This window comes from Denticeps clupeoides, chromosome 2 (genome assembly GCF_900700375.1).
Source record: "Denticeps clupeoides chromosome 2, fDenClu1.1, whole genome shotgun sequence".
Classification (NCBI taxonomy): domain Eukaryota; kingdom Metazoa; phylum Chordata; class Actinopteri; order Clupeiformes; family Denticipitidae; genus Denticeps; species Denticeps clupeoides.
Genome location: NC_041708.1, coordinates 11,523,691 through 11,667,869, shown reverse-complemented (window position 1 = coordinate 11,667,869; position 144,179 = coordinate 11,523,691). Strand labels below are relative to the sequence as shown.

At 40.6% G+C, this 144,179-nt stretch overlaps 6 protein-coding genes across 13 annotated transcripts in view; 2 read left to right on the top strand and 4 right to left on the bottom strand.

The window, feature by feature from the left end:
• Nucleotides 1–2,018, bottom strand: part of kcnj12a (potassium inwardly rectifying channel subfamily J member 12a) — an 11,153-nt gene extending 9,135 nt beyond the window's left edge. Inside the window, exon 1 of the mRNA XM_028969504.1 lies at nt 1,521–2,018. The gene's annotated coding sequence lies outside the window, so the exon portion shown is untranslated. The remainder of the gene's footprint in view (nt 1–1,520) is intronic.
• A 33,324-nt stretch (nt 2,019–35,342) lies between these two features.
• lyrm1 (LYR motif containing 1) lies at nt 35,343–38,644 on the bottom strand. Of its 3 annotated transcripts, XM_028969780.1 has the most exons (6): nt 38,573–38,615; nt 38,340–38,382; nt 36,234–36,396; nt 36,080–36,140; nt 35,951–35,982; nt 35,343–35,869 (listed from the first exon to the last, which is right to left on the bottom strand). In XM_028969780.1, exons 3-6 carry the CDS (start codon nt 36,390–36,392, stop codon nt 35,756–35,758), a joined length of 366 nt encoding a protein of 121 aa, XP_028825613.1. In that variant the 5' UTR covers nt 36,393–36,396; nt 38,340–38,382; nt 38,573–38,615; the 3' UTR covers nt 35,343–35,755. The 3 variants fall into 3 exon arrangements, with proteins under 3 accessions (XP_028825613.1, XP_028825614.1, XP_028825615.1); XM_028969781.1 differs by lacking the exon at nt 38,340–38,382 and having other exon boundaries at nt 38,573–38,644; XM_028969782.1 differs by lacking the exons at nt 38,340–38,382; nt 38,573–38,615 and adding an exon at nt 38,099–38,328.
• Nucleotides 38,645–39,081: 437 nt separating this feature from the next.
• dcun1d3 (defective in cullin neddylation 1 domain containing 3) lies at nt 39,082–48,038 on the top strand. 2 transcript variants are annotated; one of them, XM_028968119.1, is made up of 4 exons: nt 39,082–39,435; nt 41,079–41,143; nt 41,680–42,191; nt 45,538–48,038. In XM_028968119.1, the coding sequence occupies exons 3-4, from the start codon at nt 41,776–41,778 to the stop codon at nt 46,061–46,063; spliced, it is 942 nt and encodes a 313-aa protein (XP_028823952.1). In that variant the 5' UTR covers nt 39,082–39,435; nt 41,079–41,143; nt 41,680–41,775; the 3' UTR covers nt 46,064–48,038. The 2 variants fall into 2 exon arrangements, with proteins under 2 accessions (XP_028823952.1, XP_028823951.1); XM_028968118.1 differs by having other exon boundaries at nt 41,074–41,143.
• Nucleotides 48,039–52,552: 4,514 nt separating this feature from the next.
• Nucleotides 52,553–75,769, top strand: katnip (katanin interacting protein). 3 transcript variants are annotated; one of them, XM_028970090.1, is made up of 30 exons: nt 52,553–52,635; nt 53,257–53,303; nt 55,936–56,003; nt 56,499–56,698; nt 57,617–57,699; nt 58,310–58,411; nt 59,286–59,402; nt 59,483–59,705; nt 59,903–60,031; nt 60,615–60,937; nt 61,038–61,147; nt 61,577–61,676; nt 61,777–61,986; nt 62,454–62,591; nt 62,958–63,230; nt 65,298–65,844; nt 66,289–67,011; nt 67,781–67,986; nt 68,376–68,451; nt 68,540–68,717; nt 70,713–70,878; nt 71,293–71,453; nt 71,614–71,678; nt 71,820–71,930; nt 72,005–72,144; nt 72,451–72,552; nt 72,734–72,891; nt 73,353–73,379; nt 73,623–73,708; nt 73,794–75,769. In XM_028970090.1, the coding sequence occupies exons 1-30, from the start codon at nt 52,629–52,631 to the stop codon at nt 73,850–73,852; spliced, it is 4,935 nt and encodes a 1,644-aa protein (XP_028825923.1). In that variant the 5' UTR covers nt 52,553–52,628; the 3' UTR covers nt 73,853–75,769. The 3 variants fall into 3 exon arrangements, with proteins under 3 accessions (XP_028825923.1, XP_028825920.1, XP_028825921.1); XM_028970087.1 differs by lacking the exon at nt 52,553–52,635 and having other exon boundaries at nt 52,962–53,303; XM_028970088.1 differs by lacking the exons at nt 52,553–52,635; nt 73,353–73,379 and having other exon boundaries at nt 52,963–53,303.
• Nucleotides 75,770–85,347: 9,578 nt separating this feature from the next.
• Nucleotides 85,348–127,855, bottom strand: LOC114784343 (vinculin). 2 transcript variants are annotated; one of them, XM_028969658.1, is made up of 23 exons: nt 127,688–127,855; nt 116,106–116,176; nt 110,374–110,524; nt 109,301–109,409; nt 108,835–108,957; nt 108,002–108,162; nt 106,463–106,465; nt 102,884–102,974; nt 101,384–101,531; nt 100,940–101,093; nt 100,569–100,744; nt 99,807–99,997; nt 99,022–99,221; nt 98,406–98,534; nt 95,680–95,829; nt 95,409–95,517; nt 95,019–95,321; nt 94,491–94,615; nt 94,157–94,342; nt 90,193–90,384; nt 89,028–89,231; nt 87,167–87,271; nt 85,348–87,091 (listed from the first exon to the last, which is right to left on the bottom strand). In XM_028969658.1, exons 1-23 carry the CDS (start codon nt 127,853–127,855, stop codon nt 86,945–86,947), a joined length of 3,396 nt encoding a protein of 1,131 aa, XP_028825491.1. In that variant the 3' UTR covers nt 85,348–86,944. The 2 variants fall into 2 exon arrangements, with proteins under 2 accessions (XP_028825491.1, XP_028825492.1); XM_028969659.1 differs by lacking the exon at nt 90,193–90,384 and having other exon boundaries at nt 86,945–87,091.
• Nucleotides 127,856–133,189: 5,334 nt separating this feature from the next.
• plaua (plasminogen activator, urokinase a) lies at nt 133,190–140,492 on the bottom strand. Of its 2 annotated transcripts, XM_028969972.1 has the most exons (12): nt 140,185–140,492; nt 139,598–139,663; nt 139,299–139,341; nt 139,072–139,207; nt 138,457–138,560; nt 137,827–137,856; nt 137,218–137,398; nt 136,991–137,142; nt 136,731–136,871; nt 136,066–136,208; nt 134,240–134,441; nt 133,190–134,149 (listed from the first exon to the last, which is right to left on the bottom strand). In XM_028969972.1, the coding sequence occupies exons 1-11, from the start codon at nt 140,185–140,187 to the stop codon at nt 134,247–134,249; spliced, it is 1,194 nt and encodes a 397-aa protein (XP_028825805.1). In that variant the 5' UTR covers nt 140,188–140,492; the 3' UTR covers nt 133,190–134,149; nt 134,240–134,246. The 2 variants fall into 2 exon arrangements, with proteins under 2 accessions (XP_028825805.1, XP_028825804.1); XM_028969971.1 differs by having other exon boundaries at nt 133,191–134,441.
• Between the last annotated feature and the right edge of the window lie 3,687 nt (nt 140,493–144,179).

Sequence of the window (144,179 nt, the reverse complement as noted above, 5' to 3'; positions counted from 1 at the left end):
TTTTGTGGGGACCCATTTGCCTACAAGGCGAGTAAAACAGGTGACATTCTTTCTCTCTTTGACCACATATAGGTTCTGTACCCCTCTGTGGACATGATCAATGAGAAATCATGCATTTCTAAACAATTCTGTTCCCTAAAATATAATTTTTTTTAAATATGTAAACGAATAACACGCACATTTCCTTCTGAGGTCTTGTGGTGTTTGTTAGGTTAAATTTAAAATGTCTAATTACTTCTAAACAAAAATATAATTTAGGCCTTAAACATGAGTTCAATTAGTAAAGATATGTGTATTGATGTTTAATACATTTACATTTACGGCATTTATAAGATGCCCTTATACAGAGCAACTTGCGATCAATAATTACAGGGACAGTCCCCCTGGAGACACTCAGGGTTAAGTGTCTTGTTCAGGGTCGCAATGGTAGTAAGTGGAATTTGAACTTGGGCCTTCTGGTTCATAGGCAACTGTGTTACCCACCAGGCTACTACCACTCACTAATATAGGTGTGTGCGTGTGTGTGTGTGCATGTGTAAACTTTGTGGCCACTAAGGGGCTCCACTGAGGCTTGTATGCCCAGAGCAGGTAAGTGGCTGAACAATAATGACCTCTCTGTCTCACCCCTGTCTCTCCCCCCAACACCCGGAACACCCTGTCACATGCTCTCTCTCTCTCTCTCGCTCTCTCTCTCTGTGTCTGTCAATCTTTTTCTAAGAAATTAATCTGATTGGGGTCACATCTTTTATTCCCAAAGACAAAATCATAAAACAGGAGTGTTTAACCCCATCACTCAGATTTCTGATTTTTCTTGCTGACATTTACTGGCAAGGTGTATGAGTCTGTGTGTGTTTGTGTTTCTTTGTATTTATATCATAGTGGGGACTGTCATTCCTGTAAATGTGGAGATATTTTGCTGGTCCACAGTAGAAAAAATGTTGAAGATACTTATTACCCTACCCTACCCTTCCTTTTGTTTTGTACCTGGTCCTCCTAATGTAAGAGTGTATGTAAGAGAGAGGGAGGTTACCTCCTCATATATTGATGTTGTGTGTGTTAAACCACATGCATCACTCCTGATAGAACTCTGTAAGCACAGAACGGGCCAAACAGGAGGTTCTACTGATGCTCTTCATCGTCGTTGATGACTGAGAGGTTAATTACTGCTGAGACAGAGCTAAATTCTGCATTCAGCCAGGCAGCAGACAGACAGACAGTCCCCCCCTCACGTCATCGCTGGAATAATTATATGGCGTTAATCAAAGGAGCCCTTGGTTAATTGGATTTTACGCACTGTAACGCAGGTGTGGGGACGCTGTCATCCTGTCTCGCTTGTTTTTCTAACCCCTGGTGTGTAAAACGTCACAGGCAGCTTTAGTCTCACCTGCATAACACTGAACACAAGATTTCCAGCCGTTTTTGTTGGAAAATTAAAGACATTGGCCGTTATGGCCAAGCAGAGCTTGCAGGACCACAGATAAAAGGTTCTTTTGAAATAAAAGAGAAACTTTTGCGCTTACCTTTGCAACACTTTCGCCTTGTTCCCTCGTTGTCCGTACTTGAGTGTGAATGAGTGTGAGTTTGTGTCTGTGTGTGTGTGTGCATGCACACGCTCTCTACTAGCCAAACTGAAGCATTCCCGCAGTCTTAGATTCCTACGAGCAGTGAAAGCAGCTCCAAACTCCCCTGTGGCTCCTGCACCCTCGTCCCCCGCTCGTCTTCATCTCCCGTCTTTATTCTTTTTTTAAGTGTTCTGTGAAATCCAATTTCTGTCAAAAAAAAGTACTTTGGCCCAAATTTCCTGTCAATTTCCAGGTTTTTTCCCAAAGAAAAGTTTCCCCCTCAGGAGAGTCCTGTGATGTCTTCAGGAGGGGAAAGTCTTCCTCCTCAGCCTCCTCTTCCTCATTGGTGGCGTCCCTTGACGTGGAATGGTTGTCCCTCAGGCAGCCAAAGACCGGCCCACATTTGCAGTCCTCTTTCAATCATTCTCTGCGTCTGTGCCATGCGATCTGGTGCTGCTGCAGTTTTCTCTCTCTCTCTCTCTCTCTCTCTCTCTCTCGCTCTCTCGCTCGCGCTCTCTCATTGTGTCACACAAGCTGCCATTTGCCACAGTCGAGTGTTCCATCCATACCCTTCCGTGCTGTGGGCTTCAGCCACTTGATGGTCTGGTCTGTTTGAATGGAGAAGAGTCACTTTGACCAAAAATATACAAACAGAGCTGCACTCTGTACCTGGCAGATTCTCACAGTCATGCTGGTATAGAAGTGTGTGTGTGTGTGTGTGTGTGTGTGTGTGTGTGTGTGTGAGGTTCTATAATTAGCTCTATATGGAAGGCTGAGCCTTTCACACTTTTGCCGGTGTGTGAAGAAGTGAGCGTGATGGTGCAGGGTGTCTCATGTACTTGCTGTGATGACCTCGTGAAGCAAAATGGAGATTGATGCACGGTCAAAACACATTTCTTCTTACACTTTTCATTACAGGAGTATAAACAGATGTGATACGCTGAATGCTGAATGTTCCTAGATGAGTCCGGAACAAATGGACATACACACTTACAGATTAGAACAAATGACACAAAACCCTCTTTTTAAAGATCAGCACCTCCTCTCTCTCTTCATCTCAACCTCGGTGAATAGCCGAGTTAAGTGTCACTCAGAGAAGCCCAGTGAGTCCAGTGCCATCTTCTCTGAATCACAAGAACCCCCCTCACTACTTCATAAAGGACATGCAGTGTGTTTATTATATATTTGTGTGTGTGTGTGTGTGTGTGTGTGTGTGTGTGTGTGACTGGTCAGCTTTTTTTAACATGGTGACTCCCACATGTATTCAGGATAACTTCCCTGGATGTGATTAAGATAGACACGGTTGTGGGACACGCTTGCTGTAACCATGGTGATTGGCGAGCGTCTCTGTACTGGTTTCTTGGAGAGATTCTGGGTCTCCATGGTGATCTGGAGCTGAAGATGGTCCAGTGTTTCTCCTGGAGGGGAAGTGATATGGAGGCAGAGAGAGAGAGAGACTCCCAATTTAAATTATTAATTTATTCTCAGGGATGCCATGATGAACCATAATTACTTAGGCTAGCTGAGCTGCTTTTCTTTTGTCACCCCACACACACTCACGTCATCATTAGTACCGAATTAGTTAGCATCATAAGGACTTGGGGGTCGTAGATCAGAATCTTCTTTTACGAGAGCATCCCCTAAAAGATAAGATGCAATGGGACTGCTGGTAGACATAAGAGAACATATAAATTCACTGCATTAGTTTTGTTTTTCTTATATATTTGATTTATGAAGTGTGCTGACTCTGGATATAGCTTGACCACCTTTTTCCAACATATCCGTGCTCTACATCCCTGAGAGCTGAAGCTGATAGAAATGCTGCTCGATGGCTGCATCTGGGGTTTTTTTCAACATCTGATGTGCTTCATAGACTCCAAGAGCAAGAGTAACATTTGTGCTGATAAATGGCTCAGTGTCCCTGTGCAGACAAAACATTTAGGTTTTTACAACATGAATACAGGCTGAAACATTTTTTTAGAACGTTCACTGCTTCTGCAGTTTGAGGAGTGACCAGTAGGGGCTCTGTTATAAGTCAAATCCGCTCTAGTGAACCTCAGTCCACTTATTACATAATTTATAAAAAGCTCACCTGTGGAAAGCAACGTTGCCGTACAAAGCACGAGTTGCTCAGTTTTAGATACACAGGGGACATGTCCTCAAGACGTAGGGTATTGGGTGTGTTCAGGAATGTTGGATTCATCTGTTTACCAGTCAGAATTCTTGAATAAAAGCTGTTAATCTATCTGCTTTAATGCAGCAGGTTGGGAGGATTTCAGTGGAGGATCTTGCTGTATTCATTTTCAAATGCTGGTGTCACTTGGAAAACCTCTACATTGTGGGGGATCCCTCTCTCTCTCTCTACATTGATGTCTGGAACTCCTCTATTGTATTTTCTGCTATTGCTCGCTGATACAATAGAGGAGTTCCAGACAGGCTGCTCTCCTCCTCCTTCTATTGTCTGAACTCTTTCTTTCATTCCCTTTTTCTATTGCTGTCATCTCTAACTCCATCGATCTCCCTCCCTCCTCCTCATCCTCTCCGTCTCTCTCTCATGCTATTTTAGGAACTGCTAGATTGTCTAGAGGCATGTTCGTATACTTTTAATTGATCTATATATCTGACTAAATCTGACTAAATGCTTCTTTTACTACTGCCATGACCGTAACTATAAACAATAGAGCTACAATATCTATGGTGGGCGTTTACCTGGTAAGCCACATTGTGTGAAGTTATGTCACATTCTGCCCCACCCCCACCAGCACTCTGTCCCCAGTGACGTTCCCTTTTCTGTGGTATTCAGTTCTGGGTGATAAGGCTGTGATGTGCTAATCACTGATCCAATGTAATGAAATGCTCCTATTCTTGGCCTAGACTAATAGCCCACGTACACTGACACACACACACACATAAGTACATATTTTCACGTGTTTCCTCAATGTTTACATAAAGCAGCATTTTATTTAAAGTTGTCTAAATTGTGCATATTAATCTTAAAAAGTAAATTTTCTAATTCTGTAACCAATTAAGGGTAAATTTTAACAAATTAAAAATGTTATTTAAAGAAAATCCATTTGTTTCATGAGAACTGAGGAGACAAATGATACCAAAGGGAGAAGCTGCCCTCCTCATGACACAGTTTTTGTCAGTTAAATAATCTTTTCTTTTAGTCCCTCTGGACAATCGTTCAGGCTCCTGTTAACCTTAAACACTCTGTGTAACTTTATCAGAAGAAAAAATTACTTCCCACCTCTAAACTGGACTTGGTGGTCTCAGAGGAGCTGGTGTGTCTAACAGGTATTTTTGTGTACAACAATATCCAGTGGGAAACCCTCCTATATTACATCATCTTCACGCCACACATAATCTATAGTTATGTATGTGCTTTTTAAGAGAGCCACAGACACAGTTTTTAATAAGGTGCGGTGGAGACAACATCAGGTATATTAACATATGCAATGGAGTATCAATGTTTTTTATTTGGGGGAATTTAATCATTTTTTTACATGTAAACAGTTCCTGAGTGAATAACTTAAAACAGGATTGTTTAAAAAATCTAAGGCCAAAAATTGGTCCAACCAAAAGTGGTCCAGCCAAGGACTCCATCCTTTTCTGGTCAATGACCATGGTCTCAGATTTGGAGGTGCTGATCCTCATCCCAGCCGCTTCACACTTGGCTGCAAACCTACTCAGCAAGAGCTGAAGGTCAGAGCCTGATGAAGCTAGGAGGACCACATCATCTGCAAAAAGCAGAGACGAGATTCTCCTGCCACCGAACTCAACACCCTCCACACATTGGCTGCGCCTAGAAATTCTGTACATATAGGTTATGAACAGAACCGGAGACAAAGGGCAGCCCTGGCAGAGTCCAACCCTCACTGGGAACAGGTCTGACTTATTGCCAGCTATGTGGACCAAGCTCACGCTCCTCTGGTACAGGGACTGAATGGACCTTAACAAAGGGCCATCCACCCCATACTCCTGGAGCGCCCCCATAGGGTGCCCCTGGGGACATGGTCATAAGCCTTCTCCAAATCCACATGTGGATTGGCTGGGCAAGCTCCCATGCCTCCTCCATCACCTTAGCAAGGGTAAAGGGCTGGTCCACAGTTCCATGGCCAGGACGAAAACCACATTGCTCTTCCTCAATCTGAGATTCAACTATCGACCGGACCCTCCTCTCCAGTACCATGAAGTAGACCTTTCCAGGGAGACTGTGGAGTGTGATCCCCCTATAAGTTGGAACACACCCTCTGGTCCCCCTTCTTAAAAACAGGGACCACCACCTGAGTTTGCCACTCCACCGGACATTTCAACCATGACAGCCCTACAACATCCATAGCCATGAGATACCCAGGACGGATCTCATCCACCCCTGGGGCCCTGCTGCTGTGTAGCTGTTTGACTACCTCAGCAACTTCTGTCCCTGAGATTGGTCAGTCCATACCCAGGTTTCCCAGATCTGGTTCGTCCTCGGAATGCGCATCGTCGGTGGGATTGAGGAGCTCCTCAAAGTATTCCTTCCACAGCCCGACTACAAAATGCCGTCCTTCCCAAAGTGGTGGAAATCTCCGGCTTTTATGCATCATCAGAATTGTCCACTGGTGATGAGCCCAGCTGCAGTCACGGTTTTTGTTTCCTGTATCTCTACTCCAGTCACACAGTGGACGTCAGTTCCACAATATGCAATCGCTGCATTTATTAGATTTTTTTAGATACTTCTGATGGTTTAGCAGATGGTTGGGAGAAAATGACAAAGCAATCTTTGCATGCAATTTCACAAAAAAAGAATGCGTGGTCGAAGTACATGAACAAATCAGAGTGCTTTTTGTGTCTGGATATAGTGTATCCTTGAGTTCATAAGCTAACAATAATATAATAAGAATACCCTGTTTTAATTATTAAATGGGTTTGACTAAAAAGAAATGCAGTACTTATATTGACTGGGTTAAATAGAATTCCATTCATTGACTAAAAGTAGACAAAAATTTAGTCAAACTTGACTAGACTAAAATGAGTGAATGCTAATAAGGACTAAATGACAGTTTCATGCAAAGACTAGAACAAAACTAAAATTAAAAACAACTATAATGTTTGCATGCCCTTCTGAAGACAGGCAGTTTTTGACTGTCTGACTAGTTCATTCACTCAACTGCAGAGCCACACTTTTCTAAAACATTAATCAAGCCAAATTACTAAATGAATTGATTATTTCTTAGGGATATTTTTAATATTTAGACCGCTTGATTGAACACTCTAGTGAATGCTGAAGAGTTTGAGTTTTTGGGTCGTGGTGGAGTGGCTATTTTTAGCTGGCAAGGGTGGCTGTTTAACATGGCACCTTCCCCACTCACCTTCAGGGCTTATTGCTGATGAGATCGGACGGCTCCTGTGGGTTTAACTGCAATCCGAACGGACGGTTCACGCGGGCATCCCGGCAGGCCTCACTCTGAGGGCCACTGTCACACGGCCAGCCCCGACCAGCACCATGGGACACTTGGAGGAGGAAATGTTTCTCCGTGTTCTGTCCCCCACCTGTGTGTGTGCGGTCACCTGTTCGTGATCCCTGTCTGCTTTTCATCCAATTTGGAATCGTGTAAAATGTGTCAGGCTGTGCAAATGAAATTCAAATGGACACACCTACACATTTTCATGTGTGTTTTGTGAAGGGTTATGCATTTAAATACTTTGGTCTGATTTGACAGTGTGTGTCAGTCACTATTTATTTAAATATAAGCGACAGGGTGAGAGAGTTTGTGTGTATGAGTGTTTGTGTGTGTGTGTGTGTGTGTGTGTGTGTGTGTGTATGAGCAAGTTTAGAGTTATTTGTAGCAGGTCTAGGCTCTCTGGGAACTCTCTCTCCATCTGTCGGCTCATTTGACCTGCTTTTTAAGCTTTTGGGAGAGTGAAACAGGGAAATATAGAATCAATGATGATTGGTGCTACTGTGCCCCTTATGTAGAGTTTAGAGATAATCTAAAGGAGAGGGGGGAAAACAGGAGGATGACAGCACGAATTACATATTTTTAACTTTTCTGACACACACAGCACACAGCAACAAACACTTGAGATGCATTCAGAATTGTTCACACCACAACCATTTATACAGATTTGTCACACAAAGGAGGCTAGATCTCTTATTTTTACAAAGTTCAGACTGGTGGAGAAGGTCCGATCTCACATCAGAGAACCACAAGGCTCACTGCTGGGACCACTGCATTTATTTTACTGCAAAGGATTTAGAAGGTGCATCCAGAACCACCGCAGACCTATTCATTGCACATGAAATTCAAACAATTACTATGTGAGCAAAGTTTTACTTTGCAAGAAGCTGAAGTATCCGAAGCTGAAGTATCTAGTTTGGTGAATACATTTTTAAGCTGTGTCACATTGTAATGTAATGCTGGTCCAATTCATTCATTTTTGTGTTTGTGACCATCAATGGACCAATGACAAATAATGAATAAAGGCGGCCAAACGTAGGGGGTTGTTGATAGAAGATGATCTTCATCTCCACCATATTGGCACAATAATCAACCAGGATCTCATTCAACCCCAACCAACTGCGTCAGATCAACTTTTTTGTGGAGCACCTAGTCCCAAGTATGGATCAGAGGTGGATTCGGGGATGTTTTCATTCAAGCAGAGAAAGGGACTGAGGAAAGGTTTATGGGATGAGGCCAATTTCTTCTCATTTATTTTTGTATCGTAAGTGCTGAAGTTGCAAAACCAGCAAGTAGGTATAAGTGACTGATGGCTTGCCTCATCCAATTACACATAACTCCGTTAATTATATTCATGATAAATTAACATGCCCCAACCACACAGTCCCTTGTGGTGTGTGTATTTGTATGTGTGTATCTGTGTGTGTAAGAAAGAGAGAGCAAGAGACTCTCGTGACATATGGCTTCAGTACCAGCATATGGTTGTGTGACTAGAGCATCAAGTCCTCCAGGCCTTTCTGGACCATTCAGAAATAAAGGGAGAGGAAATATAAGAAGTAGAAATGCTGGAGATGGAGAGGTATAGAAACAGAGTGTGGAAGATGCAGAGACAAGTGTGATGGATTTTCCCTCTGTGTCTGTGTGTGGGAGTGTGTGTCCTGTACTGCAGAATGTACAGCCACCCAAAGGACATGACTAGGGAAAGTTTGACTGTGCGTGTGAGAGTTTGTGTGTCTGTCAGGGACATGTGTGGGTTTTTGTTTGTTTGGTTGCTGTTTCTGTGTAGGCGTACGTGTGTGATTGTGTGAGTGTGTCAGGAGGCCGTAGCTCAACTGTTGGGTCAGCTCTATTCTTCTGAAAGCCGTTCTGTAATACCGCTTCCGTTTGCCTCTCCAGATGCCAAATCCAAATATTCCCCCCTTTTGTGATGGGATTTGGCCCCTCCTCTGAGCGCTCAGCACATTTACACGCACAAAATCACACAGTGCCTACTGCCACGCCCAATTTCATCCTCTTCACATAAATGCATATACACACAGATTACAAAATATTTTTTTATTACAAATCATTTGTGAATCTCCCATTTGGTAGGTCATAAATACTACCTTCAGGGTCAGTTAACAGACAGTTCCAGGAAGGTTGTGTACTTTGGTTTAGGTATCGCTCTGTACTCACTGAATGACATAACACCTCTCCCAACTGCCCACACCACTTCATGCATGGCTCTGTTTTCTTCTTTTTTTATACTGAATGGAGTGGACTGTGCATAAAATGATGTTGTCTAATGTGAAACAATGAAGGCAACTTCCAAAACGTCAAGAACTTCCAGAACTGTCACTGCGTGTAGACATTGGAAAATGCTGACACTCAGTCATCACTAATTAAGTCACAAACCATTCATTGATTTGCCTAACAACTTTATTAAATAATCAATTATGCATTTTTTGGTTATTTCACAGCATTGTCACAGCATCCAGAGAATTTTACTTTTTCCACCTTATCTTATTTGTTATTCTTAAACTTCAGAAAAACCGCATCCATTTGTTTTAAATTAATATAAACATCTAATAAAATGCTATAAATGATCATATTTATCAAATTGTTTTATTTGTCATGTGTACAAATAGAATATGTTGAGGGAGAGTAGGGGAGATACTACTAAGGTGATATAGTCATTGCTCACATTGTCAAATTAAATCATTTAATTAAACTGTATTATTGAATTATATTGTTGTGCACATGCAATTAATTTTGTTTTCTTGCCCGAGCTAAAATTTCTTTATTGCAGCAGGAATTAAATATGTCTTTTCTTTCGCCTCCTTGCTCTCTATCGCAGTTGCACTGACATGCTGGGCTCAATAATTCAATAATAATCCCAGTGACCCACCTTTTCTCCTCCACCCACCATTTTAACTTAATGTTGTCATGGACACCTGAGCAATGAACGGGCCTTTACATTAATAATCTTAAATAACACTTCATTTTTATCAGCACGGCGCTCAACTTTCAAAAACAAGCAGACGCGAAAACACATATTTGAAAATAGACCCAGCAGTCAGGCTGATTCTTTGATAGAGTGTGTGTGTGTGCGTTTGGGTGTGCTGTGCACCTGCTTTCTGTCCTGGGACTGCAATCTGTGTGCAGCTGTGTGTGGAACATGAGGTGAACACACCTGATATGTGGAGAAAAAGAGAGATTTTCTAACAAGCACAGTCTACAGACAAATGGCCCAGTGGTACCTGCATGACTGCATGTGTGTGTGTGTGTGTGTGTGTGTGTGTGTGTTCAGTAAAGGAAATAAAAGTCAGGTCCACACTAGACCAACTAGACTACGTCAACTAGTTGGGTAAGTAATCTGCTGAGAGGGCTCAGGAGGTGTGTGTGTGTGTGTGTGTGTGTGTGTGTGTGTGAGGTGGAAAGGTATTGAGTTTGGAATTTTAATCCTGTAATTCAGTCCTGATGGCCACTGTATTGTGTTTTAATGGGGGACTCTCCTTTCTTTTAGCAGCGTGCATGCACGTGTCTGTCTATCTGTTATCCTTGACACCCTTCGCCGGGATGGTGACAGTATCAGGACCCCCCAGGACACCCTGTCCGGTCCCCTAGAGCTCCCATGAACCTGGTCCAAAGGAGCATTGTGTTCCTGTCCTCATACACACACACAAACACACATAGCATTTTAGAAAGTGACTGAAAGATGTTACACACTGTTCGTGGAATTTTTGTTCTTATAATGCAGTTAGAATTCTAACATATAATAATATAATAAGATGGTCGAATACATAATACACAAAAACAGCATACCAGTCACCACAGATGGCTAAAATCCACACATTCTTTACTCATGTATTATATGAGTCATATATAATCAAACATTGACTCAAAACTGTGACAATCAGGGTCTGAAAAAGATTTAAAGTTTTAAAAAGGACGAAACAAACCGGATGTCTTATCATTTTAATGCAATTGTAAAGAATTGCAGAATTGTCAATATATTGTGCATGAACAAACATTGTGTACAGTGTAAGCAGAGAAAAACAATATTAAACTTACTTGCTGTTGCCTATATTATACAGGGTGACGTCGTGCTAAAGCAGTTGCCTGTTTTCTGTCTTTTGCATCTGGATACAGAAGAGGATTTGTGTTGTGTATGTGTGTTTGTATGTTAAAATTAGCCTTATTCCACTCAAATCAATTAAAAATGTGTAAAGGTAAAGTAAAAACTTTGCAGATCGATAATTGGTCAATTTCAGCAGTGAATTATCTGTATGTCCTTTCTTCCAACACTTTGGTGAATATGGATAGTTGTAATTAGCATGAACCTTTTGTGCCATGTTGACATGTTTTGATGGCAACAATGTAACCATTTCATCGGCTGTTGTGTGTTTGTTAGCTGGGCTGCTGTGCCATTCCCTCTGCAGTATTGAGGCCTGTGGGTTAGCAGTAGCCTCAGAGTTGCAGGAATTTCTGGGTTGAGGACACGCCAGTCCCCAGTGTAGCATGGTATCGAGGTCCAGTTTTTTATTTTAGGCCCGTCTCGCAGGCACAGATGCAAAGTGCTCTGCATTTGGTTCTATTATAGGTGTTGTGCGCAGAGCCACACGCTATGACAACTCAGCTTGTGATCCCTGTCCCACACTGGGCCACTGTACCATGAAGGAGGGGTTATGTCTGCATTTGGGACACTCTGTTCTTATTGTACTTCTCTATGCTCAGTGTGTGTTGGTGCAGCAGTGATTTGGGGCAAATGTAGTTTCGGACAGGCGACAATTATTGAAGATTTGGCATAGCAGTAGGTAACACACTTACAGGTTCAAACCCTACTAAGTCACAGGTTCAAACCCTACTAAGTTGTCTGATAAATGCTGTAAATGTAAATGTAAGATTAGTATGTAAGATTGAAGATAGTATGTGTGTGTGTGTGTGTGTGTGTGTGTGTGTGTGTGCGCGCGCGTGTGTGTGTGTGTGTGTGTGAGTGAGTGAAAGAGAGATTGGCAGGCTTTGGTCACTGATGCCTCTGTCCCCACAGTTCAAGTAGTATCTAATTAGACTAATAGGAGTTGGAACAAAGCGATTAGCAGAGGAAAGTGGATTTGTACTAGAGCTGCTGATTCCATCCAGCCTTCTAATCATTACATTTTTCATCCCAATGCACACTGGCTCATTACCTCCATCGTCCATCACCATCATCAGCAGCAATTTCTTCATCAGCTGTCTTCATGCCCAGCAAAGTTTCGGTCATTCAGTCAAACCTTCACTTGATCCACCAGATTCACTTTCATGGAGGACATTCCTTTTGTCTGTCTTTCAGTCTCTGTTATGCCACCTCTTGTTGTAAACTCTCTAAACCACACACACACGCTCCCTCTCTCTCTCTTGCACTTTATTTATCCTCCACTTTATTTGACCTTTTTTTCACTTTTTTTGCAACAGATGAATGACTGATGGGTGCCAGACACCAAGTGTTTCACAGAGGTTTGAGTGAAGAGAAACATGGGTCAGGCGCCACTTAAAGAGAGCGAGAGAGAGTGCGAGAGCTCAGCCATACACAAGTAAATACACACATACCCCTGTGTCCAGCTATGTACATCTCTGTCCTTTACCCTGTCATAATAGATTCATCAATGGCTGTAAAGTAAAAGCCATCTGTATGGACTGTCCCTGAAGACAGCACTCTGCTTGTGGCTCCAGGGTTTGTCCTGGAGTTCTGACAATCAATCCACAGTCTGACTTGTCACATTCTCTAACATTAATAAGCACAGACTCTTCTGATTTCAGCCATGTCATGAAAAACAAAATGACTTTACTGAGAAGTAGATGTATTTAATACTGACATGGGAGGTATGTTCTTACCTATTCACCCAAGTGATTAATCAGTTAATTAAATTTATTTATATATTAATCAGTAAAAGTATCCCCCCCACAAATCACATGTCAGAGTAAGAGACTTCCTCACAAAAGCATATGAACGCCTATTTAAAAAGTCATGAGCTAAAAAGCTGCAGACTCCAAGTGGGGTGCCATCCAAAAGCTCCAAGGCAGAAACTGGTCTCTTCATTTCAAAGCCCCACTGAGTGACTGAAGCTGAAGCAGTTGTGTAACCTTCTATTTTACCAGCCTCATGTAAGTAAAATGGGTAAAAGTGCCATGTTTTTTGCGCTATTAACTTAACATGCAAACAGTAATATAACATACATATATATATATAAAAAGAATACAGGATACAGGATATAAAAATTATACACAACCCTGTTAAAATGACAAGATTTTGTGATCAAAATGAATCATTGTAAAACTTTTCCCACCTTTAATGTGACATCTCACTCACTCATTTTCCAGGGTCGATCCTGGGATGTGGGCATAAGGAAGGGACTCACCCAGGATTGGGTGCCAGCCCACCGCAGACAACAAAACATAAATACAATACCATAATGTAGAATTATCTGGTTGCATAAGTTTGCACTCCCTTAAATAATATTTGGTTGAAGCACCTATCTTTAGATTTAACAACAGTGTTCCATCTTCTTGGGTAGGAAAAAGTATCGTGCATATTGACTTGGCAATATTTGCCTAGACTTCCAGATCTGTCAGAATTTGAGGGCCTCACTTGTGCATGTTTCTCTTCATGTAACCACACACATTTTCTACTGGACTTTGGTATGGGTTATTACAATTATCAAAATTGTAATTTAACTGATATCTGGGCAATCCAGTGGCCCTAACAAAATAGTCAGATTCTCCAAAACATTCATCAGCCATTTTTGATGTGTCATGGGCATCATCCCACTGAAAGAAAGCAATGCCCTCAGGCTTTAGGTAAAGATTTATCAAGGATCCAGAAAGTCAGGGTGCTATGTTTCAGAGGCAAAATATTGCCTCTACTGCACTTGACTTTTCCCAATAGTGTATTCTTAAGAAAATGATGCACACACACAAACACACAAACATGGGCTGTTGTGTATCTATGAAAACCCATGCGCACTGCTGATGCATCTGAGGGCTTGGACCTGACAGTGTATGTGCATCAGTGACCTTCTGATGTTCTGATGCAGTCATCATTACTCAGATCCTTATGCTTGTTAATTTTTCCAGCTTCCAGAACTGCCTGTTCTTGTAATGTAAGAAAATCGTATTCACTTCACTTGACAGTGTCTTTAAAAATGTGCCTGTTCAGTGTATGTACACTAATATACACAATGTATGCATAGTTGTGCTGAAAAAGGCAAGTTACTGCATTCTCACGTGCACCTGGTGACGCGATAAGTTCATTTTGATAGAAATACTACGTCAATGCTGTGACCCCCTTACAACTATTATCATCACTTACCTGAGTAAAGAAGGTAGCTTACTTTGAACATGAGTTCCTCACTGAGGGCCAGATATGCAGGCATGAGGGCCAAGAAAGGGACATCAATGTACCTGAAGTTGGACTTGTGCTCCTGCTCCTGGTATGCACAGGGATCTGCTTTGAAGCGTGGTTTTGCATCAACATGGACAAAGTAAGCATAGAAAAGAAGGAAGGGAATCACTGATTGTAAGGATTTTTATTCATGAGGAATTTCTTGCAGAATACATAGATGTTCTCTTCAGTTTACCTCTTCAACCCTCTCTCCAGCTTGGTTCTGAAATTGGACCTCCTTGATCATCTATAGCTTCTAGTTGGAGAAGGATTTAATAATCTTATTAGTGGTAACTAGACTGAGCTGTTAGATGTTATAATGCAATCATAAATAATTCAAGAGTTCAAATGAGACATTTTTAGCAGCAGTTAATAACAAGACAGACAATACATCAAAAGACAAAAGCAAATAAATACAATCCAGAAATAGACAGATGAATAAAACATAAGAAGAATGAATAAATATATTAACAAAGTGCTTAATGTACACAGGCTATTAAACTACATAATTACATAATTAATATGCACACAGTTCCACAACAGGTTTTTAATAACAGCATTATTAGCAATAAGAAAAATAATGATTGAAGTCATTATAATGGCACATCAACTCGAAAAAGAAATCCGTCTTTATCCGGCTTCTAACAGATAGCTGACCTAAGCAGAAACGTAGTGTGTAAGATATACCCTAGTGTGAAAATAGAGGCCAAAACAGGTATGTGCAGATACAGGTGTGGGGTTTGGCTGGAAGGGTGGTCCTCTGTCAAACGTCAGCTATAAATAAGGCCCAAGAATTATTGAGGCCAGGCTTTACTGGTGTCCTGCTTTTTGCCCCATCTCTCTTTCTCTCTCTATGCATGCTCAGTGACTTCAGTGCACTGACTGATGATATGCAAAAAGTGTAGAGGTAATAAAAGTTTTCTATCTATTAAACCTCCTATCCTGCTACAAGGATCACTTATACAGAATAAATCTTGGTTATGGCCCAGATGCAAAGTTGCATACATTATTTAATTTCACAAATCAGGATCTTTCAGTATTGGTAATAGTTGACCAGGGTGCTAGTAGCCTAGTGGGAACCACAGTCACCAGAGACCTAGGTGACTCCACTGTGTCCTTGAGCAGGACATTTAACCCGGAGGTGCACCGGGTGAACTACCTAGAGCTAATTAAGTTGATCTAGGTAAGACCGTTGGCTAAAAGCCTTGTAATGAATTTGTTGACCTCTTCCCTACTGCCCTATATATATATTTCTGATTGATGTATTTTTTTATTGTATATAGTGTTTTTTCTATTTATTTCTGATGCTCTTCTTTCTGCCCTGAGAATGTAAATTTCCCGCTTATCTTATCTTACTGTGACCACCATGTCACAGCACGGTGTCGTTATTTTTTCTATTTGATGTTTGAATTTGAAATTTCCCTTTTGAGTCTTCATACTCTTCTTTTTTATATATGAAATCATCCTCCTGGATGCAAGCGGTCTCAAGTCAAACTATTTTAAGGGACCTTACTCCACAGTCACTTCATGCTGACCATTATTTTCCCATTTACATTTACAGCATTTATCAGACGCCCTTATCCAGAGCGACTTACAATCAGTAGTTACAGGGACAGTCCTCCCCTGGAGCAGCTTAGGGTTAAGTGTCTTGCTCAGGGATACAATGGTACTAAGTGGGATTTGAACCTGGGTCTTCTGGCCCCACTAGGCTACTACCACCCTAAACATCAGCCTAAATTTTCCCTCAGTGACTTACATCATACTGGACTATGCTAACTAACTTGGCTGGAAAATAAAGGCTGCATAATCCCTGGATGCATCATGCAGCTGTTCATAAGGGGGGGTTCCAAGCACTATTTGCATTTACAAGTCTTGTAAAAGTAAATGAAAACTTTGAAACTCTAGGAGCAAAAAGACCTAATGTTGTGTAGCACATATTTTAATTTAGCAAATGACAAAATAACAACTGGACCATACATGTTCCCAACAGGCACACATCAATATAGGTGAATAAACAAAATAAGAAATACACCAGAGTTAAAGAGTTTCAGGGGCCGCTATCAAGCACTGCCTCTGGATGTGACCCATTTTCAAGGTGCACCGTTGTGATTTAGCACAGCTGCTTGGCAAGAGTAAAATCTAATTAAGAAACAATCCTTGTATATTTTTTGATTTATGAACGTGCCTGAATGAACTTCTTTCCTTGAGTGTGGTCGTGTTTGATGACATTACTGCAGGTGAACACTACCATTTTGCGAAAGTCATCAGAAGTCAGGGTGTGAAGTGTGTGAAGTTGTGTGTGAAGTGAAAGTGAAGTGATTGTCATTGTTAAACACAGCACAACACACGGTTACACAACAAAATGTGTCTTCTACCCATCACCCTTGGTGAGCAGAGGGCAGCCATGAAAAGCACCCGGGGAGCAGTGTGTGGGGACGGTGCTTTGCTCAGTGGCACCTGAGTGGCACTTTGGCGTTTTGAGATTTGAACCAGCATCCTTCTGATTATGGGTCCGCTTCCTTACCCGCTAGGCCACCACTGCCCTATTGTGTGTGGTGGGAGAGGGATTTCAGATTAACAATATGTGTGGACAAGGCATATGGGGACAAGGCTCAGCTGCTCTGCTGAGCCCTGGTCACACCTGCACAGGCATGTGCACACAGATACATAAGTTTAGTAGTATCAGGGGTTAAAAAGGTGAAAGCAGTTATTTTCAATAAGGGCCTGTGATTAATAGTGATTTATCATTTTTTTAACTATTGGAATTGGCTTGTATTTGAAATCATCTAAACTACAATGCCCAATACACCTCATGAATTAAATAACAAGTACACGTTAAAAATACTAGTAAAAATGTATGTAACATGCACATACCACACTGGTCATGAGAGCTGTTGTGACTCTTTAAAAAACAGCAACTGACTTCCATTTTTTGCTCACCGTGAAAAGGAACTAAACCAATTCATTAATAGCGTATTCTGACAGTGCTAACAAGTCAAGAACCTTACCAGCAACCAGCTGCAAATACTAAACCAAAATCTTCAGTTGCAGAAACTAAAAGGAAATAATATGAGCAGGAACTATGGGAGCATGTTTATATCACCTAATATGAAAAAAACAACATGTTAAGATTTCTAAATTAATCACAAAGGTTAACATTGATGGCACTAGGTCACATGCTTGACACATGCTAGATAGATATCATGTCACTAGTCAAGTCAAAAGCATCACCATTACAAATACAAACAACTGTTTATGTGCCCTATGATACTTCTTTTTGATTTATGTCTTTTCATTCTCTTTTCTTTCACACTACCTGTGTTACATCAGCCCTGTCATGCCCTTGTAGTTGCTGCTCCGGTTTTCTTTTTGCTTCTTTTCAGTTTTTAAATGGGTAAAAGAGGGTGTCACTTTGCATTTGTCCCTATGTCCCTAGAGGAGTTTTAGAGTGCTCCGAGGTTTTTGTGTCCTCAGCTCCTCGCTACAAGTGTGTGTGTGTGTGTGTGTGTGTGGGCGTGTGTGTGTGTGTGTGTGTGTGTGTGTGTGTCGAAGCCTGACCCAGGCAAAATCACACCACTGTCCTTTATGCAAAATCATGCACACACAAACAGATACACATACAGTCCTTTGCTAAGGACAGTCCAGATAACTCAGTACACCATGGACCACTTGATAGACTGAACTGATTCTCTGCTATTTAATCACACAACTTAATCTCCTTGTTAAAAGTAAAATGTGTGTTAGCAACGAGCCCAGAATATCCCTCCTGTGTTACAAAGGGAACAAGACATTTGGAACACAGTTATTGACAAAGAAGGTGGGATTCAAGGGTTGAATATTTTAAAAAATACCAATTGCTAATGCAGTTAACATTATGTAAAAGTTCTTAAACTGTCATTATAATTCTACATTTATATCTACATGTCTACATGTAAATGTAAATCTACATTTACATTAATGACATTTATCAGACGTCCTTATCCAGAGCGTTTTATAATCAGTATTTACAGGGACAGTCCCCCCGGAGACACTTGGGGTTAAGTGTCTTGCTCAGGGACACAATGGTAGTAAGTGGGGTTTGAACCTGTGCCTTTGTTGTCTTCTTGTTCACAAGTGAGTGATCAATTGATTGTTGATTTTGTCACATAATAAAATAGATAAAATAATTTCTTTTAGTGATTGCGTCCCTGGGTCCCAAACACAATTGCATGTCTATTCCTGCTATGTGGATCCATGCATAGTGGTGCTGCACTCAAATTACTAGATTTAAATAGCCCCACTTCAGTGGGGTATTTGAATGGAAGTAAGAAAACTGTGTTTTTATTCAGGATTCTGGGTTACTAGTGTCTCTCTGCTTTGCAATTCTATTCCTATGTCTTCTGTGATTTGGCTATTAAAAAATGTAATTCTTGTGTTGTCATTTCGAGCATTTGAAATGGTATTTCAGATGGTATTCACAGTCTGCAATGACAAACCCCTGTTCACTTGCTCCATGGAAGACACTGAATAATTTGAACCCACTTTGAAACTCATGTTGTGGGCTTCCAGGAAGTTTAAAGGTACAAGAACAAACCCCAAACAGCTAACCAGCCAATCACAGTCACCATGGTGTGACAACAATCTTACTTTTAATAAGAAATGGATTTGCAGATTCATAGCCATCATTTGCATGTGTTATATAACAAAGAAAATTAACTAAACACATGACAGTCCTGACACTGAATGCAAGCAATAAGTTCTGTATTATGAATGTTTTGCACTGGAACAGACTGTCATGGCAGTAATTAAGTTGCTGTTTTCAGGAGCTTAATTAAATCCCACCTCAAAAGCAACTCTACGCCACATGGTTTGGTTAATCAATGGCAATATCAGCCAAATATTATCATCCCAAACAGTAACTATGGTTACCTCACTAACCTTAATAATCCAAGTAACCATAGTAACCTGCTGGGCTGTCATTATGCAATGCGGGGGACAGTTGCCCACCTGTATGTGTGTATTCGTTCCTGTTTTTGTCCCTAGAGGATTCCGCCAAGTGTGTTTTTTGTGAGCTTGTGCGTGTGATCGGCTGTATCTGAATGTGTGCATGCGCTCTTGCTGGGTAATCTCGTTACCTCACTAATTATGCATCCACAATTATTTTTAGAATCTAGGTCGCCATGGCGTCCTTCTGACCGGTGTGTGTGGAGTCCAGCAGTTTCCTGTGCCATGAGTGCTTAGTGTGTGCTGATTGGCGCTCTGAGAAATGCAAGGACAAATTCACTTGTCACAGTCCTCACTTGTCCAAGTGTACTACACCAGGCTGAACCACACAGAATTGTTTTGACAACTTTTGGCGGTCTTGGTGGCTTCAGGAGGGAGCTCAGCCTCAAGTTTAGTCTTTTATTTTGTCTCCTCATATTTACAAAATTAAAAGGAAAAGGACTTTTTTGATGATGAAAAAGATAAGCCTAGCTATGTGTTGCTTCCTCATACTTCACTTATCTGATATGATATTTTCTGACATAAATCTTAATAAAGATTCTGTTTTAGCTCTGTAGCTAGGATTACAAAGTGACGCACCAGAAGCATAAATCATCATTTAAAAAAGGTATTAATACACGAAAATAAACTAGTGATTACTGTCACTTTATATCTAAGCCACTATGCACCATAATGTTTGCAAACTTTTACAATTAGCTTTGATCTAATTTCCCCTAATTTCCTCAATGCACAACCTGGCTGGCTCCACCTGCCATTCTGAGGACCCCTCGGTTGAACAAGGGCACAATCACTGATCATCTCATGGTCCTCAGGAATGGTGCAGCATTGTCAGGAGCCTCCAGACTGAGAGCCATCTTGTTCGTGGAGACTCCACCCAGTGGACGAGAATAGGGGAAGCAGAGGTGACACACAGATGCGTTACAAACACACACACAAACACACAAAGATAGACAAAACACCTGATCGTCCCAACTATGTCTCAATACAGGTTTTAAGACACAAGAATAGACTGCAACTGACTGTACAGATAGCAGAAAAGATCGTCGGTGTCCCCCTGCCCTTCATCCAGGACCTGTCCCTCTCAAAAAACAAGAAAAGAGCATGGAAAATCATCCCAGATTCCTCACACCATGGACACAGACCTTTTGACCTGCTCCCCTCTGGCAGACAATCTAGAAGCCTGAAGACTACGACCAGCCAAAATAGAAACAGCTTGTTTCCCGTCGATGTCACCCTCCTAAACAGCTGAACTGTCACACACATTGTACCTGCACTTTAAGTACACTTAATTTTATTTTTTTCTGTATATGAGATTTAGACCATGTTGCATATTGTTGTTGTTTTATACTGTTGTGCTTGAGAGACACTATCGACCAAAATAAAATTCTTTGTATGTGTTCACTCACATATTGGCTGTCACGATTGGGTGATCTGGAGATGCACCTGGCACCAATCTGCATGACAGCAATTATAAAGGACTTGTTAAGCAGCCCATTCGAGGCTGCGACATTTTATGTGGGCCAAAGAAATGTTTTTTCCAGTTCTGGCAATCACCACACGCCTGCGGGTTTGTTTGTGTTTTTCCCCGCTTGTTCCCCTGTTTTCGGCCCTCGTGCCAGTTTGGTTTTTGTTTAATAAATCACTGTTGCCAGTATGTCCCACCTCTGTGAGTCATTCCCCCATCAGCTCCCGGATGTGACATTGGCCAATAAACATGATTCTGATTTAGAAAAAATACATAAACTATATCCAATGTCCATAACAAACATAAACATTCAAAGAATTGTGTTTAAATCTGTATCTGACTTGAAAGTGAAGTGAAAATTTGTCATCTTTTTAGCCCAGTGAAACAGTGTGCATAAATGTATAAAATGTATTATAAATATATAATATAAATACATATATAAGAAAACAAGGGCTATCCCAAATGATTCATTTTTAAATGATTCATCTAGCGATTATTTTTACAATGCATCGATGCATTTAACAATTAATTTTTCCTAGTGGGTTTGACTTGGTTTGGTTTGGTTCGATATAATAATATTTGATTCTCAATTGTTTCCACATTAATTGACTAAAATAGATATTTATGCATTCTTTATATATTACTTATTGGAATAAATAAAACATAAATAAAAATAAATGAAATGAAGTTAATAAAATGAAGTAAAGGTAAAATAAATGCAAAATAATCTAAAGAGTAGCATTCAATAAAACATTTAAAGATCACCCAGAATATTTTCTTTGAGCAACTGAAAGAATACAATAACCAAAGTAAATTTGGTGGCTTATCCTCCAATTGTCATATCCTCCAACCGACAACTCCAACTGGGTATAGTCCAAGGCAAGCACCTCCTAAGCAGCTACAACATTCAACAGTCACAACAGTCATGGGGGCCTGGGCCTCAGGGAATATATCCCTTGACAAAGCACAACGTGTGCATTGCTGCACCCACTTAACATCTTTAACCATATCAGGTCAGTAATAACTCCGCTTCAAGACTTCCATTGTGCTGACCATGGTCATTCACAAGCAGTTGACTTAATTCTTTACCATCCCTAGGGCCCTGTAAGCCCAGTAACTTCACATCATGCTGCAACTTCATCCGCTCTTCAGTTCAGTGCTTAACTTCAGTACTTAGGCCCAGTGCTATCATGGATGAGGTTGAGTGCCAGAGGTTACTCATAGTGAGGTATGGGAGAGGGAGAGAGAGAGAGAGAAACATTCCAAACGAGATAGCTCACATGTGTCCCGGTTCCGTCTTCTCGCTTGTTGTCCGAATCGCGATAAATCCAAAGCAGCTTCACTGTGGCTGAATTTGTGAAGTCCCACCCCCTCTCTCTCCCTTATGTCTGCTGGGTGTCCTCATTGGCTCAAAAGCCCATCAATCCCCCAAGCTCATTACATATGCCTGACAATGGTGCGAGGCATTTGTGGGGAGCTGGTACTGGTGGCTGTTGGAAAATAGGGATGCTGTCTTGCAGTGGGACTGGGCACTGGTGCTGCATTGCTGTCCTTCTGGGGAGTGTCAGGGCAGAGGAATGGCATGTCCGTCACCAGAAGTGGAGAGGCGGGTCCCTGTAAAGCAGGCCCAGCAGGCCCCTGTGCAGTAACTGGTAGGCATTTTTGTGTCACCCTTCTGCACCAACCAACCTTCCTCGTTCACCATCAACCTCTCTCTTATTTTCATCTTTTTCACACATCAGGGTGTCCGGGTGGCTGACGCAGAACACTACAGCAGGGAAACACAGACGCCTCATTGCCACTAACGTCTTCCTCCACGTCTTCCTTCCCCATTCCTACTCCCTAGACTGATGGTCATCGCTTGGGTTGCCTACTCGCCACAGCTCGCCCAGCTGTGGCACAACCTACTCACACAAGTATCATTCCCTAGCCACAGCTTGCTCCACTCCCACAGACGGCAATCCAGTGCTCCTTTCTGGAGACCACACTCCTTGCAATCTGGGAAGCTTTTCGTCCCTGTCTTGTGTGTCCTCTGCATTTTCTGTGCATCTTGGTTGGGCTGCAACATTGATTTGGAGAAGGGTACCTTTTTTTCTTTCCTGATGATCCAGTCACATGCCTCAGGGTTTGTTTGTTTTTGTTTATTTCAATTTTCTTTTGGCCCTTGCACCATGTACTTTTTTATATGTACAAAATATATTTTGCTGTGAACATGACAAGCTTCTGCACATCCTTCCCCTTCCAAACCAGAGTCATGAAAAATGCTGTGCTTCCTAGATAGCTAAATGATGACTAAACTATTAAATTCCTATTAGACTGTTAGATGTTAGCAACTAAATCCAGCTTGCACATAATTACTGAGCTTATCCTACAAAAAACAAGAAAAACTTTGTCCAACATTGGACAGCCAGTGAATAGTGATTGTATCAGTGCTCATTTTTAAATGTCAGATTTTGATATGAGAGGAGAGGCTTTCACATCAACACAAGGAGAGCAGGTACTTGCTCAGCCAAATACACAACACCTCCACCCACAAAACACTTTTACACACAGATAAGGTTCATAAAAATAAATCTCATTCAGATATGCTTTGCCTACATTGGCCAGTACTTTTACTTTTACTAGCCTCTTATAGAGAAGTAAAGAAAAAGTAATGTAATCAGAATACATTTAGAATACATATAAAATACATTCTGGAAATGCTAAATGTTTTGGAAATTTTACTTCAGCATATAAGCATTAATATAAATAAAATATGAGAGTAGAGTTAAAGTTGAATACACAACATGAGATTTAGTGCCAACATGAATGAATATTATTTTTCATTGAATTTCACCCTGGTCTGCATTTGAACACACAAAGCAGATTCCATTTCTTTCTGTTTCAGCTGATGCATTCTCTAACATTTCCTCTAGCATATACTAACAGACAAGTAGCAAATCCCTGTAAGCCACACATATCAATCCAACACATATCACAGTTTACAGCTATATCCAACATACAGATTGAGAATAAAGTGCAAAAAGCTTTATGTTAATGAGATGTTGTGTTTCAATGGATGTACTGTGTAGTAAGTTCACAATTCAGTGTTTTGGTGTAATTCATTACACTGGTAATGAATCTTGCATGTTTTGATGGACCTATAACATTTAGTTCAAGCAGAATGGGCAGGTTGTGATAGATCATTGGGAATGCTGTATGTCTTTTGCAGACAATGGGATGTGTGTCTTTGTGTTTTGATATGTATCATCTTTAAATGTATTCCATTATATCCCAAACCTGGCTACATTAAATCTGAAAGAAATGATCTGATGTTAGATTGCTATGATGATATTTCATTAATTTAAGTCCCATCTCTTAAGAGCAGATTGTTTGCATGCATGTCTCTTGTATACAGTAGGAATATAATTTCAACTAACCACATTTAAAGCACCAGCGAGAAGCACTGATGGTCTTATTAAGCTAATTGACTCTCTGTCCTGAGCCAAAATAAAAGCTCCCATATCTGCGAGTAAGACTCAACCTGTAATCCTTACTCAAATAAAGGTTGGGTGTGTGTGTGTGTGTGTGAGTGGTGAGAGTGACAACATGCATTCACGTCGTGTGATGTCTGGCTGCAGGAGGCTTTTTCCATTTTTCCCTTAATGAAGATTGGTACACCTTTCATTCAGATCTCTCTTTCAACCACTCCTCTTTTTCATCCCTCGTTCCTTTCAGCACACGCTCCTCACTTTCACTCCATTCCTCAAACACACACACACACACACAGGTCACGGTGCCCGAGTTGTAAGCCTAACCATGGCGACCCAGGCGACCTTGAATGAATTATTTACCTCTCAATTAATGAATTTTCCATCGTCTCCCTATTCTAAACACACACACACACATATACACAGTCACACCAAGTTATGCACCAAGTGGAAGGAAGGATCTTTAATTCTGACACCAGGACATCAATCCAGCATTGATTTGGAGAACATTTAAACATTTCTTTTTTTTTGTCATAGTTCTTTTATGGTTGCCCCAGGTGTGTGTCTGTGTGTGACTTTTGACGTCCAATTTCTGATGGGTTATTGGGATTTGCCTCACACACTATCCTCTACTCTGCCTGCACTGCACTCCTTTCTTCTCCCTACTGGTTGCCTTCTCTCTGAGCCTACAGAGGGGGAGAGCATCATATTTCGGGCCTGATCACATGTCAATCACACACAGAATATGCGTGTTTACACACAAGGCTCCTCAAAAGCAGGACAACTTAATATTTCATGAACGTGTGTGTGTGTGTGTGTGTGCCTGCACGCGTGTGTGTATGAGTGTCTGAGAGAGAGCGAGATGGTTAATATTACATGATGTCGTCGGGTTACCCATGTAACACTCACCGACTGACCTGAGTCTGAGACCAGGACTCAGTCAGCTTTAATCACTCTACACACACACACACACACACACACACACACACACTGTGTAGCATTAGCAGAAGGTTGAAGCATTAGGAGATGGACTAAGTTTAGCTGGTCTGTTTCCATTGAGGGTATCCGGTCAAAAATAACACACTTACACAGAGATGCAAAAGAAGTCCCTGGATGCACCATGATTTATGAAAACTTAAATTGTAGCAAATTTGAGTTCAGCTTAACACACACACAGGTTAACATTTACTGAGCTATCATCCCCTTTCCTAAACTCATTGCTGTTTCCCTCATGCTGTCTCTTTCTTGTACACACACACACACACACACATACACAAACACACTGTGTCTCATCAGGGTGCTACTGTATCAACCCCATGGGGGGTAGGCAGGTACTTCATTTCCAATTACTTTGGAGGGTACAGACAGAGGAGGATAGAGAGGGAGAGAAAGTTTCAGAGAAAAAGAAACTTTACTCAAACTATTTGTATCACTTTCACAGGAGTAGGTAAAATTCCCCACTTAACTGGGTTTCAGATGAAGAAAGGAGAGGAGAGAAGAGAAAAGGAATAAAAGTGTTTCACTCTCATGAAATGTGTTTGTGGTGAGCAATTAAGTGCTGAATCATCTAATAGCACTAATAGCAGAGCTATATAGACCCCACAGTGAGATCAGTCTCCTGTTGCTTGCTACATTTTGTCATTGGCAACTCAACCCATTCTAGAGCTTTATTTGTCACTATATATATGTGGGGGGGGGGGGGATTTCAGTGGTGGACGAAGTACAGACTATGTACTTGAGTAAAAGTCGAGTTACCCAGGGTAAAATTTTGCCCCATTTAAATTTCTACTTGAGTAAAGGTAAAAAAAAATTTGTCTTCAAATGCACTTAAGTATCAAAAGTAAAAGTACAGTGAATTATTGTGGCTCTAATGTCTAATGACTATATTACTGGTTAAATCAATTCATTTTAGGTACATTTTTGAATGTACCTTAGTGGAATGCTATTAATTACTGTGCCACTGATAATTATTATAATGGTCATATATGTACAACATTTATCCAACACCCTTATCCAGAACAATGTACACTCAGTAGTGACAGACACAGTCATCCTGGAAGGTCTTTGGAAGCTGAATCTGTGAAAATTTCAGGACTGACGGCTAATACTGTGAGCGAAGTACTGTGCGCTCGGCGTTTTTAATAGACTAATGTTTTTCATCTACAATTGTTTTGGGTGATCATTATATTAAATAATGGCTTGAATCATATAATATAAGCAAAATTTATTAGATCATATATGTGCTCTACTCATTTGAAAAGGCTGTAAATATGATCACCTACATCTAATTTGACTCGTTAATCCAACACATGTAAAATAAGCGCCTTGCTGTCACTATAGAATCTGTACATTCAAACAGCGAAATGAAAAAAACAGACAGATTACTGAAAACTAACTTATAATTAGTGGTGGGCCATTATCTGCGTTAACGTGCTGCATTAACGTGAGACTCTTATCGGGCAATAAAAAAACGTTAATCTATTCATAAAGTTGGGTTGGGAGCTGTGTCTATACTACGCAAGCTATGATGACTTTCACCTTGATATTTTAGCGTGGATGTATACCTAGCCGAATTGCACTGTAGGGGGCGAGAACGAGTCTTCGAACTGTGAAATTACCACATCAAACGTGATGTGGTAACATGGATGCAGCTATGAAGACGCCAGGTTTGCTTCAGGGAAAATTTATTTTTAAGAAGCTTCCCAATGGAAACCTTGACAAGACTAAGGTTGGTTGCACCTTGTGCAAAAGTGGAATTAGTTTACTGTAGGAGTTCTTCCAGTCTCAAGTACCACCTAAACGCAGAATTCAAATGAGCCATTTTAATCTAGATTAATCTAGATAAATTCCAAGATTACAGTGATATTAATCTAGATTTAAAAAATTAATCTATGCCCACCACTACTTATAATATATCTGCATGTTTGGTTTGGTGGAGCTGGGTACAAGTACAACTCCACTCCAATTGCATTATACCATGCATGATAACATGTCTAAAAATAAAATGATAATAACATGAAAAGTTAAAATCACAATCTCTTTTATCACTTTAATTGTTAAGTAAAAAAACATTGTGAAGAGATACACAGCAAGCACAGCTCACGGTGGACACAACAAAATGTATGCTCTGAATCACCCTTGTATCCTTTAACCCATCACCCTTGGTAAGCTGTGGGTAGCCATGAAATGCACCCAGTGAGCAGTTTGTGGGGACAGTAGTTTGCGCAGCAGCTCGGGATTTGACCCGGGAATCTTCGGATTATGGGTCCGTGTCCTTACCCGCTAGGCCAACCACTGCTCCAAGCACTTTTTTCACGTTAAATTATTTATAATTTTACCTTTATAATTATTAATAATTGTACAAAATTTACTTATTTTTATTGCTAAGTTATTTAATACAGATGTCTGTTTACATACTTGTATGCGCCATCGTCAGATATTTTTTCTCAAAATACAATAATTTTAAGATGCTGGTACCATACTGTAATATATAGGATCTGGCAACACTAAAAATAAAATAGATTTAACCTGCTACTGCCATTATGGGTTGCGGTGTTAGCTAACTTTGTGTTGGGGACTGTGGTAGGCACCAAAGACCTCGGTAGGCACTGCGCAGGTAAGCACTGCACATCTTAGTTTATATCTAATGGCTCAAAGGTTAGGTTTTTAAATGTAAAAATAGGAACAACTGTTTCAACTATGAAAACATAGTGGAATAAAAGGTACGATTTTTGACATTGAAATGTACTGGAGTAAAAGTTAAAAGTCTCCACAAAGGTAAATACTTTTGTCATGATCCAGTCTGGCAGGGGTTACTCCGGGTCCGGAGTTCGGACCGAAGTTTCATGTTAGTCTTGTGTAATGTTCCCTGATTGTTATCACCTGTGTATGAATGTATAAAGCCTGGTTCATGTCTGTTCGCCGTCGGGTCATTGTTGGGTGATGTTCCCTTTTTGTGTCATCCATGTATTAAACCCCCGTTTCGGGACGTCGTGCGTATTCGTCCTTCGTCCTTGCCATGTCCGGTCATTGTGACAACAAGTACAGGTACACAAAAAATGTGTGTATGTGTGTGTGTATAAATGAATTATAAATTAAATTAGATTTTTTTCCTTAAAATAGAATATATACATTTCTTAAACTAACTAAACAAAAGTGTACATAAAATGCTACATTTTTTTAAATTTGTTTTGGACAACCGAAGCCTACCAAGATGTAAGTACAGTTCTATGCATTTTAATTACATTTAATTGGCTTTAATTAGCAGTGATGGGTCAACGCAATGTTATTACTAACATATGCAAGTATATGCAAGAAGAATGTGCTTTTAGTGTAAACATATAGATATATGGTATTAAAAAATAACACTTAACACTTAAACAACAGAGTAGGCTGTAGGAGGGCAACAACTCTGCAGCAGGACCACTACCTCTGTCTTTGTGCAAGTAGGAACAGGAGGTGCACTGCCAGAGCCCTACAAAAGGACTTCAAGCAGTCCACAAATGTCTATGGGTCTGTTCAAACAGTCAGAAACAGACTCCATGAGGGTGGTATGAGGGGCAAACATCCACAGGTGGGGTTTGTACTTACAGCCCAACACCATACAGCATGTTTGGCATTTGCCGGAGAACACCAAGATTGGCAAATTCGCCACTGGCACCCTGTGCTCTTCATAGATGAAAGCAGGTTCTTTGGGGGGTCGCACAGCCCTCCATGTGCTCAACAGAGGTAGCCTGACTGCCATTAGGTACCGAGATGAGATCCTCAGATCCCTTGTGAGACCATATGCTGGTGCAGTTGGCCCTGGGTTTCTCCTAATGCAAGACAATGCTTGACCTCATGTGGCTGGAGCGTGTCAGCAGTTCTTGCAAGATGAAGGCATGGATGCTATGGACTGGCCCGCCTGTTCCCCAGACCTGAATCAAACTGAGCACATCTGGGACATCTGGGACATCTGTCTCGCTCCATTCACCAATGCCTTGTTGCACCACAGACTGTCCAGTAGTTGGCGGATGCTTTATTCCAAGTTTGGGAGGAGATCCCTCAGGTGTTGTAGGGAGGTCATATGGGCACATGGAGGCCACACACACTACTGAGCCTCATTTGGACATTATATCAAAGTTGGATCACTTTTTCCACCTTCATTCAGTAATAATAATAACTATTAGTTATTACTATTAGTAATAATAATAACAGTAATAATTATATAGTGATCGTAACAATGAGTAAAAGAAAACACTAATTATTAATAATAATTAGTAACTCACAAAACTGGGTTCTGCTCAAAACTGTTCATGCACAGTTCTGAGAAAAATCTGTCAGCATCCCTTGTCTAGCTAACATTTGACCCATCTGTGTCTCTGCTCTCCTTGTCTGTTGTACCATGTGTGATTAGTTCCACCCCTGATCCTACTACATCTGTTTACTGCTCTGTCTCCTTTCACATCACAGGTTAACATCCTCCTTGCACACTCCTTGCACATTTCCTCCTGGTCACAATAATGAACATTTATCATACCAGAGTATACAGAGTATACATCTTTACCAGGCACTTCACTACTACTGAGTAGCCAAGGGTTTGTTTGAGGGTTTGATTTCTCTGACTGTTGACCAATAGTCTTGACTGAACATCATACAAAAATGTAGTGAATTATGCGTTTCAGTATTTACCTTGTAGTTCAACCATATTTTTTATGAAGTCTGCTGATACATCCCCACTAAATTTAACCCCTGCTAGGGACATTTTCAATACTGTATATATAGTAGAGGTGTGAACCTTCACTGGTCTCATGATTCGATTCGATTAAGATTAGCAGTGCCTCAATATCGATGCATCGCAATGCATCCCAGCCATTTTCTACATGGTCAGATGATGTTTCCAAATACCAGAGTTACGGTCTCGAATGCCTGTGTGGACGCTGTGATTAGCTCCAGAGCAGAAAAACTTGTTACGTTCGCACTCACCTTGTAACAGTTATATATACTCCTTTAAATGCACATGGCACTAGGTTGTGGGCAAAGTTAATCGTCTGCCCCAGTCCTGATGCAGATTGACATCTCCACCAAGCAGAGGAACCGATGTCCTTGTATTATTTCATTTTGTATTACATAAAAGAAATAATATTTGGTATGTGTAATGTCCAAATTGGTCAAATGAAAATACGTGCAGCGTAAAACTCCTACCCGGAGTGGCGCTGTTCCCAGATCAGGCTGTAAATTGAATTCCACGTCATCATGATATTATTGATTATGTTCTGCACTGCATCGATGCAGAATCGTCCACATCTGCATTTCGATGCATCGATTATACGATTCATTTTAACACCAGATTTATCAGATGCCTTATGCAGAGTGCCTTACAATCAATAGTTAAAGGGACAGCCCCCCTGGAGACACTCTGGGTTAAGTATCTTGCTCAGGGACACAATGGTAGTCAGGTTTGAATTTGGGATTTTGTGGTCTTCTGGTTCGTAGGAGAGTGTCTTACCCACTACGTTTCTTTAGATAAATTCAAGAAGTTTACAAAATAAATTCCTCCCACATAGTGTAATTCTTTCCCAGTACTTCAGATTGAGATTTTGTGTTTGCTCTGATTCTTTCCATCTGTTCTTATTAGTATAAATGTATCAATTTGTGTTAATCTATCCCCATGTTGGTCAGTCGTGCATTTGCATCCTACCTACCCTGCCTCACATCCCTGACACAATTACTCTGCTTAAGACTGTATGACAACCTGGAGGAATCACTCTACATGGCTGAATGTTGCCATGCGGTGATATTACCCACACAAGGCCATATTTTCATTGTAGTATACAAGAGGTAGGGCAGGATAAACAGGTTGAGAATAGAAATGGACAAGCTCATTTCAGTAAAGAAAATACGGATCAGTTTTCGTAAATTTTTGGTCAATTACAGGCTGAAACATTGAGAAAATTGCATTGCATCGCATGTTAAACTTTTTTTGAGCCATGTGGCTCCTCTCCAGGATACAGCTCACCAGCATTCTTTATTCTATTTGTGTATTTCTGTCAATTCTGCTCCCTTCATTATTACACCATGGAAATAGGACTCAAAATCTTCATAGTCATAAAATATTTTAAGATAAAGATAATGGGACACCCCTATAGCTGAACCCAGAAAGTTCTACACAATGGGCTGGGCCTTACACCAGGCCTGCTACATCACCTATTTAAATGTGGCTAGAAGCCTTCCAGAGCTCCAGGCCACTTGCAGCAGAATCTCTTCCACTTTCCATTACTCACCCTCATCTGAAACTGATGGTGCGGCCTGAGCATGTAAACCATCTCATTTGTCTCAGGCCAGTGCCACATGAGGCAAGCAATGGAAGCAGTCAAATGTGAGGAATGATGTGAAAAATTTGTGAACGTGAGTATTTTCGATATTTTGATTCTGTGAATGGAAGTTTATCTCCAGCTTATTTATTTGTTCGGACAGTAGCACTGTGATCGGTCTAGATGTATATTTGATGCAGTGAGACGCAATCGCCTTCATTAAAGCTGACTGAGATTAACATCCTGATAGGCCAGGCTACACTTACCAGACACGTAGCATATCTGAGTGAGTTTCGAGTTACCCTGCAAAGTCCTTCTCCATTTATTTTCTCATTTTAATCTCACCTTTCGCTCCTTTCTTATGGCTTTCTGTCTACCTGTCTCTGCCCTCTCTCCTTGAGGTCCATTTTCTTCCTTCTGCTCTGCGGGTCTGTCTTTGTTTTAATAATGCACAGGCCCTCTGAAGGGACTGCAGTGATGAATTACTTTCTCTTTTCCCCCTCACTTTCATACTTTCTCTCACTCTCTCCTCTTGCAGGTTATTTATCATCACGGAACACTCATGCATTCTCATTCACCTGACAGCTCTATAAAAAGCAGTATTGTTTGCCTCATTACCAGCAATCTGAATAACTTGCGGAGGAAATGAGGCCAGAATGGTTGGGGCTCTTATTCTGGAATTCTCCCTTTCACAGAAGGCGAGACTCAGCCAGCAAAGCCAGCAAGGACTTTTACTTTGAAACCAACATTGCCCTCAGGCTGGCATTGATCAACCGTGTGTGAATGATCACATTCATTCCCTAAAGACTCCTGCATATGTGTGAGGGCTGGATGGAGGGGGGCAATGCCTGCGTAACGCCCTTAAATAGACCCTAATTAACAGCTAGGAACTCATCTGACACCCTCAGATCTTGACATCACCCGCACACATTATCATTCAGATGAGGCCCGAATTATATATGTTATCAGTATTTGTCCAAATAAAACAGAAAAATTTTATTTGATGGGCACTCAACGATGATTTGTAATTATCTGAAGACCCATTTATTAACAGAGTACAAGTTTTTTCCAGTCTAACACAAAAACAAAAGAAGCTATATCAATTTCATGGGATTTCTGATTAATGCCGTAAATGTAACATGTTCAGATTACAAGTTAATAATGACCGCTTCAAACCTCCTTTTTTTTATTAAACATTGAAATTATGCACGTAGAATTGGGATGAAAAAAGCTGAAAAACCTGTAATGAGTTTCACTACTGACTAAAACTTTTGCACAGTACTGTATGTTACTGTGTACTTCTTTTTCAGAGAATATTATTCACCTGGTCCAAAATTTTCCAATGATTTGTCAAAACATCCAGCAGTCTATTTATTGTATTCTAAAAAGTGAGAAGTTAAAAACAAGAAAAGGGACAAAAATATACACAATGTTTCTGAAACTAGATTAAAGTTAAAGCGACGTGATAGTCACATAGAACACGGTGAAATTTGTCCTCTGCATTTAACCCATCACCCTGAGTGAGCAGTGGGCAGCCATGACAGGCGCCCGGGGGTGCTTTGCTCAGTGGCACCTCAGTGGTACCTTGGCACTTCTGATTACGTGGCCGCTTCCTTAACCGCTAGGCCACCACTGCCCCATTATTGCCCCATTACTGTATATAAAGGCCCCATTAAATTATTGTTAAAACTATATTCTTGTCAAGTCAGTTGTACATAAAAATGTTTTTGAGTCTAAATCCAAACCATCACTGCTAATTAACCTTGTTAATAGATCATTTATTAATGCTCATTCTATAGTATAGTGGTGGGTGCCAGTGTTGCCCATACAGGCCTTTATATACAGTGGTGGGTAAGTCTGGCTCTTTATTTCCTGTTCACATCTGGGTGAGCAAGGGCAGAGTAGCAGGACAAATCTCATGGGGTGGCACCTCCCCTCCAGGGAGGCGGCGTCTTTACAATCCAGACTCAGCTTTCATGATTCCTCATCTTCCTCAGTGCTAATGTGGTCTTTGGACAGTAAAAGGACAGCTTTTTTGGACAGCCCTTGAAATAAACGTCGTTAGACAAGCAGAGCCACTTTAATTGACAGTTGAAGAACTGATTTCATATTAAATTACCTTTTGTGGTTGCTGCAAATAAAAATGTATTGGTAGTACCACACAGGTTTTCGCAAAAATATTTGGCAGCGTTTGTGAAAGATACATGCCAATAATGTTTTTTCTCTCTGCCTCTTATTCCCTTGCACTTTATTTTTTCTGTGTGGTCAGTCAGGGTCTTACCGGTATGTAATTCTGAGGTCAAAGCCAGTATGCTGTCAAATTGATGCACCTGACATGTAAATACATAAAAGAATAAAACTGATCTTAAAGTGCCTCCCGTTGATCGTTCACTAAGCAACAGTCCATCTGTACATTCTTGAGGTTTTCATATGTTGCCATGTTCTAGCGCCACCTGCTGACTGTCTTCTAAATGTACTTCTCAGCATTACAGATACAGAACTGAGCAAAAATCCTAACTATGAAACTGCAAACTGTACAAATGATAATTAGTAAAGAGTGAAATTAACAATAAATTAATTTGATTTGAGATGGATTAGGGTTAGGGTTGATATCCAGAGAGCTTATAGAAGAACTGAAGGTTGGTTTCACACACACCTCTGTAAACATATTAATGACCATCTCTACGTCTGCAGAAAACAATATATAGTGGCACCTAAAGTTAAATTTGGAGCAAAAACAACACTTTGAATCACCAAAAAAAGACCATATCCACAGTAAAGCATGGTGGAGCAGAATCTTGCTTTGGGGTTAATCTTCTTCCTCTGAAACTAACTCTTTAGTCAAGGTGGACAGAATAATGAAAAGTACCTAATACCAGTCAGTTTTGCCCCCAAATATTTAGATGCCTGCTAGAAAGGATCAAGCTGATAGGATCAAGAGGAATTTACTCTTCAACATGGCAATGTATCCAAATCAACAGAAAGTCTTAACCAGAAGAAAATGAAAGTTTTTTGAATGGACCAGCCTGCTCACAGACCTAAATCCAATAGAAAACACGTGAGGCTAGAAAACCCCTTGCAACCTTACAGAAGACTGAATTAAATCAAAAGGTGCTTTAAATTACTTTAAAAGTGTGCACAAGTATGCAACCAGCTCATTGTACATTTTTCCCCCAAACAAATTGTTTGCTTTTCCACTGAATGGTACAGGTTATAAGTCACATAATAAACATGGTGTGGGCACTTTAAAAATGCACTGTAGGATTGGAGCTCAGATCCAATCTTTTTAATATAGTTTCTGTATACACAATTTGTATTTTCTATACAACAGACATATTATTTAATATTTTGGGTTTTTCAGTTCTTGTATTTCTTAAGGCCATAGTTTGAGGTTGCTAAAGACACTTTATTTCTATTAATAGTTAATGTTGTATGAGGTGAAGTTGCTTCTTTATCTGTACAGAACTTACATTCTAGCTCTGCGTTAGAAAGGACGTGTGTGTGCATGTGTGTCAATGTTTATGTCTGGACTGTGTGAGGGTGCATCTGTCAGTGTGTGACTTTGTGAGACACCCATTTCGCAGTGGACCATCTGAATTTGAATCTGTCCATTTCAGTATGTGTCTGTTTGTAAGTGACTGTGTTTTTGTCAGGAAACAGAGTTGCTGAATTTCAACAGCAACACACCAGATCCCATGTTTTTGATTACATTATATTTGAAACTAAATTCAAAATGTCATCAGTAGTTTATTGATGAATAAAAAAATTGGTAATATTATAATGAAATGTATATAGTTATAATGAGATTAAAGGGTTTCTCAGAGAGGATGAGGCACCACAGAGATTTAGCTTGAAATTAATCATCATTACACTTATACAAAAGCATAATACATTATTATATAAATTAATTATGCATTTGAGTTATTAGGTGTGTGGCTTTCCTAAAAATACTGTGACCACTTTTGTGAAAATTACACTCATAACAAACCAGAATTTGAGGCCTTATTGAACATCTCCCAGGTTAGACCACCAGGAGCCACCCTGCAGAAAAGCCCTGACCCAGGCATGGCCTGGTATGATGAAAAGTAACAGAAGGTTTACAGGTTTCAGTATTTTGTCTCTGGGTTGTTTGCGGGTGTGTCATGTCTCATCATGGGACTGCAAGTACACAGGTTTGGATTGTTTTCTTAGTTTTTCCTGAGCACGAAGTTTTCTGCCTTTTTGTGTGGCCAAGCCCATCGGTGGTAGATGCATCTGAGAGACAAACAGAGGGACAAAGAGAACGTGTCACAATCTGTCCATTCTAAATGAACACGAATAAGCAAATTCACTCACTGGTCTTGGGTATGGATTTCTGTAATGCAGTCCTGTCAAGGAAGATTTTTTTTTCATTTTAGCTACTTTGGTACTTATGAAGTAATATTTTTTCCAACATAACTCATCAATCTCTATTCTTGAACTCACCAATCTCTATTCTTGCATTACATTCATCAATGCATCTTTTGATTGATTCTTTATCTGTCAACTGGATCAAAGACAAAGTCATTTTATTTTATTTTTTTAAAGAAAGTGTTGATGTAAAATATGTGTGTAGCATGACCTGTGACCTGTGCTGTACCTGTTGGTTCTGTCGGAAAAGAGTTCGGGCCTCCTGCACAATGTACCTCCTCTCAGCATCTGCGTCATTCTGTAGCCCAGTCTGCACCTGCCAACCACGTGCAATACGGAAGATCCTCCTGTACAGTCCCAGCACCTCTATGCGTGTGGCTGCTGTCATTGAGCTGACAAATGATATATTTTTTATTAAAAAAATTGAGTTTGGAATAGATTTTTTATTTATTCAGAATTGAAACTAGGGCAAGCTAGTCCAAGTCCTGGAACAGTGGTGTGATTTATTACATTTGGCCAATCCAGAACCTACTAAATTCAAGGGACCCACCAATCAGGTATGAGATATCGGTGACACTGCCAATCTACGAAACCAATCTATTCAGTTAACTTGTAGGATCTTCTATGTTTTTATGCTCTCCTTTATAAATATGTTACATGATAGATAAGAGAACCTGAATAGTGCCAGAAATAAAATCTCATTAGTATTTCACACTTGCTACACCTATATGATCTATGACTACATTTACATTTACGGCATTTGGCAGACGCCCTTATCCAGAGTGACTTACAATGTGCTTTCAAGTTACCATCGATGAAGAGATCAATTCCGGTTCACTAGGACCCCAACTATGAATACATCTTTTTATTCACTCTGTTGTAGATTCTGTACACAAGTTCGACAACAAGAAAGTTACAATTTAATCTAAATATTCTTTAAAGAGGAAGGTCTTGAGCTGTCGTTTGAAGGTGCTCAGTGACTGAGCTGTTCTGACCTCGAGGGGAAGTTCATTCCACCACCGAGGGGCCAAGACGGAGAAGAGTCTAGATGAATGTTTTCCTTTTACCTTTAGCGATGGAGGGACCAGGCGAGCAGTACTGGAGGCACGGAGTATACGAGGTGCAGTGCGAGGTGTAATAAGGGCTGTGAGGTAGGATGGTGCTACGCCATGTTTGGCTTTGTAGGCTAGCATCAGTATTTTGAACATGATGCATGCAGCTACTGGGAGCCAGTGGAGGGAACGTAGCAGAGGGGTGGTGTGGGAGATTAGGTTGAAGATTAGTCGTGCTGTTGCATTTTGTATTAGTTGTAGAGGTCGGATGGTACATAGTGGTAGACCAGCTAGAAGGGAGTTGCAGTAATCCAGTTTTGAGATTACTAAGGACTGAACCAGTATCTTAGGTGGCCTGGGTTGACAGATAAGGGCGAATTCATCTGATATTGACTAAATGGGATAGCTGTAGCTTCATGGGGTGGTCCAGAATAAAAAATATATAAATCATGTCCAGAAGACCCATGCCAAAAAAACTGCAAAAAGTGTGGACAGTTCAGAACAGTGTACAGTAGACATGTCTCTGTATTATTGTCAAGTCCTTAAGTCTGATGTTTCCTAAAACATAGAGACAGAGTAAACCCAGTCTCTTCCCTACAATGAGATAATTTTATTTTTTACTATTTATATGTATATTGACCTTTTTATATTATACAGTCTGCATATTGTCTATCATACTTTCTTTTTCGCTGCTCTTATCCTTGCTGCACTTTCTGCAGTGACAATGTAAATTGCCACTTATGGACTAATAAAGAATCTTAAGGAGATTTGGTTTACATTATGTGTGTGACCTGATGCAATACAAAATAAGCAAAGCTAAAAAAAAAAAATGTTCCTTGAATATAAATGTAACGTAACAAGTTCATTTTCACATATTGACATAATCCCCCTCTCATTGAGCACAATTTGACCACTTTATCCTCTAACACCACTAGGTGGCGGTAACTGTAGTTAAGGATACCAAATAGATCAGTTGCTGAATCTGTTCATAATTGAATAGATTAATCAATTCTCATTTTATAGATAATCAGAAAATACCGACCATAATATAAAAGATGTTCTGATGCTCTTTGAGATGTGTCAGATGTGTTTTTGCATTATATTTCAGATGCCACCCAAAAAGAAATACTGAATTAAAAATACTGAATAAGCAGGATACAGAACACATTTCTATGGTTGCATGACAAAAAATGAGATATAATTTTAAAGACAGGGTGTAGGTAACAAACAGATAACAACACATAACACAAAAAAACAACAAGCCACAACATGAGAATTAGTACCTTTCAGATGTTGATTTACAGGTCTAGACTCAAATATATAGAGCTAGAAAAAAGGTAAACACAAACATGAACATAACTCACCCACAAATGGATGACCTGAGACTTTATTATAACAGGTTACACCAAAGGGGTACCTATAATTATCACTGGACAGAGCTACTCAATATAATAATCTTAGAAGGAAACATAAAGTAACCGTGCTTTATAACAGAGCGATAATTTAATTGACCTACCTAAATGGCTTCGTTATCTTGTGCAAGTAATCGTCGCCTTATTTATGACGTAAACAAACTGCGACTCCGTTTCTTTTATTCTTGGAAAGCATAGTTGCGCACTAAATACGCAGCCACGAATTAAATGAGCCAAAATGGCAACGTATTACGTTAGCTACATTGAAAAACTACAGAGCTGTTTAATTATTTGAGTGTTTAAATCCATTGAATTTCCTCCTAGATATTTCTTGGCGATACGTGCGTCTTTGCTCTCCTATAGTTCATCCAAACGTTTGGGCTTCTGGCCAACCAGGTGGCAGGGGAATTGTTGCCAGATTGCGGGAATTAGAATGTCTTTTTTCTGGACAAAATGTTTATTGATTATCGGGATAGTGGAACTCATTTCTCATTTAACTGTATTTCTGTAACAATGTGTTTATCTGGTAGTCTCGTCAGTTTTGTGCGTTACTTGTCAGTTTATTTTATGAGATGGCACTATCACGGATCTGGCAACATGAGACAGGAGGCGAAGAAGAGCGGAGCCTGTTTTCAGTTGTGCCGTGTAGAGATCGCCGTCCCTCTGCAGGAAATGATGCGGGGAAAATTCCCCTTAATGTCCACTCGGTGACTAAGAGGAGAGGAGGAACACAAAGAGGCTCGGCGGAACGCGGCCCGCGCCTCTCCTCCCGGCAGTCCGGTCGCGACGGGACCAACGTTTCGGGCCGCGCCTCGACTTTGCTCCCATCGTCATCGGCCGAAAGGCGAGGACTTTAGCAGCGCAGGGGCGCTAATGCTGCCCGTTGTGTCGCTGTGTGTGGGGGGAACTCGGCTGGGATGAAGTGATGAGCGCCGATTATTCGGAAACGTACCCGACGCTCTATCAGGTAAAGGGCAATTTAAAAAAACCCGAGCCGACCCGCGATTAGTCGCCCGGTCAACTTTTACTGTCACTTTCTCGGCCGGAACTTTGCGCAGCTGTAGCTGCATGTAGCCAGCTGGCTAGCTTAGCAACGCTAGCAGCACTAAACTGTGAGAATACAGCTCTCGCCTTTTTGTAATTGAGCGTTCGTTGCGGTTTAATGTAATTTGCGTGTGTGTCGTTTCTCCGTGGTCGTTACAGGCGCAGGACGGGGAGAGTCTGAAGTTTTAGTGGCTCTATGAAGTAGCAGCCAGGCTAAGTGAGCTAGCCCTTTAATATTTGGCTTTATTCTCTTAGCGTCAAGCTGTGGTCGTGTCCGGGAAAGCCGGGGGACCGCAGACCCCGTCCGCACTTCCACCACGCACCAGCTTTTTTTAGGGGTGTTGTGACATTTTGTGCCCCCTCATGAAAATCTCCTCCTGACCCCGGTGGCCAGTTTGCCGGGCTAGAGGGGACGGCGTGAATTTTTTCAGGTTCAGTAGAATCCCCCCGGTCCTCTGTGGGTGGGACGGGACCTGGGGAAGGTAACACGGTCTGCCCGGTGCTGCTGATCGGACACCGGACCCGACCGAGATCCGCTTTCTCGGTCACCCAAAAGCTGCTTCCTCGTTCCTTACTGGCTTTCGCTCAGTCACATTAAGTGATAAAAAGGCTTTTTTTTAGCATTTATTTTTTGTCATCCATAAGATGAACTTAATGACCTTGTTTTTATTTTTAAAAAAGTATAAGTATAAAATGATAGTTTTGTCAACTCCTTATCTCCTTATGTGTACCTTATCTCCTCATTCAATGCAGTCAACATTATATTGCATGTAAAAACCAGTGTGGCTCGATATGTGGTTGTTTCAGCTTGTCGTTGTCTTAAAAAAAAAAAAACGGCTGTACACTCATATTTAAATACTTAACATAATTAACATAAGCCTTTGGCCCCAAAATATCAAATTCACATCCATCAACACTGATGGATATGGACCCACTGGAAACACTGGGTGTTGAGGTCCTGTCTCTGCCTGTCCTCCTGCATTCCCCTTCGTTTTCTTTGCTCATAATAGCACGTCTTCAGGCCGACATCAAAAATGTTAGTCATCTCAGTCCCACGGACATTTCCAAATCACACAGTGATTTCACAGTGTTGTACATCTGTATGGATTGATGAACATGTCCCGTCATGTGCAACACTGCGTAACTGATCTGTTTATGACTGTAAATCAGTTTAGCAAAGTCACCATAGGAAGCACTGGGAATTGTGCCCAAAACTATGATCTAAAATTACTGAATGATTAAGTTGTTGTAACTACTTATTATGCATTGTGTGGCTGGTAATAATAATTTTTCCAAAGAGATCCGTAACTAAATATGTTAATAATCGAACAATTTCAATTATAGTGCTATACGGTATAATCTGAAAAGACCAACCATAATGTATAAAAGATGTTCTGATGCTCTTTGAGATGCCTTAAAGCTGCTGTTGTCTGATGTGTTTTTTGCATCATATTTCAGATGCCACCCCCAAAAAAAAAAATGTATTGCAGTGTGTATGACTAGATTGTGTTTTGCCCACTGTAACACTTTGTCTTTCTGTGTGTATGTGTGACAATGTCAGCTCAGCAGATGTCAAGGTCGTGCCCATGCCTCTCTCAGATGACACCACTGCCCGTCATTCTGTTACCACGGTGAGTGTCCAGTGCCCAGGGCACTTCCGTGGTTTGACGCTTTAAAGGATTTGAACTTCCTGTAACATGGACCCTGCTTGTCTGGCATGTCTCTCTTTGGCCTTTCTAGATTGCCTGTATAATGCCCAACAATCTATTTTTGCTGTTCCAGACAGATTGGCGAAATGTTGATAACAGCGCTATCCAATTTCTTAGAAACATTTCCTGGAATTCCCTGAAGCTGGAGTTTTACATTCTCAAGAATGGATTCTTTTAGTAGAAATGGACCTTTATGACAATCCTTGGGCACTTTATTTGGTACACCCACATTCAGATGAAAGGTTTCACTTTGTAGTCACATTTGAGCAATGGATACAGATATTTACTAGCCTCAACTGCTGGTCAGGTCCACAGCTTTTATATATATATATTAATCACACTGCTTTCTTTCTCTCCTCATCACTGACAGTCATATTGACCTTGAAAAGTGAAACTGTTCCATCTTGCATTGTAAGACTGTAAGACTGTAACTGACTGTGGTCCTCTGGAATTCTCAGGGCCTGAGGGCATGTTGAGGAGTATTGGGACGCCAGCTCAGCGGGGTGCAGAAGGAGCCTGACGAGAGGAGGGAGAGAACACCACCGCAGGTCAACATGGGTCAGTGTGTCACCAAATGCAAGAACCCCACGTCCTCTCTGGGCAGCAAGAGTGGAGACAAGGAGGCCGGCAAGTCCCATAGCAAAAAAGGAGGTGGGGGTCACAAGGAGGAGGCGTGTCCCAAGAGCCCGGTAGACCTTGTTTACAATGGCACAAAAACCCCTGAGGTTTCGGTGGAAACCACCACAGCTCCGCCACTGCAGCTAGGAGAAAAAGAGGACCTCGAAAGGGACGGGCTGTCTCTTCGGGGGATCGAGGACATGTTTCAGCTGTACAAGGACAAGCAGGAGGACGCCATCCTGGAAGAAGGGATGGAACGTTTCTGCGAGGACCTGCGTGTCGACCCCGCCGAGTTTAAAGTTCTCGTTTTGGCATGGAAGTTTCAGGCAGCAACCATGTGCAAGTTTACAAGGTAAGAAAATTTGAACGGGTCAAGAGACCCTGAGAATCCTGTTAATAACCGCTTCTGCGGTGTAGCACAGTCACTGTGGATTTGACAAAAGTACTGACAGTGGATGATAGTCAACAATTCATATTAGAAATCTAATATGGCTGGTCATAATTGCCATGCTTGGAGGAATAGTATGGGGGTTACAGGTACGCTACTCCTCAGGACATACTGCTAGTAACCAGGGTCTGAAAAGGGTGGTCTGTCCTGTATCATAATAGCACTTTGTACCTCGAGGGTCTGCAGTCAGTCCTGCATGAAAGGAAGGTTCCTGCTCATTTTTAATCTGAATAAAATTAGAATTCCACGTTAATTTATCCTTAAAGTGTATATTGTTGTTGTTTATTATGGTTTTCACCAGTTCTTTCACTTCCATCACTCGTGCTCTCTTCATATATAAAAATATTTTTGAACCACAGGGAGATGCACATGCAGCATTAAACTCCTGCACTGTATGTCTCCATCTTTAAATCTTTATTTTGCATGAATTTCAAAGGTTAAACAATCCTTTTTAATGTTAAATATTTATTTAACACCTTCAAATGAAACCACTTATTTGATGGAGCGTGCTTTACACTTTGTACGTTTTAATCGATGCATGGGGAAGGGGATTTAATTGCTTACTCATTAGCATCTTGTGTACAGTTCACAACCTTCAGGGCTTAATCATTAAACGTACCCCAATGTAATTTAAAACTGTAAGCCATTTTGGAAAATTACTCTGAAATGGCTAACAAAATGAAACAACAGTGAGGTCCATCAGTTGAAAAAGTGACGTTGTTGCATGTTTCATTGTGTCATTGTACGAGTCATTACTTGAGAATGTAGGAAGGGCATCCTGCACCTTCGAGCCAAGCCAGGTCTTTATAAGCGGCTAGCGTCACTAGCTGTTGGGAAATTAGATCCGAAGTCATGTAGGATGTAGAGGTATAGATATCAGACAATAGCTGAAGACAAGTTCTTCCTGTCGTCAAATGACACAAGTAATTTCTTACGCAATCAAATTTTTTTATAATTTTTTTTTTAATAACATCATGCCACTTTTTCCCATCACTATGGAAGAAGATTATGATATTTGTGCCATATGAATTGCCACTCTGATGGGTTTTCGACTGTAGTGATTTAAAGGAAGATTTCTGAAACATCAACATGCTTGAAAAGGGGTGTGTCCCAGGTTGTGTTTAGGAACATGACTGGTCATGTTCCTGTATGGATAAAAAAAGGAACCATTGAGTAAAATCAGTTCAGGTGCCTGCCCATGTAAAGGCTTTAGCGAAATCTCAGGGTAATTAAGTTTTGGTGGCATGCAAGAGAGAGGCGTGACAGTAGGCTGTTGTTGCAGGCTGAATCATTCTGCTCCCTCCTGATCCCTCGAAATGTATTGATTGTTTTGGTACTCTGAGTATGACACTGGAGGTCCACTTTATCATTTTTTTTTTTATTAGTATTGGCAAGCAGTCCATACCTGACGAAGAAGGTTGGACGCAATGCGATAATTTGCCAGATTGCTAATTGAATGGCTGGGGTGTATGCTGGTTAACTGGTTAATTTTAGCGTCCTTGTTTTCCCAGTGCAACGCTGATACATTCACTCGCAGCGTGAATATGTGCAGATATCTGTGACTAAATGTGCGTTTGTGTTAGTGCATGTCTACGTACGTACCTTGTTTCAGGGAATGCACACGGGCTGGGTGGTGATATGGTATGAATCATGATATGGCCTAATCACTAGTTAAAGAGCCTGATGAGCCGCAATCCTTCTGGATTGTTTAAACATGCACCTTTAAGTCACATGTGCAAACATCATTTAAAGGTCATTTTTCTTGCTTGCTTTATCTGTTTATGAAAATCCTTAATTTTTTTTCATATTGTGAAATATGCATTGAATGTGTAATAATTGAGGTAAATGTTGAGAGCTGTGGTTTTCATGCCCTTGTAGCTCTTCTGTGGAATGGAATCAGCTCTGTTAAAAAGCAGTCCTCCAGGCACCACAATCCTCTCATAGTTCTGTGAACTTTCCAGAAACGCGCCCATGCAGAGGACTGCGTGTTTCAGCGTGACGTTAATTGTGGCTCAAACGTCACATGGCTATCTGAGTCATGAACCCTGTCAACTAAGTTTACACCCTGGGATGGATTGCAAACCAGTCTTCAATGGGATGGTCTTATGTGGGAAATCAGTCATTATCCTCAAAAGCTGATACTTTTTTTGGGGGGATTCTAAGAATATTAGAAATGGCTCAGTGGCTAGTATGCATTTTATTTTGCCCGATGATAGGCTGATAGCCTGAGACAAATGGCTTGTTTGGGGCATACACCTTTTAGATAGGGATGCACCAATACACACATTTTCTACTGAAGGCTCACATGTCACTATTCATACCTGAACAAATTCCCTGATACCTAAAACTGTTAATGTGTGCACTTCTATACGTGAAGCACAAAGCTGATTCAGCATTAATGCTCTCCCAGAAATTGTCCACCCCCACCCCCCTGTATATTGATGCTGACTAGTTATTTACAGTATCCTGGAAATGTGCAGTGTGACTGCGGATGTGAGATGTCTGTGAATGAAAATGTTAGTTATATGAATTTTAGATAATCTTTATATAAGTTATATATACCTGGAATCATGTATGTTGCCGTATTGTTCCACATTTTCTCAACCAATACCAGAATGCATCACCTTTTTGGTTTTGCTTTGAAGGCATGGTGAACGGTTTAAAATGCTGCCCTGTTTGTGAGAGAGGATCATTTACCGATGGCATGATAAAGCTGTCATAGATAATAATACACTAACTACAGTTTTCAGTCTATAGGATGTATAATGCAGACTTGTTGTTTTTATGTTTAATTATGAAAACACAACCGTGCTAAATTATTCAAAAAGTCATCATCTTCATAATAACACTCTTTATGGCAAAAGTTTTATACCAGATGTCCATCCTGGCGCGACCCTCCCCATTTAACCGGGATTGGGATCGACTGTCACCTGCATCCCCATTGACTGGGTTGTTCCACAGAAGTACTAAAGTTTGTAAAGTTTGTTTGTTAGCTTCAACGTATTTGCTTGTACCACCATTGTTGATTTGTTATTTTTTGTTAGTTGGTTCTCAAACTCCAGCTCTTGGAATGGCCCATCAAGAGAGTCTGGGATGATTCTTATCCTTCACAGCAGTCTGTCCAAACGCTGCGTAGTTACAATTCTCAACAATGTAAATTTCTCACTTGTTGTGTGTAATGACTGCTGTATTGTTGGCAGATGAGTCAATAATAAATGGTGTTGATTTTACGATCCACCTCTGTCTACAGGAAGGAGTTTGTGGATGGTTGCCGTGCGATCCAGGCGGACAGCATTGATGGGATCTGCTCTCGGTTTCCTGTCCTGCTGGAGGAAGCGCGTGGGGAGGAGAGCTTTAAAGACCTGTACCGCTTCACCTTTCAATTCGGACTGGATGTGGAGGAGGGCCAGCGGTCGCTGCAGCGCGCCATCGCCGTCGCGCTGTGGCGCCTCGTCTTCACGCAGGACATGCCCCCAGTACTGGAACGCTGGCTTGATTTCCTGACTGAGAACCCGTGTGGTGTGCGGGGCATATCGCGCGACACGTGGAACATGTTCCTGAACTTCACTCAGAGCATCGGGCCCGACCTTAGCAACTACAGCGAGGACGAGGCCTGGCCCAGCCTTTTCGACTCCTTTGTGGAGTGGGAAATGGAGAGGAGGCGGAGGGAACAGGAGCAGAGCAGGGGAGGAGGGCTGGACGAAGGGGAATCACTGCCTCCTCCAGTGACGGACAGTTCAGAGGGAGGAGGAGCACACGGCTGGACCGCTCACTAACTGAACGAAGGGGGTGATGGCAAATAAACCAATACGATGGGTGGATAAGAGTATTATTGATTCCTTACCCATCTATACTTCATGATTATTATCATTTTTTGTCGCAACCCTAGTCTGTATTCTATGTGTATTTTTATGAAAAGGGCTCTGTAATGCAATTGTGTTTTTAAGCACTTCTATTTAAGTTATTGTTTTATTTTGTATGTTTTCAGGGGGTGATTTTTTTTTTTTTTTTTTTTTGCGCCCCACAATTTCAGAAATCCTAGTGAAGCCCTGGCACTGGGTAGAGGGGGATGAATTATGATTGTGTTGCAGTCCACTATTCCCAGTATGTTCTTCAGTCTATTTCAGAGTCAACATAGGCGGGAGGCTCTGTTTGACATTAGGACAAGAATTCATTTTGACTAGCATGACTTTTTATTTGCACCTGCACCTTGTGGATTTTTAAACTCTCGAGCCAGTCACAACCTAACCAGCTGACCTTTTGACCTTAACAAATACAGTGGGAGGGAAAGAGGAGTGTGAATTTTTGAACATTCAGGGTGAGATTAAAACTGAGGCAGCGTCTACAGCCTTAACTGAGAAGCCATACTGTTTGATGCAAACACTGGGGCTTCCGCTCATCAATTTTTAAAGTTCTCCACCACCCTTGAGTTCAGCAGATGCTAGTACCCTGTTTTAAATCCAACCCTTATGACCTCTCATCTTATACTAGAGGGCTTGCTGTGGAGTTTGGGCGATCTGTGGTTTAAATTATTGCATATAGCTGTTAGTTGTGTATCAGAGCATGAACTGTGGACAAGAGTTTGAATCAGGCCGGTATTACAGTATTCATGATATTCAAATTGGAGACTGAATGATCATGAGGAAAATGATACTTTTAGCACACAGCCCTACTTGCAGAAATATTAATGACATAATAGCCTCCTGAACATTACAGTTGTTCTCAGAAGGAGCTTTTTTTTTTTTTTCCTCTTGCTTTTACGGACTGTCAAATTTATACACGAATACATTGTTAGCTATACATTAAACTGATCATAATGTAGGAATATAAGGTTAATAGAAGGATAATCATACCCATAAGAAATTGCATTTTAATCATGCATTGCTATACAGACAGTTCTTTTTGGACTTAAATTTTGGCATGCAAAAATGCTTACAAAAGCTGCCTTTAGGAGTTTTAATGTTCACCAAGACAACTGCACAATACAAGTTATTTATTGATTTTTTTTTTTTTTTTTTACAATATAAGCAAATCCAGTCGGTTTTTTTTCCCCCCCAAACCTTCCAACTGGAGCATCAGTGATCACTTTTCTAGGAAACCTTCCCAATAAAGTGTAATATCATGTGAATGTGGCATTAAGAATTTATCTAGATCAGGACTTCCGTTACTTTTTTTTTAATTATGGTCTGTTTTTTTTTTATCCCATAAATTTATCAAAATTTTCATTTTATTTTAAAAAGGGAAATGGCTGCCTCAGTAACTTTGACAGTTGGTAGGCATGTGGAATGCAGTAACGATGGTGCTGAAAGGATTTATGTGCTCATGTGATGTTGGACTTATCTGAACACATATGTTAATCTCACTTCTACTGGGGCTTTCTTTGCCTCTCCACCCCCATTTATATCTCATTTATCCCTTTCACTACTCTCTTCTGCCCTCGGCCTCTTTCTTCTTGATCTCTGGAGTTGGCACTGTGTCCCTCACAACTGTAAAGGGGTATGCTGCCCCTCCCATTTCATTTGAGTCCTCAGACTACTCTTTTGGCAGTAACTCGGAAGACCACAGTAACCAGATTTGTGTGTGATTTGGTTGATTGGGGGGGGGGTGTACTTTGATATGACCAGGTTTTAATTATTTTTTCAGTTTACATTCGCAATGGTTTCATTTCACTTTCCTTTAACTGGTTTTTATATGAAATGCAACAGTTTATTACAAATAAAATTGTGTTCAGCATTGGACGGTGGACCAAAACACTTGTTCTTGTTTTCTTATCCAGCAGTGACAACTAGTGGTTTAAGTTGATACTGCAAAGATATCCAAAGATTTCACCTCACAGGCATATTATAGATATTTCAGTTTAATAACGGCAACAATTAAGCTATATTTATGTATTTTTAGTACACAATGTGTTTCTGCTTAAACCTTAATGTGTGTGCTTCACTTCCCTCATATTTTATTCAGTTATGAAAGTGTGAGTTATATAAAAAATGTTCTGTTCTTGGTATATATAATACTTACTATGGTAATGTTTTATATTAATACTTGTTTAATACTTTAAACAACTAACTTTAATTATTTGCACAATTTTATGCACCATGTAGTCACCATGTAACTGCTAAACCTACAAAGCTAAATCATAAATATATTTCAACTAGAGATCATTTATCACTTTCTTTTATGGAAGCCCGTTTCAGCTACGTGAAAGAAAGAAGTTTCTGACTCTTTCTTGCAATTCTGACATTATTCATCACAATTCGGACGTTATTTCTGAAAACTCTGACAATTATTTTTTCTCTCGCAATTCTGTTATTCCTGGAATATCAATTACCTGGGTCTATACCTTCTACTGTCATATTAAGCATAAGAAGATGTATGTTTTGTTTGTTTTTTTGCTGTAGCTTCACAACAAAGAAATTTAGTCCATGATTGAGAATGTCCGTGGTATTAGGTAACATAATTCTGGAACAGATGTCTTACAGTACACATTTGTGGAGGAGAAAAACCAAACCAGTGAAACTTAAGTTGCCAGCTCTATTGAAAGTCAGCTTTCAACATCAGGTCAACTGCATGGATGTAGGTGGATGGATCAAAAATGTTTCCTTCATGGGATAAAAACTATCAGGGAGACGTCCAAAAATTTCTGCACTTGTCTGAAGGTGAGAGAGCGGCACAGGGAAGTGCTCTTTCTGGTCCAAGTACAGGTGAGCAGTGTAATGAGCAGAGGTGGCTTACACTAAGTTTAGTTTTGGCTAGAACTGTTTGACAAGGATGGGCACTTCACTGGCACCTTTCTGGACAACTCAGTGATTCAGTTTTGCTTCATGAATATGATCCAGGTATGTATCATCACTTGTAACCACTGATCTCATAATTTGAGCTCTGGTCTATAGGCCTAGAGCAGATGTGCCCAGTGTTACTGAGAATTAATATGCAGGCTGAAACTAGAATACTAGAAATTTGCAATAGCAAAGGCGGAGCCTGACTAGACCTGCTGGACCTGGAAAAATCACAAAATACGACACATCACAATCATTGTTATCCAAATGGCTGGCCTTCTCTCATGTATGGACTACCAAATTTGTATGGGACAGCAGATTATCTGCACACAGTGGATCAGGATTCAATTGAGATCTAGAAGAATGTTCTTTCAAAGACTTTCCATGTGACAAGGACATTTATGTATCAGAAAACGATTTTGGACGTTATTGATGTATGCCAATGTAGATCTGTAGTTCCAACTTTGAAAAATTGTTGTGGATTTGTGTGATTAATACACTGTCTATGTATAATAAATTAACTTGCTGTTTAAGTCAGATGATTAGTTTAGAAAATTAGTTGTAACCTGTTCAATTCAGGCATACCAATAGTTCCATCAGTAGAAACTGAATTTGAAATATATTTTGATCTGAATTGTTCAAACTGTACCTGAATGTATGAATTCCATTGAAATTGAAACTGCATTTTACATCCCTAAAAATTCACTTCTCCAAAGTAAATTTTTTGGTTTTTTGCAACACACACAACTGAGAAAAAGCAATGGAGCCCAGATTCCCAACCAAGCTCGTATCTACATTTACGACAGCTCTGCAGGTTGCAGTAAAGTGGAACGTCCTATTGCAGAAGCAACTGCAACAACTGGTGATCTGCACTGGATTACCGTCAGATGAAACTAAACAAAGAAATTGACAATTTGAGCCTGTAAGGAATCCAATATTTTGTACTGGGGAACTTTAGTGATCTTTTCCTTTTCCTTGCTGTAGGCTGCATGTTTTCATGCATTGCTTCCTGCTGTTGTTGTTATTAGAATTTGTTCCAAGTTGTCTTCATTTGGCATTCCTCTGCAGTTGTAGTGGTCCAGTAGACCAGTAGTGAACCAGTAGTTCTTCCTGGTCCAAGCTTTGAAGCATTTCAATACTATAGAAAGTTATCAGTCACATCGCTTTTTATGTATCCCAGGGCTGATTGTTCTAAGATAACTGGATTTTTTTCTTTTTTCTTTATACCAGCCAAAATAAATGTTCAAGCTCATAGAATCCATGCCAGAATTCAGAAAGGCAATCTCTAAGCACCCCTCCTTCATCCTGTCCCATGGATTTATTTGAATTTCTGTCTGTTCAAGAGCCATATTTTTTTCACTCAAATGAGCAATTAGCTCAGAGAGTATGTGGCTGGATGACGTGGATTTTTCTGGCATCATAGGCATCTTCCAGGCTTTGTTACCTCCAATATATATTTAACAGTATTGCTCTCTTTAAGTATATACTCACACAGATGTGGCATCTGTAGGAGAAAAGAGTACGTTGGCATAGTTTGCAAAATCAGGGTTATTTCTCGTGCTTCCAACTGATATCACATATACAGCATCTGTTTCTGTTTCTTGTGATCCTGTCTATGTTTGATAAGCTTCAGAATCACCTTGCAGGGTTATCTGCAGATAACACACACATGTGTGTGCTCCATGCTGTTTAGCTCCTCCTGTGTCTCCACACAACTGCTGACCCCCAAGTAGAACCACAGGATTGTTAACCAGATCTTCCATTTGGGAAATTAAATGTATTGCCTATTATCTCCTTCCTTTTCCAGTCAATAGTGTTCCTCCGCCTTGTGTCTCCTCATCCTACATCAACAATCCCATGACCACCTTTCTTGTTGCCTGTTGCGCCTTCCTTCACTCCTCAAGGAGAGACGTACTTTCATGACAACACTCAACTGACCTTGGCTCATCTTCTTGCCTCCTGCAGTATCCCACCACAGTCAACTGGCCTTCAGACAGATGAAAGTAGTTCCTCAGCTGCTCACATGTCATTAAGTGCAAGACAGTGATATCAACCTACAAAAAAATAACCATTTATATTCAATAAAAAATATCTTCTGTATCACAATCTTAAATTATAATATTATATTGCATTTCTCTTGACTAAATTGAACATACACATTTAGTAACTGGGTGAACTAAAAACTTAACAGAAGTCATTACATTTGGAATACACATGGAATATGATTAAGCTATTATAAAGCTTTTATATAAAAAGCCATTCTTTATACATGTTTAAAGGAACGGTCCTGGTGTATATCTGTTATATCACGTGTATAAGTGTTATATTTGGCAGTGGTTTGTCAATGTTATTAAATATCACAGAGGTTAACTGATTAATTATTTATTTGGTTCTATATTTAGCTGAGGAGTGAAATCCTTAATATTTTAGTTTGTCAACCCCCCCCCCCAGAGAATTAATATGAGTCAGTAGGTACTTGGAAATGCAATGATGTATGTATAGGTGTATAGGTGTAGATTACTACCTCACCACTATGAAACATGGCTAGCAGAATACAATGCAGATATTTAAACTTGCAAAGATTATATACTGCTATATACTGGTAGCCATGTACCAATATACAGACATCCCAAGTCTCCTGAATATTGAAGCTCTGATGCTACAGAAAGAAAAAGAGAGCATGCAGGCGAGACAGAAATGTGTACATTGTGCACTTAAGAGCAGCTCAAACATGGCGGGGTAGAGAGAATGATAGAAAGAATGAGATAGAGAGAATGTGTGTGTATGTGAGAATTTATGTCTTTGGATCACTGTGTGTCACACCTTTTTCTGTAGTCTGTTCTAGACAAAGACCACCCTGATTGGCTTACTTAGGAAAATAAGTCAATCAGATTTCAATGCGGCAGGCTTTTATTTAACTTTTTGGAGACCTAAGCTATGATAACAGTTATAGATTCAGGCGAGCATCATGGCCAAAAAAATGCATTTCACCTCATGGGGTGGGGGGTGACATCCCTGAAATGAGCCCTTGCAGGTTGGGATGTCTGTATAACTATGACACTCATTTTATGAAATACAAAATACAAACGTGTTGATACAATCTTGGAAGGTGTTGCTTCCCTGCTCATACGGAACCATTAATGCGGGAGTGTTGGCTGTTGGTTGATCTATAAATGAATGAATCGGAATTATGTGAAATAAAACTGGAATCAGAAAGAAAGTTGCAATAAATAAAGTCAGAATTACAAATATCTGAACATTTAAAAAATTCCACCTCCAAGAACAGTGAATTTAAATTCCAAATATTGATGACAATTTTGAAAGCATGAACATGAAAGAATCTCATGAGCATCTAGCAATGGTTAAAAACAAGCCTCAAGTAGTGTAAATCGAGCTAGCCTGGCAACCAACACGCACAAGAATGGGCGTGACCTCAACAGAAACTCGTGCATTCATTGGTCAGCTCTTCGCCGAGGCAACGGGCGGAAACTGCCCACCAACAGAAGAGACGTGAGAAGAGAACCGTAAAGTAAACAGGACTAAAAGAAACCCGTGCGGCATGTAAATGGACTGTGAGTGGACATTCTCTCTTTTTGTTAAAAGAGTTAAATGTATATTGATCTACTGGTAAAAATTGATCCCTCGTACTGACACGTTCTATAATATTAAGTAGTTGCAGTAAAGTTTATGAGGATAAAAGAACCGGAAATGGCTACGTGTTGGCCATTGATAGCGTCGTTTGGCTGGGCAGTGCTTACTGTTTTACTAGTTTACTATTTTAGAGAAATTGGCCTGTTTGCAAGTCTAACAAGTTAGTTGCCAAATGTTGGCTGACCAATTGCGTAAATACAGACAAGGCGTAGGAGAGTTTATGTAAGAAAAATGGACTCCATCGTACCGAAGGGCGTCTTGCCATTCTGCGCCCCCTCATGAAAAATTCCTACCATGAATACATATAAGGAGCGCCTGACCCAGACCACCAGTTTTTAACCATTCGGGAGACGGAGGGGCGGCGGAGAACAGATGCGATGATGTTTTTCTTGAACAGGATCCAGTCAGCGACGATGCATTTGATCTCAGAACGAATACCGTAATCGATCGTGGAACGATGCTGTTTGCTCAGCTGCTGATGCTGCGCATGTACTGCCATGGGATTGATGCACATCTGTCTTTTTGTTTTTCACGGGGAGCAGGGACGTCCGAAACCTATCTTCCCCAGTCGCCCGCGATGGAGGGAGAGGTAAGATGTTCAGATTCTGTGCAGATAAACCCTGACACAATAAAATGCTGGCGTATGGAAACGTGCTGGACATCATTTGGAGGTCAGCAGAGGTGCCATCCTGCCTATTCTGACTAAGAAGCCAGTCACATGATGCAGGACTTGGCAAATGACTCATCTTGCACATTTCTCTTTATTTATTTATCTGAAGTATATTCTGACATTTTTTTTTTCCTTCTCTCTTCCCCCACCCCCTTTTTCCTTCCTTTTAACAGCCTCTCTGTCCTCTCTGACGCTGTAGCAAGCCACCAAATCCTCTGTAAGCCCCATTCTGTCTTTACAGCTGTGCATGATTGGCCCCCTTTTTAGGTTAGATTTAAATTTTAATTTTTTAGGTTAGCATTTGGTGCGTCAGCCTGTATGAGTTGTTTCTGTTTGTCTGGTCCTGTGTGTCTGTGACCCAGTTCTGCACCATTCATTTATTTACACTTCTCTCTAAAACCATCTTTGGTCAGGATACACAACAATGTACACAGTGTACAGTTGATCATGGGTAGATAGAGAGCAGTTCAGATTCTTTCAATTTAGCCAATCAGTAACCTTAATTTGTGAATTATTTCTGGGAATTTCTGGCCCCCAAGAATGGCTGATTATATACTTATAGTACAATCTTTAATATGCATCAAATCATGCATTATAATAGCAGGTTCACACCCAGCATCTTAGTTTGACATTTGCAAGCTGTGCAGAATGTTTGAAGAGAACAAAACTTACCCAGTTATGATTTTTTTAAAATCAAATCTACACCACTATAGGAATGCATAAGTGAATGTTATGCCTTTTTTAATTAATCAATTTTTTACATCCAAATTTTTATAGATTCATCTTCACACACACACACACCTATATGTAAACAATTTCTTTAGTCCTGACACATGATGTATTTGCCACTTAAGCTTGCTTTTAGAAATATTTTCAATACATTTTTTCCTGCTATCTCAGAGTCTCTTGAAGCACGTGGTCAGGTGGCATCAAATTAATTACATATCTCTCATATAGCAGGTCCTGGACTTGTGGACTTGATTTCTTGACTAACTTTGCCATATTAAAACAGTGTAATATGTTGTAACATTTTTTTTCCACATGTCTGTTCTGTTGCTGTTGCATGATGTGCCGTGTCTGTTTATCACATTTGTTTCAGCATTGTCTTTTCGTAGACATTTACATTATTTTATTTAAAACCAGGAGGTTTTCCAACAAAAATTTTGCACACCTGACTTTGCCTGTCAGCTCTTGAGTTGAATCAGTTTTATTGGATTATGGAAAGAACTAATTACTGCAGGGCTGGTGCCCTCGAGAACCCAAATACCCATAAATCCATTTCTAGCTGTAATCTAGGCCTGCTTTTCAGATAATTTAATATTCATTAATTCTGACTTGCTACCGTGTCTTCATGGTGTAAAACATTTTTGTTTATTTAAAAACCATATCGGCCAACTGTATTGATGGTTCCAACATTTACATGGACAGCTGGAAAGTCTCCTTTAGTCAAGTCAAGTCAAGTAAACTTTATTGTCATCTCTTATATTGTACAGATATACAGAGAGAGGAGAAGACGTGGCTCCAGTTTACACAGTGCAACATAAAAGTAGACAACAAAAAACAGATGCAGCACATGAAATACAATATATAAATAAATAAGATACAAAATATACATTTTAGCTAAAAATGAAGTGTTAAAAAGTGACCAGTGATATATACATGTTTACCAAAGTGATACGCATCGTATTTGATCACAAACAAAATGAAAAAACGGACAGGAATCAGTATAAAAACACTGAATTCCCTGGAGTGCTTTAGCCGCTGCCTACTCGTGGCGTCGCCTAATAAGCATCTTACTTTACTTTTACTTTTACGGCATTTATCAGACACCTTTATCCAGAGACTTGAAGGTTGCTGTTCACAGCATCCAACATGGCTGAGCTTGAGCTATTTTACAATGAAGAATCGGCAAACATTTCAGTCTCTAGATGTGAAAAGTATTTTTCAGACATATCTGAAAAGACTTGCAGCTGTAATTACAGTGAAAGATAGCTCTACAAAGTACTGATGCAGGGGGGCTGAATACAAATGCACGGCACACTTTTTTTTTGCGTAAAAACTTGTCATTTTTGTTCCACTTCATAATTATATGCTTCTTTGTGGTAGTCTATTATATAAAATCGCTTTTGTGAGGTTACAAAATGTGAAAACATCAAGTGATATACTTTTTCAAGGCACTGTGGCTCTTCAAGATCAAACTTAGTCACTGCCTTCATGAGCTGGGCAGATTATCGAGGTATTATTTTGCAATATTGATATATAATTTTTTTCTTTTTAAACAAATTTTTTCTGTATTCAGTCTGACAAAAAAAACACTTCGCCTCAGTAAGTGTAAAAATGACAGAGTGACATATTGCAAACACATTGGCCTGTACATCAGAAATAAAACCCACAGTCTCTTGATTTTATGTGGCACTGCTCACTACATCGAAAAAAATGATCGATTCTGAGGAACTGTCCTAAATCGGCAACACATTTGGGTCATAACCTGCTGTTCAGTTTTGACTGCTGATGTCACCGTTGTTCTAACCATCAAGTTGTTTTTCTGCAGGAGGCTGCACCGCAATCATTTGCCCAAATTCTGGATGAATATTTAATTTCCTTGCAACACAAAAACAGGTGACTCCTTCACACACTCTCACACGCAAACACACGTCAATCAGATGTAGGGCAGGGCAGGCTACTGTTGCACCTCCCTTTAAACCACACACACACACAGGCACAAATCCAGGTTAACTGGGGGGTTACAGCGGTGCTCTAGTGTTACAGCAGCGGAAACACACACACACACACACACATTCTCTGCTTGCTGCAAGATAGTGTTGCACGGCCTGTCTGTCGTTGTGATTGACTGCCACCTCTGACAGGTGGCTTTACGAGCTAATTGGAGAATCTCACTACTGACTGACTTTTCCAGATCAAGTAGCTGCTATCCACATCAACACTTTTCACTGTTTGTTAAGAAGTTCTCAGGCTATGAAGATTTGACATGATTTTATTTGGTTCGGCATATGTTATTCAAATCAACATCAATAAAATTGAATGACATTTTATCACACATGAACAGATAATCTGCATAGATTTACAACCCTTGTCATTTTCACAACACTCCAGAGTGCTGAAGCGGTTAAAAGCTAAAGACCCAAAGCAGATTGAGCTGGAGAGGCTGGAGCAGGGCTTCTCCATCTACATTAATGGAGCCAACACCAACGTGGGTAATGCTAATGTGCAGAGAGCAGCCGCTGGCAACGCTGCAAGCAGTCGCCACAGCAAGCGGGTGGATCCGCCCCCTCAAAGAACTCCATGCACCGCTGGTAAGAAACTGGAGCGCATTTACAGTCTGAAATCTTCTTGCTATGTTGTTTTTAATGTGCTTCATGCTAGTAGCAAGTCTCTGAACTATTGTCAACGTATTATATGTGAACAAGATAAGATTTTATATTGCCCAATTGTGGTTTCCAATGGCTATTATTCTACACATTATTAAACTGAAGGCCAGTTTCTGCTGACACATTTTATGTCACAATCTAAATAATGTCTGATATTAATGGTGTACTGTCTCAAAAACACAAAATAATGTTCAGATAAATAGTTGATTTATGGCATTTCCAAACTTCTTTAGTGTAGATTTGCCTTAACTGTGGCCTTTATCATGCTTTCACTGGTTCTTGCTCATCATGCTCTTCTTTATTTCATGAAAGTGAAGTGATTGTCATTGTGATACACAGCAGCACATGGTGCACAAAATGAAATGTGTCCTCTGCTTTTAACCCCTCACCCCTTGTGAGCAGTGGGCAGCCATGACAGGCGCCCGGGGAGCAGTGTGTGGGGACGGTACTTTGCTCAGTGGCACCTCAGTGGCACCTTGGCGAATCGGTTTTCAAACCAGTAACCTTCTGATTACGGGGCCGCTTCCTTAACCACTATATGCAAATATACACCAAATTAAACTATACTAACTAAAAATGTAAATACTGTACAGTATTTGTATAGGAGAAAAGAAAACTTTTCTGTACAATGAACAGGACAAACAGGACTATAGGACAAAACTGGACAACATTATATAGGATGCTTGTAAGTGGATATGTTGGATATTTCAAACAGGACACACAAGACAAGACAAACATGTGCAAAATGAACAAAGGTGCAAAATGAACATATCATCATAGTACAACTGGTGGGGGATTTTTCTTGTTCTCTGAGGTCTCTCTGTTTTCTTTTTCTTTTAACAGAAGCCTCTAGAAGGAGCAGTATAGAGGAGCCAAAAAGGAGTCACACTGCGCCTGGGAAAGTGCAGAGGAAAGAATGGGTACAGGTAATGCTCTGCTTTATAGCATGATCTGCATGAAGACTCAGTCCCGGAAATTAAAACAGTTCAATCAGTTTAATAATAAACAAGTAACATGCGTGTAATTCACATGGTATAGTACCTCCTATTATACCACAGTTTACCATGAAATATTTATTCATGCTATTCTGAATGGCTCAATATGTCCTTCTGTTCAAACCAATGCTCTAGCAGCAGCGGTGTGAAGACAGTAGAGGACAGTCTGTACAAACTGTTGCATAATGTCAAGTAGGCATAAAAAGGCAGAAGGTTCACATAGTTTCTGTACAATCAGTTGGTAGTGGAGGACTGCTGGTATTTTGAGTTCTAATCGCTGCCATGAGCAATAGAAGCAGCTATTTAACTGGCTGTGCGTATGTGTCCTGTTTATTTATTTATTAAATTTATTTAGTATTTGTAGTATCCATTACTATAAATAAACATGCATCGAACAACATTGTAAGAACATGTAAAACCATGCTGATTACTTCCTTATAATATGGCAATGCTCCAATGATCTCAGCTATAGGAGGTCCAAAGTCAACTTTCCCCATCCAGTGGAATGTGTGGTTCTGAACGTTAAAATGTTCTGCCCTAGAACCTGGTCCACATTCGCACAGAGCAGGGAACCAGTCTGAGGCTACAGCCGGACCCTCATTACTCAGACGACTTTGAGTCCTATGAGAGTGTCAACATGGAGGTATGGTATGCAGGAAGTAGGAGTGAAAGTGTCTGTCCGTCTTATTGCTGAGATATTTCCCATGGCTCTTAGTGTTTTTGCACTGTTTAATGCAAACATCTGATGTTTTTTCTACTTATGCATAAAACTTAAGAAATTCCACCTTCCACTAGACATGCCATAGCAGCCTTGGATAGGTAGATAGATGTAGAGAGTTTTGAGTGCAATCATACATTTAGGAAATCAAGTGCACGGATATTGGTGAGCGCGTAGAAATACTTTAGAATACAGAAGACTTTTATTCTTTACATTTCTTATTGCACAATGGCTTGCCATTTTGCTGTTTTTTTTCATCATTTGTGTATGCATTGGCCTTGGCACTCTGTTATTCACTCACACCCACAGCCCTGGGGCACTCTGCCAAGGTGCCACTGAGCAAAACACCGTCCCCACACACTGCTTCCTGGGCGCCTGTCATGGCTGCCCACTGCTCACTAAGGGTGATGATTTAAAAGCAGAGGACACATTTCTTTGTTACCATCGTGTGCTGTGCTGCAGTGTATCACAATGACAATCACTTAACCTTTCATCTACCACACTGGCCAGCACTAATGGTGCAACTAATGGTGCAATGGTACATACTCATACCAGAGCCTGTTAAATTGTAAGTGGCAATTCCCACAAGTTAATGTCTAATCACTGTTGTGCATCCACCCACTAACCCCCTGACACACTGTTGTAACTGGAACTGAGCTGGAAGTGAAATGGAGACATGACACATTTTGCCCAAAAGAAAAGATGTTTTGAACTGATATCAATGCCCACTGCCAGAAGTGAAGTGGCATGCACTAAATGAGGTAGAAGGGGTTGACTCGTTTCTCTCTTTTTCTCTCAGTCTGCAGGTATTGGCTGTAAGGCGTCTCACACGTTGAACAGTAAATCTGACTCGTGTGTAACACAGACTGAGGTAGACCCCAGTGAGCGTGTTCTCCTCAACATGGACCAGGTTAAGGTGAGTGTCATGGTTAAATACGACATATGACAACAAACATACGTTACAAATTTGTGTATGCCCATGTGCATGTGGGTAAGGTGTTGCGCCGCAGTCTTGAAGTGAACGTGCGCCGCAGCAGTCCAGGATCAGCAGGAGAGGAGTCAGAGGAGGAGTGGGTGGAGGAGCAGATAGAGAGAGACGAGAGCAGCGAGAGCCTGGAGGAGCTGGGCCTCCCCCCTGCCCCCAAACCCAGTAAACATCCAATCAACCAGTTAAGTCTCGGGGACGTTGTTGTCCTGGATTTTGGACCCTCCCCAGTAGGTGAGGCCACAGATGCTTCTTTACATCTTATGTAAAATGTCTGTCATGATAACTGTGAATGGATACTGGTTTTCCCAGTATGCAGTGTGTTTTCAATAGCTTGCTGGGACAGAACATAACAGAGCAGAAATACTCATTAAACCAACTGAAATCACATCTGCGACTGTGTGTGTGTGTGTGTGTGTGTGTGTGTGCAGGCCATAAGATTGAGCGTTCCCTGTCTGCAAAACGCAAGGAGAATGTAGAGGCATTTATATCCACAAAGCCTGTTATGGTGAAGAAATCCTGTAACCAGCCAGATACTAGGAGCATCTCACAAACCTCATGTGAGTGATTCAAAAAAGCTTGCTCACTCTTACAAACAGGGACAGTTTTATGTTCAGGTTCTTTTTTGACATAATGTGTATTAAAACCCTCACAGCCTGTTAACATTTTCTCAAATCCCACTTTTGGGGTCTTAAAGCATTTGTAGAATTTATTTTAGGAGCAATCTACAGAATATTTTTTTGTTTCCTTTTGTATGTTCACTTGTACCTAAAACTGCAATACCACCTTTCACCACTAAACATGCCATAGCAGCCTTAGATAGGTAGATAGATCTCAATAAGGGTGTATTGAGAAATGTAGAGAGTATTAAGTTATTTAGGGTTATTTATTTATTTATTTATTTCAAACATTTAGAAAATCAATCAAGTACACCTCATTGGTAATACGTCATTTTTGAGGATTAAGTGTATAGCATGGATATTTGTGAGAAAGTTTAGAAATACTAGATTTTAGAATGTAGAAAGTCTTTTATTTTTTACATTTCTTATTGTACAATGGCTTGCCATTTTGCTGTTTTTTTATCACTTGTGTATGCATTGGCGTTTGCACCTAAGCTTCTCTGTAATTCACTCACACCCTCAGGCACCTATGGTCATGTAGAGCGCCCACTGTCGGTGGCACGGAAACTATTGCAAGAGGAGAGGGACTCAGAAGAGACGGTCAGCTCTGTATTTCAGGCCCTTCAACAAGAAAACACACCTTTACCCACTCACAAACCCAGATCACACACAACTGCACCAGACCCCAACAGTGGTATGCCTGGACCTGGATCACCTATACAAATGGTAGAGTGCAGATCGTCTGTTCACACACCTGTTTCCAGATGTTGCACCCAAACTCCGGAGTCCAGTTTACTGAGCCCTCAGCAAGCAGGAGATATCAGAACTTTCCCCAGCCATAACACGGTACTGCACAAAACTGTAATTTCATAATGTTAATAATAGAGGTGAAAAAATAAGTATGCGTATGCCTAAATTGTCTGCTGTTTTTCCCCTGACCCCAAAGGTTAGAGGTCAACTCTTTAATGGCACAAGAGGCCCTACCAGGGTTGAAGAAGCAGATGATGCAGGCAAGGTGACCAGAGCGATGCAGAGGATCACACTCATGGGACTTAGGTGATGAACTTTTCCAATTCTTCCTACTATAGGGCTGAAATACTATCCTTCACATTCCACACTAAACCTGTGTAAAGGTACTCAGCAAAATACTGTTCAGAAGTTAAATTAAAATAAAGCGGAGCTCACAAGTTGCCCAGGCCCAGTGCGGTGTATAACTCAACTAAAGTAAATCACACAACTGCAGGCTGATAGCTCCGCCCAACCACATAACACAACTTGTCTTAAAGGTGCATTTTACAAAGGTGCATCTGTTACAAATCGCAGCAAAGTGATAACTGTCTATCAAAAGTGCTTTTGAACACACCAATCGTGACACTTTAAATAAAGCACAAGAAAACATGTAATTAGTTGTACAAATGTTTGATAATGTTTTATGTAGGAAATAAATACAATTTAAAATAAAATGTTTGACTCTCTCTTTCTTAGTCAGCAGAGGAAGCTGTTAAAAGCTTTGGAACAGATTGAGTCTGAAGCACAAGTAGAGCGCCCCAATCAGGCCCAGAGCAGCTCAACCAACAGCTTTATGGTCAGTCTATAGCACACACCATTGTTATTCCCTCAAAACACTAACATTCACTGTATTTCATTGATCATTTGGTAAATGTCTTTTTTTTTTCTTATAACAGAGGAGGCATTCCTCAGCAGAGGTAACACCCACCCTATATGTAACCATGGAGATCCTGTCTAACTGGGGGAATTCATGGCGTGTGGGACTAACTGAAATGCAGTTCTTTTGTGGGAAGAACCAGAAAATCTACGTCTCTCCTCATGATCTAGACATTCGCAATGCACAGGATCCAGGAAACTTGGCAGCACTGGTGAATGGGAAAACCAAGGCAAGTTGGGAATAATGTGGAACGTGTAAAAAAAAATCTCACACAGCCATAACGTCAGCAATCTTTCAATCTGTGTTATTTCATGCCACAATGTTGCCCTCTGCTGGACATAATGTTTATCACAAGTTAAAAGGACTAATTTATTTCAAGATAACATTTTAACTACTTAAAGCAGATATAACTGACTGGTTTTCAATACTTTATAATCTCCGTGTAAACCTGTGTAATTATTTTTATTTGGTTTGTGTAAAAGAGATTAACCTGTTGGTATATGTGGCTTTGTAGGAGATCTGAATAAATGTCAGACACATTTATGGCATCATGTAACCCCCGAATCCCAGACTGTGATGACCCTTATGGAGGAAGCAATTCAGTGCTTTTTTTCTTGATAAGAAAAAGTCCCCATTGCTGAGTGGATTATATATTAAAGAATTACTCTCTGTTCCTCTGCATCTTCTGATCTGCAGACCACTAAAGAACGGTACATGTGGGAGTGTGTTTTCCCCCCTCCTGTCCAGCTCTACTTCATTCTGAGGAACACCAATTGTGCTCCAGATTTCTGCCTCTCTCACATCAAGATCTGGAACTACAACAGGAGTCTCAACGTAAGTGTGTGCCTGTCTGAATGTGGAGCAGGAGGAGATTAGTTGATGAGATTAGGGTGAGTTCATATGCACTTTAAAAGCTCCTCCCTCTTAACACACGCATGCACACACAATCTGGATGTGACACTATGCTTGGAGCTACAGCAGCCAACAATGTGTGTTAGTGTGTTTGACCTGTGGAAAGGTTTGTGCAGGTTCTCTGCTTCTCTGTGTCATGTGCTTGTTATTCAGATTGTAAATGCTAGTTAGCATTAGCTAGAGCTACTTCCATGTAATGTGTGAAGATGGCTGAGCATCTGTCCTTATTTAATCTGACCATCTGATACTTTGGTAAGTGTTTGTGTGTCGATGGGGGGTGTTTTGCAGGATTTGGATGTAGGCGCCCGACATGTGAAGATTTACGTGAACAGCACGTTGGTCTTTGAGGGGGAGCTTCAGAAGGGTTGTGGAAACGCAGTGTTTGACTACAGCACGTCCATTGACCTGCAAGAACTGCAACTCCCAGAGTGCTTCACTCCTAGCCCGGTCTCCTCCACGCACAATCTGAGAGGCTGCAGTCCACAGAGCCATGATAACCACAGCCACCAGGAAATCACCAGCACCTGCAGCCACTCAGATGTCCAGATAGTGAAAGAACAGGTATGAAACCAAAATATTAATAAGGAATATAATGAACAACAATTATAATTGTTGGTTATGCTGAAGCCCTTTGGCTCAAATGTTATCATAAAAATATTTAGATATTTCATGAAGTAGATATTGTGGTTCTTTACTAGTATTTAACCCATAAGTTCACATTCCTCTCTCACTCTACTGTTACATTCAAAAATAGCCCATTTCTGATCTGATTTAAAGTAGGGTTGGATCATTCTTAAATGGGGCCCTCCAGAAACAGGACTGACAACCTACACCTATAAGTGTGCCCAAATAACTAGGGTCTGTTTTTGTCATGACATCTGTGGGATTCAAATTCGGTTTATTTGTACAACACTAGTGAAATGTATCCTGAACCACTCTTATTGGATCGTGTAACTTTAACTATGCCTTTTTAAGATTTGGCTAGATTTGCTTAAATCATGTAAAAAGTTAAGTGAAGTGCAAGTTTTAAAAACAGGCAAGAAGTGTTCAACATGAACATTAAGTGCAATCGGTAGGCTAAAGGTGCATTATGTAGTGATTCGCAACATCCAGTTAGAACAACTGCAGATGTATGAGGGGTGTAGAGCAGCAGTGTGTGTTCAGCATTGTGATGCTAGCATTGTGATCTGTAATAAGGGGATGTCTGAATTAGGGCTAAAAGAGAGAAAATGTGCACCGCTGTCTTCTATGAAGATTATTATAATTAAACTATTCAGTGTGCTCTACACTGAAGAGTGAGTAGAGACACCATGTCCTTGAGCTGGGGTGGGCAAACATTTTACCTCAGGGGCCACATTGACTTTTAATATTTGACAGATGGGCTGAGCCAGTACCATATGCATACATATCAGACATAAACATAAAAAGACATTACATTGGTCAAATTTACACTATCAGTAATGCATAGAGTCAGGGACAGATCTCCTACACTGCAAATGACTGCACCCAAGTAATGAAGTACATTAATTTGTACTTCATGATCACACTGCAATAAAATGTTTGAGATATGTGCATTTTGTGTATTTGAAGTGTGCATGTTTAATGGTTTAATCTGTTTCTTTATATCTAGTAGTTAAAAGGAATGAAAATGCACGTTTCAAATACAGCCTTTTTCCATCAAGTAATAAGTATGTGCCACCTTGTATATATCACCAAAGGTTTTAAGTGCTAAAACGATAATCTGATAATATTTCATAATATTGACTAATTGCTGGATTGTTAAGGAGAATAAAATGTGTCTCCTATTGTTCAGGCAACCACTTAAAAACAGGAGTATTTTAGCAGCTGGGTGCCTTCATTGGCAGCATAGGGGATCTGTGTTTGACTGGTGTGGTCTGACTTTCATCGTTACTGATTGTGTCCTGACAGTTCAACTTTATTTGTTGTGAAGCACACCAGACTGAGATCATTAGAACACAAGAAAACTGTGTTTTTACGCCGTTCTGGCACACGTGACGGTGTAAAAAGCATAGTTGAGGGAGTGTTCAGAACTATGCTTTCACATGGACACCGTTTTATTATCTTCTACGCCATTCTGCAACCTATAAAAGCACGTCATGTACCTGGAGATTATTGGCCCTGACTGCTTGCCATACATGACCGCACATTTACCACTAGCCAGTGTAAAAACCCATCGGGTTTAGGCGAAGATCTTCAGCTCCATCTACGCCTAATGCACCACCTGGCATTACTGGAAAAGTAATCAAACTAATGCAGTTATAAGTATGGGCAGTTCCATACCAATCTTCCATCTGGATTGAAAAGACCAATGATGTGGCCCGCGGACCATAGTTTGCCCACCGCTGTCCATGAGTGCATTATCCAGACTTTAGATTTATCTTCTATCATCCATCTGCTTCTAAGACACATCATTCAGGCAACACCATGTCACATGATGTCCCAACTGCAGACAATGTAATGAGGAGGAATGATGTACACACAGAGAGTTCACCACTTTCAACAAACTTCTACACACCCCCAACTTTGGGAATTACTATTCCCAAATCAAAATTCTTGGTTGAATTGGCAAATATATTTTGTTACATGGTTTCTTTGTTCTTAATTCAGACAATGCCAAAGGCCTCAGCTGCTGCCATGCAGAGGGATTCTCTGGAGCTTGACCCTGACCCTGTTGACACACACATTATATTACATCCAGAAGTAGAGGGTGAGACAGTGACCACTCAGCCCTCTGGACGGACTCCTGATTGGCTGAGGCCGCTGAATAAGGTGGGATCTGATGAAACGGATGTGGGTGCACTGCCAGATAAAAACCGGGAACGTCCTCTCTGGTTGACTACTTCCGAGTCCATAATCCCTTCAGTGCTGCCAGAGCTTCCATGTAATCCGGGGAGGGTCTGCAGGGGTTCCTCCCACCGGCCCACACCCAACAGACCGCAGAGGGGCAATAGTGCAGAATTCAGTGCTGACTCCCTTGACCTGGATACCAACCGTAACCGTGAGAGATCAGACCATGAGCGGGAGCAAGCAGTTCTGCTGGAGGGTCTGTGTGGGCGTCCAGACCAGCCCGTCACTGGGAGGAGGGGCTCGACACGAGAAGGGATCAAGCCTGCCACTCTCAACTCGGAAAGAAACAATAGCCCTCCAAGCACAGGTATTAACACCTTATAGTTGGCTCATAAGTATACCAAAAACAATACAAACCCTCATCAAACCATATTAATTTCCACCAAAAAACTTTTTAATATGATTACACTATTGGCATTTACCTGAAAAATCCATCCAGACCACCAGCACCAATCTGAATATATAGTGTGGAGGAATTTATTGAGGTTGTTTGATTTATTTTATTAATATCTTGAATGGTAACACCATATTGGAAAGGACACAGGCAGTTAATGAATTAATTGTGTTTTAGTTCCAGTTTTTATACTTCCTTTTATATTGAATTAATTATTAAATAATTGATGACACATTTTATTAGTTAATTATTGATTTAATTAACTATTTAATTTTGGCACTTGAAGCACTCCATAGGGCCCACACCCTTCAGCCTTACCAAGTGTCTGTGTGCATGTGTGTCTGTGTCTCTGTGTAGACGGGATGAGCCCGGTTTTAGGGGCCACCCGCAGGGCTCGCTCTCAGTGGCACAGCAATCATGAAGATTCTCTGATGGAATCTTGGGACTCACTGACGAAGTTTAATCAGAGTCAGCGTGGCCGAATCTCAAACCTGCTGTATGAGGGTGACATTTTTGATGAATTCCTTCAACGCCAAGCCCTGGCACAGCCTGCACCCATCCCACTGGCAAACTCAGCGCCACTAGAGGACACTGATGAAGAGCTCCCAGATCTCCGAGATGATGAAGACTTTGAGATCCCTGTTCTTCCTCAAGGGCAGACTCTGGTCATCAGCGTCCTCTCTACCTGGGGTGACCGGCACTATGTTGGCCTGAACGGCCTTGAGGTCTTCAGCTCCACCGGAGAGCCGGTCAAACCTGTGCACATCACAGCCAACCCCCCTGACATCAACATCCTGCCTGCCTATGGAAAGGATCCTCGTGTGGTGGCGAACCTCATAGATGGTGTGAACCGCACACAGGATGATATGCACCTCTGGCTCACCCCGTTCACACCTGGGCGCAGTCATGTGATCACGCTGGACCTGGGACTCGTCCATCGGCTGGCCATGGTGCGTGTGTGGAACTATAACAAATCACGTATCCACTCCTTCAGGGGGGCCAGGGAAGTGGAAATGATGCTGGATGGGAGGTGCATCTTCAGGGGTGAGATCGCCAAGGCCTCCGGCACACTGTCTGGAGGTAAATACAACCAAGCATGCCAACTTTCTCACAAACATCGAATCTGTATCAAAGATAAATGTGGGGAAAATGGGTTACTTTAGATCTGGTTTATAACATTATGTTACTTTACATGTAGCAGAAACTTTTATCCAAAGCAACTGACATTGAGGGTTAGAGGTGAAATTAGATTTCCAGAGAAGAAGAAGAAGTTTAAACAAGTAGAAGTTTAAGAGACCAGAGGTTCTCTGAAAAGAACGATGGAGCTGCTCTTTTCACCACATTGAAACTGTAGATGATAACAGTCCAGACTGGGATTGTCTTGTGTGTTTTTGAGGCCGTTTTATGACATTATCATTCAGTTCAGGAAGGTGGGTGTAGTCCTGGAAGTTCTCTGTTGGCAGGGGTAGAGAACGAGCAGTCATGGTTCGGAATACAGAACATTACCTGCAAGGCGGCTTGACTGAATTTTAGCGTTCTTATTCCTTCCATTGTACTCAGTATGGGGAAAGTGATGCTTTTGATGTTATTAATGTAACTAATGTGAATGAAATATTTTGGAGCTCAACAAGTGTGACCTCACTGGTTTAGACTTGGACTGACAAATGCCGAAATGTGTCGCACATAAAAATCTGTCCCCAGTGAATCGCTTGCTTCTAAGATATCTAAACTGTCTATTTTTTTCTGCAGTTATGATTAATCTTCCATTAAAATAATATTTAACTACTACAGGTTTCAGCAGCCACTAATAGATAGATATTTGCGTGGTGGTCCATTTCAACTCTCTCAGGACTAGACCAGTTTGGTGACACAATCCTCTTCACCACTGATGATTCCATTCTGGAGGCGATGTCGCAGTTTGATGAGACGTTTGGGGGTACAGAAGAGCTGCTGGCTAGTGGAACAGACGAGGAGGAGCTTCAGCGACCAAGAACTGCGGATGGACAAGGCGAGGAGAGACCGTTCACACAAGCAGGGTTCAGGGAAGAGCAGCCTGTAAGTAACACCAATGGTGTTAATCCCTAATTGCTGCTGTATTAATATAAACATGAGGCACTGTTCATGTTGCAGATTCTTGAGGGTTTTAATGGGTTCAAATATTACCAGAGTTGCATTTTCAAACTAAACTATACCAACAACAAACTGTCCAGCAAATGTGGTGGGAAGGGATAATATAGCAGGATAACAAGATACTGGGATACTGAATTTAATACAGCAGAAACATTTATGTTCTTTTTTATTATTTTTATGGAAACAGAAATTGAAAGTAATTCATGTGTTATTATATGAAGAGTGCTAAGTGGAGGAACTGTATCAGCATCATTTGTAACTGATCCTGTGTGGTTCTGTTCTTTTTGTGTGTGTGTGTGTGTATGTGTGGGTAGCTGGACCTGCGGCTAAGCCCAGCTGCTGAATGCACACCGGATTCCCAGCATACACCCGGGGTCTATGTAGCAAAGAGTGAGAAACTGCATTTATTTTACAGAATTTAGAATCAAGGAAACAGCAGTTTACATCATGTTTACATCATGTGAATGTTTCTCTGCAGCCCTAAGGCTGACTTTGAGTGAGACATGGGGTGACAGCCACTATATGGGTCTGACTGGACTGGAGGTTGTTGGGAAACAGGGCCAGAGCATTCAATTAGACCTCTCCATGGCAACAGCTTCGCCTTGTGACCTTAACGACTTGCCTGAGCACACCAATGACCTTCGAACCATAGACAAGTATACCTTATATTTATCTCTTCATATTGTGGCCTGCACAATATGCAATGAATATTGTGTTCTTTATTTTTGTCTTTTAATCCTATTCATTTAACAATCACTTTCTTGAGTTTCTTTTTGTGATCTTATTTTTGAGTGTTGGTAAATACAAACGTGGACAAAATTGTTGGTACCCTTCAGTCAATGAAAGAAAAACTCACAATGGTCACAGAAATAACTTTTATCTGACAAAAGTAATAATAAATAAAAATTCTATGAAATTTAACCAATGAAAGTCAGACATTGATTTTCAACCATGCTTCAACAGAATTATTTAAAAAATATACTCATGAAACAGGCCTGGACAAAAATGATGGTACCTTTAACTTAATATTTTGTTGCACAACCTTTTGAGGCAATCACTGCAATCAAACAATTCCTGTAACGGTCAATGAAACTTCTGCACTTCTCAGCAGGTATTTTGGCCCACTCCTCATGAGCAAACTGCTCCAGTTGTCTCAGGTTTGAAGGGTGTCTTTTCCAGATGGCATGTTTCAGCTCTTTCCAAAGATGCTCAATAGGATTGAGGTCAGGGCTCATAGAAGGCCACTTTAGAATAGTCCAATGTTTTCCTCTTAGCCATTCTTGGGTGTTTTTAGCTGTGTGTTTTGGGTCATTGTCCTGTTGAGCTGAGACTGAGACCAAGCTTTCTGACACTGGCCAGCACATTTCTCTCTAGAATCCCTTGATAGTCTTGAGATTTCATTGTACCCTGCACAGATTCAAGACACCCTGTGCCAGATGCAGCAAAGCAGCCCCATAACAGAGCCTCCTTCATGTTTCACAGAAGGGACTGTGTTCTTTTCTTGATATGCTTCATTTTTCCGTCTGTGAACATAGAGCTGATGTGCCTTGGCAAAAAGTTCAATTTTTGTCTCATCTGTTCATAGGACATTCTCCCTGTATTTTGGCAAATTCCAGTCTGTTTTTTTTATGATTTTTTTTTTCAACAATGGTGTCCTCCTTGGTCTTCTCCCACTTTGGCTCAAACAACGACGGATGGTGCGATCTGACACTGATGTTCCTTGAGCTTGAAGTTCACCTTGGATCTCTTTAGAAGTTGTTCTGGGCTATTTTGTTACCATTCGTATTATCCGTCTCTTTGATTTGTCATCAATTTTCCTCCTGCAGCCACGTCCAGGGAGGTTGGCTACAGTCCCATGGATCTTAAATTTCCGAATAACATGTGCAACTGTAGTCACAGGAACATCAAGCTGCTTCGAGATGGTCTTATAGCCTTTACCTTTGACATGCTTGTCTAGAATTTTCTTTCTAATCTCCTGAGACAACTCTTTCCTTCGCTTCCTCTGGTCCATGTTGAGTGTGGTACACACCATGTCACCAAGCAACACAGTGACTACCTGGAGCCCTATATATAGGTCCACTGACTGATAACAAGATTGTAGACACCTGTGATGCTAATTAGTGGACACACCTTGGATTAACATGTCCCTTTGGTCACATTATTTTCAGTCTTTTCTAGGGGTACCATCATTTTTGTCCAGGCCTGTTTCATGAGTTTATTTTTTTTAAATAATTCTGTTGAAGCATGGTTGAAAAGCAATGTCTGACTTTTATTAGTTAAATTTCATTTTTATTTATTATTTGTCAGATTCAAGTTATTTTTGTGACCATTTTGAGTTTTTCTTTCATTGACTGAAGGGTACCAACAATTTTGTCCACATGTGTATATATACACTGCTAAAAAATAAAGGGAACACAAAAATAAGACATCCTAGACCCATAATTGAGTAGGTGCATCCCAACCGTTGATATAAACGGACGCCTTTTTCATTCTGAACCTTGTGTGGATTTGGTCCATACAAGGTTGTTTTTAAAGTGTGTAATTGTAGAAGTCCTGGTTTACATTTTAATAGAATAGATATATTAGCCATGAAATTAACAACAAGGTTTTTGCCAGGGTATTAAGGTTTTTAAAACATGTTCCTGTTGTAGGCTAATTGATGGGGAGAACATCACTATGGAGGATAAGCACATGTGGTTGATACCATACACCCCTGGCTCTGATCACACAGTCACCATTCAGTTGCCCTCACCGCACGTCCTCACTGGCCTCCGTATATGGAACTACAACAAGTCCCCTGAAGACACCTACAGAGGGGTGAGAGAGATTTCACTCCATATTAAAATACATTACTTTTAACAACTGGGATCCAAAAGCTTTTTCAGGTAATACACAAACATTTAATTAGGTTAAATGTTATTCATGTTAATTTTAATGTAGCAATTTATAAATAAACCACAGTTCATAAGAATCACTGCCTGTTTCCATTTTGATGGGTGTGTAAAAAAAATAAAAAAACATCCAAATGTTTGGCAACAGTAAGCTGAGAGTGACACACTGTGTTTGCAGCACAGTGTAAAAAGTAATGTAAAGTAAACCATCTACTAACACAAAAGGATCGCTAAGTTAGGAGGTCCTGCATTTAAATGAACAAGGTAAAAATACAGAATAGTGTTCAGCATCTTCACACATTTACACAGATACTAACGTGTATACTGTGTGTTTCTTTAGGTGAAGGTGATGCATGTTGCTCTAGACAACGCTCTTGTCTCTCCTCCTGAGGGCTTTCTGGTAAGGAAGGGACCCGGACATTGCCACTTTGACTTTGCCCAAGAGATCCTCTTCATTGACTATCTCCAGCCTGCAGCGAGCACATTCTCACAGACAAGCAGGTACTAAACTTACAGAAATCACAAAATAGTGTAATGAGCTGTCAATAGTCACTAATTTAGTCATAGTACAGAATTTCACTATTTAGCCTACAGTGTATCATTTTGTCTTGGCTCCAGAAAAATGTACAGTCTCGATTAATTGAATGAATTTTATTTATAGTGGGAGTGCGTGTCTAAAGGAAGAGGCCAGTATGGATTATGAAGCCCCACTAATGCCTTGTGGTTGTATCCTTAATCAAGCTCATGCTTCCCCTTTCTTCTGGTTGTAGTTTTGTTTTTCTTTGTTTTGATCTTTCGTAGTTTAAGATCTATGTAGTAAAATTCTACTCTATGTATGTAATGTTTCCTTAAATGCACTAATTTCAGTCATATTCCAGCTCCAGTTGTTGACCACATGGGGAGACCCATACTACATTGGGCTTAATGGCATGGAGTTCTACGACCACAATGACCAGAAGATCCCCCTGAGTGACAACAGTATCCTGAAGATTTTGTACAGTAATAAACCTGATTCCAAGTTGTGGTGTGTTTACTTTTTAACTGGCCTTCAGACATTGCGGCATTCCCAGATAGCGTGAATGTTTTGGATAGTGTGTCAGGAGACATCCGCACGCCTGACAAACTGGTGGATGGAATAAATAACACACATGATGGCCGACATATGTGGCTCACGCCCATACTGCCTGGACTGGTGAGCTGTGTGTGTGGGGAGGGGGAAAAAATGATTCAAAATCTTTGCATGCTAACACAGATGTGTATGGAAATTAACTTGTGTTTTTTTTATGTTTTGCAAAGATTTTCAAAACACAATATTGATTTTTAATTTATAGTTTGGCTCCCTAAATAAATTTGAATATAATGACTGTTTACCTAGAGTAAACATTTTTTGTACGCATTCTCTTTTTTTTCTACAATTCTACAATTTTCTACAATTTCTAAAAAAGCATTAGAATCATTGCTGCTTCTGTTTATAGACAGATGTGTCTCTTATTGGCAGGTGAACCGCGTGTACGTGATATTTGACCAGCCAATGACTGTCTCCATGATCAAACTGTGGAACTATTCCAAAACACCACAGCGAGGAGTCAAGGAGTTCGGGGTAGGGCAGCCCATACCAATTTTGTGGCATTGGCCCATCTGTACTTGACTCACTCACCACTCATCCTGAACACTGTGACCAATATTATGTACATTTTATGTACATAATATGTACTATCATTTTTGACAATACCTTTTGTGTGTGTGTGTGTGTGTGTGTGTGTGTGTGTGTGTGTATACAGCTGCTGGTAGATGACCTGCTTGTATACAATGGGATTCTAGAGTGTGTGAGCCTGGTGCGGGGGATTTTGCCCACCTGTGACCCTGTAGTGCCGTACCACACCATCCTTTTTACCGACAATGTGCACATCACTCAGAGAGAGAAGAACTCCATCATCAGGTGAACACACTGTTTTAAACTCCAGAAAGCATCTGCTTTACAACAACATTTATTTCTTATATAGCTCATACTCACATACAGTATGCCTCAATGGAATTTGACAGGCCCTACAGTTGACACCCCACACACTTGACCCTTCTGCACACAAGGAAAATCTCCACTAAAAACTCTAACAAGTTGTACAACTGGTACAGAAATACGTGGTAAAAGTTGTATGTTTGTGCAACAATGGCCTGGTACTCAGCCAACTTGTCTATGCTTGACTAGGTGACTGTGTAACAATGTGTACTTAATAATTGGCCCTGTGTCTGGGATTTTAACAGAGGGTCAGAGTAAACTGAAGTGTTTTCAGTTTAGATTCAAACACTGAGACTGTTACCAATATTTGTTTTCGATCATTTCGATCATTAATTTACCAGGCAAGCAATGTGTGTGTGTGATGTGTATTTGTTTTCTCTCAGCCATCAGTGCATCAGGCATTATAAGCAGTGAGTAAGAGTCACTACTGCATGTATCCCCATCCCTCTGTGTTAAAACCTCCTCCCCCAGTGAATATTGACAATATGTGATGGACCATAAGATCCTTCCCAAGTCTGGATTCCCTCCACCTGATGATGAGGGTCTCCTCTGTGGGCCTTCTTGGCTCCAGATGGACTCGTCATTCTCTGACTCGCCGGTCTGAATCATATAATGAATCTGAAATAAACTGAATTGCCCCTTTTTCCCCTCAGTAACCATGTGGAGGACCAGGATGTGAAGATGACCAATGAAAATCAAATTGTTCATCAGCACAAGAAGAAACAAAGCGCTGACCCAGGTGAGACACAATGAGAACACAGATAGAGAGTTTTTTTCCCCCTTGATTTTTGTATTTATGATTAACGCCTTTCCAATTTTTGTAGCTCTTCGGCCCAAAACCTGCATGACTGATTCTAGAAAGCTGGGGAAGAGGAGATACTGAGAAAACGACTTTGTTCATACACACACAGAAAACCACTTAAATGAAGTTAGGGCATATTCACACACTGGGCAATATTTTGTAAATATGTCTTACGTCTTTGGTCAGTGATATGCACATATGGTTGTTGCAGCACACACAAAGCACGGTGCCAGCAGTGAGTTATCAAATACGTCAATGCACACAGATAGGTACCATGTTGACCTGAATATTTTTTTCAAGACTAATTGTTGAGAAAAGACCTGGTAAATAGACCAGTTTTATTTGAAGATAAATAGTATTACCTCTTAAATTAAGTTGGTTTCTTTTATCTTTTCACATTCATATTAGGTGACAGAAGGAAAAATGAATATGAGGTCCACACCCCTAAATGTTGGATAAAACCAGTTATCGTCTCATATTTGGGCCAGTACAGTTTTGAACTGATACTTCCTTCTGTAGCGTTCTTGAGAAATGGGTTCTGACCTGTAGTGTGAAAAGGAATGGTGATGTTGCATTTGCATCGAGATGTTGGAAAATCCTGATGGAAAATCCATCCACGTTTGCAGATGTTTTTTTAGATTTATTTTATTTGGCAGATGCCCTTACCCAGTGTGACATTAAACATTCACTCAGACATTATTTTTTTGTAATAGGTATATCCAGGTACTTTATTCTGCCCCTTTTGGTTCTGAAAAGTTTTGAACCTTACCAGCACCTCTAGATCACCAATGTTTTGGCACCAATCATTCATTCCATGTTTTTAATATAAAACATGACATTTGGTGTATATTGCTATTATTTGTTTTGAATAATAATTCATGTGTGTCGTCTACAGACTGTCCCGTTGATATCTTATATATATTTACACATTGATTCATTCTCTGGCTGACTTATATTTGCATATTTGGCAGGTTGAGGAATGTGAAGGTGCACAGTCCCCTAGCCATGGGGATCTAAATATGGGGTGTCTGCCCACTCCCTAGGTTATGATGGTCCAAACAGAGCCGAATGCAACATTTCATGAGATACAAATGCTGCAAATACAGTGAACTAAGTTCACTGATCAGGGTTTTTTTCTTGTCTCAAGTGGTTTAAATGTATTCTATTGTGGTTGTTCCCTTGTTTTAGACATTTTAGTGTGACTCTGCCTTTCCTTTTCTAAAGCATCACTACTGACCTACACCTAGGTGAGAAACATCTGCTTTACAGATTCCTGTATCCAGAGTAGAGAACTCAGAGCACCTCATTTATAGCAGATGAAGCAACATGATTTCACAGCTGAGAAGACTGAGATATACACTTGAGGATTATTTTTGTAATTGCCTTTATGCCAATTTATATATTACTAAAGCTTTTACCGTGAATTGCAACACTTACGTTGTGCTGAATGGTCCGCTTCAGTCCAGTGCGCCAGTGCTCCTCATGGGAAAGTAGCTGCTGTCTTCTTACCTGCAGAAATTTATATACATGACTAAGTGCCCTCTTTCACAGTGCTTTCTACAGGTCCAGAGAACCTAAGTTGACATCTGAACTGTAACTAGATCTATAATTCCTCATAGGTATAGAGTTAGTGTTAAATTTGCCAACAATCCACTTATAGTGCACAACCCAGATTACACATAATTTTTAGAAATGCTTGTGGTTGGCATTTTTACAGGAACAGCTAATATGCAAGAATGTGCAATATACCTCAGATGGGTTTATAGTGTGTGTGTAAGTGACAGAAATTACCTTAAGGTTGTATTATGTTACATTTATGATGCAGAAGAGGTTCCCCAGTGAAAATAAATATTGACTGTTCTCTTGATCATATTTATGATGTCTCCCTATATTTGTATGACGTATTTAAAATTGCTTAAACATTTATTTCTTTAATAGAAATTACTTCTGAAAATAGTATATTCAAATGTATGTGTTTATTAAAATGTTTTGTTAAGACTGGACTTTTTTCTGGACTATATTACCACTGTGCATGCAATGTTTAATTTTTATCATGCACAGACCAGGTATTCCTGGTGTAAATGTGTAATCCTTATCATTTAAAGTGTGTGATCGATGAGTGAATTTAAAGTAGTCAATCAGACTAAATGGCAATTTTGGGACCAGCGGATAAGGAAATGGACCCGTAATTGGAAGGTTGCCGATTTGAATCCTGAACCACCAAGGTGCCACTGAGGTTGCACTAAGCAAAATACCGCCCACTTCTCAGCAAGGGTGATGGGTTAATAGCAGAAGACACATTTCGTTGTGTACACCGTGCGCTGTGCTGCAGTGTTTCACAATGAAAATCGATTTACTTCCATTTCAAATGTCCTTGTGTTTAATTATTATAACATCCATTCCCAGATTGGCCACAAGAAGGATTCAAACCACGTTATATAACACATGTATTATTTATATTTATTAATATAGTGTTAAAAGCCTGTTTAAGACAGTGAAAATCTGTGATCAAATTTCTCCTGTAGCTTCAAATTATCATCAACATACTCCTCACCACTGAATGGCACACCTGCATCCACAAGGAAAATGGCAAAGATTTCTCTGAGGGGTCTTGTGAAAAATTATCTCACGTTGTTGTATAGGCAGCACTGATGAGCTGCCCCTGGTCTTGCAACTTCTTCAGTACATTCAGCTCATGCGTGATGTCAACTAGAAAAGCCAAGTCTATGAGCCATTTTGGATCACTTAGCACAAAAACAGCCACCTCATCCTTCTTTACTTTACTTTACTTTACTTTATTTGGCAGACGCTTTTATCCAAAGCGACTTACAATGGGAAGACACCAGCAATTCTCGTTCGATTTCTATAGAATATCAAGTATACAAACTAAGAGCCCTGATAAGGCTTAGACTTGTCATTGAAGAACATGCTCGGAGAGTGTTGGGTGCTAGACTAAGAAAAATTATAATGTATTTATACATTTTGTATTTGTTTGTTAAATGTGTATGCATGTGTATGTGTTAAATTTGTCTGTAATATTTTTGGAATAAGAGGGTTTTCACCTTCTTCTTAAAAGTGGTGATAGTCTCGGCTAGTCGTGTGGAGGAGGGCAGGTTGTTCCACCAGCCAGGGACAACAACGGAGAACAGACATGATTGGAATCGGAGACCCCGTGAAGAAGGAATTTTTAGTCTCCTTTCGTTTGCCGATCTGAGAGAGCGTGTAGGAGTGTATCTAGGTAGTAGTGTGTTGATGTAGGAGGGCGCAGTTCCATTTACAGCCCTGTAGGCAAGCATCAAGGATTTGAACTCAATGCGAGCAGCTACCGGGAGCCAGTGGAGGGAGGTAAGAAGAGGTGTAACATGGGTGTATTTTGGCTGATTGAAGATGAGGCGGGCTGCCATATTTTGGACCATCTGGAGTGGTTTTATGGTGACTGCAGAGGCTCCAGCCAGGAGAGAGTTACAGTAGTCGAGTTTGGAGATGACCATTGCCTGGACGAGGAGCTGCGTAGCCTGTTGTGAGAGAAAAGGCCGAATCTTGCGAATGTTGTAGAGAGTGAACCTGCAGGATCTGGAGATTGCAGCAACATGATGGTTCAAACTCAGTTTGTTATCTATCCAAACCCCAAGGCTTTTTGCAGATGCCGTGGGTGTTAACAATAGCGATCCAATTTGAATTGAAAGGTTTTGCTGAGGAGAATTGTTGCCCGGAAAGATCAGAATCTCGGTTTTGGATAGGTTGAGTTGGAGGTGTCGCTCAGACATCCATGCCGATATGTCTGAGAGGCAGGCCGAAATTTTTGTTGCTATAGTAGCATCTTCTGGTGGGAATGACAGATAGAGCTGGGTGTCATCAGCATAGGAGTGATAGGAGAAGCCATGTGATTGGATGATGTGACCAAGTGAGCGAGTGTATATTGAGAATAGAAGGGGGCCAAGGACAGAGCCTTGTGGAACCCCTGTGGTTACCCTAGAGAGGACAGATGTCTCACCTCCCCATGATACCTTGAAGGACCTGTCGTAGAGATAAGAGGTGAACCAATCTAGTACGGTTCCTGTGACTCCTAAATCAGAGAGTGTGGTGAGAAGAATTTCGTGGTTAACTGTATCGAAGGCAGCAGATAGATCAAGTAGGACAAGGACAGATGATCTGCGGGCAGCTCTTGCAGCACGAAGGTCATCCATCATTGCCAGGAGGGAGGTTTCAGTAGAATGCCCTTTCCTGAAACCAGACTGAAAAGGGTCAAGAAGATCATGCTTGTGGAGAAATGAGGAAAGTTGAGCCAGGACTGCTCTTTCGAGAATTTTTGAAAGAAAAGGAAGGTTGGAGACTGGGTGGTAGCTATCCAGTAGAGATGGGTTTAATGTGGGTTTTTTGAGCAGGGGAGTAATGACAGCCTGTTTGAAAGCAGTGGGGAATGTTCCTGTTGTGAGTGAGGAGTTTAAGACATGTGTCAGAGCAGATAATATGGTGGGCTGTATGGACTGAAGGAGGTGTGAGGGGATTGGATCCAGGGAGCAGGTGGTGGGGTGACTAGACTGGAGAAATGTAGACACGTCTGATTCAAAGAGGGGAGTAAAGGAAGACAGATTCCTGGTTTCAGAGGTAACAGCAGGACGGGGTCTGGGGTTAGGTGGTGAGAATTGTTTGCTAATGTCAGCCACCTTTTCTGTGAAGAAGGTGGCGAAGTCTTCAGATGAGAGAGAAGTGGAGGGGGGAGGGGGTGGAGGATTCAGGAGACGGTTGAAAGTCGAGAAAAGTTTTCGAGAGTCATTGCAGTTGTTTACTTTGTCCTGGAAGTATCTGGTCTTTGCTGTAGTTACAGCAGCAGAGAAGGATTTTAGGAGAGATTGATACTTATTAAGTTGAAGCGGGCACTTGGATTTCCTCCACTGCCTTTCAGCTGCTCTAAGGTGGGACCTGTGGCGACGAACCTCGTCAGAGATCCACGGTGAGGGTGGAGTCGCACGTGTTGGTTTTGAGGTTAGAGGGCAGAGTCTCTCGAGGCAAGATGTTAGTGTGGAGAAAAGGATGTCTGTAGCACGGTTAGTGTCCTGAATAGAGAGGATGTCTAGGGGGGAGAGCTCAGAGGAGACAGCGGAAGACAATTGAGTAGGGCAGAGGGTACGGAGATTACGGCGAAATTGTGTTAAGTGTGAGGTGGGTGTGGTGCGTGCCAGGGGGGATAGTCTGAAGTGAATAAAAGAGTGATCGGATAGATGTAGAGGAACGACAGAAGTGTTGGCTGTGGAGCATTTGCGTGTGAGTACGAGATCTAGTTGTTTTCCAGCTCTGTGCGTTGCGGGCGTGCAGAGAAGTGTGAAGTTGTAAGCAGAGATGAAGTGTTGGAAGTCAGTTGTTTGTGGCTTGAGGAGATCGAGGTTGAAGTCTCCTAGTAGCACAAGGGGCAGTTCCTCATCTATAATTGAGGAGAGAGTTGTGTCTAGTTCCTCTACAAAGTTCCCCAGCGGACCTGGAGGACGATCCTTCTCCATTAAGTCTTTCACTTCTGTTCTCTTCAAGATGTTTTCCTTACTGAGCCAACATACCTCGGTGAAGTAGAGTAGATCCTCATATTCTGACACCTCTTAAAAAGAACAGATCCCCTGGTGCTTTAAACCCTTGGATCTGATTTGGTTGATGCATTTCACAAAGACAACACATCTCATTGTCAAACTTCCGGCATTTGCACAGCAATGGCCTCCTCCACACCCTCCTCTTCCAGTTTTCTGTGTTGGTTTTTCTGCCCTGTCATTGATGGTGCTCCATTACTTGTTATTCCAACCAAAACAGGGAGTGCAGAATTATTAGGCAAGTTGTATTTTTGAGGAATAATTTTATTATTGAACAACAACCACGTTCTCAATGAACCCAAAAAACTCATTAATATCAAAGCTGAATGTTTTTGGAAGTAGTTTTTAGTTTGTTTTTATTTTTAGCTATTTTAGGGGGATATCTGTGTGTGCAGGTGACTATTACTGTGCATAATTATTAGGCAACTTAACAAAAAACAAATATATACCCATTTCAATTATTTATTTTTACCAGTGAAACCAATATAACATCTCCACATTCACAAATATACATTTCTGACATTCAAAAACAAAACAAAAACAAATCAGCGACCAATATAGCCACCTTTCTTTGCAAGGACACTCAAAAGCCTGCCATCCATGGATTCTGTCAGTGTTTTGATCTGTTCACCATCAACATTGCGTGCAGCAGCAACCACAGCCTCCCAGACACTGTTCAGAGAGGTGTACTGTTTTCCCTCCTTGTAAATCTCACATTTGATGATGGACCACAGGTTCTCAATGGGGTTCAGATCAGGTGAACAAGGAGGCCATGTCATTAGTTTTTCTTCTTTTATACCCTTTCTTGCCAGCCACGCTGTGGAGTACTTGGACGTGTGTGATGGTGCATTGTCCTGCATGAAAATCATCGTTTTTCTTGAAGGATGCAGACTTCTTCCTGTACCACTGCTTGAAGAAGGTGTCTTCCAGAAACTGGCAGTAGGACTGAGAGTTGAGCTTGACTCCATCCTCAACCCAAAAAGGCCCCACAAGCTCATCTTTGATGATACCAGCCCAAACCAGTACTCCACCTCCACCTTGCTGGCGTCTGAGTCGGACTGGAGCTCTCTGCCCTTTACCAATCCAGCCACGGGCCCATCCATCTGGCCCATTAAGACTCACTCTCATTTCATCAGTCCATAAAACCTTAGAAAAATCAGTCTTGGCCCAGACTTGACGTTTCAGCTTGTGTGTCTTGTTCAGTGGTGGTCGTCTTTCAGCCTTTCTTACCTTGGCCATGTCTCTGAGTATTGCACACCTTGTGCTTTTGGGCACTCCAGTGATGTTGCAGCTCTGAAATATGGCCAAACTGGTGGCAAGTGGCATCTTTGCAGCTGCACGCTTGACTTTTCTCAGTTCATGGGCAGTTATTTTGCACCTTGGTTTTTCCACACGCTTCTTGCAACCCTGTTGACTATTTTGAATGAAACGCTTGATTGTTCGATGATCACGCTTCAGAAGCTTTGCAATTTTAAGCGTGCTGCATCCCTCTGCAAGATATCTCACTATTTTTGACTTTTCTGAGCCCGTCAAGTCCTTCTTTTGACCCATTTTGCCAAAGGAAAGGAAGTTGCCTAATAATTATGCACACCTGATATAGGGTGTTGATGTCATTAGACCACACCCCTTCTCATTACAGAGATGCACATCACCTAATATGCTTAATTGGTAGTAGGCTTTCGAGCCTATACAGCTTGGAGTATACTCCCTGTATACAGGGAGTGCAGAATTATTAGGCAAATGAGTATTTTGTCCACATCATCCTCTTCATGCATGTTGTCTTACTCCAAGCTGTATAGGCTCGAAAGACATGGCGTCCTTGTTCACCTGATCTGAACCCCATTGAGAACCTGTGGTCCATTATCAACTGTGAGATTTACAAGGAGGGAAAACAGTACACCTCTCTGAACAGTGTCTGGGAGGCTGTGGTTGCTGCTGCACGCAATGTTGATGGTGAACAGATCAAAACACTGACAGAATCCATGGATGGCAGGCTTTTGAGTGTCCTTGCAAAGAAAGGTGGCTATATTGGTCGCTGATTTGTTTTTGTTTTGTTTTTGAATGTCAGAAATGTATATTTGTGAATGTGGAGATGTTATATTGGTTTCACTGGTAAAAATAAATAATTGAAATGGGTATATATTTGTTTTTTGTTAAGTTGCCTAATAATTATGCACAGTAATAGTCACCTGCACACACAGATATCCCCCTAAAATAGCTAAAAATAAAAACAAACTAAAAACTACTTCCAAAAACATTCAGCTTTGATATTAATGAGTTTTTTTTGGGTTCATTGAGAACATGGTTGTTGTTCAATAAAAAAATTATTCCTCAAAAATACAACTTGCCTAATAATTCTGCACTCCCTGTATTCCATGGCAAACCGCCATTCACAATGGCATCATACAGCTGGGTCAACATTTCCTGAGGAGTGATCTGGCCATGTATGGGGATTACCGTGAGTAACTCATCCATCTCTTCATTTGGCTTTCTCACGCAGTTGTTCATAAATGTTACTTGACAGAAATGTGCTCTGCCATGGTGTGGGCAAAAAGTGACCTTTTAAACTGACCTTTCTTTTCTGGACAGACTTGCGGCATGTAATTAGCATTTTTTTTAAATACGTCACCTGTAAATGGTTTGCCTACCTTCATCTTACTTACTTCGACTACTGCATTATTGTATTTGGTTGCTTTCTTGAAGAAATTTTGTTGCCTCAGTAGTTTTAACAGTCCAATGATGCACGGAACACGGCACTTCTGCCTTTATTTTATTGGTTATATTTGTTATTGCCGTTATGTTATTTTCTGGAAAAAATAATAAAATTGCCCTCTTTTATTCATTTTTTACAATTGAAAACTCAAAAGACATTTTCACTTGCGGACAATGGAGAAGCACTGAAACCTCCCCTTTAGCAGACAGGCTGGCACCAAACAAGTGTAAAAAAAGATGCAAGCACTGTATTTAAAAACACTCATCAGAAGTTGAAGTGAGTGTCACTTGTGATACACAACACACAGTGCACACAGTGAAATTTGTCCTCTGCATTTAACCCATCACCCTTTGGTGAGCAGTGGGCAGCCATTACAGGCGCCCGGGGAGCAGTGTGAGGGGGCGGTGCTTTGCTCGGTGAGCTATTTCACTGTTCTATTTACCAAGCGGTTCCTTAACCGTTAGGCCACCACTTAACTGGCAGGAAAGAGGCATGTTCCCGATGGAGGAGGAAGTGAAGTCCTCAGCCCCCAAGAGAAAATTCTTTTATACATTTGACTCCCAAAAAAGTTGCCACAGCCCAATCAGGATTTGTCCTTTGATGCCTCTGCCTTATTCAAAAAGATACAGGGAGATGGTGGTCATCTTCCCCTGACAAGGACTTTCTTGTCATGACACCTCAAGACATTTGCTGGCTTTTGACAACTCTTGTTTGGGGGAGGTTGCAGCTTGACAAAGATTCATGGGCCGTACCCAAAAGGATTCTAATGCCAAAACATCTCACCACTGGTCCAACACAAGCCCAAAGGTGGTGACCAATCCTGAAGACCCAAGTCTTCTGTCTTCCTCCAAGTCTTCTTCATCTTCAATCCTTCCAAACTTCCTTCAAGCTGCTCCCAGCCACTCCTGGAGTTAGCGGCTCAACTTCAGCTCAACTTGTCAAGCACCGCACAATTCTTTAGCCAAGTGTCTGCCACAGGCCATGGTACGCAGCAGCAACCCAATGGAAGACCCGAGCAGAAACAGAAACAAGTGATGCTCTTGCAGACAGCTGCAACCCACTGGGTGATGCTTATGACTGCCGTCACAGAAAGAACCCTCATGCATCCTGCATTTTAAGTATCTCTATATTCCACAATATCACTTTCCTTGCATGCTGCTGATAACTGCTCTCTGTCAGCCTTAAGCCAGAATTTGAGGTGTCCTGTTACACCTTCTTACATTTACATTTACATTTACGGCATTTGGCAGACGCCCTTATCCAGAGCGACTTACAACGTGCTTTCAAGTTACCATCGATGAAGAGATCAATTCCGGTTCACTAGGACCCCAACTATGAATACATCTATTTAATTCACTCTGTTGTAGATTCTGTACACAAAGTTTGACAAGAAAATAACAATTTAATCTAAATATTCTTTAAAGAGGAAGGTCTTGAGCTGTCGTTTGAAGGTGCTCAGTGACTGAGCTGTTCTGACCTCGAGGGGAAGTTCATTCCACCACCGAGGGGCCAAGACGGAGAAGAGTCTAGATGAATGTTTTCCTTTTACCTTCAGAGATGGAGGGACCAGGCGAGCAGTACTGGAGGCTCGGAGTAGACGAGGTGCAGTGTGCGGTGTAATAAGGGCTGTGAGGTAGGATGGTGCTGCTCCATGTTTGGCTTTGTAGGCCAGCATCAGTATTTTGAACCTGATGCGTGCAGCTACTGGGAGCCAGTGAAGGGAACGTAGCAGAGGGGTGGTATGGGAGAATTTGGGAAGGTTGAAGATCAGTCGTGCTGCTGCATTTTGTAAGAGTTGTAGAGGTCGGATGGTATATAGTGGTAGACCAGCTAGAAGGGAGTTACAGTAGTCCAGTCGTGAGATTACTAAGGACTGAACCAGTAGTTGGGTGGCCTGGGTTGACAGGTAAGGGCGGATTCGTCTGATATTGTAGAGAAGGAATCTACATGAGCGGGAAAGATTGCTGATGTGAGTTGAGAAGGAGAGTTGGTTGTCTATTGTTACACCAAGGTTGCGGGCTGTTGCAGAAGGAGAGAGCTGCGAGTTGTCTAGGTAAATAGCAAGATCCTGATGTGGTGAAGAATCTGCTGGAATGAATATTAGTTCAGTTTTGGTGGGATTGAGTTGGAGGTGATGGGCTGCCATCCAAGACGAGATGTCTGTTAGACATGCAGAGATTTTGGAAGCAGCATGAAGATCAGAGGGAGGAAAGGAGAAGAGGAGTTGTGTGTCGTCAGCATAGCAGTGGTAGGATAATCCATGTGAGGAAATGACCTCACCAAGTGATCTCGTGTAGAGGGAGAAAAGGAGAGGACCTAGCACCGAGCCTTCTTGCTTGTAAAAATTTGAACCTGATATTTAGTTAAAGGTACAGATCATCCTAGCATTGTTGGTACTATTAGGTGCGAATTTGAGTCCAAATTAAACTGCATTATTAAAATATCTGTTCAATGAAACTGCAGTTTTAGATATGCCTGATAGACATGTCTGGTGGCCTGTTAAAAGAAGGGCAGAAAAGACCTGAACGCTTCGGTGCCTTTTTCCGGGTGGTAGGAGGGTGAAGAGTCCTTCAAATGCTGATGGCTTTCCAGATACAGAATGTTTGGTAAATGTCCGTTATGGAGGCAAGACAGACACCAATGATCTTCTCAGCTGTCTTCATTACCTGCCTCCCAGAGTGTAACATCTATTGTTGTTGGTGTGTTTATATAGGTACTTCACTGATTTGATGAGATCTTCTGGGGATGTCCACACCGGCCCTGATGGTTGGATTTTATTTTTTTTAAATTCTTTTTTACATTTGATCTGTTGTTTGTGCAGCATAGTGACTAAAACTGGTTTGTGTGGTTGCCAGATTGGGTAAATCTGTTATTTGCTTGTTCAGAATTTAAGTAAGTTACAGTAAGTAACATAAGTAACTTACTGTAAGTGGCATTTAAATAATTAACAATAATTAATATAATCAATAATGTGGAGAAGGGTGCTGTCGAAACCACCTATATCTTGCTGGGTTTCAGCTCAAGACCATGTTGAACTACAAAAAAACAAATAAAAAAAAGATGGTGCTAATATAGCAAAATGTATAGCATAAAAGATGACTTCACTGCAAAATAAAAATGTTTTGCAAACACATTAAACATAATGTCAGTGTAAATCTCAATACTCAGTGTCTTAAGCTATTGGTAAATAATTATAATTTATTAAGCAAATTATAATTTTTTGGCAATTGTATATGTTTTAGGTAAGTTTTCATGGAAACTTTAAGGAATTTGACAATGTCATGTTAGACTTTCAAATTAGGGCCCATGATGTCCATGTTTTATTGACAGTTTAATTATTTCAGCATGGTAGATAGCATCATCTATTTATTGTTCAGATATGGTTAATCAATCAAATTAAAGACATGTACAAGAGGAGCCTTTTGCCCTATGGTATGAGGCACCCAATGGCTTTACTATACATTCACAATGTAGTCCATCATAATCACGCATCTAATAATCATCACAAACTGTTACATGCTTCTTGTTGTGACAAAAAGAAAACCAGCCCCACATTCAGGCTCTTAAATACACTTCAAGTGGATAAAACTGAAAGATGTTGGCAGAATTTCCCCATGGCTCATCGTATCTGCAACAACCATGTTACACCTTGTAATGCCAACAAAAGCCACCTACAAAAGGAGAACCTGTGGAGATAAGTGTATCACTGAGCTATTTCTGTAAAAAATTATAATACTTTAAATAATACTGCAGGACTGACAATTGTACCATTTTCTTTGTCAAAACCTCACCATTTATATACTTTCATTATTCCTGAGAATAAGGTAGAAATTTACTTCAACTGCAGACACTTTGTAAACCTGCTCCTCTGACCAGTGTAGGTCTTCATTTACAACCTGAAGTAATGGCTTTTCCCACATCTTTTAAAGATGTGGAGAAGGGTGCTCCCTAAACCACCTATGTCTTGCTGGGTTTCAGCCCAAGACCATGATGATCTAACTACAAAAGTACCAAAAGAAAAACATTCACAAAGATCGTGCTGATATAGCAAAATATATAGCATAAAAGATTACTTCACTGCAAAATAAAAATGTTTTGCAAACACATTACACATAATGTCAGTATAAATCTCAAAACTGGTTGTCTTAAGCTATTGGTATTCAAAACTAGGTTAACTGCATCTCTACATTATTTTAATCTTTGGCATCATTCATTATCATGTACATTACACAGGGCAACATTCTAATTAGTCTTGCAAAAAAGTTTCAGCAAAAACATATTGTGCTCTCTAAATGCACTACTGTAGTTTAATAACAGCAGCCAAAAGAACAAATTTTAAGAAAGACATGAAATTGTCATGAGACCTTGCCCTATAGAGCAAGCTCACAGCATGTAAAAAGTGAGAACAAATATAAATATAAAGATATTTTAAGAAAATCCCATTGTTCAAACTGAAATTGCTAATCATTAAACCTCATTACATTAGAGAGTTCTGGCCATATCTCCATTATTACAAAGTAGTAAAAGAAAAATTTTCTTCATGCAAAAAATATCAATATCTGAATAATTTGGATAAACTCTGGAAACCCAAAATAACAAAAAAAAATATATAATTTTTTTTACAATGTGGCAGTAGCTGGTGTGGGAACCATAGCAAACTTTTCATAAGAAAATAAAAAGCTCCCAAAAATAACCAACGTGTGAACCAGTACATGCAGTAGGAAAATAATCAATAAGATAATAATCAATTCAAAACCAAGCCAGAGGTGGCCTGAGCCATGACAAATGGGAGTCAGGTGAAGCTCCTTCATCAGATGCCTCCTGAATTTGTTCTCTGACCACAGAGGCGCTGAGCTGGCGGACAAAATGTTGGAGTCAGTCACCTCACTGATACCATGGTGTCTTCCTGACCCAACGCAGTGTGAATCCAGCGTCAGTCCGGATCTTGATTGATGCTGCTTCTGCTTCCCGAACTGTCTCCTTGACAGACTGCATCAGGTTCTGTGCATTGTGCACCAACATCTCTGTGGCCTAGATAGGGGAAGAATGGAGGGGTCATGTGGAAAGCCAAGGTAATTTTATTTACTTCAGTTAACAGGCTTTTACCTGTTCTGACTCCTCTTCACTGATGTTGGTTCGCCCCAACATGGTGGCCTTGACAGTAGATAGGATCTTCAGCTGTGTGCTGATGGTTGGGATTCTCTCACATACCTTTTCAGAGAATATACAGTTAGATACTGACCAAATGATGCGATTATCTAAAGTAAACACCTTCAATCTCTACTGAATTTCTCAGATGTTTTAGATTTATGGTCAATTAAACAGGACAACACTCATCAAATTAGTTGTGAAATGGATAAAGCAGGCTAAGATTATGCTTCTGGAATGCCCAGAAGCTTCTGGATTACTATGCCTTTAATCTATTTGGGAAAGCCCAGGTGATGATGTCATATCTTTGGAAGCATCTGATAGGTTAACTGACACCACTTGATTGGAGGCACACCTGTGGATGTATTTAAAGGCACACTACTTCCTTTTGTGACACCATGGGAAAGACTAAAGAAATCAGCCAAGATATCAGGAAAAATTGTGGACCTCCACAAGACTGGTTCATCCTTGGGAGCAATCTCCAGATGCCTGAAGGTGCCACGTTCATCTGTTCAAACAATTATATGTATAAGTATAAACAACATGGGAATGTCCAGCCATTATACCACTAAGAAAGGAGACGGCTCCTGAATCCAACAGATGAATGTGTTCTGGTGTGGAATGTCTGTATCATTCCCAGAACAAAAGCAAAAGACCTTGTGAAAATGCTGGCAGAAGCTGATAAGAGTGTATAACTATCCACAGTGAAACAAGTCCTGTACCGACATGCGCTGAAAGGCTACTCAGCGAGGAAAAAGCCATTACTCCAAATGCAACATAATAAAGCCAGATTACACTTTGCAAGTACACAGAGGGAAAAGACCTTCATTTCTGGAGACATTTTCTGTGGCCTGGAACTGTTTGGCCATATTGACCACCGTCATATTTGGAGGAAAAAGGGGGAAGCCTTCAAGCCTTCAACACCATCCCAACTGTGAAGTACAGAGGTGGCAGCATTATGTTGTGAGGGTGTTTTACTGCAGGAGGGACTGGTGCACTTCACAAAATAGATGGCATCATTATGTTGAAATATTGATGCAGCATCTCAATACATCAGCCAGGAAGGTAAAGCTTGGGTGCAAATGGGTCTTACGAACAATGACATTAAGCACTGCAAAATGGGTTACAAAGTGGCTTAAGGACAAACAAAAGATTGGGCCAAAATTCCATTAAACTGTTGTGAGAAGCTTGTGGAAGGATACCCAAAGCAATTGTGTCAAGTCATTCAGTTTAAAGACAATTCTGCCAAATAGTAAAGAAAATGTAAGTCAAATTTTGACTTTGAAGAAAGTAATAAAAAATCTCAACAATTCCCTCATACTTTGACATTTATCAAATATAGATTATTTTGTGAATCCGAACGAGCCTAAAACTGAAAGGGTTTTGTATGATTTAATATCAGACAGACTGTCTTTTTATAAAGTGTATGTAAACTTTTGTTTTCAACTGTTTATACAGTATTCAGACCCCCTTAAATTTTTCACTCTTTGTTATATTGCAGCCCTTTGCTAAAATCATTTTTTATTCATTAATGTACACACAGCACTCCATATAGATAAAATAATTTTTGCTGATTTATTAACAAAACAAACTAAAATATCACATGGACCTAAGTATTCACTCTGCCCTGGAAGGGTGTCTAGTTTGACACCCCTCCCCATCCACCAAAATGTTGGGCGTGTCAACTGTAGGGACATACATTGAGACATACTGTATTGTGTGTGTGCGTGTGTGTGTGTGTGTGTGTGTGTGTGTGTGTGTGTGTGTGTATATATATAAATAAGAGAATTAAATGTTGTTGTTGCTGAGTGTGTCTGACCTGTAGCAGATTTGTGCGGATACGTTTGTCCGTGCACTGCTTCGCCACCTCTTTGGCCAGGCGTGTCACCTCATCAGAGGCCTTGGCAATATCTTTGGCACACTGGATGAGGGCGCGCTTGTTCCCACTTCCACCACGCACAAGTCGAGACATCTCTGCCATCAACAGCGCCATCCGCTTTGCTGCAGCAATGATGTCATTGCCCTGGGTGCCAAGCAAATGTAATAGTTAAGAGGTTAATGAAGCCTTCATATTAAATGCATCATAAAGTGATTAAGCCATGTAGCATTTGACTTTTTCCTGGTCTACAGTTTCATTTTCTTGGTTTAACTACTTACCAAACTGAAAATGTTTTTTTTTTTTTTTAAAACCTTACAAAAAAACTTTGCCCCAATGTGTTGTAGTCACTCAGTGCTTCATTTGGAATTCTTGACATAATCTAATGTGTTCTGAGTGAAATAAAATGTTAATTGTGAACCTCCACACGTCAGCTTTTGCATCATGCATTTGGAGCGCTCATTAGCAGGGTGAATGGTGCATCTGAGGAGAGACACAGCAAAAAAGTACTCTGGTGACATAGGTTCAATATCTAACAATGTACGACCCTAATTTGATTTTGCATGGTTACCCACATAATGGCAGTTTCTAGAAACTACTGAGGTCCTTCCATTCTCAAATGGTGATAAAGTGCCAGAGCATGCAGACATCCGTTCTGGTGGAGACTGTTTTTAATAGGTTAGATCAAGCACAATGTGCAATAAAACAAACAAATACAACATCTGCAAAAATCCAGGCAGGTCAGATGACTTCAACAGTAGGTCAACTCTGAAGTCATTCGGAAACTGTCACTGATGGCTTGACTGGTTGGCAAAATAACTGACAGTAAAGTAAGTTGCCCCTCTGACAGCAGGAACATTGCATCCTGAAGGGCATGGCCTTGTTGCTAACCATAGGCAAGGGACACAATTGTGAAGCCAGCATCAGTTTGTCCACAGAGATGCATAACTATTTGCCATTCCAAAAGCTGCCAACCGCAACCGCAGTGAAAACAAAACAACAAAAAACATGAAAAGAACCAAACGTGATGCAACAATAATGGTTAAAGCAGTGGGTTTCCCTACAAGTCGACTCCCATTTGGACTCTGAGCCACTGAAGCAGGAGTACCTTACTGGACCACTTGCGAGCCTCCTGGTGCAAAGACTGCGCAGCTGCCAGAATGGGCTGGTTTACGGGCTGATTGGCCGGCATTAAGAGCAGCTCAGGCTCATAATCGTCCTCGTTGTCAGTGAAATCCTCCTCATCGTCTAGCTCTACCTCCGCTTCAGCGGCCTCAAATCCCTCGTCTGTCACATCAGGCTGGGGAGTTGGGTGGTAAGGAGGGAAGGAGAGAGTTAGTGAAAGAGGCATTGATTGGAGATGTAGAGGAGAGGACACATGGAAAGAAGGGACTGGGTGTTAAGAGATGCACACTAGGTTTACCCTAATCCTGGACCTCAGTCTAGATTTAGCCATTATGTTTTGCCATGTTCTTAATGTTTAATAAATGACTGTAAAAAGCACGGGCACCGTGGATCCATAACCATTGATTCCATAGGAAAGAAAACAAAAAATGCCACCACCTTAGTGGCCAAATGTGGATGCAGGTGCAGCAGCTGGTCTCATTAAGTCAATGCTGTCAATCATTTTATTTCCAATGGTAACCATGCCTTTTTATAATATTTTAAGAACAACGTTTGTGGCAAGCAAAAATGTTTTACAGTTAGAATGAAACACTATAGAAGTAAGGACAGACCATACAACAAAAGTGACGTGAATATCAGCCAGCAGGGGCAGCAGTGGTTGCTCTGTGGTATAAATGTTTTCTTCAGTTTGTGGGTTCAGCTAATCTCATTTTAAAGCATATCTTAAGCCTCTTTGCCAAATAATTTTTCGAATTCACAAAATGCATTTTGCGTATATGCTTAAAGTTAATGGCAAAAAAAAAAAGGTCTAAAGCTGTTAGACACTCTGGATGTATTTAAGAGGATGCATGCTTAAGAAACCTTTTCTCCAAGAGATTAGACACACCAGGCCCTCAGGCTATGGGGAAGCGCAATCCAAAGAACTAGCTCAGTCTCCAGAGGTGTTTCCTCCCAAGTAATCTTCACACCAATGTACATCAAAGTTCTCCCCATATCAGAGTCTCTAGCATTCCAAAGGATCTGATCTGCTTCTGAGGTCATCATATCCAGCCCCTCAAGTTGTTACGTAATGATTTCAATGATCCTTTTCTTCCTTCCCCTCCTCAGCAAGTGTGTGAATAGCTCAGGGCCACAATCACTTGAGTGTGGGCTACAAATGCAAACAGACATGCATCAAGCAAAAAACATAAAACCTAAAAGTAATTGTAGTAGCACTCATTGCAAAATTCCTTCATTTGGGAATTACAACCCGAATTCCAGAAAAGTTGGGGCATTCTTTAAAAAAAAACAAAAAAACATTTTTTTTTTAATTCACAACAGAACACAGATAGCATAACAAATGTTCAAACTAAGTTATTGTACACCTTTTAACACTAAGTTAGCTCATTTAAAATATAATGCCTGCTACAAGTCCCAAAAATGATCACAAGGGCATTTGAAAAAAGCAAGAAAAAGATTCAGCAGGGAGAACATCTAGCAACAAATGAAGTTAATTGATAGCAGGTCTGTAACATGTTTTGCTCTAAAAGGGAGTCTCTCGGAAGTGATGAGTGATGCAGTGTCACCTCAGGGCCCGAAAAAAGCCCTCAAATGACACTGACTTAGTCATCGTCATGGTTGTATCAATACTTCCAGAAACCACTGTCTGTAAACATAATCCGCCATGGGCCAAGACTCATTTGAAATGGACTGTTTCAAAGTGGCAAAGTGTTCTATGGTCAGACAAGTACAAAATAAAGTAAAGTCTGCAAAATAAAGTAAAGTAAAGTGCAAATTTGCCATTCTTTGTAATCATGGATGGTGTGTCCTCCAGGGTAAAGAGGAGACCTCCCAGTCTGTTATCAGCATTCAGTACAAAAGTGCATGTGATGTGTGAAGCTTGTATGCTTTGGAAGGAACAGCTGAACTGGCTTGATTGTAGTTGTATGTTTCACCAATAGAGAACATTTGGCACATTAAATAAAAGATGACCACAAACTCTTTCCAGCAGCTGGAAATCTATATCAGGCAAGATTGGGAAACTCATAACCTCGATCCCCAGACGTCTCCCAAACTGGATGCTACACCATGGAAAACATGCCCCTGTCCCAACTATTTTGAGACCTGTTGCAAGCAAGAAATTGTACAATTTAGCAGTTTAAACTTGTGTTATGTTGTCTTTGTTCAGATGTGAATAAAATATTGGCTCATGTGATTTTAAAGTTAGAATTTTATTCAAATTTAAGAATTGTCCCAAGTTTTTACGGTAACAGACAGCTGTAGATGTGTAATCAGGACATTACTTATCTTAAAGAAGTGCAAAAACCTCTGCCACTACATGAAAAGGCTTGAGAACAAACATTAAAACAAAAGAGTACACAAAAACAAAGGACAAACCAAACTCAATAAGACAAATGGCAGCCTTTTGCAATGGAAAATAAAAATCTGTGGGTTCACAGAATAGCACCTACCTTTCCGAGGACTGATTCAGTCCATTAACCTCAACCAGAACCAGAGCTTGGAAGTACATTTTTAAAAAGGTAAAACTATGTTAACCAATCTCATGCAGCAATGTAATGCCATTAAAGACTCAAAATACGGCAGTTGAAACAAAACCATTATCAAACCATTTAAGCACATTTCTTATTTATAATCCTGAATTCTTATTGACTTTCCTCATCAGATCAAAAAAGCTAACACCGAGGTTTCTGGACTGTCCAGTACCTCCAAACATGGACCAATGCTTTGTCCATGCACTTTGGACTTTTTTTTTTTCTTTCATCACAAATCATCACCCACCCTGCACTGACACCAGTTGCAGGCTCACTCTACCCTGGACACTCTGTATCACTCCTTCCCAAGGTTTCTTCCTTTATTTTTTTCTCTCTCCTAGAGTTTATTGAGTGTGGAGTTGTTCCTTGTGTGCAGAAGGGTCAAATGTGGGTGGGTGTCAACTGTAGGGCCTGTCAAAGTCCATTGAAACATACTGTATGTGAGTATGGGCTATATAATAAATAAATGTTGTTGTTATTTCTGATCCTTTTACTGCCTTTCAAACAATTTTGCAATCACTGTCTATGTACTTTTATATACATTTACATTGACATCAAGGTACGATATTTATTTACTCTCTGACGCATTCTGCACACCAACATGAGCTCAGTGCAATGGATGAATCCCCGTGCCACTCCCACCATGGCCAAGTGAAATAGGTCTCGCTCTGCTCATTGGGTCACACAATGCCAGCTCACATCACAGCACCATCCAGAACCATTGAACCCATCCACACCAGCATGTTTGCAAATGCGCCCTCACCCACAGGGTTAAAGGACAATTTGAAGTTGTATAGTAGTAAAGGGGCAGCAAATGTACAGATGTACTGCTTAATATAAAACTTGCACAGGATGTATGTGGCAATTGATGTATGGAAATTGGCACATTTTATTTACCTATTTTAAGTGAGCAAACCTATCTGTAATTAACAATCATTAGATAGAATGGTTCAATGTCCACATTTGTACAAATCTGCCAAAGTCAGGTCGTTCTCCTTAAATAAAAATGCCAACCAGCCTGAATTCTAAAGCACAATGAGACCCATAAAGAGTGTGGGTCTCCAGATGTTCCTCTACTGAAACAGACACTGTTTCTGGTAAAAATGTACTTAAGCAGTGAATCTTTAAAGCATTAAATAAGCCAAATCATACAACAGAAAACACAAATAAGGTGAACAAGTTATAAACTTTCCACAACAATTTGAGTGACACTGGATATCTGCACAGCTCTCATGATATCAAATGGATATCATGATGGATGCCCAGGAAGGAGAAGATGCTGCTATACAGCCTAATTAAATTAATTCTGCAGTGACTGTCAATGAGCTTTTCAAACCAGACCAGAACTGTGCAGAAACCATACATGCAGATGTTCAGCCCTCACATGCTTCAGGTAGTCAGGTATTCTGCACTCACCTTGCTGGACCATTTCCGCGCCTCGTCGTGGAGCTGCCGGGCAGCCACCATCATGGGCTCGCTCACTATCTCCCCCGCTTTCTGCTCGGGGAACTCTTCATCCTTCTCCTCTGGTGGTGGTGGGCGAGGAGGGGGCACCTCACCCTCAGGAAGAGGAGGCTTGGGGGGAACCTGCTCATCATTTACCTGGAACAATAATAAGAACAATTGGGGATTAAACACTATTAGACTGTATGTCTTGTGAACAATCTTTGTCACTGTAGTTTCACCATAAAGAGTATGAACTTCATCATGTATGCGTGTCAAAGCTATGTTTGTGTGTGTGCGTGCATACATGCAGCTGATCCAGGTCAGGAGGGGGTGGTGGAAAGTCCAGCTCTTGGGGCTGGAAGGACTCGCGGACTTTGGCCACAGCAGCCAGTATCCTGTAAGCTGAGTCCAGGAAGTGCTTCTGCAGACCTAAACAGCAACACGGCCTGTCAACTATAGTTTTAGTCCTTAATGTCTGAAATTTAAAAAGAGTTGCCAAGTGCAAACATGATAGGAGTCCAAGAGTCAAAGCAAATATTTAGTGAATAGCTGCAATTAGCTAATTAAGTCTTAAGACCCCAAACCGATGTGAACCATGTGTCACAAGGTACTATGTGATTTTTAAATATTCTCATCTGGTTGTGTATGATTTTTACTCACTGTGTGGCATAAAAAAGCAAGCACATCATAGACACATCACAAGCTTGTTACTTGTGTGTTTTAGTGCCTTTAGTAAGCAGTGATAATAACAAAAATATGCCTGCAAAAATACAGCCCTAAAACTCCTTCAATCTTCATCTTTCTCACTACGGACGTTTATGTTTTACTTTACCTGGATCCTGGATGTTTCCAGCCACAGATTTGGCATTCATCACCATGGGTGAGATGGTCCGGCTGAGTTCATCAGAGGCTGCCTTTACCATCTCACTGAATCTGGGATCCTCTGAGTTCTCCACCTCTCTCTTGGCCACAAGAAGGATCCGATTGGCCCGTCGGGCAATGCTAGTAGCCCCAGCAACCAACATCTGTGGCTGAACATTTGCCATGGCAACACGGCATTTGTCAATGTCCTTCTTTATGGCTTCTTCTGAAGCGTCCAGTAGGGATTTGGTGTCAATGGCTTCATCTACAAGACCTGCAAATCACATACCCAATATTAATTATGGCATTTACTAAAACTGTCTACTTTTTATTGAAAATATAATGAAAAGCCTCCAATAACCTGTCATCTTTTCAATGTTGTCAATCCACTGGTTCTTCATGGTTTCAAAGTGTTCATAAGCAGCTTGGTTTCCAGGGTTCTTCAGCAGGATGCGTGCAGCTAAAACCACCTGAAACCACGCACCCAGACAAACGTAATTCACAACCTTTGTCAAATCAATTCATAAATGGAGAAAAACATACCTTACAAACAGAAACATGAGGTGAAAATATAAGTAAAATTAGGTTACAGTCACACCATCTCTCTGCTAATGTTTGGCCTGTGGGTACACCTGAGGTGTGAGTTCTCTGGCTGATTTGACAGTGGCTTGGATTCCCTCCACCGTCTTCTTATTGGCTGTTCCCACAGCAGCAGCCTTCTCGGCCGTGGCACTCAATCGATTTGCATTGTTCTCAAAGTTGGCAGCGCGGTCTTCAAACACCTGACAACACAAAACAGAGTGGATCAGGTCTTAATGGTATTAAATGAGGGCTTGGGGCCAATTAACGGTGACTTTCAATCTGATAAATTGTAAGGTGTACTGTCTGGATATCAAAATAAGGCACCAACCACAAAATAATTTTAACCGTAAACTTGACCTGTTGGTCAAATGCATTGGGAATGCATTTGAGCACCATATTCCATAATGCAATTAAAGTGAAAGGTGCTTATTACATTTGCACAATGGTGTATTATGGTTTATATCTCTCTAATGCTGATTTGGGGTCTTTTAAAATATATGTCTCAGCTGTCAGATGAGTAGATTCCGAAGACCAGCCCCAGCAAGCCTTTCTGCTCCATGGGCGTGGAAAGGCAGAACCTGGGATGAAGTATGATTAATCCATTGCACAACAAGCTGAACATTAATGCCTCATTGTCTGTGAGTTCACCACTACGTAGGGGACTGCTAATCTTTGCATGTATGAGAATATGGAATATTAGTTTATAAGGGATCAGTAGGAGGAGCAAACTATCAACTGCAAACTCTATAAAAAATTAACAATGTCCTTTGAAAATGGCATTTTCAGACTAAATTCAATAAACGTACATGCCACTTTCCCCAGCCAGCAGGGACTTTGAAACTACAGTGAAGCCTGCCCTTATCAGTGGTAATGCCCACACTGCTGAAGCAAACTGAGGAGTAGAGAGATTTAACCAAACCATTAAAAATGGCCAGGGCCCATCTTGTTCATAGTCTGACCTTCTACTCTGCTCTGCAGTGTATACTGCTTCATTCCAGATTCCACCACTGGTGTCTCAAGCTTAGAAGCTGCAAATAGCTTTGCCAACCACAGTATGCCAGTGTTGCAGTTTCCAGGATTCAGGATATGTCAACCCCACCGGGCGGGATATTGAGATGTTTACATTCAGAAACAGTGCATATCACCCAGCAGCTGGGATTGGCCACCTTTCATCTGGCTCCTGGTATAAAGTGGCATGCAAGCCAGCTATGGAAGGTGGCTTTACAGGGCCAATATCTTTAAAGACTCAAGATTTTTATTTGACATGTGCATCATTGATTGTTGTATAGTAGTACAAGAATAAATTAAATTCATCACACACAGTGAAAAGCATCAAGGAGTCTTATTTATTACAACATTTATTAAAATGCCTTCAGCCTTTTCGACCTAAAGGAACAGGCTTGTTTATCTGCAACACATTCCATATCAGGCCTGCTTACCTCACTGATTATGTGACTGATCAGGACAACAAATTAGTGTTTCTGAGTTATGAAATATGTTGTTGTGCATTAAGGGGGTAGAAAGGCATTCAAAGAAAGAGAGACATCTGCAAATCTATGAATGCTGTAATTAAATCAACTAGTACAATTGAAATTATAATAATCCCTTTTCACTAAATCACATCATTTTTTACAGCCTTCCGAAATTGATTAAAAAAAATCACCTGTACATAAGTTTCATGCATGGCCTCTGTATGCTGTGCAGCAGTGTTTCACAATGACAATCACTTCACTTTCACTTTAGGTTTGATTTAGATTATCTTAACATTTCACAACATATATTTCTTTCTGAAATAATCAGGCCTGTTTCAGGTTTCATCTAAATCATCTTTATTTCAGTCAAAATTTTAGTTACACCTTTAGTTAATTCAGTTTTAGTCATCATATTTGTTTGGATCAATATGGTTATTTTTCAGTCACCAGTATGGAGGTTGCTGCTACTTCTGGATTGGGTGGTGGCTGTGGGGAGACATCCTAGCTGAACCTGGCTTTTAGATCATGGAGCCAGCGGGAGATGTTTTGTATTTTGTTTTCCCAGAGGTGTCATTCATGGTCTGATGGTCCCCTTTTACTGGCTTCTGTCTGGCCATTCTACCATACAGGCTAGATTGGTGGATTGCTGTACAAATAGTTCTCCTTCTATAATGTTCTCCTCTGTCTATTCTGTCTACCTCTGACAGAGTGACCATCAGGTTCTTGGTCACCTCCCTGACTAAGGTCGGACAGCTTTAGGAAGAGTTCTGATGGTTTTGAACTTCCACTTACAGGACCTTCAAATCAGCAGAAAGTTTTCTGTAACCATCTGCAGAAGGTCTACAGACATTTCCTTTAACTTCATGTTTGGTTTGTGCTCTGACATGAGCTGTTAACAGTGGGACCTTATATAGATGGGTGTGTCTTTCCAAATCTGGTCCAGTCAAAAGTTTTTTTCCACAGGTGGACTCCAATTAAGCTGCAGAAACATCTCAGGGGAAACAGGAGGCACCTGAGCTCAATTCTGAGCTTTATGGCAAAGGCTGTGCATAGTTACGTACATGTGCTCAGTCTCAGTTTTTTTAATAAATTTGCCAAAAACCTGCCATTGTAACAGGGGTGTGGACACTTTTTCTATCCACTGTAAAGCATGTTCACTACAAATGGTTCCAAAGGTCAAACCAGGACTGCCATAAAAAAGATGTCTCATTTAAATGATTTAATTACATTCCAGGTATACAAAATGTTACTCTTTTTCATTCAGCATCTGTCATTCGTTCAGCCTGTCACCTTGTGACTCTTACCTCCAACCTGCCGGGGGCATCAATGGGTACTGTGGTGGCAACTGCCAACAGCTTGATAGGAGTGGTGGTATCACTGAAGACATCAGATACCTCTTGGGTCATTGCTTCCTGCATTTTAGACTTCAGGTCCTGATAGCAGAACAAGAACACAGTATTTAGTATTTTGAAAATAATATTTTGGGCAAACCTGTGTACCACCCTGTTATATTTTGTAGTCGATATTAGAGAAGGAAAATATTGTTACGCAGAAGTGTATAGTACAAAATTACAAGAAGATCAGGAAATTTATAATGACCTACAACAAGGAAAGCTACATAATTTGTGGAAATGTGGAATATAATAGACACTCAGCAGGTCATTGGTAAAATACTAAAATCTTTCTAATTAGTACATTCAGAGCAATGACTACTTGCCCATAAAGTACCCCAAAAGGATTTATTTGGTTTAATATGACAAATTATAATTATAATTTGATTGGGGCAATTCTGTACCAATGGCCCGTAGTTTGTCCACCCCTGCTTTAGAGCATACATTAACTACCCAAGTGTAGTAACAATGCAAAAATTAACATGCCTAGTTAACAAAAAATTAACAAGCCTATGGGGGCATTTCTCACTTTAAGTGATTCCAGTAGTTGAGTGGCAATGGCACGGGCCTGAGGGGTGTCTGCCTCCCCCCTAGTGGCGAGTTCAGCCAGTTGCAGCATCAGCTGCTCCACACGGTCACATCGAGCTAGTAGTTCCTGTCTGTATGGAGCCGGCAAGGAACTTGCCAGACGGCGGCCCTCCACTATCAACCCTCGGATTGCTGCTTGACCTGAGAGAGAGGAGGAGCAGAGGAGCGAGAGCTACTGAACAACTAAAATAACTTCCTAAATTTCAATATGATATTTTTATTATTGTATATTTTTAAAAAATGTTGTAAATATCTAATTATCTAAGCTGTGAAGACATTGTTATATAATGTGTGTACTACTAGATAGATCTGGCCATGAAAGTGACCATCATAAATTAATGAGGCCGATGAGGTATTGTCCTCTGTTGGTCTCAGTGAGCATTAACAACAGACATCAAACTGAATGAATCACAATAAATGTCCAATTTGACTCTTTTAAAAAATTTCTGCATTAAAAAACATGTAATGCCATGTAATAATCAATATTATTATTTTGGTGGCATCTCTTCAGACACTTTTGTAAATGCAAACAAAAGAAAACAAAATGTAGTAAAACAACAAAAACTTTAACTGTACACAAAATAAAAAACTTAATTTTCATTTCTTTTTTATTTAATTTTACTTCCTTAAAATGTTCCTAATTGAACCCAGATTGATTTTTTTCAGGCTGTCTGCTGTAAAGGAGGGCAAATAATAATCATTGAGAAGAGTAGGGTAGGCACTTACCAACTCCTCTGTCATCAACATTAGGATTGCTGATCCAGCGCAGGGCCTGCTCCATCTTCCCTTCCAAGGTCACTGCGGCTTTAGCAGGACGCATGCCGGCAACAGCACGGTTGGTCTTCGCCTGGAGGTTCTGCAGGGCAGCAGCGATCTGCCTGGCCAATGCACTGGCCTCAGGCGTGTCCCCTTTTCCCCTGAGATTGAGAAATAATGAGAGATGACAAAACGGCAACTAACCCAAGAGTAAAAGCGCTTTGAATGAGTGTCAGAGTAGACATTTTACGTTTACATTTATGGCATTTATCAGACACCCTTATCAAGAGCAACTTACAATCAGTAGTTACAGGGACAGTCCCCATGTAGCAATTAAGTGTCTTGATCAGGGACACAATGATAGTAAGTGGGATTTGAACCTGAGTCTTCTGGTTCATAAACGAGTGTCTTACTCAGTAGTATGTAGTATGCTGCATGTCTGGTGTCTTACCCATTAGGCTACTACCACCTACTAACATGCAGAGCACTTTTACATCACAAACTTGTCTGACCTGTTAGCATACTAATACAACAACTACAACCTCACTATTTCATGGCCTTCCTCTGTGATTCACGTATGTTCTGTTTTAGACGACCCTCTAGACTGACTTAATGGCTGCAACTAGTGTTATGATAGTAACACAGAAAAGGAAGCAGAGTATGAGATTTTATGATATGATTGGGTGTCTTGAGGTCAAACAATCTTTATGTACATTAACTGAACCAACATACTGCTTGCGGAGTTCCACCAGTTTGGCGGAGAGGTTGGCAATTTCACCAATCGCGCGCAGAATGTCATCCCGCTCTTTGGGGTCTTCGCACAGGTTGGCAATACGCTTGGCCTCGGCCAGCAGCGCACGGATGTTTTCTTCCCCCTCTGGGCCTCCATTAGGGTCCGCAAGCCAACTCTGAAAGGATATAATATTTGTTTGTTTATGATCCAATGTCTCAATTTGCAAATCCAGAGGATTGGCTTCAGTGTTCAGACTATGACTGGATCTCTGGTTGGCCTGATCATTGATTAATGTCTGGATTCTCACAGAAGATTATGTTGACTTCTCTTGAACAGGTAGCTTCACTGCTAGGTTATGAGTCCCACTCACATGTGCAGCATCAATCCTCTTGCCGATTGCTTGCTTGGCATTGGTCAGGGCCTCCAGCTTCCGTGCAGCATTCTCCACCTTCCCCAAAAGCATGTCCAGCCCCTGCATCACCTGCTGTGACTTCTGCATACCCATGGGAGTGGGTCCCTGGCCTCTGTACTCACATACTCAATATAATTAATTTCTGTAACAAATAGATGTGCAATACATGTAGATCTGCTCTACAGTAATCCTTTTCTTTCATCTATATATTGTGCATCAGATTTTATTGAAATATTTTGCTTTTATTCTGTATTTTTACTGTGAGAGTTTTTACTGTGTTTTATTTTCTCATCATCAGACAAATTTCATTGTACCTTTGACCCTTCATTAATCTACAAATCAAACAGAACTGGACTGAAATGTACTTTGACAACAGCCCTATGTATATTTTCTGCTGTGTACCTGAAGCGCAGGTCGGACACCTGATCAGTCATCTGGCCCAGACCTTTGCTTGTTCCCAGAATCTCCCTCCTCTCTTTTCCAGCACACAACTCTCCAACCTTGCTGGCTTCATCCAGGATCATCCTCAGTGCCTGTTCTCCAGCACCCCCTACAGGATAGAATCCTTCATATTTAGATATTGTTCTAGAAGCTAGAAGCAGATACCTATGAGGGGCCGTTTAGGAAATATTTCAGACTTTTGTTACACAAACACATGTGAAACAAACACACAATCACTTATGAAACTGACATGGATGCATTTATACTACTGAAAACTCGCACACACACATATGAAACACTCACACAGATACAGGTGAAAAGGACTCTTATGTAACAAACAAAAATTAAACTTAAACTGTGTTAAAGGCCCATATAAAGTAAAGTGAATGTCACTGTGATACACAGCAGCACAGCACACGGTGCACACAGTGAAATGTGTCCTCTACATTTAACAATCACACTTGGTGAGCAGTGGGCAGCTATGAAAGGCACCCAGGGAGCAGTGTGTGGGAACGGTGCTTTGCTCAGTGGCACCTCAGTGGCACCTTGGCGGATCAGGATTCGAAAATGGCAACCTTCTGATTACGGTGGCACTTCCTTTAGTGTGTAAAAAACAAATGAAAAAGATTTGAATATTCATAGGAGGCGCATTGTGGCTGGTAGCGCGGCGGTGCTTGGGAGACAGAAAAACATCCGTCAGGAAGGGAGAGCGGCGTCGCGACCGGATATAGTGAAATGCCTTCCGGATATAGTGAAATGACTTCCGGATATACTGAAATGACTTCCGGATATAGTGAAAAGTTACATTTTTGTTTGTTACATAAGAGTCCATCCCATGTATCTGTGTGAGCGTTTCATATGTGTGTGTGTGTGCGTACATTTCACCTGTATCTGTATGAGCGTTTCATATGTGTGTGTGTGTCCTTTTCACCTGTATCTGTGTGAGTGTTTCAAATGTGTGTGTGTGCGTCCATTTCACCTGTATCTATGTGAGCATTTCATATGTTTGTCTGTCAGAAGGTTGCGTGTTCGAATCCGAGTCTGCCAATGTGCCACTGAGGTACCACTGAGCAAAGTACCGTCCCCAAACACACTGTTCCCCGGGCGCCTGTAATGGCTGCCCACTGCTCACTAAGAATGATGGTTAAAAGCTGAGGACAAATTTTGTGCTGCAAGGCTTGAGCAAGGTACGGCCAGCACAAATTTCTCCCCGGGCGCCTTTCATGACTTTTCATGATTCGAACTGGCAACCTTCTGATTACAGGTCAACCTCCTGAACCGACAGGCCACCACTGCCCCAATTTTATCCCACAAAGTTTTCGGTAACAAGTCCACTTCTTTAGCCTCTAGGCCACCACTGCCAAAGAGCAGGTGTGGTTTAATACATATGTGGGTGTAGGGCAATTGTGATGTGATTGTACATGTTACATCTGAAGTGGGTTTTACGCAGTATGTCATTACCTGGAGGGGCATTGGAGTCTCTCAGCCAGATCTTAGCCTGATTCATCTTTGACTCGATGAGGGCCAGTGCTCTCCTCATGGCCTCTGTGTCCTGAAGGAAGAAATGTGAGGTTACATGTGATTATTTCAGTATTTGCTTTTCATGAAGATTGAGGAGTAGTGTACAATTTGTTATAGAGGATCATGTATTGCAAATGGCTTTAAAGCAAGTATAGAAACAATAAATATGCATAATTTCACACTGAGAAGGGAGGGCAATGAAAGAAAAAGAACAAAGCAAGAACCAAAGAACAAATAAGAGTATATGAAGGGGGTGAAAAAAAATTGAAAGATTGTGGGCAGCCTTCTGCTCTTAACAACAACAACATTCTTATATAGCCCAAAATCACTTACAGTATGACTCATTGGGCTTTGATAAGTCCTGCAGTTAGCACCCCCCACACTTTGACCCTTGAAAAATGCATTCGAGTATACACTGTGTCTACCAAAATGCAACCATAACTGATTATAATTAAACAAAATGAGCACACAAATGGTTCAACAGAACACACAGTCCATGATCCTTTAGTATACAGCTGCATGTTAATGTCCTCCAAGCTGCAGAAAAGCATTTTTATTAAAGCATTCAATGTATTATTCTACAGCAGGGGTCAGCAACCACAGCTGAGATCTCCTCATGAGCCCCCAAGCACTAGCATGCCACAGCAGGTAGCCCCTACGCTCTTCCAGCAGCACCAACCCCAAGAAAAATTATTTAATTGATCTTTAAAGATCTTTATTAAATTGATAAATTATAATAAGGTTAATTCATGTATTGAAAGGAGATTGAGAGTAGTCAATGTTTAGGTAAACACTGCCAGGTTTCAAGAGTCAATATTAAATATTATAGTCATATTGTAATTGAAATAGTTCCATTACTATTGTGTTTTAAATTTGGTTACGTGCAATTGTAAGGTTCCAGTGCTGCCAACTTCGAGAATTTGTAGCCATTTCTAACAACTTTTCAGTACCCCTCAAAGTACCTAATGGCAAATCTAGCAACACTTTCTAAAGCCTTAGTTACTTTCTGTCACCGTTATTTCCTGCAGAGACTCTGTGTGATGCTTAGGCAGTCCTAGGCTAGCAACGTCCCAACCATGTGTGCTGTGTTCTAATCACCCACAGATGATGACAATTAGGTAGAGGTGATTAGGACCCTTTAAATGTTTCTCCCACATCCCTGTGTCCTGCATTAATGTTGTTGTGTGTGTGTTTCAGTTGACTGTATGTTTCCAGCCATAGTGCCATTTATTAAAAACATCACTTTATCCAAATATGTGAAGCATTTGAGCCTCTCCCTTCACTCCCCACTATAGCATGACACTCAATCCATGACAATTGCTCATTTCTTGTCTTATTGTTCTGAATGGCTCCATACGGCAATGAGGCACAGTAACGGAACATTGCGGAAACAAAGATTTATTATAAAAAGAAAAAAAAGGTGTGTGGCAGTAAGGCCAGAAAATGAAAAATAAACATGCAGGTAAGGAACGTCCAGTCCACATTAATGCAGCAGCGTCAGTCTGCTGCCCTCCCTTTACTTTTAACAGGGCCCTAATCATGGACACATAATCAGCGGCAGTTGTCCATGATTGTCAGGCTGATTGGTGCTGGCTTGGAGCCCTAGCAGCACCCAGCCGTGACAGAGCCCCCCCTCCAAGGTTGAGTCCAGGGAGCCCAGGCAGAAACACAGTCAGAGGTAGCAGGGCAGGGGGCAGCAACCACCCTCTCACCACCAGCTGGCGCTGTTTCCCTCCCTAGTTTCACCGTAAGGTGGCTGGTGGCGGGCAGGCATAGTTGGACACGACCTGCAAGCGGCTGGACGCTTCACTGCAGGTGGTGGTGGGTGTGGGAAGGGGCAACAACCTCTCCCATTCAGGCTGTTAGAACTCCGTCTGGAAAAGCTTGAGGAATGCAGAGTGCCTCCACTCAGTCTGGAGTGCACCCAGTCTCCATAATGCACTGCCCCATGTCCAAGCCGGCCCAGTCAGTCACAGGAGCACAATGTTGATCTTTTCAGCATCGAGGAGAATGGGAACAGCAGCAAAATATGTGTTCCATTAGTGCAGCGTCACTTCACCTGCAAATCACTGGAGCATACTTGGTACTGGTGTGTGGTTCTGCAGTGGGTGGTGTGCTTAGCTGCAGGTGGTGGAGGGCATGTATTGGAAGTGGGTGGCGGCTACTGTTGATTCCTCTGACTCGCGTGGAGGTGCGAGGAGCTGGTAGTTGTGGCTTCAGGAAAGGATGGGCGTTCTCTGCAGCGGGCAGGTGCACTGTTGCTGTGATACTGTCCATCTGGGGAACGTCTGGGCAGAGGGGAGATGCGATCACGTACAGATACTGACAGGCGGGCTTCTCTAGCTGGAGGGATGGCAGCCTAATTGCTGCTGTGCAAACTTCCTTCCCTTTTCCAAATACTTGGGCGCTTCTTGCCGACGTCCGCTCCCATGGGTACCAGGGGAAAACCTGCTTGATCTTCGTCCTCTCTGCCTCCTTGGTATTCTGTGCTTCTGGTTTGGGCTACAACATTCTGTCACATCTTGGGGTTGGAGCGGAAATGAGGTGCAGAAACCAGACATTGTGGAAACAAGGTTTTATTATAAAAGAAAACAAAACAAGCATGATGGCCTAAACGTAAACACAAAAAAGAACAGAAAGCAACCCTAAAGGCATGTGGCAATAGGGCAGGAACTGATACATAAACATGCAGGTTAGGAACGTCCAGTTCCCATTAATGTAGCAGTTTTGGTCTGCTGCCATTTTGTTCCTATTAACAGGGCCTTAATCATGGATGCCTAATCAGCTGCAGCAGTCCATGATTAGAGCCCTGTTGTCAGGCTGACTCGTGCTGCACCCAGCAATGACACAAGTCCACCATAACAAACGACATTGAGTGACTTTCTGGGTTAACTTCAGCTACATTCTGTACGAGATAGGTTCGCCAGTGACCCTTGTGGGGAATGAAGATAGAAAGGAGGGGTAGACACTGCTTCTGTGATTAAAAAAAAACGTGGAGACCGCTGTGATGGACGGCTCTCATATTTGAGTACTTGCAATTGGAATGTATATGAACAAAATTGACAGCCCCAATTATCTAAGCCCAGCTTCTCCATACACACCTTAATCAACAGTAATGACTGTACATGTTTTTTTAACAAACATCTACAACTTCGTTCACTTGCTATTTAAAACACAAAAAGAAACAGCTAAAGTTACAGCTAAAGATTTTCAACACATGCCTACCTTACCAGAAGATTTCCAGATAGAAGTTAAAGCAGCAATGATACCTAAAATGGCTGCGTTAAAAGCGTTCTGTAATGGGACATAGCCCAATATACCCCAATACCATAGCAAGACACACAACGGGTTGCACTGATGAGCTAAATACTAGTATTCTAATACACACACACACACATACACACACACACACACACACACAGCCTAGCCACATGGAAAATGGAACAATGGTGCAATGCACAAATCCCACACAATAAGACAGACATGCTGCTGTACTTGCAAAGAACTAGATGTGCTTACCTTCTACAGAGAGGAAAAAAGGGAATAGATAAGAAAAGAACAAGGGGGAAAATAAGAAGAAAAGGAAGAGTTTGAACAAGACAAAGGAAAATGTGTTGGTTGGAATAACACAATAAAGGAAATTTTGAGAACAGTGTGTTGGGTAGAGGTAGCAGACACTCTGCCCTCTGGTGATTGTAGAGTAGCAGTCATGAATCATGTTCATGTCTAAGACCTGCACAACTGATGGGTATATAGATGAAGTTCATGTTGTACATTGCTAAGCCTGTGATGGCATCAGTGCGTGCTGAGAATTTGGAATCATTTACAGTATTTCACAAACGTGTGAGTGTGCAAATATTTTATTGCTTTTATTGTATTGTATTTTATTGAATTGTTTTATATAAGTTTTAAATATCCACATTTTTGTGATATAGAGTAGTAGATGAAGGTTATTGCATCACATACGCAAAAACAAAACATGATAAAAAATCACAAATTCAATAAAACAAAATTTTAAGTGTGTCAATTCCCACTGATTGAAAACGTAGGACTTCCTTACATTCACTGCTATTTTAAATCCCCAGAATAAGATAAAGGGTAGACAAGTGATCTTAACCAGAGTGACCCTTAAACCAGATCCTGTTACACCTGTCACCATGTGTAGATCCATAGAGTTTTCTGAGTCCTTCAGGAAGAAGACTGTGCTAAATTGTCATGACAGGACATTTCTTACCACAGGTGAGATGACTGTACATCCACCTACCATCCATCTAGCCAAACTCCTTGATGGACGAGGACGAGTTTGGTGTAATTCAATCACAGCTTTTCAGTAAAAGATCTTCATACTCACAGTGAAGCATGGGAGTGGAAATGGTTTGAAGTTGCTTTGCTGCAGCAGGACTGGCCAGCACAGAATCACAGAATCCACTATGGATTCTTTACAATATCAGAGGTGCTTAAGGACAATGTGACACCATCTAAAGCTGAAGTGGACCACCCAACATGACAATGACCCATAATATTATGTGATCTAATTAATTTGAAATAAATTATTTGAACAACCTTCAATAACACAACTTGATAAATGTTATGTCCTAACTTGATAAAGTTATGTCCTAACTGCCATCTAAATCTTTTTTAATAAGTGAATTTAATTCTTATTTTTGCATAGATGATGCAATTACACAATAATTATCAACATATATATTTGTCTTTTGTGCTGTTTATCAAGAAATTAGGCCACATAAAGGGTTAAAAAAAGCCAAAATATCTCTACTTAATGTGCACACATCAACAGGTATTATCAGCCCTTCAATTATTTTGGACATTGTCCCTTGCAGATTGTTGCTGTTTTTCTCCGCTTCACTACCTTCACTATCTGATACAATGTGTCAAGCAGTCTGCATGAGAGGCTTCATAAGCCCCTTGCAGGCGATTTCCTCTGTGCCATAAACTTTGTGGTTTATCTAGTTTCCATTATGTACAGATTAGAAATACATTATGTATTATGCACATTGGTTCCTCAAAGGAGACAAAAATAAATGTGTGCATTCGTACTTTGTTGGCCCAGGAGTCCTCATCCCAGGATGTGAGCTGCAACACCCTGATGATCTCAGTGATCTCAGCACTCATCCTGTTGAAGGTGTAGTTTCGGTTCTTCAGGGCCTCCTCTACTCCTGGACTCTTTGTGCTCTTGGTGGTGACAAAGATTTTGATGGCTGTCAAGTTTGGAGAAAAAAACATTCAGATGTTCCAACAGCTATGGTTGTTAAAATGTTTTTAATATACTGTAAAGCGCACGCACACACTTACATTTATACCTGCCATATAAACATATATGCATTATGAAAGTAATGAATGCATTCTCGTAGACTCAAAATACATTTTTATATATTTCACTTTTTTGTGCGCGTGTGCACTTTTGATCAAGTGCACGTTTATTTTGAATTAGCTTTTTTGTTTTTATTGTTCTGGTGGTTTTATTGTATTTTATGTAGGTTGTTCTGATGTTCTTCAACCAGTTTAATTTCATGTGTCCACTTTATTCACTTCTCACACTGTTTTCAAAATGTGCTTTATAAAACAAAGTCCTCAATGTTGCCTTCTCAACCATTACAGTTGAACAGTGCAGCCATGTATAATGTATAGACACAATTAGTAGAGATGGATATGTGTTTCTTAGAGTCTCAACACACAGTTAGGGAATAAAAAAGAAAAAAGGAGAAAATCCTGAAGGGGCTTTGGAAAGTTAAGGAAAAGCAGGGTGTGCAGCTTTCAGTGTAGTATGTGAATTCTTGTTTCATATGTGTATATGCATGGTAATTCTGAATTAAGTCCCTAATGGCCCCTTATAAAAAGTACATAGTACACATAGACATACACATACACACCTGAGATGAGAACAGGCAGCAGCTCTTTGACAGTATTCATAGAGTTGACCAGCATGACACGGTGCTCCTGGTGTGTCAGCTCCTGCTGTCGCTCGTCAATCATTTTCGCCATCTTTGTCATCCCTGTGTCAAAAAGGTCAGCGTCCCCCCCAAAAAAAAGGTTTGCGCACCCATCATCTAAACCCTACTTCACCTGCACGCTAAATCCAGATTCTGGTCATATATCATATCATATTATATCATATATTACTGTACAATACATCTCATTTATTCTTATGAAATGACAATTCAAATATTATTTATAAAAGTTATTTATGTTACAGTGGTAAACACTGCATCAATCAAAGTGAAATTTCTTATATATTGAGGTTGGGCTTAGAATACATTTCTTATGGTTACACTGTAATTTAATATGTCATTTGATTCAGACAAGATTTTCCTGGGAGGTTTTGTAAAATGGAATCACCTGGTCCCAGGTTCTTTGTGTAGGTGATCAGGTCTTCCATGGACTCCACAACCTCTGCTACAGTCAGGTATTCCAGGATGCCCTTACACACCCGGATGATCTTCCGCACCTGCAGGAGACAGTAGCAGGGTCACACTGGAGATCCTGCATGACAACATTATCACGGTTTTCAACAAGGGTGGTAGTAGCCTAGTGGGCAACACACTTGCCTCTGAAGCAGAAGACCCAAGTTCAAACCCAACTTACTACCACGGTGTCCCTAAGCAATTAACCCCCTGGGTCTTCTGGTTAATAGGTGAGTGTGTTACCCACTAGGCTACTACCACCCCACCATAATAGATTTGTCTGTTCAATAAAACCCCTAAAATACATTTTATTGTGGGTATATTGAGTTTCCTGTGTTGAAATATAAGGTCACTGCACCTTGAAGATTCCGCCAGCTTTTATTAAGATCATTTATTAGTAACAGTGAATAATCCCGGTGATGCTTTCTTTGTTCACACAGTTTTCTCACTTTCTCAGCAGACGAGTGGTCAAACAGGTGGAATTATTAATAATTTACTGAAATCACCAGCTTATGAATCAATTCACAAATGAATTCAAAATCACACATTTTTGTTCAATTGACCCTACACATGAAAAAATGTTATATTATTCAATAATCATAACGCTGAAAGTGAGGGTTATTGTCTAATTCTTTACCATGACTTCAAATTGAATTACAAGTAGTAACATATTTTATTAAACTGGAGAGAATGAAAGACACTGTAGTCAGGGTGTGTGATGTTTTCTTTCTCTCACACACACATCTACATCCTGTCTTAAACATTGGTTAAATCTATGTGACTTTGAATATGCCCCCAAAGTTTGGGATGCCCTTTATTTGCACCACTCTTGCACCCATTATCTATTCACACATTCAGTATTTGTGAGGTCATTGCCTCAAATTATCTGCCTGCAGGATGCTGAATATATTTTCTGACTGACTAATGCATCTCTGTATAAAAGAACCAGAAGGTGTGACTGTCTTTTAGAGCTGATCTTTTTTAGTAATCAGTGTGAGTGTAAAGTACCTCAGCCTCGTCAAACGTGAGAAGCAGGTCAGATGTGCCAGACAGGATGCCTCGTGAGCCATCTATTAGATAATCTCTGGCAGGCACTGAGTAGGGGTCCACCTTCAACATGTGAGCTGCCTTCACCAGCTTAATGCAGGCATTCTCCACCCTGAGAGACAGGACAAGTAAAGGAGGGTACAGTACAATCAGACAACAATTTATCAGAAATGTGTAACTTGCTGCGATTTATTTTTGAGATGGGAGAAGAAGAACATGATTACATGGTGGAATGGCAGGTCGCATCGTGACCTCATATCTTTAAATCCTTAAACCGTGCCCTCTTACGTTGAATGTGGACAACGGCTTTGCATACTGTCCTTGTGTGGCCAACATCCAAAGACATAGGTGGATTAGGTGGATTGGCCATAAGTGTGAGAGTGTATGATGTGGAATACACAGTTATGAATACTGAATGAGAAAAAGTCTTTGTTTCCCCGTATTGCTGTCAATAGAGCTGGTTTGAGATAGCATTTAAAAAAAACTTTCTATTCAAATTAATACAGTTATACCCATCTGAATTGTTGGATCAGAATACGTTTCTGAAACTGAATGCAAATTAAACTGAAGTGTTTACTGATAGCCCTAACTCCATACTCTGATGCATCCAAATTCATCCCCACATCATTGTCGTGTCTGTCCATTTTTGTCAAACTCTGGTTCATCGATTCATGATGTCTTGTATTGATTAGTACAATTCTCTCTTCGTTGGCCTACTTGCAAAATCTATCCAGTAGCATAAAGTAGATTCAGAACTCCACAACCAGTGTCCACAGCCATACAAAGCACTCTGCTCACATTTCAATTAGTAGTCAATCAAGAATTATGTTCAAGATTCTGCTTCTTAACTTGGTCCTCTCTATCTTACTCAGATCCCAGCATCATACACTCCCCATCAATCTCTCAGGTCCTTATCTTGGTGCAGTTTCCTCTTTTTGGTGAGTATTTGTTACGATTATTAGTGAAAGTAAAGTGATTGTCATTGTGAAAAACTGCAGCACAGCACATGAAATGTGTCCTCTGCTTTTAACCCATCACCCTTGGTTAGCAGTGGGCTGCCATGGAAGGCAACCAGGAAGCAGTGTGTGGGGACGTTAATTTGCTCAGTGGCAATTCGGGATTCGAACTGGCCAATTAGGGGTCCATTTTCTTATCCGCCGCTAGGCCTACCACTGTCCCACTCAAACACAGAGTGCGAGATTCATATAATATCAGCAATAATAGAATCTGAATAAATAAATAAAGTTTTTCATAGTGGATGGTGGCAACATACTGTTCAGGGTCCAGCAGACCTGCTCCTGATGCTGTGTATTCTTCTTCTACTGGTCAGATCTGCACATTGTTCCATAAGCATTGGGATTATCTAAAAGAACTGGGAGAGGTCCAGTTCATGTACACAAAGCACCCCATATTGACTGAAAAACACAGAATTAAATCCCCACAGCATGATGCTCCCACCACCTTCACTTCACTGCTTCACTGTTGACTGCTTCACTGTTCTATTTTGGTCTCATCAGACCAGAGAACCTTATTTCTCACCATCTTGGAGTCCTTCAGGTGTTTTTAGCAAACTCTTTCTAGTGTCTTGCACTTCCATTGGGCCACTCTGCCATAAAGCCCCGACTGGTGGAGGTTTACTTTCTACAACTTGAAGTGAAAGTGAAGTGATTGTTATTATGATGCCCAGCAAGCACAGCACACAGTAAACACAACCTAATGTGTCCTCTGCATTTAATCCATCACCCGCCCGGGCAGCAGTGTGTGGGGATGGTCCTTTGCTCAGTGGCACCTCAGTGGCATCTTCACAGTTTGGAATTTGAACCGAAAACCCTCCAACTACGGATCTGCTTCTTTACCCGCTAGGTCACCACTGCCCCAACTCTCTCCCATCTGCATCTCTGGAGCTCAGCCACAGAAGATCTCTGGTCATCCTGTCTCAGTCCTGGTCGTCCCAAATGTCTTCCATTTAAGGATTATGGAGGCCACTGTGCTATTAGGGACCTTAAGTGCAGGTAGCACGCGCACACATGAACAAAATGGGGTTTAATAGACAAGACAAGGAACAGATTAGGAACACTCAGGAACATTTATAACAAACTACAGGTGTAAACAATTAAGGTACTCTGGCTCACGATACCAGAGGACATAGTGGCCAAAGTCATAGGTCACGATCATCCATATACATTTACATTTAAGGCATTTGGCAGATGCCCTTATCCAGAGCAACTTACAACATGCTTCCATGTTACAATCAATGAAGTGATCAATTCTGGTTAACTAGGACCCCCAACTATGAATACAATCTTATTATTCACTCTGTTGTAGTCTCTATGTGTAAGTCAGACAATAAGAAGGTAAGTTAATCTAAATATTCTCTAAAGAGGAAGGTCTTAAGCTGCCATTTGAAAGTTCTCAGTGACTGAGCTGTTCTGACCTCATGGGGAAGATTCATTCCACCACCGAGGGGCCAGGAATATTCAACCTCACCGGGAAAACAGGAACGTGAGTGTCGAGGGGCTGCCAGGAACTGCCAGGCATCCGTACCTCCAGCTGCCCCTGGGAATGTAAGCCACCCAGGCCCAGAACTCTAAAATCAAGGGCCAATGAAAGTGTTCTTTCTTTCATGCCCACGCAGCACTATGGTTAGCCCCGCATTTTTGTGTGATGCTTCATGGACTTTGTGCTGGTATGTCATGTGTTTGTTCCTATGCTAAATGACAGTGCACACTGCAGTTGTCTTTGCATTTGCACAATCAAAATAGGGTCCATAGGGTCAATATGTAAGTCCAGGCTAGAGACATCCAATAACAGTTAAATGCACACATTCAGTGATGAACATCTCACCGCGGCTATCCTAGATCAGGATGTATCTATGATTCTGATCACAACCACCCTAATTTAATCTGACTCTCTGAGATACTCTGGATCCTGACACCAAGATGCCACTGAGACAGATCAGTGTGAGATGTACCAGGCATTCACTGTAGGAATGGACCATTCTGTTGACCGTAACACTGGGCAAACTTCACTGTGCTGATTAAAGGAAGTTTATATAAACTATGTGTGATTTGCATAATAACTTTGTTCCATAAACTTGCCTATGGCTGGAGATGGGTGTGAAGTGATTGTAAAACAGCTCAAGGTGCTGTGTTGCATGGTGCTTAGTAAGCAGTGGGCAGCCATGAAAGGTGCCTGGGGGGCAGTGTGCGGGCATGGTACCTTACTCAATGACACCTCAGGGTTTTGAACAAGCAACCTTACGATTAGGGCTGAAACGATTATTCGAATAACTCTAATGATTTGAGAAAAATTCTTTGCCTCGAGGCTTCGTTTAATTCGTCACCAAAGTCCATCTATTATCGCATCACGCCCGCGGAGCTACAAAGTGAGGAGCTGCGCAGCACTGGTATCATTGTTTTACATGGACTGTTTTAACTGACGCGCATTTCAAAGATTTAAGGAGGCGCGATTTATTGGCGGAAAATGAGATACCGGTGTGCGTAAAGGCATACAATATCTGAAGTGTGGGACCACTTTTTGCTGCGTGGACAATGTAATGCAGTGTATACACTGTAAAATGGACCTGGCTTACCATAAAAGTACTTTGTCAATGCTACAGCACCTTAACCGAAAGAATCTCCAAGTGGACTCGGAGCTTCTACAAGGTATCGTATTTTTATGATTGCTAACTAACATTGCTAAAATTGCTAACTTTTTTTTCTCCTTATTCTCAGATGGGCTATAGCAGGGGGTACACCCCTTTTTCCTTTTTTAAATTAAAATAAAACTAAGGACAAATAGGCTAACCTATGAATGTTTCACAGAAACATTCATGTATGTTTCACAGAAAGATTGATTAAATGGGCTTAGTTCTGGAGCCAGTAACCCAAAGATTTTAAGAATTGATCTAATAAAAGTATTGAGTTAGAATAAAAAAACTTTTTTATGAGGAATAACGGCCAATTGCTTGCTCATTTTAAGAGGATTTTCATGTTGCATAACAAACTATTGATAGAGTTGTTTAAAAACGCAAAAGTTATTGGAGTTATCCGATTACTCGTTAATCGATGAAATCGTCCAAAAATATACGATAGTTGCAGCCCTACTTACGATTATGGGTCTGTGTGTATCTTGTTTTTCTTATCATAATCTTGTTTTTCTTCTATAGGAAAATTGTTATGCAAAGGATAACTTTTCTTATCTGTCATTGTGTTAAGTAAGTGCAAAATAGAAATATTTTGTACATCCCTGTCATGACCTAGGCATTTGTATTAGGGCTGCACGATATTGGGAAAATATGCAATATTGTTGTTCAATATATAACATTTCCCTAGATAAATGCTTTTTAAATAATAATAATAATAATTATTATTAGCTATTTAAAAAACATTATCATACTAAAATAAACAAGTAATATATATTCATCTGATCTAATCAAATCTAATTCAGGATACAAAAGAAACAATATGTCAAGGAAGTTGAAAATATTTAGACTTCAAAATCATTATGAATAACTTAAAACTTATTAAACAAACATGAAATAAGAAAATACTATTAAACAAAGTGTACAGGTCTTAAATAAATTGGTATGTAGTGGAAACACTAACATATTGTCAACATCCACATAAATAAAAATTAATATTAATATGTAAACATTACATGACCCGGTCTAGCCAATAGCATTATATCACGTACTTGGGAAACAGATATAAAGATAGTAAGGGTCCATTTGGACACACAAATGCTTGACACATAAATTAATGATGCGTCCGAAATTGCATACTACTTGAGTAGGTACTACATTTGAATTTGTACGTACTGCACAACGTACAAATTAGTATGAATGGAATTCGGACGTACTACATCCGCTGCGTTGATGTTGTTATTTTTTACCTTTACAGAGGGCATTTTCTCACAAGTGTAATTTAACCACAACAAACAACGTTCTCCTTAAGGTACTTACACTTGAAAAGAGCAGTTTTCCGGCATGTTTCTAATATGAAACTATTTATAAGCTTTGTGTATGCACAAAAGGGACCCAAAAGATGCATGCATCTCTTCCTATGAATACGTTGTGATCTATAGAAACAAACTTGATGGCAGAATGAGGGCATATTTATGCAAACTCTTATGCAAACTGCATGCAAACATCTATTTAATGATGCTCATGCTCATGCATGCGCCTTTTTTGAGCACTCACTTCATTCATAGCATTCATCATCTATTGCCACTCACTACCTTTCTGTTTGTCACCCCGGTACTGTGACCAACAATTTTTTTTTATTTCGCCTTTTCACTTCGTCCACAAGCACATAGATTTCAGTTTTAGAAAAATGTTCTTCTTACTTTTCTGCTTGGTTGCCATGGTGCCATTTTTTAGGTTTACATTGGAGAGTTAATATTCATAAGGTGATTTGCATTTACCATGTATGGTTAAAGGGGGGCATGTAGAGGGCGGAATTTGTGGAAAATCAATGTGCTAAAGTTTCATAAATCTGACATTTTCTTTGCATACGTTATCTTCATCTTTTGATTGCATGTACACTTTTAATATGAGTTCTTCTCAAAATTTTATAATTGAGACCCCAGGTATCACTGTCTCAAGTATTTCAATTCTGTTAGCAGCATTTCAAAGGAACATAAATTAGAGCAATAGTTTGACATATAACCAAGCAGAATGCTTAGTCTCTTACTTAATGAAGGCAGAGGGCATGTCCCTCTTCATGGTCTGATCTTCTGTCGTTTGGACTGTCTCCTTTCCCACCTGGACAAACAAACAAATGATAGACAGACAGACAGAGAGATAACTGCTGTGAAATTCAAAACTGGCACATTCCAATCACAGTCATGCGCAGGTCTTTAGACAAATTTTGCTTATGCTTTCACACATACACACTCATTGTTCCATATCCATCCTAAATAAGAATCACCATTTTTGGATTTCTGTAGGCTCTGTTCCTGATGGAAGCATACCCTGGAAATGAGCTGCCACTCAGGTACAAAGAGGTGCCACTCAGGTTCTTCGGCACAACAGAGGGCACTTATTTTTCTTGGGACTTGCATCAAGAAATACACGGTCACGTGCATCCCCAGTGGCTCTTTTATAGTTGCTGAATTAGAATCATAAAGTGACTGAATAACAAACAGACTCTTGGCTTTCATTCCTTGATTATTATTTGAGAGAAAATATTTCTAAAAACCAATCATCTGACTGAATTTAGCATTTGGAGTATTATTTAAGCAATAACACACATAATATATGGTCTGCACTGTGAGCTGTGGACTCACCAGTACAGCAAATCATCATGAGTGCTTGTAACTGTACTGCAGCACCAGGAGTGCCTGATAGATGTAACATTTGCATTTATTACTGAGAGACTCCAGATTTTGTACCTCCTCCTTTACTACCTCCTCGACCTCCTGGTGACCCCTTAGATGTGTGGAGAATCGCGGCATGTACATCCCCCCGGCTCCCACACTACACTGCCCTGGCAAGGACTGGGACAAGTCATGGTGCCGGCCTTCCCACAAAGCTCACAATCTCCTCAGCAGCCTGGTCAGTCAACAGAGACGGGTGGGAAGAACCGTGGTGGGAGCACAAGGAATCAGAGGAGGATGACAACGGTAGGTGGAATCAGGAAATAAGGGAGGCGCTTGAGGAGGACAAGAAGGCACTCAGCTGCCTCCCTATTTCTACAGAGTCAACATCCAAAACCTGCCATCACTGGCACCCATGCTGCGTCCCCTACTGCTGACTTTCCCTCAGCATTTCGCCCCTTTCCCCTCACAGAAATAAAGCAGAAATAAAGTAGATTTCTGCTTTACTCTTTATTTTGCTTTCCACTTCAACTAACAAAATTGGATTTGGAAGGCACTTCAGACAGTATGCTTCAAACCATTAATATAAAATCTGGTCTCAGCATGGTGATCAGCACAGCCTTGACAAGCATCAGAGACATGTAATCACAAAAGAAATTCTTCTAATGAGTAGCGCCATACCTTGTTTTAACTTTTGTTCATGGTCATGTTTTTGTAAAAAAAAAACCTTTACAGTGTTTTGAGATACAAATGAGGGGCCAGTGGCACAGTGGATAATGCGTCTATGGATCCGAAAATTCTAGGTTCAAGTCCTGGCTGGCTCAATTCTTTTTTTTTCTTAGGGCAGTGGTGGCCCAGCAGGTAAGGAAACGTGCCAATAATCAGATGGTTGCTGGTTCGAATCATGAACCGCCAAGGTGCCAATGAAGTCCCACACACTGCTCCCCAGGCGCCTTTCATGGCTGCCCACTGCTCACTAGTGCTGCACGATTAATTTAATCGCAATCGTAATCGCGATGTCAGTCTGTGCGATTACATGAACGCAAAAAGCTGCGATTTAAATGATTAGTACATGGATTGGATCGGCAACATATCCGATCCATTCTCTCATTCTCTCAAAATTTGCGAGCTGACTGAAGTCTCACTTCAGTCGGATGTGACGTGTTTGGTCACATGACTTTCGTTTCTGAAAACATATGGTTAGACGCCGCATGACGCGCTGCATCGTACATCAACGTCGCTGCCATATTGTGATAGGCTCTGCTGTGGCGTGAAGCATATACATGTCTATGGAGAGAAGTGCATAAAAATGCCTCACACTTGTGCTGCTTGGGGCTGTACAAAACGCTGTACACTCAAAACCAGATCCCGGGGGATTACATTTCATAGGTAAGGCTGGACAATTGTTTTGAATATATTTGGTCATTATAAAATCCTGTTTTATAAGTCTTAACCTTAGCTAAGCTAGGCTTAGCTAGCGAAGCTATGCATTCCTGTGTTCAAGTCAGCCTCCAAACAACGTTTTGGCTAAACGTAGGCATTAACTATTTAGACTGTTCTTAGCTATTTAGTTAACTTTTCTCAAACTTTCACCTCAGTTTACAAATCTTAACCTTAGCTAAGATAGCAAAACTATGCATCCATGTGTTCAAGTCAGCCTCCAAACAACGTTTTGGTTAAATGTAAGAACTATAATAACGGGATTTTATAATGGCCAAATATAATCAAAACAGTTGTTTAGCTCTACCAGGGTTTGTCATTCGACAGTAATGTAAGTTTTTTTGTGATTTATTTAATTTAGTAGAATATAGTATTTTGAATATTTGTATATTTGTATTCAGGTTATAAGTCGTTTGTATATTTCACTTTGAAATTAAACATTTCACTATTAGTATGCGACTTTTCATTGATATACAAGCAAGTGTCCTTTATCATAACGCAATCGCATATCGCAAAATTGATCTCAATAATCGCAATATGTCTTTTTCCCCAAATCGTGCAGCCCTACTGCTCACTAAGGATGATGGGTTAAAATCAAGGGCACATTTCATTGTGTGCACCGTGTGCTATGCTGTGTTTAACAATGACATTCACTTCACTTTTTCACTTTCAAATGACAGAGGAGACATGGATGAGATGAGGTCCTCAGCTAAATTGTGCGATGCCATCATATTGTCTACTGGTTTCGGAATGGAGTTATTTGGTTACTTTAAGAATCTCAAACTGCATATTGTTTCATCATTTAACATAAGATGACATGAAATTAATCAGTAAAATATATTTTTCTCCCAGTTCTATCTTCCATACATCAATACTAGATACCAGTGTTTCAATAATCACCAAAGGCCGGATAACCATCTTCCCTTGTATCAATCTTTGGTCATACCCCTAGTCAAAATAAAGCACACAAAAAGACACACTGCATAAAAATTCTAAGCAGTTTTACAGTTAACAAGTAAAGTATACAACACATACAATCTTTTGCAGTGCATTCAGGTACAAATTCTGACCCAGACAGGAAAGTCTCTTCCTGACACTTCTCTCACATACCTGTCCTCTCATACCCTTTCTCTTCCTGACACCTGTTTAATTCCAGGGGGAACACTTCCACCCCTCAAGGGGGTAGGGAGGTCTACCTCACCCAGCCCCAGGGATACCAGATCCAGAGCGACAGCATTCCAGCCCTAAAATTAGATCCTGTGTCCTGTTAGCCATGCTGGAGGCAGCCAATTTGAAGTTGGTCCCCAACACAGGGTGGTGAGTTGTAAACACAATAGAATGGCAAACAATATTATACTAAACCAGTGTTTAAGTAATTTGTTTCATTTGGATGGTAACGTTTGATGAAGTTTATTAAACTCTCAAGTTGTTGTGTTTACTCAGGTGTCTGACTGCTCATTAAAATGTCAGTAACTTTAGAACAGTGTCAGACGAAACTACTAAATGTATATATTATTGCTATACGGGGTCAGCTCGGTTGCCAGGTACACAGATGAGATCTGCACCTCACCGCCTAGCCCCACTTCCACAGTCCCGTCTGTTTCAGAAGTCCCAACACCGGCACCACAAAACCTGGACCAGTGTCCCACCACCCTGTCAGTCACAGCTGAGTTGCCAGTGTCACAGCCGCTTGCTTGTGGAAGGTGCATGAATGGCCTTCATGAGCAAAGCCTGTTTTACTTTATTTTACTTAGCAGACGCTTTTATCCAAAGCGACTTACAAGATGAAGACACCAGCAATTCTCATTCGGTTTCTATAGATTTTGAGTTACAAAACTATGAGCCCTGATAAGGCCTAACTTGTCAGGAAAAGAACATGCTAGGGAATTGTTAAGTGCTAGACAATTTTTTTTGTGCAGTTTTCATTTAATTTTATTTAAATAAGATTCTGGATAAAATGACATTATCAACCCCCAGAGACTGCAGCTTCACAGAGAGCCTCTCTCAGGAAAATGTAAACCTGTGTGGGCAAGACATCACCTTAAAGAAGATTTGACACTGGGTCTGCAGAGGCATGTGTGTTTGCATCAGCAAACCAGCCAGCAGCAGAGTTTACATAAACTGAGCCATCAGTTCAGTCACATACAGGAGCCGAATGAAAGTTTACATGAATGCTCAAGAACATTTTTCAGGCATTACTCCATCTCCAGAATAGTACTGCACACCTTCAGAAGGCAGCTTCACACTATGCAGACCCATAAAAGGCACTCGACTCAGCAGGAGACCCAGAAGCAGCGCCTCCCCAACCCTCAACTTTAATGCTCACTATGAATCACTGGATGGATTTTGGACAGGCATGGGTGGATGGTGATTCTCCACTTTGATAAATAACTGATCCTGGCTGCTGATGGTGGCATAGCAAATAGAGTGGCTGCTGAAAGGCTGTTTGAGGAGAGGCTCAGCCCATTAGTGCTGTGATAATGGACTGATGAGTAGAGAGGATGAGGTCAGCAGCTGACGAATCAGATCGAACAACAGACAGCTGTCAGACCGAATTAGGTATAACTGATCCAGGTAGATGGTGGCACAGCGGATAGCAACATGGCCTCACACATTCAAGGTTGTGAGTTTGAATCCTGGCTTTTAGTTTGGTTGTATGTATATTTGTATTTAAGACTGTAGGTATTGTGACTAAAAATAAATTCAATAAAATGAGTTGATGAAAGTGTTTTCATGAGGTCTGGTGTTCTCACTTGTGATCATGTCCCAACTGCTGCATGTCCAGTCTGTGTGAAATAATCCCCTAAACTAACTTAGATCAGCACCATAGACAGCAGCTACCAAAGAATATGAAATAAATGTAGTCAAATGATGGTAGGGCATTAAGGTTAACCTCTTGACATAGTTAATAAGTGTTTCTGTGTAATATGTGTTATATTGACGCTAACTGTTTCCTGCAGATCTGATAAATCTGATAAAAGCATTACAGGTTTCCACTGTACCATGTTGCAAATGCGATATTGCAAGTCCGTTTGCAAAAGCATATTGCAAGATAAGGCTGTCCCAAAATATTCAACACAGACTCAATTTCTACTTGTACCTATTTGCCTCTACAATAAAATCTTTTTACAGATGCAGGAGCAGACATTTGTAACTTGCACTGCAGGGCCTTGCAAATAAACCGGGTGTGCTAGTTAACTATGTGGCGCAGTCAAAGTTAAGAATAGACATGCTGTAAATCAGACAAGTTTTGCCCCATGGCAGGCATCCAAGACAAGCCAAAGCTGTCACATACCCCACCAACTGGGTGCAGCCACAACCTCTTGGGAAGACACTGAAGTTATGAACAAGCAACAGACAGACAGACAGGCCTATTCCCAGGATAGGTCCAACATGTGATCCATCTATATTGTATTTTTTACTATTTCTAAGCTAAATCTGGATAAACATTTGAAAACTGGCTCTGTGGAAATCACTGAAATGGTGAAATGGTCCAACCTGAGGTTTTCCTATATTTTGCGAGGTCATTTGGTGACTATTAAGATACAAGAACACACACAGTGCTGAGCTATACTGTCAGCAGGATGGTGCAAGGGATACATACAGAGTGAACTGGTGTCAGCAACTCAGAGTGCGTGTGTGTGAAAGAAAACAGGTGCCTAATGCATTTGTAGAAGTATGTGTGTGGTCAAACGATGACTCGGGCATCTGAGTATGTTCTCTGCCCAGTAGGGACTAATTTCCTCTCAATCCACCCATGCCACTCAAGCCTCCCAATATGACAGCATTACTTCCTTAACCAGTTTACACCAATCCCATTTTATGGCACAGATGCTCAGATGAAGTATGTTCCTTTCTCATTTTACAGCTAAACCTGAGCTTGAAAAAACAATAATGCCTGAATTTTTGATGGAAGCAAAAGGTGTATTGAGTAAGGTTTACCAAATATTATTAACAATATCATTATTTTTGAGTTATTACACATATGCTGTTTCAACATTGAATCATGCTATAATATACAAAAATGAAATATACAAAACTTCAAGATCTTAAATATTTTAATAAACTGTTGAAAATGTGTAAGCATATCTGACATCCTGGTGCCAATTACCTGTGATTAAATGATCAGATGGGCAATGACAATGACTGGGCACGACTGGCCAAAGCATTGCCCAGCAATGCAATGCGGTAAACTAGAGTGAGTGCCACAGCACGTTTCTCCATCCCAGAACTGCTGTGCTGGAGCTCGTCAGAGGATGAGGATGACAGGGGACCTACCAACACATAGAGTGGTCAACTGAGGTTATGGCAATTCTGTGCCAGTGGAGTACCCTAATTTGCATTCAGCCAGTAATACTCCTGCATTCAGGAGTATTAGACCTAAGGCTTGGTTGCAGATGCTTGGCCATAGAAACCCATTCCATGAAGCACTCTAAGCACTGTTCTCAATCTAATCTTAAAGTGACAAAAAGTTTAGAGGTCTGAAGCTTTTGACTCTGCAGCACTGTGTGCTCTGTGATTTTACGTGGCCTACCAGTTTATGGCTCTGTTGCTATGATTCCCAATTGCTTCCAGTTTGTTATACTACCAGTTGGAATATTTACTAGCAAGGACAATTCACAAATGCACTTACTACACAAACACCTATCACAGTACCACACTGGAGTTCCTGAAACTAAGTAATTTTTTTATACGTTTGTAGAAGCAGTCTGCATGTCTAGGATTGGAGGGATGTCCCAATATTTTTGCAGATGTGGTGTATGTCCTTCACCATGACAAAGCTATTTATTTATTTATTGATTTAATGGTGTATGTATGATGGTTATTCTAAAAAAGTTTTTTTCTTATTTTTCTCTCCTTTACTTCACCGCAAAGAAATCATCAGCAGAATCAGCAATGGGACAACGGGACCAGCAGTCCAAGAACAGATCACAGAACCATACAAACAAGTTGTTAAGGTTGACAGAACCCAACCATCAACCTTAACACTAGCCGAATGGCTCCACCTTAGCTTCGCTCACCCTTCCTCACCCCAGGGCAAGAACATCATGACACCAGTGCTAATTACATTCAAGTTTGTAATTTTTCCATAAAACTGAAACAGCAGTGGCTGGCTAAGCCAGTAAGGAAACGGAAGTTAATTGGAAGGTTGCCTGTTCAAATCCCAAACCGCAAAGTTGCCACTGAGCAAAGCACTATCCCCACACACTGCTCCCTTTGGCTGCCAATTGCTCACTAAGGGTGATGGGTTAAAAGCAGAGAACATATTTTTTTGTGTGCACCATGTGCTGTGCTGTGTTTCACAATGACAATCAATTTCATACAGTGGTTCTCAAATAAAAGTTCACCATAATTTGATATTTGTCTGGATCCACACAGCAATGTTATCTTCTAGTTAAACATTTTAATTTTCTTAATCAAATCACATCATAATCTATTTTCTGTGATTCCATTTCCTGCAGGAAAATGCAGTTTCCTCCATTTCCTCTTTGTTCTGTCTCTTTCTGGCCTCCTTTTGCATTCCAAATTAGAGCTCTCTTGTTCACTGATGCTAGCAGAGATCAGCGCCTCATAGAAAGGACAGCACAAAAAATTTAAATATGAGCAGAGGTAGAGGAAAGATACAAGGTCATATGAGCCATAATTACTGTACATTACTCATAAAAATGTCATCTTGGATTAGAAATCCAGTCTTTATTCCAGATGATATTCTGTTTTTATTTTCCAGGACATGAACATTTCAATTTCACTTTTTCACTTTAACACATTAATATGAGTTCCCCTAGCCAGTATATGGTCCTGCAGTGGCAAGAAATTGTGATAGGTGTAAAGAGTGCTTTGGCCATTCTATTTCACCGTTCAGAGAGCAGCAGCTCAGATGGACAGATCTGGAATTTGTCCCTTTATGTCGTCAAAAGAGGATTTATTTTTCGGTATAAACGCCGACACGACATCCTGGGGAAATCTCATTGTGGTCTGGCTCAATGTGGCTGTAATTCTGCACCAAGGCTGAATTTTAGAAAGAGACTTGTGATACAGTGCATTAGGGGACCCTTAAGACCTATATTAAAGCAAAAAATAAATTATAATGTCACAGGACCTTTAATATAGTGATAAATTCAATGTGAGATATACAAATTTACCACACCCAATTTAGTTAAGTGACGCCTAAGCTTGACTTTTACTATCCTGGGCCCAGTATAGGTGAAATAAGATCTTTTTTTTTGGCTGATGTATGTCCGATTCAGATATTACAACTGATGGCAATTGGCTGTTTCATTAAGTTGGTGCTTTTTCCAGTTCACATATCATGTCAGAAACAAAAAACGTATCTTGCGGCAAATGCATGTTGAGTGGCGAGTTGGACATTTGTCTACTGTCATGTGATATTTGTGTGAGAGAAAATTACAAAGGTATTTAAAAAAATTATGCATTTAATAACAATATTTTATAACAGTATAATGTAATAAGCAAAATGCAACAAATTAAGACAACACAATTCTGCAGCAAATCAAACCATGCAAATTCTTAAGTAACACAACAAAGGTATGGTAAACATTTTAACATTTGTTTATGTAGTGCAAATAACATTTTTTTACAGTCAGGCATTGCAAGAAGCATTCCACTTCATTTTGTATCCTTTTATGACTGTATGTGACAAATAAAATCTGAATTTGAATTTAATAGACTGGCTGAATATGAATTGCCTTGTGAGAACTTTAAACATTTTTATACACAAATAATTGTGTCTTATGCTGTTAAATTAATGGTCTATTAACATGGGCAGCACTGATTGCTACTTAACACATTAACATTACTGTTTTATTAGTAGCCAAACCTCCTAGCTGTCATGATAAATGATAATATGAGACAGCTAATGTTGCTATCAGCTAACTGCTAAGAGTTAAATGGTAAATGAAAATCTGTGCACTGGCCAGGTTAACATTTCCTACTTTTTTTCTTTAATAACAGTGGCTGTGATGGCCCCTAACAGCATCACTTTCCATGCTCTGCCATTCACCTATTCTGTTGCTGGTGACTTGAGAAAAACCAGTAGAAAAAACAGTTCTACAAGAACTAGGGGTTTGGCTTTCCAAAACCTATAAACAAATGAACAGTAGTGGCAAGATAACTTGGGAAATTATTTCAATTACAAAAAAAAATTAAATAACTAATTACATTTGATTACTTATATGAATTAATATTCTTAACTGTTAACCAGTGAACAGTTACGAATTTTGAAATGTTGCAATCTGATAGTGTTTACCTGACATAGCAGTACTAAATACTGACTATTGCCAAACTCCTTTCAATACATAAACAATTTAATCAATTTAATAAAGATAATATAATAACAGTCACCACAAGGTCAGACTTCAGGCCTCATTTTACTGTAAGATCATACAGTTATAAATCAAATATTTAACATTCAAAGGCAGTGAAAAATGTGAGGAACCTTATGGTTGGTTGAAGGTCCTTTGCCTATCTCACCTCCGTCCTGGTAAATCCAACATATTTCTCCTGAATACCGCCATCCTCGCAGTGTCACAGTAAAAAAAAATGATATGGTTGAATTAAATCTTGATAATCAACCTCTCCCCAGTTTCAGCGATGCTTCAATGCTTTGTTTCTATTGGTGGTGTGACAATGCATCACAGCGTGCAAAGGTCAAAGTTCAACAAAATGGATATTTGACCACGGTTAGGGTTAGAAGCTATATATGCCAATTTTACGGATTTTTGCAGTGTGTTTCTTTATTTAGATTTTTCTGACATGTCTGACACCCTGGGAAGTTGGGCTTTCGTAGTTTTTGCGCAGCATTTTTAAATGGCGCTCCTAAGTAAAGCCTCGCCCTGCATATAAGACTTTGAATTTGAGGAAGCAAAAAAATCTTTCTCTCCCCACGCTTGAATGAAAATGATACATTTTTGCTCTTTTGGCTTTGTGTTAAATGTTTACAAGAAACGATTAGCTGCATGCTGAAAAATGCACATATTGTGATATTCTACAGTTCACAGAAAATGTAAAAACATAGCTGAAATAAAAGATTCTGTGATCAGCGTCATGTTTCACAATTTCACTCTGCCAAGCAGTTATTCAAAGTACCCAGCTGTACAGCGTCATCTACAGGAGCGGAGGTAGTTGTCACATGCTAATTCTCATCTCTGCCTAACTCACTAAAAAAAGTGCTCAACAGCATCACCTGGTGGACTAAATTTGTATACAGAAATATTAATATTTGATGAATATTTGATTGATACAAAATCAACAAATGTTGCAATATATTGCTGTAACCATATTTTCACCCCTAATCTATTTTGTATTAAATATTACAAGTAATTATTAGTAAGTAACTGTAATTTACACCTTTTCCTGCAGTAATGTAATGGATTACATTTATTTTATTTGTAATTAAATTCCATAACACCTTCACATGTAACCACACAAATGAATGGTCTCCTACAAGCAAACGTCTACAGAGGGAAAACATAAGAAGAAATTAAGCAAGGAGTCATGGGATCCATGTATAGGACTCCAGAGCTTATTTGGCACAAAGTGCACATATCTACAAACTTCCAAACTTCTCTGCAGTACCAAAGCTTATTATTGATGCTAATGATAATAGCAAGATTGTTGTTGGCCAGCCTGAGATTGGAAAGCTCATTTATAGCCATCATTGCTCACCACCTTAGGAATGCAGAAATCTTAGAGCTGGTCAGTCCAGTCCAACCCCCATCTGGGACCACGGCAGCAGGCTTTTTATATCCCATGTTTTCAACATGGTCCGGATCCTAGCCCACACCCTAAAGGAGTGGAGAAGCCCCCCCAACATTGTATCTCATTTGTGACCATTACCAGCAACAAATACCTGATGCTGAACTAAAATTCACAAAATCTTATATATATATAAATACGTAATCAGAGTAATATGTCAATCCCTGAAATGTTTCTGGGAGGATGTAAGTAACTTAGTAGGTATCACACTTGCCTATGAACCACAAAGTCACAAGTTCAAACCTGTCCCTGAGCAAGACAGTGAACCCTGATTATCTCCAGGGGGGTTGTCCATGTAAGTACTGATTGTAATTACCTCTCGATAAGGGCATCTGATAAATGCTATTAAAATGGCAAATGTCAAATCATATTTCAAAGTATGATAGATTTATAGTTGTATTACGTAATATTGATTTCGTGTAATATGCTCCGGCCCAGCACTGAGGTCGGGACTGGGCATCTGCCAGACTGACCCATGCCACAACCCCCATTCCCATGACAGAAGGAGAGGGGATCCCAGCTTGCAATGACACCTTATCCCTAATGTCAACTTCTCCCATAATCCACCACGTCTTTACATGGAGACACGTCAGTCGACTGTATTATTGTCTGAATGTACAATGACTACGCAATGCAATGTTTCGTGTAGTTTATATATTTCAGTTCGACACCGTTTGACAACTCGTGCATGCAACGGTTCGATCTATCGTGCTTGAAGCATGTGGGGAAAGCCCATGCTCACCCGCACGAGGTTGCTGACAGCAGCCTGCACCACGGCCACGGGTCCGGACAGGTCCGGTATCGCTTTGCCGTCAACTTCACCCTCCTCGTGCATGATGACCAGGTGCGAGATCTGCTGAGCCACGGGCTCCAGGATACTCTCTATCGTTTTCGTGTGGAAAACCGGCATCTTGAGAACTCGGCAAACCCTCCGAACAACAGGGGAAAAAAAACAAACGCCCGCTGTTCCTTCTCGCTACTTTCGCGAAGGAACGTTCGGCTTTCTCTCCGCAGCGCGTTGCTGGGAGCTGGTCTGTAGGTCGGCGACTGACCATCAACCCGATCCGCCACAGAAACCGAATCCCCGACAACTCACCAATCAGAGACCTGCCTGCTTCTGCCTCTCGCGATCCCATTGGTCCGCATGGGCGCTCCGCGCAAGTACCCGCCCACGCTCCGGCTCCAGCGTGCGCAGGGGCGCCAGGTCGTTCCTGCATGACGTCATGCATTCTGGCGACCAAAGAAGGAGCGCGCGGGAAGCGACGCGAAGCGGCGAGGATGCGGAGCACCGACTGAGGTTGAAAAAGTTACCGAAAACCGCGCAGTCGTAGCTGCTGCAACAAAGCGATGAGAGATGAACTGACCAGACGCGCATCGCCTTGCCTAGACTGCGCGGTGGTACCACATGCTGAGCCACATTAAATTTACAGCATTTAGAAAATGTCCTTATCCAGAGTCAGTAGTTACAGGACAGTCAGCCTGGAGACATTCAGGGTCAATTGTCTTGCTCAGAGACACAATGGTAAGTGGGGGTTGAACCTGTGATGGGGTCACAGCAAGTGTGTCACCCATTAGGCCACTGAATGGGAAGGGGTTTATTTTGTAATCTTGGTTCACATGCTTTTCTCACATTTAAATGTACAACATAATAGGTCAGATCAAAAATTATTGTTTGACACTGTTGCTTAAATGTTCAACGTAGCTCCACATTTTCCTCATAACATAAAAAAACAAATCATTGAGAGAGAGAGAAATATAGAAAAATATTTACACCAGCAAATGAATCATAATCTATTCCAAAGTATTCTAGAATATCCAATGTTTAATATGAACCCATATTTAAGTTTATTTAGTGTAATTCGTTTGTTTGCTGTAATTGTTTACTGTTTTGACCAGAGGGCCATACCATGGGGACCACTCTGAAACTGTATCCAGCAGGAGTGTATTTTTATAAGACTCCTGTGCCAGAGTTCACTCAGGGCTATATGAAGAACAGTGCATGGAATACAACCAAGTAATCAAGTCAAAGTTTTCTGGAGCTGCTGTATTTGTTCCTTTAAGTATCTCAGTGGAGGATGCCCAGATAGTATGGTTCATATTGTCTTCAAAGGTCCTTATTATGCATTAATAAGGTGGATTGATTTATGTTGATTGCATGATTATGTGTACCCTCATAGTCAAATGTTATTATAATTGACATTCAAGCAGTTCAATTTCTCATTGTATTCTCAAACAAATCGACAATTGGACAAATCGTGGAATCTGTTTAGGAATCAAAATGTATTCTGAAGTGCTATAGGTGCTTGCCAAGCCTTGTTTTCAAGCTCACGTTAGTCATGTTTTTTTTTTTCACTATTTATCATGCAAGCTGTTGACTTTCAGGAACTGATATTCGGATGCTGTTGTGGCTCTGGGTCTTTCCTATAAGAGTTTTCCCTAGTTTCTGAATGCCTTTTGATGTTGAACTACACCTTGACTTCTGTGTAGGAAAAAACAACTTTTTCTTTTAACCCAAAACCACAAACAGTTTGGGCTTTACAGCAACTACAGATGACAGCCCTTAAATTTGGTCACAAGGAACTAACTGGTCACATGGACGTTTACACATTTACAGCATTTATCAGACACTCTTATCCAGAGCGACTTACAATCAGTAGTTACAGGGACAGTCCCCCCGGAGCAACTTAGGGTTAAGGGTCTTGCTCAGGGACACAATGGTAGTAAGTGGGATTTAAACCTGGGTCTTATGGTTCATAGGCGAGTGTGTTACCCACTAGGCTGGAGAAAAAACATGGATGAAATCTTGGGAAGGAGTAATTCCAAGAGGGACCCTTGCAATGGGCATCAAGAACTTGCAATGGGTATCAGTGCAGTGTTACTGTTAACACTGGGTTAACAAGAGTCATGCATAGAGGAAAGGCAAAAATAAGTTTACGCCGCACCCCGTATCCTGCATTCTTTGCATTGGTTTCTGTGCACATGCTCAAACATTAATGGAACATCTACGAATATGGATGCAATACCGGGGTAATTTTATAGGGTCAGTGTTGTGAGATCTGCACTCAACCGATGACGATTTTAAGATACATGTATTCATTCATTTATTTGGTTTGCGGAATTGACACTGACGCTGGTAGTGTGTAAGGAGTACACACTACAGATTATGATGCACAGTACGGACGCAAGTAATCGGCACAAACGTTAACAAAGCAACTGTCTGAATCCTGCACACTGACAGGCAGGCAGTCCACAACTGCAAAGCTTTATATGAGAAATACTTACTCCCAGGTGTGACCTTCAGTATTTCAAGTACCAGCAGGGAGCAGAAATACCTAAACTTTTAATTGTAGCTAGAATACCCATAGTAACTGGTAGTACCATCTTCATCGATGGTAACTTGAAAGCACGTTGTAAGTCGCTCTGGATAAGGGTGTCTGCCAAATGCCGTAAATGTACCAACTTTCAAGGATGCTTGATCCCCATTGCTGAGAAACAGCTTCAAATTTTTAACCCATTTCATATTCCCTGAAAAATGTGTTTTGTATATTTCTGAAAAGTACTCAATTTTTCAGTTTTGGGTAACATTACATTTTATTAACCTTGGAGAGTTCACTTATACTATTTATACTATTTCAAGCTATTCATTGGACCTCAGCTGCTTGAATTTCAATTAAACACTGGATAAACTGGGGTGTTCTATAATTTTAAATATAATTCTATATTTTTTTATTTTTGGGGAATAAATGGATCTTTCAGAATTTAATGTAGATAAAATGTGTCTTTTGCATGTTATCTTTAGGTGCTAGTTGTAGGAATGGGGGTGTGATTGCTGCCAAGAAGGTTTGAGAAAGAGCACGCCAGAGAATAAACAAAATGACTGCCTTTTCACCTAATAAGGGAGTGCAGGCACCGGACAAGGCTCTGAGAGGATGAGTGCTCATGTAAACTGTTTATGGCTAGTGAGATGCTAGCATTTCACCATTTAAGAGCACAATCTAAGTCTTCCAGAAGCTTCAGAGAACTACTCATTGGTTACACTTATAAAAAAAATGTCTGAATTTGTTGATGTGGAAGTGATTTACTGTAACTAAACATTTACTAGAAACTGTTGTTTATGAAGATGAATGGGAAGGAACCACAATTTTCTCTATATTACATAATCTGTAGTGCCCAGCTCCCAGTGATTCTTCTTGTGAAGGTAACCAGGGTGTGTCATTGTGTTTTACTGAACTTGAAGACTTTCACAAGTTCCTTTATCATTTTTTAAATCCTGAATAAAAGGATTTTGCTCTAAAGAAATTCTTTCTTTCTATAACATTTCTAATAATTGGTTGCTAGTTTCTGATAAAACGTTCACTCTCTCAGTTCACAGAGGTATAAAAGCAGTGAAAAGGAAATGTTAATGGCTTAAAACAGTGGGTGTGCAACAGTAATAACCATTTTAAGAGTGGTGATTGTTAAATCCTGTTATTACAAAACATGTTTTAACACAAAATCTACATTTCCCACTGGATTTCATGAAAGTCTTCAGTTTGGACACAACTAATCTGAGAAACAGTCTCAAACAGAAGTGGAATCCATGAATATCATATTGCTGAGTATAGACATGACCTGCATAGACAATATGGAAACTGTTACTGAATCTAATCATTGCATGTATATGCATTGGCTATGTACCTACATTGCTTAAAAAAACAGGTATAACCCCATTCTACTGAACAGGTTAGGCTTGAATAGTTTATCTTATATCTAAGTGGTCAATACACTTTTTTGAATATCAATGGTGAATATTCTAGAAAAGCATTGTTCAACTATGGATTAGCCGTAGTTTCCATTCTAGGACCTATTGTGGCCTAGCGGCTATTAGGAGGCAGACTCATAATTCCAAAGTTGTGGGATCAAATCCCGAACTACCAAGGTGCCACTGAGTTCCCCTTGAGCAAGGTACCGTTACTACACACTACTCCCCGGGTGCCTTTCATGGCTGGTCACTAAAGTTGATGAGTTGAATGCAGATGACACATTTTGTTGTGTACACCTCATGCTGTGCTGTAGAATTTCACAATGGCAATCACTTCACTTTCACTTACATAGGTAAGCATTTGGAAACATTATCTGCAAGCATAATACTGACTTTCACTGTTATGCAACTGTTCATCTCCACCAGATGAGGAGAATAAAATGAATTAAATAAATGTCCAGAATGCACTGCTTATTGGATGTCTGGCGTTATCTCTCAGTAAATTCAAATTTAAGTTGAAAATACCACTCCAAGAATCCTAAACTGGAACAAGAATATTTGAACACATCACTCCGATTCTGTCTTCACTCCATTGGCAACCTTGTAAAATTTTGTAAGACTCTGTCATACAGTCATCACTCTAGCAAGAATATATAACAAAACTAAATTTTTGTTATATATATATACAGGGTGACTCTGTTATATACCCAATCCAAGTTGTATGTGCTAAATCTGCAAATTCTATGGTTGCAAAAACTACGGCCAGCGTATTATATGCTAACTCAGGCTCTTTAATGAGGTAGCGGATTGTGATCAGATTAGAAGTTACAGAAAAAGGTCACACCACCTAAATAAATGTCAAAATGGTGGAATCTCAAAGAATTTAATCTATGTCCAATTTAGTGTGATACAGAGGTTATCATTATAAATTACTGTAATACCGCCTCCTTCCAGTTATATGAGGTTGGTGTACGTAGCTGCATACATCATCGTTTAATGCTACAAATTCATTTAGTTTTATCCAAGGTTCGGTCAAACACAGCACATCAAACCACTGATCTGTTATAATGTCATTAACAATACGTGGTTTAAGTGTGAGAGATCAAACATTCAATAGTCTCTTTATTATATATAAGAGGTGCTGGCAGTACATTCAGTAGAACATTCAGTATACTGTGGGTAACGTCTCTAATGTGCGATGTCTGTCTGCTGCCTGGTCTCTGCTCTGGTGGGGAAATTAAGATTTGCTCACTAAGACTATTTCTTGCATCGACTACAGAGTACTCAAAAAGGTCACCATAACCGCCACCTTGGACACCGTCTCTAATGTTGTGATCTACAGTTGGATTCGACATAATTTTTATGTCAAATTATAATGTGCATAATAATAGTTAACAGTTTCAGTTCAGTTTCAGCTAATTTAATGTGCCTAAAACAATTTTTAAAAATTATGCTCACTCATAAACAAGGCTATTGACAAATGTAATGTGCCTAAAATATATTTTTAATTAGGATAATTGATAAACAATTACACATAATACATAGCTTTTTGTCGACAATGACATCAGCTTTGGAGAATTCTTGTCAATTTCTGCCGCAAAACTTTGCCACGTATGATTGAGGTTATGTTTAGAATTGATCTGAATGTTATCATTAAGGCGTTCATGTAATAGTTCATATGTCACGTTTGTATTTTTCTCACACGGTGGTCCTGAATATTTACAGAGACCAAAGCAAAGGTTTTGCAGTCCCTTGAAGAGACACCATACATCCCGATTAACCCAAAGTCAATCCTGTTTTCTGGCATACTGTGAGAAGTATGTATTATACATTTACATTTACATTTACGGCATTTATGAGACGCCCTTATCCAGAGCAACTTACAATCAGTAGTTACAGGGACAGTCTTCCTGGAGCAACTTAGGGTTAAGTGTCTTGCTCCGGGACACAATGGTAGTAAGTGAGATTTGAACCTGGGTCTTCTGGTTCATAGGCAAGCATGTTACTAACTAGGCTACTACCACCCTAGTGGGTAACAAGAATCTGCTTTAGTAATATGCTGCTATAAAACCTGTTTTTTAATATATTTTTTTTCCCACACCAAAAATAAACTCTTTTATTAAAAAGATAAAACCAAATGAATTAGAAGGGAACCAGCCTTTTTGAATATAATACATTGATTGATATAAAATAAATACATTTGAACATTATAAAACTATATTCTAAAATACAATACTTATTTTCATTCATATTAATTAATAAAAACATCACACTCAAATATGTAACAGTATTTTCAGGGATAATTTGAGCAAACTTGAATACTGTGGTGAGAGGACAAGTGCCTTGCAATATATATGTCTATAGGATGTCATTCTCATACATTTCATTATCTTATTATTATTGTTCCATTTAACTGGACACAAAGATTACTCCAGGATACCAGTGAAGATGAAAGTATGTCTCCTGCAGAAAAATGGACATCTGCTTTTAAGATGGCACAAATGAAACAAACCACAGTAAACAAACGTAGTCCAGATCTGTGCTACTCCTCACCTACACTTCATTTCTGTGGGTACATGGAGCCAAGCGTGTAAGAGGGTAGTCCTGTTTTATCAGCAATCCACTTGTTGTAGTTGCTAACACGTGTGTAGTACCCAGGCTTATTTTCTTCTGCACAGGCTTCTCCAAAACTGATGATGCCAAAAATGAATATGCGATCCTGCACCTCACATACCAGGGGCCCTCCAGAGTCACCCTGTGTATGCACGAAAGAAAAATTCATAGGGTACATTAACAAAAACAAGTGGCAACCCAAAGGGTAGGACAGTAAAATCAACATGTATCTGAATGAACAAAATGAAGTTATAAAAAGCAAAGAAATGTAGCTTTCCTGGTGCTAAATAAAGACAATTCAAATTGCAAATGTCACTAGTTATTGAATTTACATTTACAGCATTTAGCAGCATTCAGGGTATAGTGCCTTGCTCAGGGACACAATGGTAGTAAGTTGGGTTTTAACCTTTGACTTTGCAGTTCTGGTTGATAGATCAGTGTGTTACCCACTAGGCTACAACCAGCCCACAATTTAAGTGCTTCCAAGACTTAATCCGATGATGGCCATGGTCCTGAGGCCGTTTTATGTAGGCTGTGGGCTCTATTTTCAACCTGCTGCTAGCACTATGCACTAGGTGTGCACCACAAAACATATTTTAATCACACAGTGCACTGCATATTCTTAATTATGTAATTATGTAGCAAGAGGTTAGTCAGAGTAAGCAGGTTCTTTATTGTTGGCACAGGGTGGCTGGAGCAAGCAGAGTCCTTTACTTAGGAATAATCCAACGGAGTCAAGTGGCACTATATATCAGTCTGTGTGCACCCTGCAAGCTGGTGGCTGGAGTTGTGACACCTTTGTCTATGCTCTGTCCAGCCTATTTGAGTGAAGAAAGACTTGCGCAGACAAACTTAAATAACTATGTGCTTTTGTGGTTGTATGTCCTTTACATGTTACTGCCTTAGATGATGAGGTGCCTTGTGTTTTGCACTTGGGCATATCTTAAATAGGGCCTTGTAGGGCCTTAAATAGGGCCAGGCTTAGAGGATCACTAAAAATGAAACAGATAATGACACCAAGCATGTAGTTCTTCTCTCCGTTTCTCTACCTTGCAATGTCTAACTTAACACAGTGAAATGTGGCCCTTTGAATCAATAAAAACTGTTTGGCTTAAAAATATCTGTTGGGGAATAAGCCATGGAACACCAGGGAACTGAAAGTGGGGAACACCGAATTAGAGGAGGTTCTGTGTGTCTGGCTGTGTTTTTGCGTCCTGTCCCTTTTAGGTTGACTTTGTGGGAGGAGTTGAGGCCTACCAGCTCCATCTGCCATTGGTCACCTCAACCTATTTAAAGAGACTTCAGAGACTTCCCCAGGGTCTGCTAGGCCCTTATGCTTTCGGGAGGTCCCCAGGGTCCACAGAGATCTGCATGGAGCTCCGTTGGGGATCTCATTCGTGTGTCTTGTTGCTTTGTGTGATAGGTCCCTTTGTTGTTAGCCTGTTAGCTGTTAGCCTGTTATGTGCCCTTTTTGTTGACTTGTGCACGTTTTGAGATATCCCTGTTGTCATCCCATCCCTTCCTTTAGACTGTTTTGATGTTTATTAGCTGTCCTGAGTCCGCTTTTTATTGTACCTGTTAGCTCACTGTGAATAAAAGCACTGTTTGTATCGTTTGTTTGGTTGCATGTGTAACAGTGGACCTCCTCCTCTCCACACCCTTGTTGCGTTTCTGAGACCCCTAGACTTAGGAACGTGACACTATTCAAATTTGTATATAACAAAAGAAATAGATGAAACCTGGGTTACTGTGGATCTTGAGGTTACCTGGCAAGCATCAGTTTTCCAGTTCAGGCTGGCAGCACACATCATGTTCTTTGTGAAGCTGCTACCATCAGGCTGTGCCTCCTTACATTTTTTGTCAGGCAACAGCAAGACTTGCCCCTCTTTCAGAAACTGACTGTAGGTACCTGCAAACACAGACCAACACTCTACACACTTAACAGAAGAAACAACACTGCAAAAAGTCCTAAAATAAAGAGGCACCCTTTTTATGTTTCAGACATCAGAATAAACTGTAACTCATGTAGTTTAAGTATCAAAGGTTTTGCAGTCCCTTTGCGGACCAAATATATAGTGTAGTGACAGGAAACAAAGAACAGATGAGGCCAGTCACACATAGTGGTGGCACCATTATCTGGCTATGGGGGTGCAGTAGTCAATCTACAAACTATCATTTACTGGATTGGAATTAGGCCGATAACTTCAGAAATCTGTCTATTCATTTCCAGTCAGTAATAATTTGTGTGATTAGCCACACAATTTTCCTAGTTTCCTAGGAAATAACTGTACTTTTCTCATATTGTGGTGGTATTTTGTACCAAATCAATCCGATTTTTGTAACAACCACTAACACAATTGCAATCCAAACACAGAATTTTAGGTTTTTAGATTTATTGATGTTGTTGAAATATTGAATTGAGTGATCATACCAGTGTGGTCTCTTCCATAGCCAGCGATGTAACATGGGAAACCAGAGGGCAGTGTGGACTGGGCTGGCGGAAGGCACACGGTCCTTGAAAACTGTGTTCTCGCCACACACTGACCACCCTTACCAGCAATGTTTATCAGAGCTGCAGAGAAATTAATGTGGTTAAATCACCCTGACCTTCAGACACAGAGCTCAGTCCTGCTCTTTCAAAAATTGGGAGCAACCTGTAATGGACCCACTGGCTCACTGGTGGTCATTTACCAATGTCATTGTTGAAGTCTCTCCCTGTTTCGATGTAGTCTTCATGAAGAATAAGGTTTTTCACATGAAACTCTTGCTCCCTGCTCCAATCCGTCTCATTGATGGCATTCTTCCCCAGATAGACAGAGAGTCGAACAATGTTTCGTTTGTTTCTGTGAAGAGAAATACAGAAGAGAATGAGAAGAGGAGGACAGACAACAACAGAAGAAAAAAAAACAAAAACGTACATGTCTGTAAAGCAATGGGCCGCAGTGAGGACCCAACAGGGGCTGATGAGAGTCCCTCCACAACGGAAATGTCCCCGGTAGAAGATAGAAGTTATCCACGGCTGAATCTCCACTGTGGTCAGACTCCCCCCAACGACTTTAAATTCCTTCTGTGTTCTCATCCTCTCCCCACATGTTCTATCTGTGGGAATAAATAGCACCTTATAATGCAATTCCCTAAAACAGATGTTGGTGTTTAGTGTGTGCACCCTGCAGGTTGGTGTCTGCAGTTGTGATGCATTTGTGTTTGTTAGGCCTGCCTTTTTGTATGAAGAGTGTCATGAGTGTAAGTGAAAACTGCATAGGAGACAAATTTAAGGACCATGGAAGTTATCATGTCAAACAAAGCAGATTTTATTTAAGCATTTCAATGGGTGAACTAAAAATGACAAGTTTCATCAACAAAACCTGATGACCTGTGAATCCCAGCTTGTAGCAAAAAATAAATATATAAAAGCCTTGTGCAATTCTATGAATGAAAAGAGAAATACTACGGCATAACTATTATTTAATTTATATGGTGCTTATGAAAATTGGGTTATAGCTTTAAAATATCTGACATTGACTCACCGGTGTCTGTTGATTGCTGTGGTCGTGGAGCTGTGTAATAAACAAAGAAACGAAAAAATTAACCAAAGATTTAACCAAATAAACCAAAGTTCTGTCTTCCACAGGAGCTGCTAATCCAGTTTTACACTGCAGTCATTGAGTCTGTCCTGTGCTCCTCCATCAGTATTGTATGGAACAGCCATTAAATAAGACAGGAACACAGACAGTCTCCCCTGCCCTCCATCCAGGACCTGTCTTTCTCAAGAACCAGGAAAATGCCAGGGACGATCCCCATAGATCCTCACACCCTGGACACAGACATTTTGACCTGCTGCCAGCCAACACAGAGACAGTTTCTTTCCCCTCGCCATCACCCTCCTTAATAGCTGAACTGTCACACTGCTAAACACCTACAGCATTGCAACTGCACTTTTTGTACACTTGTTTTATTTCTGTGATTTTTGTGAATAAGCATATACGATTTGTTTATAATAATTTGACTTACATTACATTGACATACATTGACAATATACAAAACTATCACAAGATAGCAAAAACTTTTATATGAACATGAGCTACATAATGTGCTACTAATGGAATTGGATGGTTTTATAAATGTTGTGTTGCTTTTTTGAGCAATTTTACACCTACTGGGGTTGAAGCTGCTGCAGGTTGGGATTTCACAGAATTCTCGCTTTATGCCATAAATCCCACGGCGCACCCAGCACCATGGTCTGTGGCTGCCATTGGGGTTCCTGTGAGAAACAGCCAAATGCACACACACACGTAGATAAACTGTAAACTAGGCCACTGAGGGTTAAACCATTTTCTGACTCACGAGGCGGTGATTGGGCTAGCAGGTTAGGAAACGGACCCATAATCGGAAGGTTGTCGGTTCGAATCCCGAACCGCCAAGGGACCACTGAGGTGTCACTGAGCAAAGTACCATCATCATACACTGCTCCCCGGGCTGGGGAAGCCTCCCCATTGCTGCCCACAGCTCACTAAGGGTGATGGGTTAAATGCAGAGGACACATTTTGTTGTGTGCACAGTGGGCTGTGCATGCTGTGCTTCACAATGACAATTACTTCACTTTCAGTTTAGAACAAAGAACAACGTCAGGATAGGTTTAAGTTATGTAAGTATAAAAATTCCCTAGAAACACGGCTCTGTGAATGTGTGGTGAAGAATGAAACCAAAATAAAACACTGCACACAGATTAGACAAATGTACCCCATATAAATCATGCATCACAAAAAGTCTACCTGCAATAATTGTGTTTCTCAACCATTCCGGTCTGCCAGAGCATATCAGCATCAGCCCAGTTTATGCATTTGCGTCCTCTGGCTGTCTTAGACATTGTTCCTCTGTAGTCAATGCCATCACCCCTCAAACACTCTTCTTTGGAAAACAAGAGCCATGAAGAGGTGAGAAAGACCTTATTAAATACTGGCATATAGAGGAAAATTTTCAGAGACAGAAACAAATGTACCTGAGGTTAAATGAACTTTCCTGGGCCACCTTCTAAACCAGACCTAGAGGGACCAGAACAAGAATTTTCTTTATTCCTTTTACTAATTTTTGAAGAAACTAAATGCTGTATGCTATATTTCTATTCAGGAACACTTCATTCAATTGGGGAAAAAACACATCCAAAAAAGCAGTTGTACGGTATATATGGAAGACAATTTGAATACTACTGAGAAACAGTGACATGTACAATGAAACGTCAGAGTGAGTCAGACCAAAAATATTCATTGTTGGAAGGCAACATCTATAAACTCTCCTCACCGTTTCAGACTTGATGATGTGTGCCACAATCAGGGTTACTACAAACATGAAGTTAATCTTGTACCACTGCAAAAAATAGGGGAAAATGGAACACAAACAAAAGTTAATCCTTCGTCATCTCCTGGAATCTGAACACACTTTTCAAGTAGTTTTCCTATTTATATTTTTTTAGTTATCAGGCATCCTCATAATCCTCATTATTCCAAGCGTTATTCCAATCCTCATAATCCGTGTTATTTGGATCTACATCTGCCTGTTCTCTATTTGCAGCTGCTGGAGAAATAGGTAATACAAAAAAACCTTGTCATATTGTGGACTAAATGTACATTTCTTAGGACTAATGAAAATATTTTTAAAACTTTTTAAAAAGTGTGAATAGGATAGGAGTGTCTGATAAAAGCCATAAATGTTAATGTAGTCTAGTCTAGATACTAGTCTTTTGAACTCAAAAGGGCAAACATAGTTGGAAACATTTAGTTACCATGAAGTTACCATCATCTACCCTTTCAGACTGTAAATTCTACAAGAAAGGTTTTACAAACACATGGTCCTCAAGTTAGCAAGATAAGATAAGGAAAGGTCTTTACCATGTTGTCTGTTGAAGCTGAAATTGTGCAGGCCAAGGAAAATGTGTCCTTTGAAAAACTGAATGAAGTCAGCCGATGCACTAATGAGACACCCTTTATATGGAAACCATTGCTTATTTTGTGTGACGTTTCATGCTGCAAAATATCATGGGGCGGCAGACTGACACCCACGCCATGGGAAAACTGGAACAAACTTCCTCTTCTTTGCTCACTAGGACATACACATTCACACACACAGGCACAGAGAATATGAAATACACTATGTGCAAAAAGCAAACCTACAGTTTCTATTGTTTTGTGGCTAACAATGCAAGTATAAACAAAAAGCAGATAAGAATTTCTAAAGCCTTTAAATGTATTAGGTACTTCCTTTACTTCCCTTGTTACTTCCTGTATTGCCATTGACCATGACAACAGACAGTGAGTCACCTCCGGGCAAAAAGATTGCAACTGTTGTTCAGCAGTGAATACATCTGCTACCAAAAGAGATTTTTGTTTTTAGGTACTCTATAAAAATGCAACACTGGCTAAACTTTAAAAAATAGAATTCATATTTTAGCATTGATGTAAAATAACCTGCTGTAACCTGGTCTATTTACATTACGTCAATGATATAATATTAGGTGTGACAGATTCATTAAATTTTTTTAAGTTTAGCCAGTGTTTTCTTTTTCAGTGTGTGTAAAGACAAGGAGTCATGGCCAACAGGTGTATCGTGTTGGTCATTTCCCTGACCTATACATTTCAATTAGGTCTGAATGGTTGTGCTTAAATACAGTGACCAGGAGAAGAAGCAGTGGTGTAAATCAGCTGTGGTGTACCCATTGCAGGTGCTGGTGGTGGAGTTTCAGATGCAGGTGCTGTCTGTTGTTTGGCGAAGGTCGCCTGCTAAATGTTGTAAATGTAAATCTCTTGCTTGGAACTTCCAAACGAAGCAGCTGTGTAGAAGCCTAAGATGACTATACTTCACCTTCCCGGGTGAAAGAACTCACAGGACCAAAATCAAGATCAGTCTAATTTCGTTATTCCATCCAAAATAGGAGATTCAGAGTAAAGGTGTTTGCTCCTCCTGCTACTGACTTGTGACTGGATAGCAGCAGCATTTTTAGTTTGTGTGTCATGGTTTAATATTGATATTATGCGGTATCAGGTATTTATCCTTCAAAAGAACTTCCTTGAAATAAATTCAATGAAATGCTAAAATTTCCTTTTTATTTATGCAGCAATATGCTATAGGTAGTGTTCTTCCATAAGAGCAGAAGAGCTATACACCAGTTTAGAAATAACTGTGACACAATTATTAACTTATTCATATATGTTTTTCATTGACATTATGTCTAGTTCAAATAAAAAACAAAACAAAAAAAACTCCCTACTCACTATTTGTAACCACTTATTCCTAAGCAGGGTCACTGCTGCTGGAGCCTTTTCCAGGAAAGTCGGTGAAGAGCAAAAAAAAGCATGACAAATTTCAACTCAATATTTTTACTCTATATTATTTTAACAATTAGCATTAATTTAAAATAGAAGTAACATAAACATTTAATACTCATTTGATGCAATATTCATGTTATTCAATATTCAATAGGAACATAACACTAAACAATATTACACCCTGATAGGATGGTTTTATTAATTCTACCAGTAGAACATTCCAGCAAATAGAGCCAGATTACCAGAAGCCAGTTGTGGTTGAAACTTCCCACTGTTAGTGCAGAACATCTAAAACATCCTTTGGGTTATTCTAAGGCAATTGAGTAATAAGCAATTTAGAAGCACACCACAAAGGCTCAAGGCCGCGATATAACTGAACTCCTCCACCTGAGGTTGTGTCTCACCTGTGACCTGGAGGGAGCAATCCACCCCTGAGGTGCAGAATCTCATCCCAGCTCCTGGCTGTAAACCGTTGAAGTGTGCATCAAAGGTTGTTGTCAGTTGGGGCCAACATCATGAATTAAACCAGACTCCATTTCATCCTTGGCTGTGTCTTGTTATTTTGTCCATGAAAACCAATAACAGGAGTGGTGACACATTGCATTGTGTGACAAAGTCTGATGACCACATTAAACAAACTTCACTTAATGTTGAGTATGCCATTGTAATATGATATTATACTTTTATAACTCCATTATACTTTTATAATCTCTGTTATGAATGTGAAGTTAACAGAAAGATTATGTGACACAAACCAAGGCTTAAAACTGGATGACTCATTTCCTTTCAACCCAAATAAGGTCTGAGTTCAGCACGCACTTCTGTATTTTTTATTATAAATCAGGAAACTGTCAAATAAAGCTGACACAATAATAATTGCAAGCATAGTCATTATTACATGTAAAAAGGAACTTAGACATTTTTTTACATTTTACAGCATTTATCAGACGCCCTTATCCAGAGCAACTTACAATCAGTAGTTACAGGGACAGTCCCCATGGAGCAACTTAGGGTTAAGTGTCTTGCTCAGGGACACAATGGCAGTAAGTGGGAATTGAACCTGGGTTTTCTGGTTCATAGGCCAGTGTGTTACCCACTAGGCTACTACCACCCCTTAGACCTACAGAAACTAATGAAAACCAAATTTTCAAACCTGCCCAACCCATTTTAGGATAAGTAAGTACTAACTTACTGCTTCCAATGCCACAAAGCACCCAAAAACCTCATAGAAAAAAGAGCTAAACCCACAGTAGCGCCCATTTATACTCAACAAAACAGCAGAAATATTAGGACCAACCGAAGTCAAGCATGATTCCTGTTATGTTTTGGTATCCCTGGACTCACCCAAGTGCTACCCATTCACATATATGCTGGCTCCTGATCACTCACAAGTGCCGCCTAGTAAGCTCAGGTAATCAGGACCCTTCAAATGACAACCTGCATTCCACAATGTTTGTCTTGTGTTGTATGTTTCTCACTCTTCCTCGAGCAAGAACCAGGGGTCCAATCCTACCCCAACATGCCACATGAATCCAAGTACCCCAGCAACTTCTTGGGCAAATTTATTAATTTACTTTAAAATCTGACAAGTTAACACCTGATTATCCCGAACCAAACCATAAAGGTATCCGACAAGTTATTCTTTGGATTTCAAACCAACCTATCTCCAATAACCTCCAACCTATTGAATGGCCCTACCTTTAGAGCATCTATGGTCTATAAGATGGGAAATTACATATCCATGACTTTTCATGTGTGTTGAATCCCCCACCTTATCTCCAAGCTGTGGCCTCCCCAAACAAAAAATAAGTATTACAAATGGCCTGAGGTGCCATGATGGGAAAGTCTTGTTGGGGTGGATGGGCACTGTATGCCTGTATTAGGGTTTCTTTCTGGGGTCCTTCTTCTCCCCAAGCTTCTGGACTCTACTCCGCTTCTCCTCCCTTGGCTTCTTCACTCTCTCTTTCCCTCTGTCTCTTTCTTATTTAATTAGGGTTTTTTCTGTAACATTGATATCTTATACAATATTTCCATGTAAAGGCAATAGTAATCTACCTATGTTAATAAATTAGAAACCGTTCATTCTTGTAACTTCTATTGTGCCATGCCTCTGTATAACCAGGTAAATGGGGCAGTGGTGGCCTAGCGGTTAAGGAAGCGCCCCCGTAATCAGAAGGTTGCCAGTTCGAATCCCGATCTACCAAGGTGCCACTGAGGTGCCACTGAACACCGTCCCCACACACTGCTCCCTGGGGATCTGTCATGGCTGCCCACTGCTCACTCAGGATGATGGGTTAAATAGGAAGGAAAAATTTCACTCCTTTGATTGCTTGCTTGGAGGCTCAAAAAGCTGAAAACACTATTGTTACACGTAAGACTCATCACCATATAAAAAGGTGGTTGCTGCCATGTAACAAAGGCAGAGTTGTCAGATTTACAAAAAATAGAGGACTTATACTGAAATATACCCATTTACTCTGAATTAATCAAACACAGCTAAAGACAATGCTCTCGACAATGTTCTCCTTGGGTCCTACTTGGGTCCTACATGCACATGGAAG

What these genes read in the sequence shown, in the direction of transcription:
- lyrm1 (XM_028969781.1), bottom strand. Translation starts at nt 36,392, where the DNA reads ATGACAGCAGCCACACGCATAGAGGTGCTGGGACTGTACAGGAGGATC. An exon ending in TTTTCCGACAGAACCAACAG is followed by an intron (nt 36,141 to 36,233) that starts GTACAGCACAGG and finishes TCTTTGATCCAG; the next exon opens with TTGACAGATAAAGAATCAAT. An exon ending in TAATGCAAGAATAGAGATTG is followed by an intron (nt 35,983 to 36,079) that starts GTGAGTTCAAGA and finishes CTTCCTTGACAG; the next exon opens with GACTGCATTACAGAAATCCA.
- dcun1d3 (XM_028968119.1), top strand. Translation starts at nt 41,776, where the DNA reads ATGGGTCAGTGTGTCACCAAATGCAAGAACCCCACGTCCTCTCTGGGC. An exon ending in ACCATGTGCAAGTTTACAAG is followed by an intron (nt 42,192 to 45,537) that starts GTAAGAAAATTT and finishes CTCTGTCTACAG; the next exon opens with GAAGGAGTTTGTGGATGGTT.
- katnip (XM_028970087.1), top strand. Translation starts at nt 53,172, where the DNA reads ATGCTGTTTGCTCAGCTGCTGATGCTGCGCATGTACTGCCATGGGATT. An exon ending in GAGCATCTCACAAACCTCAT is followed by an intron (nt 60,032 to 60,614) that starts GTGAGTGATTCA and finishes TCACACCCTCAG; the next exon opens with GCACCTATGGTCATGTAGAG. An exon ending in TGGTGAATGGGAAAACCAAG is followed by an intron (nt 61,987 to 62,453) that starts GCAAGTTGGGAA and finishes TCTGATCTGCAG; the next exon opens with ACCACTAAAGAACGGTACAT.
- LOC114784343 (XM_028969658.1), bottom strand. Translation starts at nt 127,855, where the DNA reads ATGCCGGTTTTCCACACGAAAACGATAGAGAGTATCCTGGAGCCCGTG. An exon ending in CCAGAGAACTCACACCTCAG is followed by an intron (nt 95,518 to 95,679) that starts GTGTACCCACAG and finishes GCGTGGTTTCAG; the next exon opens with GTGGTTTTAGCTGCACGCAT. An exon ending in CGCGGAAATGGTCCAGCAAG is followed by an intron (nt 90,385 to 94,156) that starts GTGAGTGCAGAA and finishes CCAACTCCCCAG; the next exon opens with CCTGATGTGACAGACGAGGG.
- plaua (XM_028969972.1), bottom strand. An exon ending in CTGCAGCAGCTTCAACCCCA is followed by an intron (nt 137,857 to 138,456) that starts GTAGGTGTAAAA and finishes TTTATTACACAG; the next exon opens with CTCCACGACCACAGCAATCA. An exon ending in AGACTTCAACAATGACATTG is followed by an intron (nt 136,872 to 136,990) that starts GTAAATGACCAC and finishes ATTTCTCTGCAG; the next exon opens with CTCTGATAAACATTGCTGGT.